The 142,252-nt window shown below is 53.0% G+C and overlaps 2 long non-coding RNA genes across 5 annotated transcripts; both read right to left on the reverse strand.

Annotated features, from left to right (window-relative positions):
* Nucleotides 1–27,154: 27,154 nt before the first annotated feature.
* Nucleotides 27,155–39,157, reverse strand: LOC125326286. The gene is made up of 3 exons (XR_007203740.1): nt 38,977–39,157; nt 36,356–38,070; nt 27,155–28,794 (listed from the first exon to the last, which is right to left on the reverse strand). It is a non-coding gene; the product is annotated as an uncharacterized LOC125326286 (long non-coding RNA).
* A 1,338-nt stretch (nt 39,158–40,495) lies between these two features.
* On the reverse strand, nt 40,496–81,213 carry LOC125326284. 4 transcript variants are annotated; one of them, XR_007203732.1, is made up of 96 exons: nt 80,857–81,213; nt 80,030–80,237; nt 77,813–77,944; nt 77,634–77,683; nt 76,377–76,538; nt 76,086–76,251; nt 75,965–76,006; nt 75,718–75,864; nt 75,517–75,596; nt 75,334–75,439; nt 74,132–74,293; nt 73,841–74,006; nt 73,720–73,761; nt 73,473–73,619; nt 73,272–73,351; nt 73,089–73,194; nt 71,887–72,048; nt 71,596–71,761; nt 71,475–71,516; nt 71,228–71,374; nt 71,027–71,106; nt 70,844–70,949; nt 69,642–69,803; nt 69,351–69,516; nt 69,230–69,271; nt 68,983–69,129; nt 68,782–68,861; nt 68,599–68,704; nt 67,397–67,558; nt 67,106–67,271; nt 66,985–67,026; nt 66,738–66,884; nt 66,537–66,616; nt 66,354–66,459; nt 65,152–65,313; nt 64,861–65,026; nt 64,740–64,781; nt 64,493–64,639; nt 64,292–64,371; nt 62,907–64,214; nt 62,616–62,781; nt 62,495–62,536; nt 62,248–62,394; nt 62,047–62,126; nt 61,864–61,969; nt 60,662–60,823; nt 60,371–60,536; nt 60,250–60,291; nt 60,003–60,149; nt 59,802–59,881; nt 59,619–59,724; nt 58,430–58,591; nt 58,139–58,304; nt 58,018–58,059; nt 57,771–57,917; nt 57,570–57,649; nt 56,185–57,492; nt 55,894–56,059; nt 55,773–55,814; nt 55,526–55,672; nt 55,325–55,404; nt 55,142–55,247; nt 53,940–54,101; nt 53,649–53,814; nt 53,528–53,569; nt 53,281–53,427; nt 53,080–53,159; nt 52,897–53,002; nt 51,695–51,856; nt 51,404–51,569; nt 51,283–51,324; nt 51,036–51,182; nt 50,835–50,914; nt 50,652–50,757; nt 49,450–49,611; nt 49,159–49,324; nt 49,038–49,079; nt 48,791–48,937; nt 48,590–48,669; nt 48,407–48,512; nt 47,205–47,366; nt 46,914–47,079; nt 46,793–46,834; nt 46,546–46,692; nt 46,345–46,424; nt 44,960–46,267; nt 44,669–44,834; nt 44,548–44,589; nt 44,301–44,447; nt 44,100–44,179; nt 43,917–44,022; nt 42,984–43,024; nt 42,842–42,883; nt 42,702–42,747; nt 42,557–42,600; nt 40,496–42,474 (listed from the first exon to the last, which is right to left on the reverse strand). It is a non-coding gene; the product is annotated as an uncharacterized LOC125326284 (long non-coding RNA). The 4 variants fall into 4 exon arrangements; XR_007203731.1 differs by having other exon boundaries at nt 80,417–81,213; XR_007203733.1 differs by lacking the exons at nt 77,634–77,683; nt 77,813–77,944; nt 80,030–80,237; nt 80,857–81,213 and having other exon boundaries at nt 76,377–76,400; nt 76,482–77,067.
* Between the last annotated feature and the right edge of the window lie 61,039 nt (nt 81,214–142,252).

Raw genomic sequence — 142,252 nt, forward strand, 5'->3', positions numbered from 1 at the left:
GCTCTTTTTTCCAAGCAGCGCTGCCCCGACGGTCCCTCGGTGCAGCTCTTTCAGTGACACGGGGCAGCGACCACTCCTGCTGCAGTACCTTTTGAATATTTCTTAGACCATTGTCAATATTTTATTCCGCTCACACTTCCTAGCCTTTCCCTTTCTGCTCTTTTTAACCAGCAGCGCTGCCCCGAAGGTCCTGCGATGCAGCTCTTTTAGTGACACGGGGCAGCGGCCACTCCTGCAGCAGTACATTTACAATATTTCTTAGACCATTGTCAATATTTTATTCAGCTCACACATCCTCTTGTCAATATTTTATTCTGCTCACACTTCCCAGCCTTTCCCTTTCTGCTCTTTTTAACCAGCAGCGCTGCCCCGAAGGTCCCGCGGTGCAGCTCTTTTAGTGACACGGGGCAGCGACCACTCCTGCTGCAGTACCTTTACAATATTTCTTAGACCATTCTCAATATTTTATTCCGCTCACATTTCGCAGCCTTTCCCTTTCTGCTCTTTTTAACCAGCAGCGCTGCCCCGACGGTCCCGCGGTGCAGCTCTTTTAGTGACACGGGGCAGCGACCACTCCTGCTGCAGTACCTTTTGAATATTTCTTAGACCACTCTCAATATTTTATTCCGCTCACACTTCCCAGCCTTTCCCGTGCTGCTCTTTTGAACCAGAAGCGCCGCCCCGAAGGTCTCGCGGTGCAGCTCTTTTACTGACACGGGGCAGCAGCCACCCCTGCTGCAGTACCTTTATTGTACCACTTTTACCATGCTCAGCATTTTATTCCCTTTACACCTCTCAGCCTTTCCGGGCCCCTTTTTAACCAGCAGCGCTGCCCCAACGGTCCCTCGGTGCAGCTCTTTTAGTGACACGGGGCAGCGACCACTCCTGCTGCAGTACCTTTACAATATTTCTTAGACCACTGTCAATATTTTATTCCGCTCACACTTCCCAGCCTTTCCCGTGCTGCTCTTTTGAACCAAAAGCGCCGCCCCGAAGGTCCCGCGGTGCAGCTCTTTTACTGACACGGGGCAGCGGCCACACCTGCTGCAGTATCTTTATTGTACCTCTTTTACCATGCTCAGCATTTTATTCCCTTTACACTTCTCAGCCTTTCCCGTGCTGCTCTTTTTAACCAGCAGCGCTGCCCCGACGGTCCCGCGGTGCAGCTCTTTTAGTGACACGGGGCAGCGACCACTCCTGCTGCAGTACCTTTATAATATTTCTTAGACCATTGTCAATATTTTATTCCGCTCACACTTCCCAGCCTTTCCGTGCTGCACTTTTTAACCAGCAGCGCTGCCCCGAAGGTCCCTCGGTGCAGCTCTTTTAGTGACACGGGGCAGCGGCCACTCCTGCCGCAGTACCTTTATTGTACCTCTTTTACCATGCTCAATATTTTATTCCCTTTACACCTCTCAGCCTTTCCCGTGCTGCTCTTTTTTCCAAGCAGTGCTGCCCCGACGGTCCCTCGGTGCAGCTCTTTTAGTGACACGGGGCAGCGACCACTCCTGCTGCAGTACCTTTACAAAATTTCTTAGACCATTCTCAATATTTTATTCCGCTCACATTTCGCAGCCCTTCCCGTGCTGCTCTTTTTAACCAGTAGCGCTGCCCCAATGGTCCCTCGGTGCAGCTCTTTTAGTGACGCGGGGCAGCGACCACTCCTGCTGCAGTACCTTTACAATATTTCTTAGACCACTCTCAATATTTCATTCTGCTCACACTTCCCAGCCTTTCCCGTGCTGCTCTTTTGAACCAGCAGCGCTGCCCCGAAGGTCCCGCGGTGCAGCTCTTTTAGTGACACGGGGCAGCGGCCACCCCTCCTGCAGTACCTTTATTGTACCTCTTTTACCATGCTCAGCATTTTATTCCCTTTACACTTCCCAGCCTTTCCCGTGCTGCTCTTTTGAACCAGCAGCGCTGCCCCGACGGTCCCTCGGTGCAGCTCTTTTACTGACACGGGGCAGCGGCCACACCTGCTGCAGTACCTTTATTGTACCTCTTTTACCATGCACAGCATTTTATTCCCTTTACACTTCCCAGCCTTTCCCGTGCTGCTCTTTTTAACCTGCAGCGCTGCCCCGACGGTCCCTCGGTGCAGCTCTTTTAGTGACACGGGGCAGCGGCCACTCCTGCAGCAGTACCTTTACAATATTTCTTAGACCATTGTCAATATTTTATCCAGCTCACACATCCTCTTGTCAATATTTTATTCCGCTCACACTTCCCAGTCTTTCCCGTGCTGCTCTTTTTAACCAAAAGCGCCGCCCCGAAGGTCCCGCGGTGCAGCTCTTTTACTGACACGGGGCAGCAGCCACCCCTCCTGCAGTACCTTTATTGTACCTCTTTTACCATGCTCAGCATTTTATTCCCTTTACACCTCTCAGCCTTTCCCGTGCTGCTCTTTTTTCCAAGCAGCGCTGCCCCGACGGTCCCTCGGTGCAGCTCTTTTAGTGACATGGGGCAGCGACCACTCTTGCTGCAGTACCTTTACAATATTTCTTAGACCATTCTCAATATTTTAGTCGGCTCACATTTCCCAGCCTTTCCCGTACCGCTCTTTTGAACCAGCAGCGCTGCCCCGACGGTCCCTCGGTGCAGCTCTTTGAGTGACGCGGGGCAGCGACCACTCCTGCTGCAGTACCTTTACAATATTTCTTAGACCACTCTCAATATTTTATTCCGCTCACACTTCCCAGCCTTTCCCGTGCTGCTCTTTTGAACCAGCAGCGCTGCCCCAACGGTCCCGCGGTGCAGCTCTTTTACTGACACGGGGCAGCGGCCACCCCTCCTGCAGTACCTTTATTGTACCTCTTTTACCATGCTCAGCATTTTATTCCCTTTACACTTCCCAGCCTTTCCCGTGCTGCTCTTTTTAACCAGCAGCGCTGCCCCGACGGTCCCGCGGTGCAGCTCTTTTAGTGACACGGGGCAGCGACCACTCCTGCTGCAGTACCTTTTGAATATTTCTTAGACCATTGTCAATATTTTATTCCGCTCACACTTCCCAGCCTTTCCATGCTGCACTTTTTAACCAGCAGCGCTGCCCCGAAGGTCCCTCGGTGCAGCTCTTTTAGTGACACGGGGCAGCGGCCACTCCTGCCGCAGTACCTTTACAATATTTCTTAGACCATTGTCAATATTTTATTCTGCTCACACTTCCCAGCCTTTCCCGTGCTGCTCTTTTGAACCAGCAGCGCTGCCCCGACGGTCCCGGGGTGCAGCTCTTTTACTGACACGGGGCAGCGGCCACCCCTCCTGCAGTACCTTTATTGTACCTCTTTTACCATGCTCAATATTTTATTCCCTTTACACCTCTCAGCCTTTCCCGTGCTGCTCTTTTTTCCAAGCAGTGCTGCCCCGACGGTCCCTCGGTGCAGCTCTTTTAGTGACGCGGGGCAGCGACCACTCCTGCTGCAGTACCTTTACAATATTTCTTAGACCACTCTCAATATTTCATTCCGCTCACACTTCCCAGCCTTTCCCGTGCTGCTCTTTTGAACCAGCAGCGCTGCCCCAACGGTCCCTCGGTGCAGCTCTTTTAGTGACACGGGGCAGCGGCCACACCTGCTGCAGTACCTTTATTGTACCTCTTTTACCATGCTCAGCATTTTATTCCCTTTACACTTCCCAGCCTTTCCCGTGCTGCTCTTTTTAACCAAAAGCGCTGCCCCGACGGTCCCTCGGTGCAGCTCTTTTACTGACACGGGGCAGCGGCCACACCTGCTGCAGTACCTTTATTGTACCTCTTTTACCATGCACAGCATTTTATTCCCTTTACACTTCCCAGCCTTTCCCGTGCTGCTCTTTTTAACCTGCAGCGCTGCCCCGACGGTCCCTCGGTGCAGCTCTTTTAGTGACACGGGGCAGCGGCCACTCCTGCAGCAGTACCTTTACAATATTTCTTAGACCATTGTCAATATTTTATCCAGCTCACACATCCTCTTGTCAATATTTTATTCCGCTCACACTTCCCAGCCTTTCCCGTGCTGCTCTTTTGAACCTGCAGCGCTGCCCCGAAGGTCCCGCGGTGCAGCTCTTTTACTGACACGGGGCAGCAGCCACCCCTCCTGCAGTACCTTTATTGTACCTCTTTTACCATGCTCAATATTTTATTCCCTTTACACCTCTCAGCCTTTCCCGTGCTGCTCTTTTTTCCAAGCAGCGCTGCCCCGACGGTCCCTCGGTGCAGCTCTTTTAGTGACACGGGGCAGCGACCACTCTTGCTGCAGTACCTTTACAATATTTCTTAGACCATTCTCAATATTTTAGTCGGCTCACGTTTCCCAGCCTTTCCCGTACCGCTCTTTTGAACCAGCAGCGCTGCCCCGACGGTCCCTCGGTGCAGCTCTTTGAGTGACGCGGGGCAGCGACCACTCCTGCTGCAGTACCTTTACAATATTTCTTAGACCACTCTCAATATTTTATTCCGCTCACACATCCTCTTCTCAATATTTTATTCCGCTCACACTTCCCAGCCTTTCCGTGCTGCACTTTTTAACCAGCAGCGCTGCCCCGAAGGTCCCGCGGTGCAGCTCTTTTACTGACACGGGGCAGCGGCCACTCCTGCCGCAGTACCTTTACAATATTTCTTAGACCACTGTCAATATTTTAGTCGGCTCACACTTCCCAGCCTTTCCCGTACTGCTCTTTTGAACCAGCAGCGCTGCCCCGACGGTCCCTCGGTGCAGCTCTTTTAGTGACACGGGGCAACGACCACTCCTGCTGCAGTTCCTTTACAATATTTCTTAGACCACTCTCAATATTTTATTCCGCTCACACTTCCCAGCCTTTCCCGTGCTGCTCTTTTGAACCAGCAGCGCTGCCCCAACGGTCCCTCGGTGCAGCTCTTTTACTGACACGGGGCAGCAGCCACCCCTCCTGCAGTACCTTTATTGTACCTCTTTTACCATGCTCAGCATTTTATTCCCTTTACACTTCTCAGCCTTTCCCGTGCTGCTCTTTTGAACCAGCAGCGCTGCCCCGACGGTCCCGCGGTGCAGCTCTCTTAGTGACATGGGGCAGGGGCGGAGAGCCCTCTAGGTGCGGCTCCTCTATGGCACTTTACCGTGTTCTATTTTATCTCATTGGCACCTCGCGCGGTGCGCCGGGCGGCTCATTCGGGGACATTCGCCGGCTCCCACAGCGTCCCGCCCGCCGCCGCTCCCCGGGGGCCTCCCCGCTGCTCTCGGGAGATCGCACACCGCAGGCGGCCCAAGCCCCGTCTCGCCGACGGCACTCACCACCCACCGCCCGCCGCCGCATTCTCCCGCTCCCTACCGGCACGAAGCGGCGCTGCCGATGACGGAGCCGATGCGCGGCTGCCACGCCGCTTTCCCCGCGCCTCAGGGCCGGCGCCTTCGGCCGCACAGGGCGGCGTCCCCGCACCCGGGCCAGCCCGCGGAGCTCCTGCTGCTGCTGCTGCTGCTGCCGCCGCCGCCGCCGCCGCCGCCGCCGCTCCCCGACTGAGGGGCCGCGACGCCGGCGCCCCCTTTTATACTCCGCACCCCCCTTTTCCCGCCACTGCCGCGGTGGGCTCCCCCTGCCTCAAAACCGCCCAGAAGCGCCCGAGGCGGGAACGGCGCAGCCCCGCCGGTGCCTCGGAGAAGCTCTTTTAGTGACACGGGGCAGCGGCCACCCCTCCTGCTGCAGTACCTTTATTGTACCTCTTTTACCGTGCTCAGCATTTTATTCCCTTTACACCGCTCAGCCTTTCCTGTGCTGCTCTTTTTTACCAGCAGCGCTGCCCCGACGGTCCCTCGGTGCAGCTCTTTTAGTGACACGGGGCAGCGGCCACTCCTGCTGCAGTACTTTTAAAGCATTTTCGACCTTTTTGGCAATTTTATTCCCTTCACAGATGCGACCTTTGCCGTGACACCTTTGAAGCAGCACCCGTGCCCCAGCTGCGCCTCGGTGCAGCTCATTTTATCCTGAGGAAGCGGCTACTCCTGCTGCGGTGCTGCTACTATTTCTCAGACCTTTCTCTATATTTTATTTCCCTCACACCTCCAGTCCTTTTCCGTGCTGCACGTTTACCATCAACACCACCTCAAAGGTGCCTCGGTGCAGCTCTTTTAGTGACACGGGGCCGCGGCTACTCCTGCTGCAGTACCGTTTGAATATTTCTTAGACCATTGTCAATATTTTATTCCGCTCACACTTCCCAGCCTTTCCCGTGCTGCTCTTTTTAACCTGCAGCGCTGCCCCGACGGTCCCGCGGTGCAGCTCTTTTACTGACACGGGGCAGCGACCACTCCTGCTGCAGTACCTTTACAATATTTCTTAGACCACTCTCAATATTTTATTCCGCTCACATTTCGCAACCTTTCCCTTTCTGCTCCTTTTAACCAGCGGCACTAACCCAACGGTCCCGCGGTGCAGCTCTTTTACTGACACGGGGCAGCGGCCACCCCTCCTGCAGTACCTTTATTATACCTCTTTTACCATGCTCAATATTTTATTCCCTTTACACTTCTCAGCCTTTCCCGTGCTGCTCCTTTTTACCAGCAGCGCTGCCCCGACGGTCCCGCGGCGCAGCTCTCTTACTGATGCGGGGCAGCGGCCACCCCTCCTGCTGCGGTGCCTTTATTGTACCTCTTTTACCATGCTAAGCATTTTGTTCCCTTTACACCTCTCAGCCTTTCCGGGCCCCTTTTTTCCAAGCAGCGCTGCCCCGACGGTCCCTCGGTGCAGCTCTTTTAGTGACACGGGGCAGCGACCACTCCTGCTGCAGTACCTTTACAATATTTCTTAGACCAGTGTCAATATTTTATTCCGCTCACATTTCGCAGCCTTTCCCTTTCTGCTCCTTTTAACCAGCGGCGCTGCCCCAACGGTCCCGCGGTGCAGCTCTTTTAGTGACACGGGGCAGCGGCCACCCCTCCTGCAGTACCTTTATTGTACCTCTTTTACCATGCTCAATATTTTATTCCCTTTACACCTCTCAGCCTTTCCCGTGCTGCTCTTTTTTCCAAGCAGCGCTGCCCCAACGGTCCCGGGGTGCAGCTCTTTTAGTGACACGGGGCAGCGACCACTCCTGCTGCAGTACCTTTACAATATTTCTTAGACCACTCTCAATATTTTATTCCGCTCACACTTCCCAGCCTTTCCCGTGCTGCTCTTTTGAACCAGCAGCGCTGCCCCAACGGTCCCGCGGTGCAGCTCTTTTACTGACACGGGGCAGCGGCCACCCCTCCTGCAGTACCTTTATTGTACCTCTTTTACCATGCTAAGCATTTTATTCCCTTTACACCTCTCAGCCTTTCCCGTGCTGCTCTTTTTTCCAAGCAGCGCTGCCCCGACGGTCCCTCGGTGCAGCTCTTTCAGTGACACGGGGCAGCGACCACTCCTGCTGCAGTACCTTTTGAATATTTCTTAGACCATTGTCAATATTTTATTCCGCTCACACTTCCTAGCCTTTCCCTTTCTGCTCTTTTTAACCAGCAGCGCTGCCCCGAAGGTCCTGCGATGCAGCTCTTTTAGTGACACGGGGCAGCGGCCACTCCTGCAGCAGTACATTTACAATATTTCTTAGACCATTGTCAATATTTTATTCAGCTCACACATCCTCTTGTCAATATTTTATTCTGCTCACACTTCCCAGCCTTTCCCTTTCTGCTCTTTTTAACCAGCAGCGCTGCCCCGAAGGTCCCGCGGTGCAGCTCTTTTAGTGACACGGGGCAGCGACCACTCCTGCTGCAGTACCTTTACAATATTTCTTAGACCATTCTCAATATTTTATTCCGCTCACATTTCGCAGCCTTTCCCTTTCTGCTCTTTTTAACCAGCAGCGCTGCCCCGACGGTCCCGCGGTGCAGCTCTTTTAGTGACACGGGGCAGCGACCACTCCTGCTGCAGTACCTTTTGAATATTTCTTAGACCACTCTCAATATTTTATTCCGCTCACACTTCCCAGCCTTTCCCGTGCTGCTCTTTTGAACCAGAAGCGCCGCCCCGAAGGTCTCGCGGTGCAGCTCTTTTACTGACACGGGGCAGCAGCCACCCCTCCTGCAGTACCTTTATTGTACCACTTTTACCATGCTCAGCATTTTATTCCCTTTACACCTCTCAGCCTTTCCGGGCCCCTTTTTAACCAGCAGCGCTGCCCCAACGGTCCCTCGGTGCAGCTCTTTTAGTGACACGGGGCAGCGACCACTCCTGCTGCAGTACCTTTACAATATTTCTTAGACCACTGTCAATATTTTATTCCGCTCACACTTCCCAGCCTTTCCCGTGCTGCTCTTTTGAACCAAAAGCGCCGCCCCGAAGGTCCCGCGGTGCAGCTCTTTTACTGACACGGGGCAGCGGCCACACCTGCTGCAGTATCTTTATTGTACCTCTTTTACCATGCTCAGCATTTTATTCCCTTTACACTTCTCAGCCTTTCCCGTGCTGCTCTTTTTAACCAGCAGCGCTGCCCCGACGGTCCCGCGGTGCAGCTCTTTTAGTGACACGGGGCAGCGACCACTCCTGCTGCAGTACCTTTATAATATTTCTTAGACCATTGTCAATATTTTATTCCGCTCACACTTCCCAGCCTTTCCGTGCTGCACTTTTTAACCAGCAGCGCTGCCCCGAAGGTCCCTCGGTGCAGCTCTTTTAGTGACACGGGGCAGCGGCCACTCCTGCCGCAGTACCTTTATTGTACCTCTTTTACCATGCTCAATATTTTATTCCCTTTACACCTCTCAGCCTTTCCCGTGCTGCTCTTTTTTCCAAGCAGTGCTGCCCCGACGGTCCCTCGGTGCAGCTCTTTTAGTGACACGGGGCAGCGACCACTCCTGCTGCAGTACCTTTACAAAATTTCTTAGACCATTCTCAATATTTTATTCCGCTCACATTTCGCAGCCCTTCCCGTGCTGCTCTTTTTAACCAGTAGCGCTGCCCCAATGGTCCCTCGGTGCAGCTCTTTTAGTGACGCGGGGCAGCGACCACTCCTGCTGCAGTACCTTTACAATATTTCTTAGACCACTCTCAATATTTCATTCTGCTCACACTTCCCAGCCTTTCCCGTGCTGCTCTTTTGAACCAGCAGCGCTGCCCCGAAGGTCCCGCGGTGCAGCTCTTTTAGTGACACGGGGCAGCGGCCACCCCTCCTGCAGTACCTTTATTGTACCTCTTTTACCATGCTCAGCATTTTATTCCCTTTACACTTCCCAGCCTTTCCCGTGCTGCTCTTTTGAACCAGCAGCGCTGCCCCGACGGTCCCTCGGTGCAGCTCTTTTACTGACACGGGGCAGCGGCCACACCTGCTGCAGTACCTTTATTGTACCTCTTTTACCATGCACAGCATTTTATTCCCTTTACACTTCCCAGCCTTTCCCGTGCTGCTCTTTTTAACCTGCAGCGCTGCCCCGACGGTCCCTCGGTGCAGCTCTTTTAGTGACACGGGGCAGCGGCCACTCCTGCAGCAGTACCTTTACAATATTTCTTAGACCATTGTCAATATTTTATCCAGCTCACACATCCTCTTGTCAATATTTTATTCCGCTCACACTTCCCAGTCTTTCCCGTGCTGCTCTTTTTAACCAAAAGCGCCGCCCCGAAGGTCCCGCGGTGCAGCTCTTTTACTGACACGGGGCAGCAGCCACCCCTCCTGCAGTACCTTTATTGTACCTCTTTTACCATGCTCAGCATTTTATTCCCTTTACACCTCTCAGCCTTTCCCGTGCTGCTCTTTTTTCCAAGCAGCGCTGCCCCGACGGTCCCTCGGTGCAGCTCTTTTAGTGACATGGGGCAGCGACCACTCTTGCTGCAGTACCTTTACAATATTTCTTAGACCATTCTCAATATTTTAGTCGGCTCACATTTCCCAGCCTTTCCCGTACCGCTCTTTTGAACCAGCAGCGCTGCCCCGACGGTCCCTCGGTGCAGCTCTTTGAGTGACGCGGGGCAGCGACCACTCCTGCTGCAGTACCTTTACAATATTTCTTAGACCACTCTCAATATTTTATTCCGCTCACACTTCCCAGCCTTTCCCGTGCTGCTCTTTTGAACCAGCAGCGCTGCCCCAACGGTCCCGCGGTGCAGCTCTTTTACTGACACGGGGCAGCGGCCACCCCTCCTGCAGTACCTTTATTGTACCTCTTTTACCATGCTCAGCATTTTATTCCCTTTACACTTCCCAGCCTTTCCCGTGCTGCTCTTTTTAACCAGCAGCGCTGCCCCGACGGTCCCGCGGTGCAGCTCTTTTAGTGACACGGGGCAGCGACCACTCCTGCTGCAGTACCTTTTGAATATTTCTTAGACCATTGTCAATATTTTATTCCGCTCACACTTCCCAGCCTTTCCATGCTGCACTTTTTAACCAGCAGCGCTGCCCCGAAGGTCCCTCGGTGCAGCTCTTTTAGTGACACGGGGCAGCGGCCACTCCTGCCGCAGTACCTTTACAATATTTCTTAGACCATTGTCAATATTTTATTCTTCTCACACTTCCCAGCCTTTCCCGTGCTGCTCTTTTGAACCAGCAGCGCTGCCCCGACGGTCCCGGGGTGCAGCTCTTTTACTGACACGGGGCAGCGGCCACCCCTCCTGCAGTACCTTTATTGTACCTCTTTTACCATGCTCAATATTTTATTCCCTTTACACCTCTCAGCCTTTCCCGTGCTGCTCTTTTTTCCAAGCAGTGCTGCCCCGACGGTCCCTCGGTGCAGCTCTTTTAGTGACGCGGGGCAGCGACCACTCCTGCTGCAGTACCTTTACAATATTTCTTAGACCACTCTCAATATTTCATTCCGCTCACACTTCCCAGCCTTTCCCGTGCTGCTCTTTTGAACCAGCAGCGCTGCCCCAACGGTCCCTCGGTGCAGCTCTTTTAGTGACACGGGGCAGCGGCCACACCTGCTGCAGTACCTTTATTGTACCTCTTTTACCATGCTCAGCATTTTATTCCCTTTACACTTCCCAGCCTTTCCCGTGCTGCTCTTTTTAACCAAAAGCGCTGCCCCGACGGTCCCTCGGTGCAGCTCTTTTACTGACACGGGGCAGCGGCCACACCTGCTGCAGTACCTTTATTGTACCTCTTTTACCATGCACAGCATTTTATTCCCTTTACACTTCCCAGCCTTTCCCGTGCTGCTCTTTTTAACCTGCAGCGCTGCCCCGACGGTCCCTCGGTGCAGCTCTTTTAGTGACACGGGGCAGCGGCCACTCCTGCAGCAGTACCTTTACAATATTTCTTAGACCATTGTCAATATTTTATCCAGCTCACACATCCTCTTGTCAATATTTTATTCCGCTCACACTTCCCAGCCTTTCCCGTGCTGCTCTTTTGAACCTGCAGCGCTGCCCCAACGGTCCCGCGGTGCAGCTCTTTTACTGACACGGGGCAGCAGCCACCCCTCCTGCAGTACCTTTATTGTACCTCTTTTACCATGCTCAATATTTTATTCCCTTTACACCTCTCAGCCTTTCCCGTGCTGCTCTTTTTTCCAAGCAGCGCTGCCCCGACGGTCCCTCGGTGCAGCTCTTTTAGTGACACGGGGCAGCGACCACTCTTGCTGCAGTACCTTTACAATATTTCTTAGACGATTCTCAATATTTTAGTCGGCTCACATTTCCCAGCCTTTCCCGTACCGCTCTTTTGAACCAGCAGCGCTGCCCCGACGGTCCCTCGGTGCAGCTCTTTGAGTGACGCGGGGCAGCGACCACTCCTGCTGCAGTACCTTTACAATATTTCTTAGACCACTCTCAATATTTTATTCCGCTCACACATCCTCTTCTCAATATTTTATTCCGCTCACACTTCCCAGCCTTTCCGTGCTGCACTTTTTAACCAGCAGCGCTGCCCCGAAGGTCCCGCGGTGCAGCTCTTTTACTGACACGGGGCAGCGGCCACTCCTGCCGCAGTACCTTTACAATATTTCTTAGACCACTGTCAATATTTTAGTCGGCTCACACTTCCCAGCCTTTCCCGTACTGCTCTTTTGAACCAGCAGCGCTGCCCCGACGGTCCCTCGGTGCAGCTCTTTTAGTGACACGGGGCAACGACCACTCCTGCTGCAGTACCTTTACAATATTTCTTAGACCACTCTCAATATTTTATTCCGCTCACACTTCCCAGCCTTTCCCGTGCTGCTCTTTTGAACCAGCAGCGCTGCCCCGACGGTCCCTCGGTGCAGCTCTTTTACTGACACGGGGCAGCAGCCACCCCTCCTGCAGTACCTTTATTGCACCTCTTTTACCATGCTCAGCATTTTATTCCCTTTACACTTCTCAGCCTTTCCCGTGCTGCTCTTTTGAACCAGCAGCGCTGCCCCGACGGTCCCGCGGTGCAGCTCTCTTAGTGACATGGGGCAGGGGCGGAGAGCCCTCTAGGTGCGGCTCCTCTATGGCACTTTACCGTGTTCTATTTTATCTCATTGGCACCTCGCGCGTTGCGCCGGGCGGCTCATTCGGGGACATTCGCCGGCTCCCACAGCGTCCCGCCCGCCGCCGCTCCCCGGGGGCCTCCCCGCTGCTCTCGGGAGATCGCACACCGCAGGCGGCCCAAGCCCCGTCTCGCCGACGGCACTCACCACCCACCGCCCGCCGCCGCATTCTCCCGCTCCCTACCGGCACGAAGCGGCGCTGCCGATGACGGAGCCGATGCGCGGCTGCCACGCCGCTTTCCCCGCGCCTCAGGGCCGGCGCCTTCGGCCGCACAGGGCGGCGTCCCCGCACCCGGGCCAGCCCGCGGAGCTCCTGCTGCTGCTGCTGCTGCTGCCGCCGCCGCCGCCGCCGCCGCCGCCGCCGCTCCCCGACTGAGGGGCCGCGACGCCGGCGCCCCCTTTTATACTCCGCACCCCCCTTTTCCCGCCACTGCCGCGGTGGGCTCCCCCTGCCTCAAAACCGCCCAGAAGCGCCCGAGGCGGGAACGGCGCAGCCCCGCCGGTGCCTCGGAGAAGCTCTTTTAGTGACACGGGGCAGCGGCCACCCCTCCTGCTGCAGTACCTTTATTGTACCTCTTTTACCGTGCTCAGCATTTTATTCCCTTTACACCGCTCAGCCTTTCCTGTGCTGCTCTTTTTTACCAGCAGCGCTGCCCCGACGGTCCCTCGGTGCAGCTCTTTTAGTGACACGGGGCAGCGGCCACTCCTGCTGCAGTACTTTTAAAGCATTTTCGACCTTTTTGGCAATTTTATTCCCTTCACAGATGCGACCTTTGCCGTGACACCTTTGAAGCAGCACCCGTGCCCCAGCTGCGCCTCGGTGCAGCTCATTTTATCCTGAGGAAGCGGCTACTCCTGCTGCGGTGCTGCTACTATTTCTCAGACCTTTCTCTATATTTTATTTCCCTCACACCTCCAGTCCTTTTCCGTGCTGCACGTTTACCATCAACACCACCCCAAAGGTGCCTCGGTGCAGCTCTTTTAGTGACACGGGGCCGCGGCTACTCCTGCTGCAGTACCGTTTGAATATTTCTTAGACCATTGTCAATATTTTATTCCGCTCACACTTCCCAGCCTTTCCCGTGCTGCTCTTTTTAACCTGCAGCGCTGCCCCGACGGTCCCGCGGTGCAGCTCTTTTACTGACACGGGGCAGCGACCACTCCTGCTGCAGTACCTTTACAATATTTCTTAGACCACTCTCAATATTTTATTCCGCTCACATTTCGCAACCTTTCCCTTTCTGCTCCTTTTAACCAGCGGCGCTACCCCAACGGTCCCGCGGTGCAGCTCTTTTACTGACACGGGGCAGCGGCCACCCCTCCTGCAGTACCTTTATTATACCTCTTTTACCATGCTCAATATTTTATTCCCTTTACACTTCTCAGCCTTTCCCGTGCTGCTCCTTTTTACCAGCAGCGCTGCCCCGACGGTCCCGCGGCGCAGCTCTCTTACTGATGCGGGGCAGCGGCCACCCCTCCTGCTGCGGTGCCTTTATTGTACCTCTTTTACCATGCTAAGCATTTTGTTCCCTTTACACCTCTCAGCCTTTCCGGGCCCCTTTTTTCCAAGCAGCGCTGCCCCGACGGTCCCTCGGTGCAGCTCTTTTAGTGACACGGGGCAGCGACCACTCCTGCTGCAGTACCTTTACAATATTTCTTAGACCAGTGTCAATATTTTATTCCGCTCACATTTCGCAGCCTTTCCCTTTCTGCTCCTTTTAACCAGCGGCGCTGCCCCAACGGTCCCGCGGTGCAGCTCTTTTAGTGACACGGGGCAGCGGCCACCCCTCCTGCAGTACCTTTATTGTACCTCTTTTACCATGCTCAATATTTTATTCCCTTTACACCTCTCAGCCTTTCCCGTGCTGCTCTTTTTTCCAAGCAGCGCTGCCCCAACGGTCCCGCGGTGCAGCTCTTTTAGTGACACGGGGCAGCGACCACTCCTGCTGCAGTACCTTTACAATATTTCTTAGACCACTCTCAATATTTTATTCCGCTCACACTTCCCAGCCTTTCCCGTGCTGCTCTTTTGAACCAGCAGCGCTGCCCCAACGGTCCCGCGGTGCAGCTCTTTTACTGACACGGGGCAGCGGCCACCCCTCCTGCAGTACCTTTATTGTACCTCTTTTACCATGCTAAGCATTTTATTCCCTTTACACCTCTCAGCCTTTCCCGTGCTGCTCTTTTTTCCAAGCAGCGCTGCCCCGACGGTCCCGCGGTGCAGCTCTTTCAGTGACACGGGGCAGCGACCACTCCTGCTGCAGTACCTTTTGAATATTTCTTAGACCATTGTCAATATTTTATTCCGCTCACACTTCCTAGCCTTTCCCTTTCTGCTCTTTTTAACCAGCAGCGCTGCCCCGAAGGTCCTGCGATGCAGCTCTTTTAGTGACACGGGGCAGCGGCCACTCCTGCAGCAGTACATTTACAATATTTCTTAGACCATTGTCAATATTTTATTCAGCTCACACATCCTCTTGTCAATATTTTATTCTGCTCACACTTCCCAGCCTTTCCCTTTCTGCTCTTTTTAACCAGCAGCGCTGCCCCGAAGGTCTCGCGGTGCAGCTCTTTTAGTGACACGGGGCAGCGACCACTCCTGCTGCAGTACCTTTACAATATTTCTTAGACCATTCTCAATATTTTATTCCGCTCACATTTCGCAGCCTTTCCCTTTCTGCTCTTTTGAACCAGCAGCGCTGCCCCGACGGTCCCGCGGTGCAGCTCTTTTACTGACACGGGGCAGCGACCACTCCTGCTGCAGTACCTTTTGAATATTTCTTAGACCACTCTCAATATTTTATTCCGCTCACACTTCCCAGCCTTTCCCGTGCTGCTCTTTTGAACCAGAAGCGCCGCCCCGAAGGTCCCGCGGTGCAGCTCTTTTACTGACACGGGGCAGCAGCCACCCCTCCTGCAGTACCTTTATTGTACCACTTTTACCATGCTCAGCATTTTATTCCCTTTACACCTCTCAGCCTTTCCGGGCCCCTTTTTAACCAGCAGCGCTGCCCCAACGGTCCCTCGGTGCAGCTCTTTTAGTGACACGGGGCAGCGACCACTCCTGCTGCAGTACCTTTACAATATTTCTTAGACCACTGTCAATATTTTATTCCGCTCACACTTCCCAGCCTTTCCCGTGCTGCTCTTTTGAACCAAAAGCGCCGCCCCGAAGGTCCCGCGGTGCAGCTCTTTTACTGACACGGGGCAGCGGCCACACCTGCTGCAGTATCTTTATTGTACCTCTTTTACCATGCTCAGCATTTTATTCCCTTTACACTTCTCAGCCTTTCCCGTGCTGCTCTTTTTAACCAGCAGCGCTGCCCCGACGGTCCCGCGGTGCAGCTCTTTTAGTGACACGGGGCAGCGACCACTCCTGCTGCAGTACCTTTATAATATTTCTTAGACCATTCTCAATATTTTATTCCGCTCACACTTCCCAGCCTTTCCGTGCTGCACTTTTTAACCAGCAGCGCTGCCCCGAAGGTCCCTCGGTGCAGCTCGTTTACTGACGCGGGGCAGCGGCCACTCCTGCCGCAGTACCTTTATTGTACCTCTTTTACCATGCTCAATATTTTATTCCCTTTACACCTCTCAGCCTTTCCCGTGCTGCTCTTTTTTCCAAGCAGTGCTGCCCCGACGGTCCCTCGGTGCAGCTCTTTTAGTGACACGGGGCAGCGACCACTCCTGCTGCAGTACCTTTACAAAATTTCTTAGACCATTCTCAATATTTCATTCCGCTCACATTTCGCAGCCCTTCCCGTGCTGCTCTTTTTAACCAGTAGCGCTGCCCCAATGGTCCCTCGGTGCAGCTCTTTTAGTGACGCGGGGCAGCGACCACTCCTGCTGCAGTACCTTTACAATATTTCTTAGACCACTCTCAATATTTCATTCTGCTCACACTTCCCAGCCTTTCCCGTGCTGCTCTTTTGAACCAGCAGCGCTGCCCCAACGGTCCCGCGGTGCAGCTCTTTTAGTGACACGGGGCAGCGGCCACCCCTCCTGCAGTACCTTTATTGTACCTCTTTTACCATGCTCAGCATTTTATTCCCTTTACACTTCCCAGCCTTTCCCGTGCTGCTCTTTTGAACCAGCAGCGCTGCCCCAACGGTCCCTCGGTGCAGCTCTTTTACTGACACGGGGCAGCGGCCACACCTGCTGCAGTACCTTTATTGTACCTCTTTTACCATGCACAGCATTTTATTCCCTTTACACTTCCCAGCCCTTCCCGTGCTGCTCTTTTTAACCAGCAGCGCTGCCCCGACGGTCCCTCGGTGCAGCTCTTTTAGTGACACGGGGCAGCGGCCACTCCTGCAGCAGTACCTTTACAATATTTCTTAGACCATTGTCAATATTTTATCCAGCTCACACATCCTCTTGTCAATATTTTATTCCGCTCACACTTCCCAGCCTTTCCCGTGCTGCTCTTTTGAACCAAAAGCGCCGCCCCGAAGGTCCCGCGGTGCAGCTCTTTTACTGACACGGGGCAGCAGCCACCCTTCCTGCAGTACCTTTATTGTACCTCTTTTACCATGCTCAATATTTTGTTCCCTTTACACCTCTCAGCCTTTCCGGGCCCCTTTTTTCCAAGCAGCGCTGCCCCGACGGTCCCTCGGTGCAGCTCTTTTAGTGACACGGGGCAGCGACCACTCCTGCTGCAGTACCTTTACAATATTTCTTAGACCACTCTCAATATTTTATTCCGCTCACATTTCGCAGCCTTTCCCTTTCTGCTCCTTTTAACCAGCGGCGCTGCCCCAACGGTCCCTCGGTGCAGCTCTTTTAGTGACACGGGGCAGCGGCCACCCCTCCTGCAGTACCTTTATTGTACCTCTTTTACCATGCTCAATATTTTATTCCCTTTACACCTCTCAGCCTTTCCCGTGCTGCTCTTTTTTCCAAGCAGCGCTGCCCCGAAGGTCCCGCGGTGCAGCTCTTTTAGTGACACGGGGCAGCGACCACTCCTGCCGCAGTACCTTTACAATATTTCTTAGACCACTCTCAATATTTTATTCCGCTCACACTTCCCAGCCTTTCCCGTGCTGCTCTTTTGAACCAGCAGCGCTGCCCCAACGGTCCGGCGGTGCAGCTCTTTTAGTGACACGGGGCAGCGGCCACCCCTCCTGCAGTACCTTTATTGTACCTCTTTTACCATGCTAAGCATTTTATTCCCTTTACACCTCTCAGCCTTTCCCGTGCTGCTCTTTTTTCCAAGCAGCGCTGCCCCGACGGTCCCTCGGTGCAGCTCTTTCAGTGACACGGGGCAGCGACCACTCCTGCTGCAGTACCTTTTGAATATTTCTTAGACCATTGTCAATATTTTATTCCGCTCACACTTTCTAGCCTTTCCCTTTCTGCTCTTTTTAACCAGCAGCGCTGCCCCGAAGGTCCTGCGATGCAGCTCTTTTAGTGACACGGGGCAGCGGCCACTCCTGCAGCAGTACATTTACAATATTTCTTAGACCATTGTCAATATTTTATTCAGCTCACACATCCTCTTGTCAATATTTTATTCTGCTCACACTTCCCAGCCTTTCCCTTTCTGCTCTTTTTAACCAGCAGCGCTGCCCCGAAGGTCCCGCGGTGCAGCTCTTTTAGTGACACGGGGCAGCGACCACTCCTGCAGCAGTACCTTTTGAATATTTCTTAGACCACTCTCAATATTTTATTCCGCTCACACTTCCCAGCCTTTCCCGTGCTGCTCTTTTGAACCAGAAGCGCCGCCCCGAAGGTCTCGCGGTGCAGCTCTTTTACTGACACGGGGCAGCAGCCACCCCTCCTGCAGTACCTTTATTGTACCACTTTTACCATGCTCAGCATTTTATTCCCTTTACACCTCTCAGCCTTTCCGGGCCCCTTTTTAACCAGCAGCGCTGCCCCAACGGTCCCTCGGTGCAGCTCTTTTAGTGACACGGGGCAGCGACCACTCCTGCCGCAGTACCTTTACAATATTTCTTAGACCACTGTCAATATTTTATTCCGCTCACACTTCCCAGCCTTTCCCGTGCTGCTCTTTTGAACCAAAAGCGCCGCCCCGAAGGTCCCGCGGTGCAGCTCTTTTACTGACACGGGGCAGCGGCCACACCTGCTGCAGTATCTTTATTGTACCTCTTTTACCATGCTCAGCATTTTATTCCCTTTACACTTCTCAGCCTTTCCCGTGCTGCTCTTTTTAACCAGCAGCGCTGCCCCGACGGTCCCTCGGTGCAGCTCTTTTACTGACACGGGGCAGCGGCCACCCCTCCTGCAGTACCTTTATTGTACCTCTTTTACCATGCTCAATATTTTATTCCCTTTACACCTCTCAGCCTTTCCCGTGCTGCTCTTTTTTCCAAGCAGTGCTGCCCCGACGGTCCCTCGGTGCAGCTCTTTTAGTGACACGGGGCAGCGACCACTCCTGCTGCAGTACCTTTATAATATTTCTTAGACCATTCTCAATATTTTATTCCGCTCACATTTCGCAGCCCTTCCCGTGCTGCTCTTTTTAACCAGTAGCGCTGCCCCAATGGTCCCTCGGTGCAGCTCTTTTAGTGACGCGGGGCAGCGACCACTCCTGCTGCAGTACCTTTACAATATTTCTTAGACCACTCTCAATATTTCATTCCGCTCACACTTCCCAGCCTTTCCCGTGCTGCTCTTTTGAACCAGCAGCGCTGCCCCAACGGTCCCGCGGTGCAGCTCTTTTAGTGACACGGGGCAGCGGCCACCCCTCCTGCAGTACCTTTATTGTACCTCTTTTACCATGCTCAGCATTTTATTCCCTTTACACTTCCCAGCCTTTCCCGTGCTGCTCTTTTGAACCAGCAGCGCTGCCCCGACGGTCCCTCGGTGCAGCTCTTTTACTGACACGGGGCAGCGGCCACACCTGCTGCAGTATCTTTATTGTACCTCTTTTACCATGCACAGCATTTTATTCCCTTTACACTTCCCAGCCTTTCCCGTGCTGCTCTTTTTAACCAGCAGCGCTGCCCCGACGGTCCCTCGGTGCAGCTCTTTTAGTGACACGGGGCAGCGGCCACTCCTGCAGCAGTACCTTTACAATATTTCTTAGACCATTGTCAATATTTTATCCAGCTCACACATCCTCTTGTCAATATTTTATTCCGCTCACACTTCCCAGCCTTTCCCGTGCTGCTCTTTTTAACCTGCAGCGCTGCCCCGAAGGTCCCGCGGTGCAGCTCTTTTACTGACACGGGGCAGCAGCCACCCCTCCTGCAGTACCTTTATTGTACCTCTTTTACCATGCTCAATATTTTATTCCCTTTACACCTCTCAGCCTTTCCCGTGCTGCTCTTTTTTCCAAGCAGCGCTGCCCCGACGGTCCCGCGGTGCAGCTCTTTTAGTGACACGGGGCAGCGACCACTCTTGCTGCAGTACCTTTACAATATTTCTTAGACCATTCTCAATATTTTAGTCGGCTCACATTTCCCAGCCTTTCCCGTACCGCTCTTTTGAACCAGCAGCGCTGCCCCGACGGTCCCTCGGTGCAGCTCTTTGAGTGACGCGGGGCAGCGACCACTCCTGCTGCAGTACCTTTACAATATTTCTTAGACCACTCTCAATATTTTATTCCGCTCACACATCCTCTTCTCAATATTTTATTCCGCTCACACTTCCCAGCCTTTCCGTGCTGCACTTTTTAACCAGCAGCGCTGCCCCGAAGGTCCCGCGGTGCAGCTCTTTTACTGACACGGGGCAGCGACCACTCCTGCCGCAGTACCTTTACAATATTTCTTAGACCACTGTCAATATTTTAGTCGGCTCACACTTCCCAGCCTTTCCCGTACTGCTCTTTTGAACCAGCAGCGCTGCCCCGACGGTCCCTCGGTGCAGCTCTTTTACTGACACGGGGCAACGACCACTCCTGCTGCAGTACCTTTACAATATTTCTTAGACCACTCTCAATATTTTATTCCGCTCACACTTCCCAGCCTTTCCCGTGCTGCTCTTTTGAACCAGCAGCGCTGCCCCAACGGTCCCGCGGTGCAGCTCTTTTACTGACACGGGGCAGCGGCCACCCCTCCTGCAGTACCTTTATTGTACCTCTTTTACCATGCTCAGCATTTTATTCCCTTTACACTTCTCAGCCTTTCCCGTGCTGCTCTTTTTAACCAGCAGCGCTGCCCCGACGGTCCCGCGGCGCAGCTCTTTTACTGATGCGGGGCAGCGGCCACCCCTCCTGCTGCAGTGCCTTTATTGTACCTCTTTTACCATGCTCAGCATTTTGTTCCCTTTACACCTCTCAGCCTTTCCGGGCCCCTTTTTTCCAAGCAGCGCTGCCCCGACGGTCCCTCGGTGCAGCTCTTTTAGTGACACGGGGCAGCGACCACTCCTGCTGCAGTACCTTTACAATATTTCTTAGACCAGTGTCAATATTTTATTCCGCTCACATTTCCCAGCCTTTCCCGTGCTGCTCCTTTTAACCAGCGGCGCTGCCCCAACGGTCCCGCGGTGCAGCTCTTTTAGTGACACGGGGCAGCGGCCACCCCTCCTGCAGTACCTTTATTGTACCTCTTTTACCATGCTCAGCATTTTATTCCCTTTACACCTCTCAGCCTTTCCCGTGCTGCTCTTTTTTCCAAGCAGCGCTGCCCCGACGGTCCCTCGGTGCAGCTCTTTCAGTGACACGGGGCGGCGGCCACTCCTGCAGCAGTACATTTACAATATTTCTTAGACCATTGTCAATATTTTATTCAGCTCACACATCCTCTTGTCAATATTTTATTCTGCTCACACTTCCCAGCCTTTCCCGTGCTGCTCTTTTTAACCTGCAGCGCTGCCCCGAAGGTCCCGCGGTGCAGCTCTTTTAGTGACACGGGGCAGCGACCACTCCTGCTGCAGTACCTTTACAATATTTCTTAGACCATTCTCAATATTTTATTCCGCTCACATTTCGCAGCCTTTCCCTTTCTGCTCTTTTGAACCAGCAGCGCTGCCCCGACGGTCCCGCGGTGCAGCTCTTTTACTGACACGGGGCAGCGACCACTCCTGCTGCAGTACCTTTTGAATATTTCTTAGACCACTCTCAATATTTTATTCCGCTCACACTTCCCAGCCTTTCCCGTGCTGCTCTTTTGAACCAGCAGCGCCGCCCCGAAGGTCCCGCGGTGCAGCTCTTTTACTGACACGGGGCAGCAGCCACCCCTCCTGCAGTACCTTTATTGTACCACTTTTACCATGCTCAGCATTTTATTCCCTTTACACCTCTCAGCCTTTCCGGGCCCCTTTTTAACCAGCAGCGCTGCCCCAACGGTCCCTCGGTGCAGCTCTTTTAGTGACACGGGGCAGCGACCACTCCTGCAGCAGTACCTTTACAATATTTCTTAGACCACTGTCAATATTTTATTCCGCTCACACTTCCCAGCCTTTCCCGTGCTGCTCTTTTGAACCAAAAGCGCCGCCCCGAAGGTCCCGCGGTGCAGCTCTTTTACTGACACGGGGCAGCGGCCACACCTGCTGCAGTATCTTTATTGTACCTCTTTTACCATGCTCAGCATTTTATTCCCTTTACACTTCTCAGCCTTTCCCGTGCTGCTCTTTTGAACCAGCAGCGCTGCCCCGACGGTCCCGCGGTGCAGCTCTTTTACTGACACGGGGCAGCAGCCACCCCTCCTGCAGTACCTTTATTGTACCTCTTTTACCATGCTCAGCATTTTATTCCCTTTACACTTCTCAGCCTTTCCCGTGCTGCTCTTTTGAACCAGCAGCGCCGCCCCGACGGTCCCGCGGTGCAGCTCTTTTAGTGACATGGGGCAGGGGCGGAGAGCCCTCTAGGTGCGGCTCCTCTATGGCACTTTACCGTGTTCTATTTTATTTCATTGGCACCTCGCGCGTTGCGCCGGGCGGCTCATTCGGGGACATTCGCCGGCTCCCACAGCGCCCCGCCCGCCGCCGCTCCCCGGGGGCCTCCCCGCTGCTCTCGGGAGATCGCACACCGCAGGCGGCCCAAGCCCCGTCTCGCCGACGGCACTCACCACCCACCGCCCGCCGCCGCATTCTCCCGCTCCCTACCGGCACGAAGCGGCGCTGCCGATGACGGAGCCGATGCGCGGCTGCCACGCCGCTTTCCCCGCGCCTCAGGGCCGGCGCCTTCGGCCGCACAGGGCGGCGTCCCCGCACCCGGGCCAGCCCGCGGAGCTCCTGCCGCCGCCGCCGCCGCCCCCCGACTGAGGGGCCGCGACGCCGGCGCCCCCTTTTATACTCCGCACCCCCCTTTTCCCGCCACTGCCGCGGTGGGCTCCCCCCGCTTCAAAACCGCCCAGAAGCGCCCGAGGCGGGATATCCCCCGCGCCGGAATCCCTCCTGTCCTGGAAAAGGTAAGCTAAAGAAAAAAAAAAAAAGAACTCCGAGCTTTCCACGAATGTCCGAAAAAAACGAAGCAGCTGTGAGGGGCTTCGAGCTTTGCCTGGTCCCTCAGGAAACGGCGCTTTCCATTGGCTGCCGGAGTAGCCAGGGCTCCTATTGGCTGCCGCACGCTGCAATGCTTACGATTGGCTGCTGCCCGATCCGCAGCCCCCGGGCAGCTGCTGCTGGGGGTCTCGCCAGGCGGGCTGCAGCCGGAGCAGGACACACCGCAACGCCAGCAGGCGTCCAGCGGTGCTCGATGTCTGTCGGCGTTTGCAGTTCAGACAGACAAATTGAATCCAAATTGCCGGCGATTTCCACCACCTGCTATTTCTCCTCTGTTTTCCTGGATGGATTTGACAGCGCTTTCTTTCCCCCCACAGAGTTGGAAAGCAAAATGCTCAGCTGCCTCTTGGCCATCTCCGCTTCCTTCCACAGCTCCAGCCTTGTCCCTCTTTCTCTCCCCTTTACTTTGCACCAGGTTCTCCCTCCTCCTTTCCCAGGCAGGTCGCAGCAGAGACATTTCACCCACCGGCACCACCTGCTTCCTCTCACTCCGTCCCAGTTTGCCCACTTTGAACTACTGTAGCCGCCTGCCCGCGGAGGCGGACCCGCCGCGCGCCTGGGTAATGGTGGCGTGAATTATCGCAGGGATTATTGGGGTGGGCTGGGCCTGGCCAGGTGCCTGGTGGCAGCAAAACCGCTCTGTCCCTCTCCTCCTCACCCTGGGCAGGGAACAGAACACATCAGGAAAGACTTGAGGATCGGGAAAAGGGCCTAGACAGGTCACTCACGGGTCACTGGAGTAAGAGACACGACTGGCGGGAATAAATTGAATTTCTTGTCAAACAAATCAGAGCAAGAGAATGAGAGGTTAACTTGCAGGGGTTCAAGCCTAGGAACGAGGACTTTTTCCTTGGCAGCTCGCAGCTGCACGAGGGGGATAAAGGATCCCCCAGGGCCCTTTGGGGGGCAAGAGTGGAGCAGGCGCTGAGCTACTCCATGGAGCTTCCAGCCCCTGTTTGATCTGTCGGGGTGTGACACAGTCACTGCTGGGCGTCTGTCGGAGCTCGGTGTCTGTCGGAGTTTGCAATCCCGACAGATAAATTGAGTCCAAACCGGCAGCGCCAGCTCATCTTTACTGTTCTTTTTCAATTTCTTAATGAATTAAGGGAAAACTCCCTTTAGTCACCATTTCAAAGCCTTGAATCAAGGGGAAAACGGAGGTTCCCTCTCAATTTAGACCCGTAATTGATGCATAAGGAGGGTCTCCCCTAAATTTAAACCCAAATAAAAAGTGAATCAAGGGGGAGTTTTGCTCAATTTAGCCTCCTAAAATGAGGGGAAATGCAGCTCCCTCTTCAATTTCCCTCAAGAAACACCATTTGGGGGTCTTTTGGACACATTTTTCCTCTATGAAGGTCCCTTCAAATGAGGGTCCCCCCACGATGGAACTCTTATAATGGCACATAAAGAGGTTCTTCTCAAGGGAAGCCCTTTAAAACCAGGGACCGTGGTGTTTTGCCCTCAATTTTAACCTTAAGATGATGAAAATGGGGTGGTTTCCCTCAATTCAAATCCATCAAACAGCACCATAAAGGCTTTCTTCTTCCATTTAGATACGAAAATAATGGAAAACGGTGATTCCCTGCCAATTGAGATACAAAATCATGAAAACGTGTGTTCCTCCAATTGAGACCTTCCAAATCGTAGATGAAGTGGGATCCTCCTAAGTTCAAACACAATTACAGAAACTGAGTGTTTTCTCCTCCATTTAAATCCTTTTTCTTCTCGTACTCCCCCCCGCACCCCCCCCCAACTTTTTTTTTTTGGGGGGGGGGCGGGGCACTGGGAGCACTTCCTCCTCCTCACTGGTCGCACTTGGGGCTGCTGCACGTTGGAGAGTGATGGGAAGTTTCCTCACATCCCAGTGTTCCCAGTATCTCTTCCAGTGCTCCCACTGGCAGAGCACTGGAGGACACTGCATGGTCTGATGATGGGGGGGGTGCATTGTCGAGGATCACAGAGGGGCCCGGGGGGTCCCGGGCATCCTTGGGGGGGTTCCAGGTTCAGCAGTAGGATTTTTCTGACTATGAGTGAGCTGTGTGGCCTTTGGAGGTGTCCCTTCCTCTCCTGCTCACAACAGAGCAGCTCAGAGGTGATTTGGCTCCTGAGTGTTTCAATTTAGGCGCCCAAAGAGAGGAGGAGCTGCTGCCCACATTACACCTTACAGCTCTGCCAAGGGGCATCTAACCCCATGTGTGCTCAGGAGGTGGGGATGAAAACCCCAAATCCCATCTCCACCTCCCTCTGCAGTGCTTTAAGGGGTTCCTCTAGTCTGGAAAACCAGTCCCATAACTACAGTAAACCCAGAGTCTCCTGAGTGAGAAACCACGTACTTGTAATTCCTCTGCAATAGCCTCATCCCACCTCCAGCAGCCCCTGGGAAGTTGCAGGCAAGAACACCTAACCTGGTAAGCAACTCCATTTCTTGGCAGATTTCCAGGGCAATGCAAAAACATTTCAAAGTATTTTTTCAAAACATCTGCTTCTTGTCCTTTAATGCAAAATAGTGATTCCATACCAGTCCTAAGAAGAACAGGCCCAGAGAAGACCTTGCTCTCTACAACTCCCTGACAGGAGGGTGTAGCCAGGTGAGGATTGGCTACTTCTCCCAGGCAACCAGGAACAAGACAAGAGGAAATGGCCTCAAGCCGCACCAGGGTTGGACATCAAGAGGACTTTCTTCCTGGAAAGAGTGGTCAGGCCTTGGCAGGGGCTGCCCAGGGAGGTTTGGAGTCCCCGTTCCTGGAGGTGTCCGAGGAACACCCGGCACTCAGTGCTCTGGGCTGGGTGACAAGGTAGGGATTGGGCACACGTTGGACTCGATGACCTTAGAGGGCTTTTCCAGCCTCAGTGGTTCTATGATTCTCATTATTCCAAATTCATTTGCAAAAGCTCTCACACCTCTAGTCACACCTTAGCAGGTGTGTAGGCCCAAGCTCATACATTTGAGAGATTTACTGCCTCCAGTGGGATCTACACCGCAATTTCAGGGAGAGGCAAGACTTCAGCCGTTACGAGAGAAAACTTTGCAAAAGCATTCCCTGGAGAAACATCCTGAAGGAAGGTGTCTCCCCCCTCTTCTGACCATAGAGGGAGCTGAGTCTCCAGTGTTAATTCTAAAACTTTCAAGCTCCAAGTCTGACTCCCAGAAATTTTATTGGCCCCACTTCCCAGCACAATACTCAAACCTCACACGTCGAGGAAAAAAGCAGTGCAGATTAAATAATTAATGCTTCTGGGTACTGTTCTCCCTATAAACTACACACAATCCCAAAGGAACAAAACCCTTAAAGAAGATGGATTGCTCTTGCTAGCAGGAGAAATCTGACAGGGATATACTTCATCATTCTGCCAAGGCTTTGTCAAACACCTCAGCTCCTGCACTTCAGGGAATAAGAAGTGGCTTATAAGAAGTGACTTTTATGTCAGTGAGCATGTTATTATGGATTAATCTCGCACTGGAAAACAGTCTTCATACTCTACTGCATCACCCAAAGAGTTTGGAGGCTGCTGCCTAGTGAGCTCCTGAGTTGTATCTTCCTTGTCAATCTTATCAGCCCCTTGTTTGATTGTAAAAACGTAAACAAAATGCAGCAAGCGTTGGCCCAACGGCTCAGGACTTGCATATCTCTTCCAAAGAGAGGGAGAAAAAAGAGTGTTTCTCCCAAATCACAGAGTTTAAAAGTTCATGTTATCTACATAAATTTTTAAAAGAAAAAGAGGAACAGTAACATATCAGTTACTGTACCAGTGGTGCTCCACTCTATTTCTGTTCTCTTCTTCCACTTGTAGCATCTCTAAGAATACTTTAAAACCAGCCAACCAACCAAAACAACAACAAAAAGCCAACGTTGAATTGAAGCTGAACAAGAAGCAATCTGGCTGCTGGCTTGTGAGCACTCCACTGCCTGAGTTCCAGTAAGGGAGTTTATCCTCTCCACAGTTTTGAGCCAGATCCCAAAGTACTGAGCATCAGCTTTTAGCTTTTTAAAGGATTTAACTGTAAGAAAAGCTGCTGGGGAGGGCCGTGCTCCAGGCACATCCATGGGATTTCACCTGTGCAGCTCCCTAAGCTGAACTTGTGTCTTTTCCTCTACCTTGCTGGGCTTGGCTCATGCATTTCTTGAGGGGAAGGCCCTGCACTGATCAAAGCATGTACTGACCTCAGATAAACAGCTTCTGTCAGTGTGGATCTATCCTAAATGGACCATTTCCCAAAGTAATTCAAGTGCCTGAATTTCACTTACTCAAAACTGCTTTTAAAGAAACCGGGTTTAACACACTCCGTTTCTAAGCAACTACTGGGCAGCGCTCCTTCACTCCCTGTCAGTGTTATTCTTTGACCCTTGGAGAAAGGCTTTAAAGCAACAAAGGGCTTGTTAAGCACCAATAATTTACTCAGTCAAGAATTCAAATCAATAGCAAGGGCAGAGCCTGACTTCAAAACCTATTTTAAACCAGAATTTAAAAGCAGTTGCATTGCCAATTGACAAGATTAGAAAGGTTTCCTTAGTAGTTGTGATTACAAAGTAATGAACTGTGCATGGAGCAGGTAGGGGGCAGGGGGGAAGACGGGAGAAACCTTCATTTGCACTGCGGGTTTTTAACCATCATGGTCACATCTCAAGGACCTGCAGAAACCAGTCTAATCTCAAAAAAGGAAAAGCTTCCTGGATATTTTTCATTTCAGCAAGAGCCTAAGGAAGCCCTCAGCAGCAGAAGATTGGAATAACTGCAATCCCTTGAGCAAAGGGAGCAGGGTGTGCTCCTCAAAGCCAGACCTTCATCCACAGCACCCAGAAGGTAGCAAAACAAGGATACAACAAAGCCTTAAGTGGGGAATGGGTTATCAAGGGTTTTATAAGGAAAGAACGAGGTCTGAAAAACAGGACCTGGAGGGTGAGAGAGGAAAGAAATAGCGAGATAGCTGAGGCCTCTTGGGAAAAAAAAAAGGGGGAAAAGGTTGGGATTAAATTCTAACTCAGCTGGAGCTGATCTTAAATGTAATAAGGGGAAATGGCAGCAAGAGGAGACTTCTTTATAGCAGCAAAGTACTGGGATAAATTCACTATAGAAACTGAGAAATCTTTAGCAGCAGCAGCTCTCTGCAAAGAGGTCAGGCATCCATTCCTCATGGCAAAGCAGGGCACAGGGAATTGGGCCAGATAACCTCCCCAGATTGATCTCAGCCCTAATTTCAAAAAATTGCACAAAAATGTAATTGTGCATTAACACAGCAAAGTCTTCTTTCCAGCTTATCAGGCTTTGAGATGCCTTAGATTGAGATGCAAACCCAGCTCCTACCACTGTGCTGTGCTCGGACTCTCCCCCCCTTTCCCCGACCCAATCTCCTGAGCAACCAACAGCTCACAAGGAGCCGGCACCCCTGGAATTTCACACTCAGCATCTCTTCCAAGCTCAACAGGTGAACAAACAGGTACTCCAACACCTCCTTCCTTTGTACTTCGGGCAGTACAGACCCACTGGAAGAAAGTGGAATCCAAGGGCAGATGTAAACATGGGACTCCCGCTTGCCACTGTCTCCACCCGTTCTCCAGCTCAGCCCTGGGCTGGGAAACAAAAGACAACAAACATTTAAAAAACATCCTTGAGGTGTCTTGAGGATGCCCAGGCCTAGAAGAAAGGCCTTCCCATCACCCTCTTGGCCTTTTCCCACTCTGAGGAACTGTGGAAATGCACATCCACACCCAAGCTGGACAGCCTGGGATGTTTTCTGCACACCAAACGCCACAGTCCCGAGCACCAGGAGCCTGAAGATGCCCTGGATTGCAATTCACAGCCTCAGTGAACCCTGAACAGGACAGCCAAGTCGTTTGTGTGCAGAAGAAATAAAAGTTGCTATTTTTAGTAGTTAAAATACTCGTGGGAGTTATTGGCTGCTTACACCCGTGGGCTTCATAGGGCCTCCCATACTTACGGATTTATCAGAAGAAGCGGTTTCAAGTTCCTTCCTTTTGGAGCCCAACTCCAAATGGGAAACTTCTCACGAGTGCTCCTGAGAGAGTCAAGTGGAACTTCAGGAGCTCAGGAAAGCGACTCCCTCCCCTGAGTCCTGTCTCACCTGCCCGAGCACCCGGTGCTTTTATACCACCTCTCTCCCTGCTTTCCACGTTCATTTAAATGTAAGAAACCTGCACGTTCTCGCTCCAGCACCAGCCGCGTCTTCCCTGCGCCCGCACGCTGCCGCCCCTGCTCAGGCGCTGCTCCCCTCGGTTGCGCTGCCCCTTGCCACGGGGCCGAGGTGGGACAAACTCCAGGTTTTGTTTCCCAGGAAAGGCTCTGCAGGGAGGTCCCGCCGTGCCGCCCGCAAGCCCCGGCCCCAGCCCCGCAGCTCCTCCCCGGCTCCGCGCCCGCGCCGGGACTGCCTTCGCCCCGCGCAGTCCCCGCCGCCCGCTCCCGCCCGGCTCTGCTCCGGGGCCGCCCCCCCTCGGGTCTTTTCCCGGCACACGCTGCGTCGCCGTTCTCCGCTCACTTTCCACCTCGCTGCAGCCACAGCAACAGCCGCCCTCCTCCATTGTCACCACAACCCTCGCCCGCCGCTGCCGCAGCCGGGAACCGAACCCGCTGCTTCCAAGCCGCTCCCGGGCAGCGCCGGACGGTACCCACGGAGCAACAGCACCGGGCGGGTAAAGCCAGTGCGCATGCGCAGCGCTGCCCGGCTCCGCCCCGCCCTTCAACGCCACATGACGTACCCAGGCACAGCACTGCTCCTGCGCTTCCCTTCCCACAACACCGCGCATGCTCAGCATTGTTTCCACTTCTCCCTTAATTACCACACGACCAAGGGCTTCCCCAGGAAAGCTGTTTTGGACAAATCTCATCAAACTGTGCTGGGGGAGAACAAACACCACAAAAACTGGGATTTGCTGGCACAGGGCCTTGGACATCACACATCCTTCCCTGTTCTTGGGTAACAGAGTTATCAGAGATCTCCTGAGTAGCTACACCAGTAAAAAAGTGACTTTTCCAGCCCAGATGCAGCTGCATAAGCGTTCGGAGTGGCAAAATGAAAGGAATGTAAAAATCCCACCATGGAGTGAGATGGTGCCGCCTCCTGCACCTGGGCCACCGTGGAACACTCCAGGCTGGGGGAAGAGGGGCTGGAAAACTGGGAAAGGCCCTGGGGGTGCTGGGGACAGCAGCTGGACACGAGCTGGGTGTGCCCAGGTGGGCAAAGCCAAGGGCACCTGGGCTGTGCCACCTTGGGGTGACAGCAGGGCCGGGGCAGTGCCCGTCCCTGTGCTGGCACTGCTGGGGCACCTCCAGTGCTGGGGGCAGCTCTGGGACAAGAGGGACACGGAGGGGCTGGAGCGAGTCCAGGGAAGGGAACGGAGCTGGGAAGGGGCTGGAGAGTTCCTGAGGGAGCTGGGAAGGGGCTGGAGAGTTCCTGAGGGAGCTGGGAAAGGGGCTCAGGCTGGAGCAAAGGAGGCTCAGGGGGGGCCTTGTGGCTCTGCACAACTCCCTGACAGGAGGTGGCAGCCGGGGGGGTCGGGCTGTGCTCCCAGGGAACAGGGACAGGAGGAGAGGGAACGGCCTCAGTCTGGGCCAGGGGAGGCTCAGGGTGGATATTGGGGAAATTCCTCCATGGAAAGGGCGCTCCGGCCTTGGCATAGCTGCCCAGGGAGGTTTGGAGTGCCCACCCCTGGGAGTGCTCCAACACCTGTGGCTGTGGCATGGGCGGACATGGTCAGCGGTGGCCGTGGTGGTGCTGGTTGCACTCAGTGATCTCCGAGGTCTTTTCCAACCTTGATTCCACTCTCAAGTCAGCCCCACGGAGGAGCAGCACAAAAGGCACCCCCAGGCTGCGAGCGGAGGGTTCAGAACACGCTGAGGCAGCAGGAACAAAGCTCTGCAGGATGAAACTGAAAAGGGGAGAAATGCCGGGCTCTGTGAAAGGGAACAACTGAGAGAGCCACAAACGAGCCACCAAACTTCTCACAGGGGACACCACCAGCAGCACAGGTGTGAAGGGACTTCTTTTTGCCCCAGAATTGTGAATCCACAGCCCAAGCCACGTGCACACACTGCAGATGTGAAGTGTATTTTTACTGCCAGCAAGCACCTGGGAATAAAAAACCTCAGCCCCAAAGCTTGATGTCTAAACAGCAACACAGAAGTTCTAAACCAGCTGTTGAGAGAAACAAAACACAGCAAAAACAAAGCAGAAAGGGAGCAAAAACTTGTCACGCTGGCCGTGTTTCCGAGGGTGACAGGTTCTGCCACGCTGGGAATGCAGCACCAAACACAAAAATCCTACTGCAACTCCTGGATCCCACAGCAGGAAGGAGATGGAGATTCCCAGTGGGAATCAGGGATGTAGGACTCGGCTGTGCTGCCATCACTCCCTCAGGAATAGCCAGGTTTAGCTCATTCTGTCTGCCCAGAGAGGGGGGATCTGCTCCTGGATCCCCTGGAATGTTCCAGGCCAGGCTGGACATTGGGGCTGGGAGCAGCCCGGGACAGTGGGAGGTGTCCCTGCCCGTGGCAGCGCTGGCACTGAATGAGCTTTAAGGTCCTTCCAAGCCCAAATCGTTCTGTGAGTCTTAAGAGCCCTGAACTTCTCATGACAGAGGTGGAACTGCAAGAGCTTAAGGTCCCTTCCCAAAAAAACCCCATTGCACGACTCTGCAGCTTCTGGAGCCATGGGTCCATGGAAATGCAGTTTCAGAGGAGCTCCGAGGAGATGGGTGTTTTGGGGAGAGCAGAGTGGCTGGAACAGAGGAACAGGAACAGTCTCCTCGAGCAAGCCCTTGTGTCTCAGGGAGCGGGATCGGCTCGCTCCTAACGCACCTGGTGACTCCCAGAGCGGGGGATGGAAATGCAGCCCTGGTCCGAAAGAAACCCTGCCCGGGAAGGCGGGCTGGGATTGTGAGCTGGCTGCGGGAGCTCGCTGTTAAAGGCGATCTTTTGGCTGTAAAGGTGCGCCTTTGTCTCTGTGCGAAGCACCCGGCCGTAGCGCCCTTTGTGCTGCTGTCTCCTGATTTCCTTAAGCTTTTATTAAACGGTCCCTTTTCTTCAACTTTCCTTCAAATTCTAGAGTGAGGCTCGTTTTGGCAGCTGCGCATGCGCTGATCCTTGCGCGTGCGCAGATGGCCGGGTGTGCGCGGATCAGTGCGCATGCGCGGGCGGGGACGCATCACCGCTGATCCCTCCGCGGGCAGGACCGCATCACAAATAGTCCCTCCTGGCGGATCACTCCGCCTGGGCATGCGCATAACCGCTGATCCCTCCGCAGGCGGGCCGCATCACCGCCGATCCCTCTGTTGTGAACGGTATTGTGATGTTGGCTTTTTGCACGTTCCATCATTGTTAGGAATGGATTGTGATTTTGGTTTTTTCATGGTCCTTAATGTGAGAAAAGCTTTGCCTGGGTTCTGTAATGTAATGCTGTAGAATGTCTGTAGTTTGGGTGCTCAGTTTGGGAAGGATGGGGGGGGGGGGGGGTCTTCACATTCCTGGAAGATCTTATCAGAAGAAAAGGACCCGAAACCAGACGGAATGGAGCCAAGGAAAAAGATAAGACTGATAAGATGATACTCAGCAACTCCAAAGAATTAATGAATGATGCATGATGGTGATGAATAAAAATAAGCGATGTACTTTTAAAGAGGATCTTTTGGCTGTACAGGTGCGCCTTTGATTCTCTGCTGAAGCAGCCGGCCGTACCGCCCTTTTTGCTGTTGTCTCCTAATTGTCCCTTTTCTTAAACTTTCCTTCAAATTTTACAAATAGCGAACCTCGTGTTTCACAATTTGGTGGCCCGTACGGGGATAAAGGCTCAGCTCTGGGATCTCCCGGGGAACCCAGAGCAGGGGGGTGCCCCCGCCCACTTTTGGCGGCCTCGCTTTGTGTTTCCCGGCGGGGTCAGGGAGCTTTGCAGTCAAACACCCGGAGGGCAAGAGAGGAGACAAAGCAACAAGAAAGGAAAGAAAAGGCTCCCTGAGGTACCACGGTAATTAAACACGTAAAATCGTGTGCACCAAGACTCCGAGAAAAGTGAGTATTTTTTCTTTCCTCTTTTTGGGGGGATAAGGGGGATGAAAGTGTGTGCATGAGACGCGGGCTGGTTACCCCAGAGCTGCGAAGCGAGTGTGGAGCCTCTGAGGCTGCGGCTCTGCTCTGCCGCGAGGGAAGCAGTCAGTAAAGAGGCGAAGCCAAAGATAAAAGGAGTGAGAGAAGCCCCGGGTTAACTGGGACGGGCTTTCAGGGAAGGGATTGGAGTCCTTGAAGGAGGGGAGTCAAGAATTTCCTAGTATTGGATCCAAGAAATTTAGGGTTTAAGACTGCTGGATTGAGGGTTCAAAAATTCGAGACATCCGGGCTTAATTCTGCTAAATGGAGGGTTAGTTCCGAGACATTTGGGTTTTGAGACTGCTGGATTGAGAGTTTAAAAAAAATTCAAGAAATCCAGGCTTAATTCCGCTAAATTGAGGACAAATCCGAGACATTTGGGTTTTGAGGCTGCTGGATTGAGAGTTTAAAAAAAAAAAAAAAAAATTCAAGAAATCCAGGCTTAATTCTGTCAAATTGAGGATTACTTCAAGAAACCTGGAATTTTGGGCCCAGGGGTGAGCATCAGCCAACAATTTGAAATTAAAAGGTACCTAAGCCTTGTGTGGTTGTGACTGATAACGCTTGAGAAAGAGAAGTTGGAACAATAAAAAGGAGTGAGTGAGAATGAATGAGAATGTATGTGATAGAAATGCTAAGCCCTGAAATAGAACTTTATTTTCTGGAAGGAGGCATATTTTATTAAGAGGGAACTGTTATATTCTAGGAGAAGAAAGGGGAAAGAGGTGGTGAGGTTTGAAGAGTTGTTTTGTTGGTTTTTATTAAAAAGGTGGGAAACAAAGGCCTGGGAAAGATAGATAAGATTCTGAGAAAATGGGACATAAAACTAGTAAGCAAGAGTCAGGGAATAAAAAAGGGAATAGAGGCGTGCCAGCGGAAATAGCCCAGGAAAGCCCTTGGGGAGTGATGCTGGCTAACTGGAATACAAACCCAAGTACAAAGGAAACGAGCAAAGTCAAAATGATCCAGTTTTGTATGTTTGGTTGGGCCGAGAAGGAAATAAGATCCGACCGCGTCTTCTGGCCCAGACATGGCTCTTGAAGTCTGGATCTGTCACGCTTTACAAGTATTGGTAAATTCAAAAGAACTCGTTAACACAGAAGAAAGAAGTACGCTTCATGCTGGGTGGGAAACAGAGTCTAAGGGAATAAGAATTTTAAAGTTGTCCGAGACCCAAGGAAAGAAGCAAAGGGAAAGCAAGAAAGAGAAGGGCTGGGAGCCCCTGGAAGCATCGCCCCCTCCATTCCCGCCTACCTCGCCCCAAGCCCAGGCTCCTGTGGCGCCGCTCGCAGCTGCAGCGCCGCTCCTGGAGCCCGAGGTCCCGCCTGTGCCGGCTCTCAGGCACCGCCCGCGGCTCCGCCGGTAGCCCCGCTGTTCCCGCCGCCCCCCCCAGCTCCAGCGGTAGCCCAGCCCGCCGCTTTGGGTGTCCCTGTGCCCGTCCCTAGCCCGGCTCTCCGCCCCACACCAGCCCAGCCCGCCGCTTTGGGTGTCCCTGTGCCCGTCCCTCCGCTCCACACCAGCCCAGCCCGCCGCTTTGGGTGTCCCTGTGCCCGTCCCTAGCCCGGCTCTCCGCTCCACACCAGTCCAGCCCGCCGCTTTTGGGGCCCGCCCCGGCCCCGCCCCTGCCGGCGGCCCCAGTCCCGGCTCCGGCCCCGCTCCCGATGTCCGCGGCCGTTCCAGCAGCCCCCGCCCCCGCTGCGTTCTCTGCCGCGGCTCCATTGAACCCGGCTTCGGCCCCGCGGGCCGCGCTGGGCCCGCCGGCAGCTCGGCCTCCTGTCGCCGTGGCTGCTGCGGACCCGTGCAGAGGCTCCACGCCAGCCTCTGGTATCGGCCCCAAGAGCTGGTGCCCTTGGCGGTGCCGGCAGCAGCCTCCGCTTTTGCTCCCCCGCTCCTGGAGGAATCGGCCTCCGAGAGCATTCCCACCTCCTACCCCCCCCTCCCTCCCTCGCCTGCACCGTTCCCCTGGCAACGACCGCTTCTGCTGTTCCTCTGAAAGGAGAAGCAAAACGCCAAAATTCCATCTCGAGGAACGAGCCCTTGCAGAAGGAAATAATATCTGGAGATGGTTCTTCCAGATGTGTCCAAGGAAAAAGAATGTCAGGGTAGGCTTTAGTTGATGGGGGGACTATGCACACTGGAAGGTTTAGCACACAAGAAGGGAAATACATCTACTAATTCAAGGTACGCTTTTGGAGGGGTGCATGCCTTTGGGAAAATCTGGGAAGAAAGGGGATTGCTTGGTTCAGAGGGAAAGGGGCTCATGCATGGGAGACTTGTTTTGGAGGTTTTAGAGGCATTGGGATTGCCTGAAGAGAGAGCTGTGGTACATGGGGGGGGACAGCGGGGGGATGGCCTCAGAGATGGGAGGAGGGAGTTTGGCAGATCGGGGGGGCTGAGGATGCTGCAGAGAATGGGATAAAAAGGGTTGTGTTAATTTTGGCCTCGAAGAGCGAAAAATTGGAGACTCCAAAATTCAGTGAAACAGAGGGATCAGGGCTTATGCTGCCCTGGAATGACAAAGAACTTCTCCCTCAGCCCCCTAGAGAGCCCTCAAAAAGCCAAAGTGCAGCAGGGAAGGAAGGAAAGGCACCTGCTGGGGACAGCACAGGTCCAGCTGCTCATGGGGACTGGGAATGAGTCCAGAGCCAAAAGCACCTTCCCAGGCTGGAGGGGCTTGCCTAAAACACCACCTCTGGGAAGCAAAGGGCTATGGAAGAAATGGAGTGGGAATTTACAATAATAATCATAATGTATTGGGGAAAGAGCAACAACAGAAGCAACAATCATTCCAAGGGAGCAGGAGGGATGCTGAGCTTTAAACGAGGTTTGAGTGAGGCAGCAGCTCCTGGGAGGTCTAACCCACAGCTCCAGGTCTGCGCTTCCAGGAGCACTGCAAGCTCCTACTGCCCAGTCCCTGGCTTTGCCTCCTGCCAGTACTCGGCACCTCAGGCACGGTTGGGTGCGAGTGCTCCAGTGCTGCTGCCCTGAGGGAGCGGGAAAATGGCCACTAAACCCCTTCCCACTGGGCTGGCTCCAAGCTCTGGCTGGGGAAAACATTTGGCACCCCAGGCATTTCAATGCAATCAGTTTCCATCACTTTGAAGATGCACTGAATAAACCCAGGGCACATAAGTAAACCTCTCCCCATAAGGACAGCCCCAGGGAATACGCAATTATTCCTATGCCTGGCCAAACAAACCAGCAGCCAGGTTTTGGGGAGAGACTCCAGACTCTTATCTCCTTCCCTGGCTGTGAAACACTTGCAGAGGCTTTGGAGTTCATACAAGCTTCATTTAAATTCCATTCAGATACTGGAATAGAAGTGTCCTAAAGGCACCTCCACTCAGACTTTAAGCCCTCTACCACCAAAGAATTTAGATGTTCTTTTCTTAGGAACACCTCACCTCTGCTTCTTTAGGTGTCTCCATGTGGGACATAAATTAAATGTGGACAAATTTTAGAATGCAGCTTCCAAGTCAAGTTACCTGCTAGGAAATTACTCCAGCTCTCTGGCACCTTGGGCTGTTTTAAACACAGCCTGGCCCTTCATGGCTGAGGCTCTGAGTTATTGCACAGACATTCAGGGCTGACAGTTCCCTGCAGGGAGAGCTCAGCACATGTCCACAGAGGCAATCCCAGCATCTGCAAGAAAGAAAGAAGCAGCAAAAGGTTATTGCTTCTCTTTCAAAAGTTATTTCAAGTGCTCAAACCCAAACCAACTTTTGCTCTTGATTTTGGCTCCTTTGCAGACTACCTCTGCCGTGGGGTTTTCTCCAGGAGAAGCCAAGGAATTGCTCATGGAAAGGTGCAGATTAAGTTATCCCAAGGGGAAGTAAAGAATAAATATCTCATTTTTCCATCAAAATGCTCATGCTCTTTCCTACAGATTATTTCAAGTTTTTCCCACAAGCTTTGCCCTACCCATCATCCCATTTTTACCCCAAAAAGTAATTTTCTCTATCCTCGAGAATGTCTCAGTGTCTATCCCCAAAATTTTCACTGTGTCTGTGCAAGTGACTACCTCAGTTTACCTCATGCTGTTCATTCTCTTCCCTGGGGATTGCTTCAGATTTTCCCTCCAAGCTGTCCCTGTTTGTCCACTTCTGATTTCTTCTTTTTTACAAGAAAGTATTCATTCACTACTCTGGAGACTAGCTCCAGTTTTACCCCCCAAAATTTCCCTAACATTCACTATTCATTGCCTGATTTTTACCTCAGTATGTTCATTCTCTCCCCCTAGAGATAACCTCAGATTTTACCCCCAGTATTTTCCCTACCTGCCCACTAACTATTTACTCTTTTTGACCTATAAACATTCTCTTTCTACCCTGGAGATTTCATCAAGTTTTACCCTGAAATATTTCACTATCTTTCCAGTACTGTCTCACTTTACCTCATGATGTACGCTCTCCCTGCCACACTTCACCCCAGATTTCACCTCCAAAATTATTGCTACTTGTCCACTACTTATTACCTGATTTTCACCTCAGTATGTCCATTCTCTGCCCAACAGGTCATTTTAATTTCTACCCCCCAAAACTTTTCCAACCTGTCACCTAGTGATTGCCTCAGTTTACCTCAAAAGTGTTGTCTCCCCTAGAGATTACCTCAGACTTGACCCCCAAATTTTTTCCCTGTCTGCAAGTTACTACCTCCATTTAACTTCAGTATGTTCATTCTCTGCACTACAGACTCAAGTTTACCCTCAAAATCTCCCTGCCTCTCCAACACTGATTACTTCCTTTTTACCTCAAAAGATTGATTTCTTTTCTACCATGGAGGTTACATCAAGTTTCACCCCCAGAATTTACTAATACTTCCACAACTGATTCACTCAGTTTACCTCAAAAAGTGTTCATTCCCTCACCTAGAAATGACCTTGTATTTTACCCCTAAAGGTTTCCCTATCTGTGCACAACTGATTGCTATAGTTTACTTCAAAATCTTCATGCTCTCCACTACAGGTCACCTCGAGTTTACTTCAAAAGTTTTCCCTACCTGTCCATTACTGATTATCTCAATTTTTACCTCAAATAAGTCATTCTCTTCCTACAGACACCAGATAGCAAATCATACAAAGATCTAAAACTCTGCACAAGAAACAGCAGAAAGTTTTCCATGAATAACACAAGTTCCATTTTTCCCTCCTCTGCCTAGGACTGCTACCAGGAGACAGGAGAGTTGTTATCAACATTCGAACCTTGTTGGGGTTTTAGTTTAGTCTTAGGTTTTCCTGTTAAAGGAATTTTCTCCCATATGCATGTTGCTAGGGGACAAATAGCTGTACTTAAGAAAGACAAAAAGGGGAGTGGGGCGGGCCTGGCTACTCTTTTGTCTACACCTGGGTGTGGGGACAGTTCGCTCTGAGCGTCCAGAGAGAGAAGCTGCAGAGAAAGGAGCTGCTGCTGCTTTCTTTTTGGCCGTTCTTTCTTCCTGCTGGAAGCAACGCCGGGACCCCAAAAGCCGCTTTTCCCTGCCCTGCTGGAGACCGAGCTGTGGCTGTCCTGCTCCGCTGCTGCTTCGAGCTTTCGCTACGCTGTAGCCCTGCTCACCCTGCCTGCCTGGGCCTCCGTGGTTTTTTCCCATCTGGATACATCTCGTCTGCCACCCGGGATTTGCGTTCGTCCCTGCCATTCCAGCCTGCTGTTCCTGAGAGTCCGGGATCGGCTGCCCAGCGGTTTGTGAAGCCTTTGTTCCATCCTTCCCGGGATCCCGGGGCACCAGAGCCGCGGGTTTCCCGAGCTCGCTCCGGAGCGCCCCCTGCAGCCGCGGGGGAACCATCGCACCTGCCCTGCTCACCGGGAGCCGCCAGCGCCCCTGCCGGCTGCGAGCGGAACTGCACCCGAGGGGAAATAGCCTGACAGCCGAGAAGGCTAGCACTGGGTTTGTGATTGCTGTTACTGCCATAGTTGTTGTTGTTTTGTTTGACTGGTTATATACATATATATATAGAGTAAAGAACTGTTATTCCTATTTCCCACATCTTTGCCTAAAGGCCCTTGATTTCAAAATATAATAACTTGGAGGGAAAAGGGGTTATATCTGCCACTTCAAGGGGGCCTCTGCCTTCCTTAGCAGACACCTGTCTTTCAAAACCGAGACAAACCTCCCAAGCGTTGTTATTTCTCAGAGAACTGGGCCGGCACTGAGCTACTCCCATGCGCCTGCAGGGCTCTGGGGAGGGGCAAGATGATGTCCCACTCCTGCCTGGAGAAATTTCACCCCCGTAAAAAGTCATTTCCCTTCTCTCTCTCTGACCCACAGCCAAAGCAGCTATGTAGAAATACATGGACTATTCATGGAAAGGATGATTCAGTTGTGGGAAAAACGCTAAAGAAAGCATTGTTATTTCTCAGAGAATTGAGCCGGCACTGAGCTACTCCCATGCGCCTGCAGGGCTCTGGGGACAGGCAAGATGATGTCCCACTCCTGCCTGGAGAAATTTCACCCCCGTAAAAAGTCATTTCCCTTCTCTCTCTCTGACCCACAGCCAAAGCAGCTATGTAGAAATACATGGACTATTCATGGAAGGGATGATTCAGTTGTGGGAAAAACGCTAAAGAAAGACTATCACCCCAAATTTCAGGGTGAAAACACACTGCTTGTTAACAGGAGCACACAAACTCATTTAAACCAGAGAGGAAACTGCACACCAGGAAAAGAGCTGAAAGATATGCTCTGCCTTGATTGATAATTCCAAAGGAAATTCCCCACGGATCATAGGCAATTACCTATAATTTTACCTCCATAATCACTGGATTTCTGACTTGGGTTGCTGTGGAAGTGTTTCACAAATGCCTTGAGGGGTCAGGGGCTTGGTTGGATTCTTTGTGGTTAGTCCTGACAGGCCCAGGCCAAACCCACCCACCTGCATTGCTGCTCCACCCCAAATTTGCATGAAATACTGAGAACAGTTTATAAATACGCCCCTTCCCTGTCCTTCCTTACACAACCATGGAGCAAATGTACTCTATCCGTTGTTCCCAAGAGCACCTCTCCAGCCCAAATCCCAGTTTTCACAAACACAAACCAAACAGACCTAAGACAATTATTCCATCAGTGCCTGCAATTCTGAGCTCCCTGTTCCCTGCCACTCACACAGCAATCTCACCTCAGCCCAGAGACTCCCTGTCCCCAAAGGGAAACACAACCTGACGGGGCACAGCTCTGGCACTACATTTCCCCTTGTTCCTGGAAAGCCCTAGGTAAATCCAGTCCCTCAAACCTTGCATCCCTGAACACCAGGAGAGCTGGAGTTTTACCCAGATCCCAGCGCCCTGCACAGCTGCACTGACACGAGCACAGGCTGATCTCTCCGCCCAGCACCATCCCTCATTTTCTTCCCATTGCTCCCCAAGCGGCCCCAAACCACCCCGTGTCTGTGCCGGAGCCAGGGCCTGCCCCGAGCCCAACCAGAGGCTGTCACCCAGCCCTGCACCAGCTGCCACCCCTGGGAGAGCTGGGAATGCACTGAGAGCTCGGCTCCCCAGTCCTCAGACACACAAATAATGCCCAACCTGCCCCTCTGGGCACAGCCAAACACCACAACTCCATCATCCCCAAGGAACTCTGGCAGTTGCCTCTTCACCTCTGCCCTTTTCCAAAGGACACAGGTAGGACTGGGCTGTCAGAAATGGTATTCCCTAGGCAGTTCATCCCAGCAGAGAGGAGAAGAGGAACCCTGTGTCCCTCTGACTGACCCCACAGCATGGGCAGGACCAGCTGGGTTTTTCATATTCTAAATTTTAAAATGAACTGAAGAACCTGAAAGGCAAAAAACGACACACGCATAAGGTTAGAGCCAGTCAACACACACACAGACAGACACACTCTCAGACACCCCTTCCTCAGCTTACACACTGACTGCAGCCCTTACTAGAAACACTCCCCCCTAAAGAAGATGCTTTAACATCTTCTTCCATCTGCTGCTCCTTGATGTGGAACAGTAGATCCTGGGAAAATTGGTAGCATCAGTGACTATAGGGATCAAAATCTGCCTCGGGGACCTGCAAGACAGCATGAGGCAGTCTGCAAGTAGCTGACAGATAGGAGTTATCCCCACACCAGGCCCATAAGCTTTCTACCCAAAAGCCCATAGACAAGAGATGAGAGTTTAAAACTGTTCAAACTAGCCATGACTGAATGTGCCAGGGCAGGGCAGCTCCAAGCACAAGCAGCACATGGACACCCAGTGCATCAAATATAAGCAGAGATGACACGAAGACTTGAGATAACGCTTCAGAAGATAAATTCTTGAGACCAGGATGCTTTGAGGCGACAGAAGCTACGAAACTACTGCAGTGAGGAGGGTCTAGTACACTTCATATAGAAGTCCAAGGGAATGGCACATGAAAAAAAGATACTAGCAAAACTGAGAAGGAAGATGGATAGGAACACCTTGTGTACTTCTTCTGGTCTCAAAAAGCAAAACCATAAAGATGCCAGAATAAGCCCAATCCAGGAAAGTATGCAAGCACTCCTGCTGCCAATAAGGCCCATAACGATGCCTGTAAAGCATTGAGACATCACAAAGCCCTATGACACTGAAGACAACGGACACAGACCACATAACATAGACATAAACTGAAACTGCCCAGCAGTTTTACCTGATGGACCCAAGATTCCTAGCGCAAGATGAGTCAGAGGCCGATGACGCCAAAGGAAAGAAGGCTCTATGGCAGTAGTACATGACAGTGAAATATAAACTCCTTATGAGAAGTTAGTGCCAAAGCTGGTAAGAGGATGCTCAAGAAGCGCAGTAGGCCTAGAGAAGGAGGCAACGACTGCCAGGTGATACAAAGGGATCCCTAGAGAATGATTCTGCCGCCAAAGGCTGAAGTGACGTCACAAAACATGACCGACCAACAAACGGCCAAGATGCGAGATGCCCGCATGCTATGTTCAAAAGTGCTCCAAAGCGTGGCTACACTGAAGAGTAGGCAAAATTTAGACCGTGGCAATCATGCCAGACCTGAAGGCAGGCTCCTCAGGTGAGAAGATGGACAATGACATCGAGACTCAACATCCAACGATGCGAAGCTCACGAGAACATGGAGATAGGTTGGAACTGCCTGGCCCGGCAAAGGCTCGAGTGATGCTGAAGAGAAACCCTCTCTCCTGTAACTCCAAGGGGCCCGGCCCACTACAGCCCTCTCCTCTAAGCTAACTTCAAATTGCCTCCTGTGATTCCAAAGGTTTTTGCCTTCTCCCAACCAACAGTCCCCACACTTAGCTCTCCGAAGACCAGCAGACAAAATCCATCCTCGACAGAAAAGAAGGCTTCAGCACCGTGGATGTCAATACATGGCCCACAGCCCACTTGGGCAGCTACAAAAGATAGAGAATAATGACAAAATTCAGACTGTGATGACACGTCCCAGAAGTGACCCCTTGCACAATGCCCCTCTCCCTCATAACTGCCGAGGCTCATCGCTTACCAGCCGTTTCCAAACTTAGGCTCTGCACCTACTTGTGGTACCTAAGACAACAAAACAGAAACTGCGACTGTTGCCCTCCAGAAGAATAATGCATGGGCTCCCTCTGCACCACTGGCCCAGGCTCACCTCAAATCTTCATCTGACTCCGGAGGTGGCCCGGACGATACCTGCAAAGCGAAAAGGGACACGCTTTCGCATGCTGCCACGTACCTCTCACCTATCAGTCGCCCCACCTAAATGCCAACTCACCTGCTCGCCTCTGTCCCTTGGCATGCCTAGGGCAGCAGCAGCACCTGCAGAGAAGCAAAGCAAAAAAACATGCCGAGAGACTGAAACCACAGCCTCCCCGCTCCAACTCAAGTACACCACACCTATAGCTTAAGCTTGCACCCACCTGGCCTCCAGCATCCCAGGGCCGGGACACCTTCCCAGTGGACCACCTAAAATGCACAAACAAAAACAGATGCTTAGAGCTGCACCAGAAACTGATACTCAAGCAGTAACAACTCATTCTGTCCACCAGTCACCGCTCACCTCGCTCCATTGACCTTGACCACTGATATTCAGCATTACTTCCTACAAATAAAGATGAAGAACAAAGCTGTAACACAGTCACCATTTACACTTGCCCTGCAAAGACAAACGGTGACTGACCTTCCTGTGGGAACCCCCTCACCTGGTATGGGGCACTCTGCCACAGATTCAATCCATCTGCATCTGAAAGAAAGTTATGACAAAAGTCAAAGTGCTGCATCATAACTTAGCAGCTCCAGACATCTTGTGTCAATCTAGAAATACCATCTTGAGTCCAACTAATCCCTACATTACAAATGTCAAGTCCCTAGGACTTATCCTATTACACCTACACCCAGGCTATGTAGCAGGGCAAAGCAGCCCCGGGCCAAACACACAGACACCTGTGACACAGGAGATGACAAACAAGGGGATGCAACAAGGAGAGGAAACTCTCAGCAAGAAGAATTACCAATGAGATGACCTAGATGAGGCCGATGAGGCTCAAAGAACTCTGGCAGAAAAAGACCCTAACAGAAGGACTTATGCCAAGAACTGCAAAGATGGATGCCCGAGAATCGTACGGTTGGAATCCTCTACCTATCCTCACATTCTCCCAAGTCCTAATCTGTTATAAGGGATTGTTGCGGTGCACAGCTGTCAATACAGCTCAGAACAAGACTGTAAAAGGTGTCTGACTCAATAGTGCTAAAGAGAGATGCGATTCCGATGCATGTCCGAGCTTGCAAGTCAAAGGTTCAAGGGTACCAGCGTCGGGCCAAGGAATGCAAAGGAGCTGCTAAGGATGATGCCCAGCATTTCAGATAAGCCCCTCAAAGGGGTAAGGCAAAAAACATGTGACACAAGATGCCCAAAAGACACAGAACACACAAAAGACAAGTGACACAACACACACCAGGACTGCTCTGCACTCCACACCTCAGCATTGTGATCAAAAGCGAGGCTTTCCCTTTACGTGGCCTAAGGGGCCCTCTCGTGAACATCCCCATCTCCAAAGCTAATTCAAAAATCCCTCCCACCAAGTCCTGACCCAGCACCCCACTCTCATCCCCCTCCCTGAGGTGTAGCCCTCAACTTAGCTCTCAGATATCCAGGGATGCAAATCCTCATCAGGTGCAAAAGAAGGCCGCCTCATCATCTGGGAAGTTCCTGCCCTCAGAGGGCTGTTCTCTCTTAGTCTACTGCAATAAAGAAAACCAAACATCAGTGCCTGAACTCAGCAGCACATCAGCCAAAACCCGACAATTCCACTACTCACCGTCTCCTGAGAACGTCCCGGTCCTCGGCTCATACGCTGTGGCCGCACTCCTAGGCCGACGCCGCCGTCGCAGGGTATCCCTGGGTTAAGAGGGGACAAGGTGATGTGGCATTGCTGAAACTTGAGTGGACCCTCGCTCCTCCCTCCCTCCCCGACTCGCCGCAACTCCTCAGCCATTGCCAAAAGCTGCCCAGATGGCACCTTCAAACAGAAAAGGTACAGGCTTCATCGCAGAGCCCTGTAATACTTCTGGAAGGCTCACAGGGGCAGCTCAAGGGTGATAAACTGGCTCCATCAGCTGGTCCATGAGGGGGTTCAGCCCCTGCAGGCATAATACAAGTGGGCCACCTAAAACACACAAATGGATGCTTAGACAATGCATGCTTTGAGCTGCCCCAGAATTTGGCACCCAAGCAATAACTGGTTGCGTCCACTGGTCACTGCTTACCTCACTCACTTGACCTTGACTGCTGATATCCAGGTTTACTTCCTAAAAATAAAGACAAAGAACAGCCCTGCAACATAACCAAAATGAAACACCACCCCTGAAAAGCTGAATGGTGACCAACCTTCCCAGGGGAGAAGGGGCAAAACAAAGTGGAAAAGCACATGCCGATGTAGTGTCCAAAAGTGTTGCATTGCCAAGGTAGGTTCCACCTGAAAGTGCTCAACTGTGACCTCTTTCTGCAAGGGTGTCTGTCATGTTGGAGTAGCGATTTGAATGCTGCAGACCACCTGTAAAACACAAAAAAAATCAAAGGCTACTTATAGTTTCATCACTAATACAACAACTCCAGTAGCATCCACTTCTGTGCTGGAATCAATACTCATCCAGCTCATGGTCCCCCCAGTGCCAATACCCTGCTGTGCCAAGTGCCTCGCATCTTCAAAATGAAAATCCGAACAGTGAGGTAAACGTAGAGCCCAGAGTCAGGCCGTAGCTTGGACTTCAGGCACCGACCCACCTCGTTGCTGTGCTCCTCTGGTCTCCTCCGTTCACATCAGGTTTACATGCTCTCCCTCTGCAAAAGAATTATTTGTCAAAGTTACCCAGCTTAGCCTTTCCCAAGTTCTCATTCCTCAAAGCAAACTGCCTAGGATCCCACAGTAGTGGGCCTTAGGACAAACTACTATGAAACTGCAAGACACCACTGCACCACTCCCACGTCTCCACTGAACACCACACAGACTGGCCACAGTCACTCCATCCGAGGCGTGGCTCAGGTGGCTGAGCAAAGCAAAAGGCTCCCTGTAAAGTCTCCTTTCTTCTCCACCTACTCCCCCGCCAGGACTACTCTACAGGGCAGAGCAATTCCAGGCTAGACACAAACTCAAACAACACATTATACTACAAGCAGTGTGACATGAGGATGATAAAAAAAGCTCTCGGCAAGAAGAACGATGGCAAGGACAGAGACGATGCCAAAAGAGACAACCGATGGTATGGCATTGGTGGATGAAGGGGGCTCTAAGGAGCAGAAGAAAAGACTGTAACAGTGACCTGTTCTAAGAACTGTCAGTCACAATGATCAAGATGGCTGTGAGAGACAACGCCACGTTTAGAATGCTCCCATATCCTGACAATCTTACAAGCCCCAGGACATTACAGCTCACGGCTGGAAAGGATGGATGGCAGTACAGCCGGGAACAAGGCCTCAAAAGAGATCCGACTCAATGCTTTCAAGATGTGATTCCAAGATGTGGCCAAGCCCACTAGTAAAAGAACAAGTGATATTGGCATCCTACCGAGAAGTACGAAAGTTCAAGAAGCTAGAGATGATGGCCAATGCTTATGATAAGCCCCTTAAGGGTAAAAGGCAGAGAGATCTGATCCAAGGGAAGCCAAAGACACAGAACACACACCGGACAAGACAACACACACCGGGACTGCTCTGCCCTCCACACCTCAGCATTGTGATCAAAAGCGAGGCTTTCCCTTTACGTGGCCTAAGGGGCCCTCTCGTGAACATCCCCATCTCCAAAGCTAATTCAAAAATCCCTCCCACCAAGTCCTGACCCAGCACCCCACTCTCATCCCCCTCCCTGAGGTGTAGCCCTCAACTTAGCTCTCAGATATCCAGGGATGCAAATCCTCATCAGGTGCAAAAGAAGGCCGCCTCATCATCTGGGAAGTTCCTGCCCTCAGAGGGCTGTTCTCTCTTAGTCTACTGCAATAAAGAAAACCAAACATCAGTGCCTGAACTCAGCAGCACATCAGCCAAAACCCGACAATTCCACTACTCACCGTCTCCTGAGAACGTCCCGGTCCTCGGCTCATACGCTGTGGCCGCACTCCTAGGCCGACGCCGCCGTCGCAGGGTATCCCTGGGTTAAGAGGGGACAAGGTGATGTGGCATTGCTGAAACTTGAGTGGACCCTCGCTCCTCCCTCCCTCCCCGACTCGCCGCAACTCCTCAGCCATTGCCAAAAGCTGCCCAGATGGCACCTTCAAACAGAAAAGGTACAGGCTTCATCGCAGAGCCCTGTAATACTTCTGGAAGGCTCACAGGGGCAGCTCAAGGGTGATAAACTGGCTCCATCAGCTGGTCCATGAGGGGGTTCAGCCCCTGCAGGCATAATACAAGTGGGCCACCTAAAACACACAAATGGATGCTTAGACAATGCATGCTTTGAGCTGCCCCAGAATTTGGCACCCAAGCAATAACTGGTTGCGTCCACTGGTCACTGCTTACCTCACTCACTTGACCTTGACTGCTGATATCCAGGTTTACTTCCTAAAAATAAAGACAAAGAACAGCCCTGCAACATAACCAAAATGAAACACCACCCCTGAAAAGCTGAATGGTGACCAACCTTCCCAGGGGAGAAGGGGCAAAACAAAGTGGAAAAGCACATGCCGATGTAGTGTCCAAAAGTGTTGCATTGCCAAGGTAGGTTCCACCTGAAAGTGCTCAACTGTGACCTCTTTCTGCAAGGGTGTCTGTCATGTTGGAGTAGCGATTTGAATGCTGCAGACCACCTGTAAAACACAAAAAAAATCAAAGGCTACTTATAGTTTCATCACTAATACAACAACTCCAGTAGCATCCACTTCTGTGCTGGAATCAATACTCATCCAGCTCACGGTCCCCCCGGTGCCAATACCCTGCTGTGCCAAGTGCCTCGCATCTTCAAAATGAAAATCCGAACAGTGAGGTAAACGTAGAGCCCAGAGTCAGGCCGTAGCTTGGACTTCAGGCACCGACCCACCTCGTTGCTGTGCTCCTCTGGTCTCCTCCGTTCACATCAGGTTTACATGCTCTCCCTCTGCAAAAGAATTATTTGTCAAAGTTACCCAGCTTAGCCTTTCCCAAGTTCTCATTCCTCAAAGCAAACTGCCTAGGATCCCACAGTAGTGGGCCTTAGGACAAACTACTATGAAACTGCAAGACACCACTGCACCACTCCCACGTCTCCACTGAACACCACACAGACTGGCCACAGTCACTCCATCCGAGGCGTGGCTCAGGTGGCTGAGCAAAGCAAAAGGCTCCCTGTAAAGTCTCCTTTCTTCTCCACCTACTCCCCCGCCAGGACTACTCTACAGGGCAGAGCAATTCCAGGCTAGACACAAACTCAAACAACACATTATACTACAAGCAGTGTGACATGAGGATGATAAAAAAAGCTCTCGGCAAGAAGAACGATGGCAAGGACAGAGACGATGCCAAAAGAGACAACCGATGGTATGGCATTGGTGGATGAAGGGGGCTCTAAGGAGCAGAAGAAAAGACTGTAACAGTGACCTGTTCTAAGAACTGTCAGTCACAATGATCAAGATGGCTGTGAGAGACAACGCCACGTTTAGAATGCTCCCATATCCTGACAATCTTACAAGCCCCAGGACATTACAGCTCACGGCTGGAAAGGATGGATGGCAGTACAGCCGGGAACAAGGCCTCAAAAGAGATCCGACTCAATGCTTTCAAGATGTGATTCCAAGATGTGGCCAAGCCCACTAGTAAAAGAACAAGTGATATTGGCATCCTACCGAGAAGTACGAAAGTTCAAGAAGCTAGAGATGATGGCCAATGCTTATGATAAGCCCCTTAAGGGTAAAAGGCAGAGAGATCTGATCCAAGGGAAGCCAAAGACACAGAACACACACCGGACAAGACAACACACACCGGGACTGCTCTGCCCTCCACACCTCAGCATTGTGATCAAAAGCGAGGCTTTCCCTTTACGTGGCCTAAGGGGCCCTCTCGTGAACATCCCCATCTCCAAAGCTAATTCAAAAATCCCTCCCACCAAGTCCTGACCCAGCACCCCACTCTCATCCCCCTCCCTGAGGTGTAGCCCTCAACTTAGCTCTCAGATATCCAGGGATGCAAATCCTCATCAGGTGCAAAAGAAGGCCGCCTCATCATCTGGGAAGTTCCTGCCCTCAGAGGGCTGTTCTCTCTTAGTCTACTGCAATAAAGAAAACCAAACATCAGTGCCTGAACTCAGCAGCACATCAGCCAAAACCCGACAATTCCACTACTCACCGTCTCCTGAGAACGTCCCGGTCCTCGGCTCATACGCTGTGGCCGCACTCCTAGGCCGACGCCGCCGTCGCAGGGTATCCCTGGGTTAAGAGGGGACAAGGTGATGTGGCATTGCTGAAACTTGAGTGGACCCTCGCTCCTCCCTCCCTCCCCGACTCGCCGCAACTCCTCAGCCATTGCCAAAAGCTGCCCAGATGGCACCTTCAAACAGAAAAGGTACAGGCTTCATCGCAGAGCCCTGTAATACTTCTGGAAGGCTCACAGGGGCAGCTCAAGGGTGATAAACTGGCTCCATCAGCTGGTCCATGAGGGGGTTCAGCCCCTGCAGGCATAATACAAGTGGGCCACCTAAAACACACAAATGGATGCTTAGACAATGCATGCTTTGAGCTGCCCCAGAATTTGGCACCCAAGCAATAACTGGTTGCGTCCACTGGTCACTGCTTACCTCACTCACTTGACCTTGACTGCTGATATCCAGGTTTACTTCCTAAAAATAAAGACAAAGAACAGCCCTGCAACATAACCAAAATGAAACACCACCCCTGAAAAGCTGAATGGTGACCAACCTTCCCAGGGGAGAAGGGGCAAAACAAAGTGGAAAAGCACATGCCGATGTAGTGTCCAAAAGTGTTGCATTGCCAAGGTAGGTTCCACCTGAAAGTGCTCAACTGTGACCTCTTTCTGCAAGGGTGTCTGTCATGTTGGAGTAGCGATTTGAATGCTGCAGACCACCTGTAAAACACAAAAAAAATCAAAGGCTACTTATAGTTTCATCACTAATACAACAACTCCAGTAGCATCCACTTCTGTGCTGGAATCAATACTCATCCAGCTCACGGTCCCCCCGGTGCCAATACCCTGCTGTGCCAAGTGCCTCGCATCTTCAAAATGAAAATCCGAACAGTGAGGTAAACGTAGAGCCCAGAGTCAGGCCGTAGCTTGGACTTCAGGCACCGACCCACCTCGTTGCTGTGCTCCTCTGGTCTCCTCCGTTCACATCAGGTTTACATGCTCTCCCTCTGCAAAAGAATTATTTGTCAAAGTTACCCAGCTTAGCCTTTCCCAAGTTCTCATTCCTCAAAGCAAACTGCCTAGGATCCCACAGTAGTGGGCCTTAGGACAAACTACTATGAAACTGCAAGACACCACTGCACCACTCCCACGTCTCCACTGAACACCACACAGACTGGCCACAGTCACTCCATCCGAGGCGTGGCTCAGGTGGCTGAGCAAAGCAAAAGGCTCCCTGTAAAGTCTCCTTTCTTCTCCACCTACTCCCCCGCCAGGACTACTCTACAGGGCAGAGCAATTCCAGGCTAGACACAAACTCAAACAACACATTATACTACAAGCAGTGTGACATGAGGATGATAAAAAAAGCTCTCGGCAAGAAGAACGATGGCAAGGACAGAGACGATGCCAAAAGAGACAACCGATGGTATGGCATTGGTGGATGAAGGGGGCTCTAAGGAGCAGAAGAAAAGACTGTAACAGTGACCTGTTCTAAGAACTGTCAGTCACAATGATCAAGATGGCTGTGAGAGACAACGCCACGTTTAGAATGCTCCCATATCCTGACAATCTTACAAGCCCCAGGACATTACAGCTCACGGCTGGAAAGGATGGATGGCAGTACAGCCGGGAACAAGGCCTCAAAAGAGATCCGACTCAATGCTTTCAAGATGTGATTCCAAGATGTGGCCAAGCCCACTAGTAAAAGAACAAGTGATATTGGCATCCTACCGAGAAGTACGAAAGTTCAAGAAGCTAGAGATGATGGCCAATGCTTATGATAAGCCCCTTAAGGGTAAAAGGCAGAGAGATCTGATCCAAGGGAAGCCAAAGACACAGAACACACACCGGACAAGACAACACACACCGGGACTGCTCTGCCCTCCACACCTCAGCATTGTGATCAAAAGCGAGGCTTTCCCTTTACGTGGCCTAAGGGGCCCTCTCGTGAACATCCCCATCTCCAAAGCTAATTCAAAAATCCCTCCCACCAAGTCCTGACCCAGCACCCCACTCTCATCCCCCTCCCTGAGGTGTAGCCCTCAACTTAGCTCTCAGATATCCAGGGATGCAAATCCTCATCAGGTGCAAAAGAAGGCCGCCTCATCATCTGGGAAGTTCCTGCCCTCAGAGGGCTGTTCTCTCTTAGTCTACTGCAATAAAGAAAACCAAACATCAGTGCCTGAACTCAGCAGCACATCAGCCAAAACCCGACAATTCCACTACTCACCGTCTCCTGAGAACGTCCCGGTCCTCGGCTCATACGCTGTGGCCGCACTCCTAGGCCGACGCCGCCGTCGCAGGGTATCCCTGGGTTAAGAGGGGACAAGGTGATGTGGCATTGCTGAAACTTGAGTGGACCCTCGCTCCTCCCTCCCTCCCCGACTCGCCGCAACTCCTCAGCCATTGCCAAAAGCTGCCCAGATGGCACCTTCAAACAGAAAAGGTACAGGCTTCATCGCAGAGCCCTGTAATACTTCTGGAAGGCTCACAGGGGCAGCTCAAGGGTGATAAACTGGCTCCATCAGCTGGTCCATGAGGGGGTTCAGCCCCTGCAGGCATAATACAAGTGGGCCACCTAAAACACACAAATGGATGCTTAGACAATGCATGCTTTGAGCTGCCCCAGAATTTGGCACCCAAGCAATAACTGGTTGCGTCCACTGGTCACTGCTTACCTCACTCACTTGACCTTGACTGCTGATATCCAGGTTTACTTCCTAAAAATAAAGACAAAGAACAGCCCTGCAACATAACCAAAATGAAACACCACCCCTGAAAAGCTGAATGGTGACCAACCTTCCCAGGGGAGAAGGGGCAAAACAAAGTGGAAAAGCACATGCCGATGTAGTGTCCAAAAGTGTTGCATTGCCAAGGTAGGTTCCACCTGAAAGTGCTCAACTGTGACCTCTTTCTGCAAGGGTGTCTGTCATGTTGGAGTAGCGATTTGAATGCTGCAGACCACCTGTAAAACACAAAAAAAATCAAAGGCTACTTATAGTTTCATCACTAATACAACAACTCCAGTAGCATCCACTTCTGTGCTGGAATCAATACTCATCCAGCTCACGGTCCCCCCGGTGCCAATACCCTGCTGTGCCAAGTGCCTCGCATCTTCAAAATGAAAATCCGAACAGTGAGGTAAACGTAGAGCCCAGAGTCAGGCCGTAGCTTGGACTTCAGGCACCGACCCACCTCGTTGCTGTGCTCCTCTGGTCTCCTCCGTTCACATCAGGTTTACATGCTCTCCCTCTGCAAAAGAATTATTTGTCAAAGTTACCCAGCTTAGCCTTTCCCAAGTTCTCATTCCTCAAAGCAAACTGCCTAGGATCCCACAGTAGTGGGCCTTAGGACAAACTACTATGAAACTGCAAGACACCACTGCACCACTCCCACGTCTCCACTGAACACCACACAGACTGGCCACAGTCACTCCATCCGAGGCGTGGCTCAGGTGGCTGAGCAAAGCAAAAGGCTCCCTGTAAAGTCTCCTTTCTTCTCCACCTACTCCCCCGCCAGGACTACTCTACAGGGCAGAGCAATTCCAGGCTAGACACAAACTCAAACAACACATTATACTACAAGCAGTGTGACATGAGGATGATAAAAAAAGCTCTCGGCAAGAAGAACGATGGCAAGGACAGAGACGATGCCAAAAGAGACAACCGATGGTATGGCATTGGTGGATGAAGGGGGCTCTAAGGAGCAGAAGAAAAGACTGTAACAGTGACCTGTTCTAAGAACTGTCAGTCACAATGATCAAGATGGCTGTGAGAGACAACGCCACGTTTAGAATGCTCCCATATCCTGACAATCTTACAAGCCCCAGGACATTACAGCTCACGGCTGGAAAGGATGGATGGCAGTACAGCCGGGAACAAGGCCTCAAAAGAGATCCGACTCAATGCTTTCAAGATGTGATTCCAAGATGTGGCCAAGCCCACTAGTAAAAGAACAAGTGATATTGGCATCCTACCGAGAAGTACGAAAGTTCAAGAAGCTAGAGATGATGGCCAATGCTTATGATAAGCCCCTTAAGGGTAAAAGGCAGAGAGATCTGATCCAAGGGAAGCCAAAGACACAGAACACACACCGGACAAGACAACACACACCGGGACTGCTCTGCCCTCCACACCTCAGCATTGTGATCAAAAGCGAGGCTTTCCCTTTACGTGGCCTAAGGGGCCCTCTCGTGAACATCCCCATCTCCAAAGCTAATTCAAAAATCCCTCCCACCAAGTCCTGACCCAGCACCCCACTCTCATCCCCCTCCCTGAGGTGTAGCCCTCAACTTAGCTCTCAGATATCCAGGGATGCAAATCCTCATCAGGTGCAAAAGAAGGCCGCCTCATCATCTGGGAAGTTCCTGCCCTCAGAGGGCTGTTCTCTCTTAGTCTACTGCAATAAAGAAAACCAAACATCAGTGCCTGAACTCAGCAGCACATCAGCCAAAACCCGACAATTCCACTACTCACCGTCTCCTGAGAACGTCCCGGTCCTCGGCTCATACGCTGTGGCCGCACTCCTAGGCCGACGCCGCCGTCGCAGGGTATCCCTGGGTTAAGAGGGGACAAGGTGATGTGGCATTGCTGAAACTTGAGTGGACCCTCGCTCCTCCCTCCCTCCCCGACTCGCCGCAACTCCTCAGCCATTGCCAAAAGCTGCCCAGATGGCACCTTCAAACAGAAAAGGTACAGGCTTCATCGCAGAGCCCTGTAATACTTCTGGAAGGCTCACAGGGGCAGCTCAAGGGTGATAAACTGGCTCCATCAGCTGGTCCATGAGGGGGTTCAGCCCCTGCAGGCATAATACAAGTGGGCCACCTAAAACACACAAATGGATGCTTAGACAATGCATGCTTTGAGCTGCCCCAGAATTTGGCACCCAAGCAATAACTGGTTGCGTCCACTGGTCACTGCTTACCTCACTCACTTGACCTTGACTGCTGATATCCAGGTTTACTTCCTAAAAATAAAGACAAAGAACAGCCCTGCAACATAACCAAAATGAAACACCACCCCTGAAAAGCTGAATGGTGACCAACCTTCCCAGGGGAGAAGGGGCAAAACAAAGTGGAAAAGCACATGCCGATGTAGTGTCCAAAAGTGTTGCATTGCCAAGGTAGGTTCCACCTGAAAGTGCTCAACTGTGACCTCTTTCTGCAAGGGTGTCTGTCATGTTGGAGTAGCGATTTGAATGCTGCAGACCACCTGTAAAACACAAAAAAAATCAAAGGCTACTTATAGTTTCATCACTAATACAACAACTCCAGTAGCATCCACTTCTGTGCTGGAATCAATACTCATCCAGCTCATGGTCCCCCCGGTGCCAATACCCTGCTGTGCCAAGTGCCTCGCATCTTCAAAATGAAAATCCGAACAGTGAGGTAAACGTAGAGCCCAGAGTCAGGCCGTAGCTTGGACTTCAGGCACCGACCCACCTCGTTGCTGTGCTCCTCTGGTCTCCTCCGTTCACATCAGGTTTACATGCTCTCCCTCTGCAAAAGAATTATTTGTCAAAGTTACCCAGCTTAGCCTTTCCCAAGTTCTCATTCCTCAAAGCAAACTGCCTAGGATCCCACAGTAGTGGGCCTTAGGACAAACTACTATGAAACTGCAAGACACCACTGCACCACTCCCACGTCTCCACTGAACACCACACAGACTGGCCACAGTCACTCCATCCGAGGCGTGGCTCAGGTGGCTGAGCAAAGCAAAAGGCTCCCTGTAAAGTCTCCTTTCTTCTCCACCTACTCCCCCGCCAGGACTACTCTACAGGGCAGAGCAATTCCAGGCTAGACACAAACTCAAACAACACATTATACTACAAGCAGTGTGACATGAAGATGATAAAAAAAGCTCTCGGCAAGAAGAACGATGGCAAGGACAGAGACGATGCCAAAAGAGACAACCGATGGTATGGCATTGGTGGATGAAGGGGGCTCTAAGGAGCAGAAGAAAAGACTGTAACAGTGACCTGTTCTAAGAACTGTCAGTCACAATGATCAAGATGGCTGTGAGAGACAATGCCACGTTTAGAATGCTCCCATATCCTGACAATCTTACAAGCCCCAGGACATTACAGCTCACGGCTGGAAAGGATGGATGGCAGTACAGCCGGGAACAAGGCCTCAAAAGAGATCCGACTCAATGCTTTCAAGATGTGATTCCAAGATGTGGCCAAGCCCACTAGTAAAAGAACAAGTGATATTGGCATCCTACCGAGAAGTACGAAAGTTCAAGAAGCTGGAGATGATGGCCAATGCTTATGATAAGCCCCTTAAGGGTAAAAGGCAGAGAGATCTGATCCAAGGGAAGCCAAAGACACAGAACACACACCGGACAAGACAACACACACCGGGACTGCTCTGCCCTCCACACCTCAGCATTGTGATCAAAAGCGAGGCTTTCCCTTTACGTGGCCTAAGGGGCCCTCTCGTGAACATCCCCATCTCCAAAGCTAATTCAAAAATCCCTCCCACCAAGTCCTGACCCAGCACCCCACTCTCATCCCCCTCCCTGAGGTGTAGCCCTCAACTTAGCTCTCAGATATCCAGGGATGCAAATCCTCATCAGGTGCAAAAGAAGGCCGCCTCATCATCTGGGAAGTTCCTGCCCTCAGAGGGCTGTTCTCTCTTAGTCTACTGCAATAAAGAAAACCAAACATCAGTGCCTGAACTCAGCAGCACATCAGCCAAAACCCGACAATTCCACTACTCACCGTCTCCTGAGAACGTCCCGGTCCTCGGCTCATACGCTGTGGCCGCACTCCTAGGCCGACGCCGCCGTCGCAGGGTATCCCTGGGTTAAGAGGGGACAAGGTGATGTGGCATTGCTGAAACTTGAGTGGACCCTCGCTCCTCCCTCCCTCCCCGACTCGCCGCAACTCCTCAGCCATTGCCAAAAGCTGCCCAGATGGCACCTTCAAACAGAAAAGGTACAGGCTTCATCGCAGAGCCCTGTAATACTTCTGGAAGGCTCACAGGGGCAGCTCAAGGGTGATAAACTGGCTCCATCAGCTGGTCCATGAGGGGGTTCAGCCCCTGCAGGCATAATACAAGTGGGCCACCTAAAACACACAAATGGATGCTTAGACAATGCATGCTTTGAGCTGCCCCAGAATTTGGCACCCAAGCAATAACTGGTTGCGTCCACTGGTCACTGCTTACCTCACTCACTTGACCTTGACTGCTGATATCCAGGTTTACTTCCTAAAAATAAAGACAAAGAACAGCCCTGCAACATAACCAAAATGAAACACCACCCCTGAAAAGCTGAATGGTGACCAACCTTCCCAGGGGAGAAGGGGCAAAACAAAGTGGAAAGGCACATGCCGATGTAGTGTCCAAAAGTGTTGCATTGCCAAGGTAGGTTCCACCTGAAAGTGCTCAACTGTGACCTCTTTCTGCAAGGGTGTCTGTCATGTTGGAGTAGCGATTTGAATGCTGCAGACCACCTGTAAAACACAAAAAAAATCAAAGGCTACTTATAGTTTCATCACTAATACAACAACTCCAGTAGCATCCACTTCTGTGCTGGAATCAATACTCATCCAGCTCACGGTCCCCCCGGTGCCAATACCCTGCTGTGCCAAGTGCCTCGCATCTTCAAAATGAAAATCCGAACAGTGAGGTAAACGTAGAGCCCAGAGTCAGGCCGTAGCTTGGACTTCAGGCACCGACCCACCTCGTTGCTGTGCTCCTCTGGTCTCCTCCGTTCACATCAGGTTTACATGCTCTCCCTCTGCAAAAGAATTATTTGTCAAAGTTACCCAGCTTAGCCTTTCCCAAGTTCTCATTCCTCAAAGCAAACTGCCTAGGATCCCACAGTAGTGGGCCTTAGGACAAACTACTATGAAACTGCAAGACACCACTGCACCACTCCCACGTCTCCACTGAACACCACACAGACTGGCCACAGTCACTCCATCCGAGGCGTGGCTCAGGTGGCTGAGCAAAGCAAAAGGCTCCCTGTAAAGTCTCCTTTCTTCTCCACCTACTCCCCCGCCAGGACTACTCTACAGGGCAGAGCAATTCCAGGCTAGACACAAACTCAAACAACACATTATACTACAAGCAGTGTGACATGAGGATGATAAAAAAAGCTCTCGGCAAGAAGAACGATGGCAAGGACAGAGACGATGCCAAAAGAGACAACCGATGGTATGGCATTGGTGGATGAAGGGGGCTCTAAGGAGCAGAAGAAAAGACTGTAACAGTGACCTGTTCTAAGAACTGTCAGTCACAATGATCAAGATGGCTGTGAGAGACAACGCCACGTTTAGAATGCTCCCATATCCTGACAATCTTACAAGCCCCAGGACATTACAGCTCACGGCTGGAAAGGATGGATGGCAGTACAGCCGGGAACAAGGCCTCAAAAGAGATCCGACTCAATGCTTTCAAGATGTGATTCCAAGATGTGGCCAAGCCCACTAGTAAAAGAACAAGTGATATTGGCATCCTACCGAGAAGTACGAAAGTTCAAGAAGCTAGAGATGATGGCCAATGCTTATGATAAGCCCCTTAAGGGTAAAAGGCAGAGAGATCTGATCCAAGGGAAGCCAAAGACACAGAACACACACCGGACAAGACAACACACACCGGGACTGCTCTGCCCTCCACACCTCAGCATTGTGATCAAAAGCGAGGCTTTCCCTTTACGTGGCCTAAGGGGCCCTCTCGTGAACATCCCCATCTCCAAAGCTAATTCAAAAATCCCTCCCACCAAGTCCTGACCCAGCACCCCACTCTCATCCCCCTCCCTGAGGTGTAGCCCTCAACTTAGCTCTCAGATATCCAGGGATGCAAATCCTCATCAGGTGCAAAAGAAGGCCGCCTCATCATCTGGGAAGTTCCTGCCCTCAGAGGGCTGTTCTCTCTTAGTCTACTGCAATAAAGAAAACCAAACATCAGTGCCTGAACTCAGCAGCACATCAGCCAAAACCCGACAATTCCACTACTCACCGTCTCCTGAGAACGTCCCGGTCCTCGGCTCATACGCTGTGGCCGCACTCCTAGGCCGACGCCGCCGTCGCAGGGTATCCCTGGGTTAAGAGGGGACAAGGTGATGTGGCATTGCTGAAACTTGAGTGGACCCTCGCTCCTCCCTCCCTCCCCGACTCGCCGCAACTCCTCAGCCATTGCCAAAAGCTGCCCAGATGGCACCTTCAAACAGAAAAGGTACAGGCTTCATCGCAGAGCCCTGTAATACTTCTGGAAGGCTCACAGGGGCAGCTCAAGGGTGATAAACTGGCTCCATCAGCTGGTCCATGAGGGGGTTCAGCCCCTGCAGGCATAATACAAGTGGGCCACCTAAAACACACAAATGGATGCTTAGACAATGCATGCTTTGAGCTGCCCCAGAATTTGGCACCCAAGCAATAACTGGTTGCGTCCACTGGTCACTGCTTACCTCACTCACTTGACCTTGACTGCTGATATCCAGGTTTACTTCCTAAAAATAAAGACAAAGAACAGCCCTGCAACATAACCAAAATGAAACACCACCCCTGAAAAGCTGAATGGTGACCAACCTTCCCAGGGGAGAAGGGGCAAAACAAAGTGGAAAAGCACATGCCGATGTAGTGTCCAAAAGTGTTGCATTGCCAAGGTAGGTTCCACCTGAAAGTGCTCAACTGTGACCTCTTTCTGCAAGGGTGTCTGTCATGTTGGAGTAGCGATTTGAATGCTGCAGACCACCTGTAAAACACAAAAAAAATCAAAGGCTACTTATAGTTTCATCACTAATACAACAACTCCAGTAGCATCCACTTCTGTGCTGGAATCAATACTCATCCAGCTCATGGTCCCCCCGGTGCCAATACCCTGCTGTGCCAAGTGCCTCGCATCTTCAAAATGAAAATCCGAACAGTGAGGTAAACGTAGAGCCCAGAGTCAGGCCGTAGCTTGGACTTCAGGCACCGACCCACCTCGTTGCTGTGCTCCTCTGGTCTCCTCCGTTCACATCAGGTTTACATGCTCTCCCTCTGCAAAAGAATTATTTGTCAAAGTTACCCAGCTTAGCCTTTCCCAAGTTCTCATTCCTCAAAGCAAACTGCCTAGGATCCCACAGTAGTGGGCCTTAGGACAAACTACTATGAAACTGCAAGACACCACTGCACCACTCCCACGTCTCCACTGAACACCACACAGACTGGCCACAGTCACTCCATCCGAGGCGTGGCTCAGGTGGCTGAGCAAAGCAAAAGGCTCCCTGTAAAGTCTCCTTTCTTCTCCACCTACTCCCCCGCCAGGACTACTCTACAGGGCAGAGCAATTCCAGGCTAGACACAAACTCAAACAACACATTATACTACAAGCAGTGTGACATGAGGATGATAAAAAAAGCTCTCGGCAAGAAGAACGATGGCAAGGACAGAGACGATGCCAAAAGAGACAACCGATGGTATGGCATTGGTGGATGAAGGGGGCTCTAAGGAGCAGAAGAAAAGACTGTAACAGTGACCTGTTCTAAGAACTGTCAGTCACAATGATCAAGATGGCTGTGAGAGACAATGCCACGTTTAGAATGCTCCCATATCCTGACAATCTTACAAGCCCCAGGACATTACAGCTCACGGCTGGAAAGGATGGATGGCAGTACAGCCGGGAACAAGGCCTCAAAAGAGATCCGACTCAATGCTTTCAAGATGTGGCCAAGCCCACTAGTAAAAGAACAAGTGATATTGGCATCCTACCGAGAAGTACGAAAGTTCAAGAAGCTGGAGATGATGGCCAATGCTTATGATAAGCCCCTTAAGGGTAAAAGGCAGAGAGATCTGATCCAAGGGAAGCCAAAGACACAGAACACACACCGGACAAGACAACACACACCGGGACTGCTCTGCCCTCCACACCTCAGCATTGTGATCAAAAGCGAGGCTTTCCCTTTACGTGGCCTAAGGGGCCCTCTCGTGAACATCCCCATCTCCAAAGCTAATTCAAAAATCCCTCCCACCAAGTCCTGACCCAGCACCCCACTCTCATCCCCCTCCCTGAGGTGTAGCCCTCAACTTAGCTCTCAGATATCCAGGGATGCAAATCCTCATCAGGTGCAAAAGAAGGCCGCCTCATCATCTGGGAAGTTCCTGCCCTCAGAGGGCTGTTCTCTCTTAGTCTACTGCAATAAAGAAAACCAAACATCAGTGCCTGAACTCAGCAGCACATCAGCCAAAACCCGACAATTCCACTACTCACCGTCTCCTGAGAACGTCCCGGTCCTCGGCTCATACGCTGTGGCCGCACTCCTAGGCCGACGCCGCCGTCGCAGGGTATCCCTGGGTTAAGAGGGGACAAGGTGATGTGGCATTGCTGAAACTTGAGTGGACCCTCGCTCCTCCCTCCCTCCCCGACTCGCCGCAACTCCTCAGCCATTGCCAAAAGCTGCCCAGATGGCACCTTCAAACAGAAAAGGTACAGGCTTCATCGCAGAGCCCTGTAATACTTCTGGAAGGCTCACAGGGGCAGCTCAAGGGTGATAAACTGGCTCCATCAGCTGGTCCATGAGGGGGTTCAGCCCCTGCAGGCATAATACAAGTGGGCCACCTAAAACACACAAATGGATGCTTAGACAATGCATGCTTTGAGCTGCCCCAGAATTTGGCACCCAAGCAATAACTGGTTGCGTCCACTGGTCACTGCTTACCTCACTCACTTGACCTTGACTGCTGATATCCAGGTTTACTTCCTAAAAATAAAGACAAAGAACAGCCCTGCAACATAACCAAAATGAAACACCACCCCTGAAAAGCTGAATGGTGACCAACCTTCCCAGGGGAGAAGGGGCAAAACAAAGTGGAAAAGCACATGCCGATGTAGTGTCCAAAAGTGTTGCATTGCCAAGGTAGGTTCCACCTGAAAGTGCTCAACTGTGACCTCTTTCTGCAAGGGTGTCTGTCATGTTGGAGTAGCGATTTGAATGCTGCAGACCACCTGTAAAACACAAAAAAAATCAAAGGCTACTTATAGTTTCATCACTAATACAACAACTCCAGTAGCATCCACTTCTGTGCTGGAATCAATACTCATTCAGCTCACGGTCCCCCCGGTGCCAATACCCTGCTGTGCCAAGTGCCTCGCATCTTCAAAATGAAAATCCGAACAGTGAGGTAAACGTAGAGCCCAGAGTCAGGCCGTAGCTTGGACTTCAGGCACCGACCCACCTCGTTGCTGTGCTCCTCTGGTCTCCTCCGTTCACATCAGGTTTACATGCTCTCCCTCTGCAAAAGAATTATTTGTCAAAGTTACCCAGCTTAGCCTTTCCCAAGTTCTCATTCCTCAAAGCAAACTGCCTAGGATCCCACAGTAGTGGGCCTTAGGACAAACTACTATGAAACTGCAAGACACCACTGCACCACTCCCACGTCTCCACTGAACACCACACAGACTGGCCACAGTCACTCCATCCGAGGCGTGGCTCAGGTGGCTGAGCAAAGCAAAAGGCTCCCTGTAAAGTCTCCTTTCTTCTCCACCTACTCCCCCGCCAGGACTACTCTACAGGGCAGAGCAATTCCAGGCTAGACACAAACTCAAACAACACATTATACTACAAGCAGTGTGACATGAGGATGATAAAAAAAGCTCTCGGCAAGAAGAACGATGGCAAGGACAGAGACGATGCCAAAAGAGACAACCGATGGTATGGCATTGGTGGATGAAGGGGGCTCTAAGGAGCAGAAGAAAAGACTGTAACAGTGACCTGTTCTAAGAACTGTCAGTCACAATGATCAAGATGGCTGTGAGAGACAACGCCACGTTTAGAATGCTCCCATATCCTGACAATCTTACAAGCCCCAGGACATTACAGCTCACGGCTGGAAAGGATGGATGGCAGTACAGCCGGGAACAAGGCCTCAAAAGAGATCCGACTCAATGCTTTCAAGATGTGATTCCAAGATGTGGCCAAGCCCACTAGTAAAAGAACAAGTGATATTGGCATCCTACCGAGAAGTACGAAAGTTCAAGAAGCTGGAGATGATGGCCAATGCTTATGATAAGCCCCTTAAGGGTAAAAGGCAGAGAGATCTGATCCAAGGGAAGCCAAAGACACAGAACACACACCGGACAAGACAACACACACCGGGACTGCTCTGCCCTCCACACCTCAGCATTGTGATCAAAAGCGAGGCTTTCCCTTTACGTGGCCTAAGGGGCCCTCTCGTGAACATCCCCATCTCCAAAGCTAATTCAAAAATCCCTCCCACCAAGTCCTGACCCAGCACCCCACTCTCATCCCCCTCCCTGAGGTGTAGCCCTCAACTTAGCTCTCAGATATCCAGGGATGCAAATCCTCATCAGGTGCAAAAGAAGGCCGCCTCATCATCTGGGAAGTTCCTGCCCTCAGAGGGCTGTTCTCTCTTAGTCTACTGCAATAAAGAAAACCAAACATCAGTGCCTGAACTCAGCAGCACATCAGCCAAAACCCGACAATTCCACTACTCACCGTCTCCTGAGAACGTCCCGGTCCTCGGCTCATACGCTGTGGCCGCACTCCTAGGCCGACGCCGCCGTCGCAGGGTATCCCTGGGTTAAGAGGGGACAAGGTGATGTGGCATTGCTGAAACTTGAGTGGACCCTCGCTCCTCCCTCCCTCCCCGACTCGCCGCAACTCCTCAGCCATTGCCAAAAGCTGCCCAGATGGCACCTTCAAACAGAAAAGGTACAGGCTTCATCGCAGAGCCCTGTAATACTTCTGGAAGGCTCACAGGGGCAGCTCAAGGGTGATAAACTGGCTCCATCAGCTGGTCCATGAGGGGGTTCAGCCCCTGCAGGCATAATACAAGTGGGCCACCTAAAACACACAAATGGATGCTTAGACAATGCATGCTTTGAGCTGCCCCAGAATTTGGCACCCAAGCAATAACTGGTTGCGTCCACTGGTCACTGCTTACCTCACTCACTTGACCTTGACTGCTGATATCCAGGTTTACTTCCTAAAAATAAAGACAAAGAACAGCCCTGCAACATAACCAAAATGAAACACCACCCCTGAAAAGCTGAATGGTGACCAACCTTCCCAGGGGAGAAGGGGCAAAACAAAGTGGAAAAGCACATGCCGATGTAGTGTCCAAAAGTGTTGCATTGCCAAGGTAGGTTCCACCTGAAAGTGCTCAACTGTGACCTCTTTCTGCAAGGGTGTCTGTCATGTTGGAGTAGCGATTTGAATGCTGCAGACCACCTGTAAAACACAAAAAAAATCAAAGGCTACTTATAGTTTCATCACTAATACAACAACTCCAGTAGCATCCACTTCTGTGCTGGAATCAATACTCATCCAGCTCACGGTCCCCCCGGTGCCAATACCCTGCTGTGCCAAGTGCCTCGCATCTTCAAAATGAAAATCCGAACAGTGAGGTAAACGTAGAGCCCAGAGTCAGGCCGTAGCTTGGACTTCAGGCACCGACCCACCTCGTTGCTGTGCTCCTCTGGTCTCCTCCGTTCACATCAGGTTTACATGCTCTCCCTCTGCAAAAGAATTATTTGTCAAAGTTACCCAGCTTAGCCTTTCCCAAGTTCTCATTCCTCAAAGCAAACTGCCTAGGATCCCACAGTAGTGGGCCTTAGGACAAACTACTATGAAACTGCAAGACACCACTGCACCACTCCCACGTCTCCACTGAACACCACACAGACTGGCCACAGTCACTCCATCCGAGGCGTGGCTCAGGTGGCTGAGCAAAGCAAAAGGCTCCCTGTAAAGTCTCCTTTCTTCTCCACCTACTCCCCCGCCAGGACTACTCTACAGGGCAGAGCAATTCCAGGCTAGACACAAACTCAAACAACACATTATACTACAAGCAGTGTGACATGAGGATGATAAAAAAAGCTCTCGGCAAGAAGAACGATGGCAAGGACAGAGACGATGCCAAAAGAGACAACCGATGGTATGGCATTGGTGGATGAAGGGGGCTCTAAGGAGCAGAAGAAAAGACTGTAACAGTGACCTGTTCTAAGAACTGTCAGTCACAATGATCAAGATGGCTGTGAGAGACAACGCCACGTTTAGAATGCTCCCATATCCTGACAATCTTACAAGCCCCAGGACATTACAGCTCACGGCTGGAAAGGATGGATGGCAGTACAGCCGGGAACAAGGCCTCAAAAGAGATCCGACTCAATGCTTTCAAGATGTGATTCCAAGATGTGGCCAAGCCCACTAGTAAAAGAACAAGTGATATTGGCATCCTACCGAGAAGTACGAAAGTTCAAGAAGCTAGAGATGATGGCCAATGCTTATGATAAGCCCCTTAAGGGTAAAAGGCAGAGAGATCTGATCCAAGGGAAGCCAAAGACACAGAACACACACCGGACAAGACAACACACACCGGGACTGCTCTGCCCTCCACACCTCAGCATTGTGATCAAAAGCGAGGCTTTCCCTTTACGTGGCCTAAGGGGCCCTCTCGTGAACATCCCCATCTCCAAAGCTAATTCAAAAATCCCTCCCACCAAGTCCTGACCCAGCACCCCACTCTCATCCCCCTCCCTGAGGTGTAGCCCTCAACTTAGCTCTCAGATATCCAGGGATGCAAATCCTCATCAGGTGCAAAAGAAGGCCGCCTCATCATCTGGGAAGTTCCTGCCCTCAGAGGGCTGTTCTCTCTTAGTCTACTGCAATAAAGAAAACCAAACATCAGTGCCTGAACTCAGCAGCACATCAGCCAAAACCCGACAATTCCACTACTCACCGTCTCCTGAGAACGTCCCGGTCCTCGGCTCATACGCTGTGGCCGCACTCCTAGGCCGACGCCGCCGTCGCAGGGTATCCCTGGGTTAAGAGGGGACAAGGTGATGTGGCATTGCTGAAACTTGAGTGGACCCTCGCTCCTCCCTCCCTCCCCGACTCGCCGCAACTCCTCAGCCATTGCCAAAAGCTGCCCAGATGGCACCTTCAAACAGAAAAGGTACAGGCTTCATCGCAGAGCCCTGTAATACTTCTGGAAGGCTCACAGGGGCAGCTCAAGGGTGATAAACTGGCTCCATCAGCTGGTCCATGAGGGGGTTCAGCCCCTGCAGGCATAATACAAGTGGGCCACCTAAAACACACAAATGGATGCTTAGACAATGCATGCTTTGAGCTGCCCCAGAATTTGGCACCCAAGCAATAACTGGTTGCGTCCACTGGTCACTGCTTACCTCACTCACTTGACCTTGACTGCTGATATCCAGGTTTACTTCCTAAAAATAAAGACAAAGAACAGCCCTGCAACATAACCAAAATGAAACACCACCCCTGAAAAGCTGAATGGTGACCAACCTTCCCAGGGGAGAAGGGGCAAAACAAAGTGGAAAAGCACATGCCGATGTAGTGTCCAAAAGTGTTGCATTGCCAAGGTAGGTTCCACCTGAAAGTGCTCAACTGTGACCTCTTTCTGCAAGGGTGTCTGTCATGTTGGAGTAGCGATTTGAATGCTGCAGACCACCTGTAAAACACAAAAAAAATCAAAGGCTACTTATAGTTTCATCACTAATACAACAACTCCAGTAGCATCCACTTCTGTGCTGGAATCAATACTCATCCAGCTCATGGTCCCCCCGGTGCCAATACCCTGCTGTGCCAAGTGCCTCGCATCTTCAAAATGAAAATCCGAACAGTGAGGTAAACGTAGAGCCCAGAGTCAGGCCGTAGCTTGGACTTCAGGCACCGACCCACCTCGTTGCTGTGCTCCTCTGGTCTCCTCCGTTCACATCAGGTTTACATGCTCTCCCTCTGCAAAAGAATTATTTGTCAAAGTTACCCAGCTTAGCCTTTCCCAAGTTCTCATTCCTCAAAGCAAACTGCCTAGGATCCCACAGTAGTGGGCCTTAGGACAAACTACTATGAAACTGCAAGACACCACTGCACCACTCCCACGTCTCCACTGAACACCACACAGACTGGCCACAGTCACTCCATCCGAGGCGTGGCTCAGGTGGCTGAGCAAAGCAAAAGGCTCCCTGTAAAGTCTCCTTTCTTCTCCACCTACTCCCCCGCCAGGACTACTCTACAGGGCAGAGCAATTCCAGGCTAGACACAAACTCAAACAACACATTATACTACAAGCAGTGTGACATGAGGATGATAAAAAAAGCTCTCGGCAAGAAGAACGATGGCAAGGACAGAGACGATGCCAAAAGAGACAACCGATGGTATGGCATTGGTGGATGAAGGGGGCTCTAAGGAGCAGAAGAAAAGACTGTAACAGTGACCTGTTCTAAGAACTGTCAGTCACAATGATCAAGATGGCTGTGAGAGACAATGCCACGTTTAGAATGCTCCCATATCCTGACAATCTTACAAGCCCCAGGACATTACAGCTCACAGCTGGAAAGGATGGATGGCAGTACAGCCGGGAACAAGGCCTCAAAAGAGATCCGACTCAATGCTTTCAAGATGTGATTCCAAGATGTGGCCAAGCCCACTAGTAAAAGAACAAGTGATATTGGCATCCTACCGAGAAGTACGAAAGTTCAAGAAGCTGGAGATGATGGCCAATGCTTATGATAAGCCCCTTAAGGGTAAAAGGCAGAGAGATCTGATCCAAGGGAAGCCAAAGACACAGAACACACACCGGACAAGACAACACACACCGGGACTGCTCTGCCCTCCACACCTCAGCATTGTGATCAAAAGCGAGGCTTTCCCTTTACGTGGCCTAAGGGGCCCTCTCGTGAACATCCCCATCTCCAAAGCTAATTCAAAAATCCCTCCCACCAAGTCCTGACCCAGCACCCCACTCTCATCCCCCTCCCTGAGGTGTAGCCCTCAACTTAGCTCTCAGATATCCAGGGATGCAAATCCTCATCAGGTGCAAAAGAAGGCCGCCTCATCATCTGGGAAGTTCCTGCCCTCAGAGGGCTGTTCTCTCTTAGTCTACTGCAATAAAGAAAACCAAACATCAGTGCCTGAACTCAGCAGCACATCAGCCAAAACCCGACAATTCCACTACTCACCGTCTCCTGAGAACGTCCCGGTCCTCGGCTCATACGCTGTGGCCGCACTCCTAGGCCGACGCCGCCGTCGCAGGGTATCCCTGGGTTAAGAGGGGACAAGGTGATGTGGCATTGCTGAAACTTGAGTGGACCCTCGCTCCTCCCTCCCTCCCCGACTCGCCGCAACTCCTCAGCCATTGCCAAAAGCTGCCCAGATGGCACCTTCAAACAGAAAAGGTACAGGCTTCATCGCAGAGCCCTGTAATACTTCTGGAAGGCTCACAGGGGCAGCTCAAGGGTGATAAACTGGCTCCATCAGCTGGTCCATGAGGGGGTTCAGCCCCTGCAGGCATAATACAAGTGGGCCACCTAAAACACACAAATGGATGCTTAGACAATGCATGCTTTGAGCTGCCCCAGAATTTGGCACCCAAGCAATAACTGGTTGCGTCCACTGGTCACTGCTTACCTCACTCACTTGACCTTGACTGCTGATATCCAGGTTTACTTCCTAAAAATAAAGACAAAGAACAGCCCTGCAACATAACCAAAATGAAACACCACCCCTGAAAAGCTGAATGGTGACCAACCTTCCCAGGGGAGAAGGGGCAAAACAAAGTGGAAAAGCACATGCCGATGTAGTGTCCAAAAGTGTTGCATTGCCAAGGTAGGTTCCACCTGAAAGTGCTCAACTGTGACCTCTTTCTGCAAGGGTGTCTGTCATGTTGGAGTAGCGATTTGAATGCTGCAGACCACCTGTAAAACACAAAAAAAATCAAAGGCTACTTATAGTTTCATCACTAATACAACAACTCCAGTAGCATCCACTTCTGTGCTGGAATCAATACTCATTCAGCTCACGGTCCCCCCGGTGCCAATACCCTGCTGTGCCAAGTGCCTCGCATCTTCAAAATGAAAATCCGAACAGTGAGGTAAACGTAGAGCCCAGAGTCAGGCCGTAGCTTGGACTTCAGGCACCGACCCACCTCGTTGCTGTGCTCCTCTGGTCTCCTCCGTTCACATCAGGTTTACATGCTCTCCCTCTGCAAAAGAATTATTTGTCAAAGTTACCCAGCTTAGCCTTTCCCAAGTTCTCATTCCTCAAAGCAAACTGCCTAGGATCCCACAGTAGTGGGCCTTAGGACAAACTACTATGAAACTGCAAGACACCACTGCACCACTCCCACGTCTCCACTGAACACCACACAGACTGGCCACAGTCACTCCATCCGAGGCGTGGCTCAGGTGGCTGAGCAAAGCAAAAGGCTCCCTGTAAAGTCTCCTTTCTTCTCCACCTACTCCCCCGCCAGGACTACTCTACAGGGCAGAGCAATTCCAGGCTAGACACAAACTCAAACAACACATTATACTACAAGCAGTGTGACATGAGGATGATAAAAAAAGCTCTCGGCAAGAAGAACGATGGCAAGGACAGAGACGATGCCAAAAGAGACAACCGATGGTATGGCATTGGTGGATGAAGGGGGCTCTAAGGAGCAGAAGAAAAGACTGTAACAGTGACCTGTTCTAAGAACTGTCAGTCACAATGATCAAGATGGCTGTGAGAGACAATGCCACGTTTAGAATGCTCCCATATCCTGACAATCTTACAAGCCCCAGGACATTACAGCTCACGGCTGGAAAGGATGGATGGCAGTACAGCCGGGAACAAGGCCTCAAAAGAGATCCGACTCAATGCTTTCAAGATGTGATTCCAAGATGTGGCCAAGCCCACTAGTAAAAGAACAAGTGATATTGGCATCCTACCGAGAAGTACGAAAGTTCAAGAAGCTGGAGATGATGGCCAATGCTTATGATAAGCCCCTTAAGGGTAAAAGGCAGAGAGATCTGATCCAAGGGAAGCCAAAGACACAGAACACACACCGGACAAGACAACACACACCGGGACTGCTCTGCCCTCCACACCTCAGCATTGTGATCAAAAGCGAGGCTTTCCCTTTACGTGGCCTAAGGGGCCCTCTCGTGAACATCCCCATCTCCAAAGCTAATTCAAAAATCCCTCCCACCAAGTCCTGACCCAGCACCCCACTCTCATCCCCCTCCCTGAGGTGTAGCCCTCAACTTAGCTCTCAGATATCCAGGGATGCAAATCCTCATCAGGTGCAAAAGAAGGCCGCCTCATCATCTGGGAAGTTCCTGCCCTCAGAGGGCTGTTCTCTCTTAGTCTACTGCAATAAAGAAAACCAAACATCAGTGCCTGAACTCAGCAGCACATCAGCCAAAACCCGACAATTCCACTACTCACCGTCTCCTGAGAACGTCCCGGTCCTCGGCTCATACGCTGTGGCCGCACTCCTAGGCCGACGCCGCCGTCGCAGGGTATCCCTGGGTTAAGAGGGGACAAGGTGATGTGGCATTGCTGAAACTTGAGTGGACCCTCGCTCCTCCCTCCCTCCCCGACTCGCCGCAACTCCTCAGCCATTGCCAAAAGCTGCCCAGATGGCACCTTCAAACAGAAAAGGTACAGGCTTCATCGCAGAGCCCTGTAATACTTCTGGAAGGCTCACAGGGGCAGCTCAAGGGTGATAAACTGGCTCCATCAGCTGGTCCATGAGGGGGTTCAGCCCCTGCAGGCATAATACAAGTGGGCCACCTAAAACACACAAATGGATGCTTAGACAATGCATGCTTTGAGCTGCCCCAGAATTTGGCACCCAAGCAATAACTGGTTGCGTCCACTGGTCACTGCTTACCTCACTCACTTGACCTTGACTGCTGATATCCAGGTTTACTTCCTAAAAATAAAGACAAAGAACAGCCCTGCAACATAACCAAAATGAAACACCACCCCTGAAAAGCTGAATGGTGACCAACCTTCCCAGGGGAGAAGGGGCAAAACAAAGTGGAAAAGCACATGCCGATGTAGTGTCCAAAAGTGTTGCATTGCCAAGGTAGGTTCCACCTGAAAGTGCTCAACTGTGACCTCTTTCTGCAAGGGTGTCTGTCATGTTGGAGTAGCGATTTGAATGCTGCAGACCACCTGTAAAACACAAAAAAAATCAAAGGCTACTTATAGTTTCATCACTAATACAACAACTCCAGTAGCATCCACTTCTGTGCTGGAATCAATACTCATCCAGCTCACGGTCCCCCCGGTGCCAATACCCTGCTGTGCCAAGTGCCTCGCATCTTCAAAATGAAAATCCGAACAGTGAGGTAAACGTAGAGCCCAGAGTCAGGCCGTAGCTTGGACTTCAGGCACCGACCCACCTCGTTGCTGTGCTCCTCTGGTCTCCTCCGTTCACATCAGGTTTACATGCTCTCCCTCTGCAAAAGAATTATTTGTCAAAGTTACCCAGCTTAGCCTTTCCCAAGTTCTCATTCCTCAAAGCAAACTGCCTAGGATCCCACAGTAGTGGGCCTTAGGACAAACTACTATGAAACTGCAAGACACCACTGCACCACTCCCACGTCTCCACTGAACACCACACAGACTGGCCACAGTCACTCCATCCGAGGCGTGGCTCAGGTGGCTGAGCAAAGCAAAAGGCTCCCTGTAAAGTCTCCTTTCTTCTCCACCTACTCCCCCGCCAGGACTACTCTACAGGGCAGAGCAATTCCAGGCTAGACACAAACTCAAACAACACATTATACTACAAGCAGTGTGACATGAGGATGATAAAAAAAGCTCTCGGCAAGAAGAACGATGGCAAGGACAGAGACGATGCCAAAAGAGACAACCGATGGTATGGCATTGGTGGATGAAGGGGGCTCTAAGGAGCAGAAGAAAAGACTGTAACAGTGACCTGTTCTAAGAACTGTCAGTCACAATGATCAAGATGGCTGTGAGAGACAACGCCACGTTTAGAATGCTCCCATATCCTGACAATCTTACAAGCCCCAGGACATTACAGCTCACGGCTGGAAAGGATGGATGGCAGTACAGCCGGGAACAAGGCCTCAAAAGAGATCCGACTCAATGCTTTCAAGATGTGATTCCAAGATGTGGCCAAGCCCACTAGTAAAAGAACAAGTGATATTGGCATCCTACCGAGAAGTACGAAAGTTCAAGAAGCTAGAGATGATGGCCAATGCTTATGATAAGCCCCTTAAGGGTAAAAGGCAGAGAGATCTGATCCAAGGGAAGCCAAAGACACAGAACACACACCGGACAAGACAACACACACCGGGACTGCTCTGCCCTCCACACCTCAGCATTGTGATCAAAAGCGAGGCTTTCCCTTTACGTGGCCTAAGGGGCCCTCTCGTGAACATCCCCATCTCCAAAGCTAATTCAAAAATCCCTCCCACCAAGTCCTGACCCAGCACCCCACTCTCATCCCCCTCCCTGAGGTGTAGCCCTCAACTTAGCTCTCAGATATCCAGGGATGCAAATCCTCATCAGGTGCAAAAGAAGGCCGCCTCATCATCTGGGAAGTTCCTGCCCTCAGAGGGCTGTTCTCTCTTAGTCTACTGCAATAAAGAAAACCAAACATCAGTGCCTGAACTCAGCAGCACATCAGCCAAAACCCGACAATTCCACTACTCACCGTCTCCTGAGAACGTCCCGGTCCTCGGCTCATACGCTGTGGCCGCACTCCTAGGCCGACGCCGCCGTCGCAGGGTATCCCTGGGTTAAGAGGGGACAAGGTGATGTGGCATTGCTGAAACTTGAGTGGACCCTCGCTCCTCCCTCCCTCCCCGACTCGCCGCAACTCCTCAGCCATTGCCAAAAGCTGCCCAGATGGCACCTTCAAACAGAAAAGGTACAGGCTTCATCGCAGAGCCCTGTAATACTTCTGGAAGGCTCACAGGGGCAGCTCAAGGGTGATAAACTGGCTCCATCAGCTGGTCCATGAGGGGGTTCAGCCCCTGCAGGCATAATACAAGTGGGCCACCTAAAACACACAAATGGATGCTTAGACAATGCATGCTTTGAGCTGCCCCAGAATTTGGCACCCAAGCAATAACTGGTTGCGTCCACTGGTCACTGCTTACCTCACTCACTTGACCTTGACTGCTGATATCCAGGTTTACTTCCTAAAAATAAAGACAAAGAACAGCCCTGCAACATAACCAAAATGAAACACCACCCCTGAAAAGCTGAATGGTGACCAACCTTCCCAGGGGAGAAGGGGCAAAACAAAGTGGAAAGGCACATGCCGATGTAGTGTCCAAAAGTGTTGCATTGCCAAGGTAGGTTCCACCTGAAAGTGCTCAACTGTGACCTCTTTCTGCAAGGGTGTCTGTCATGTTGGAGTAGCGATTTGAATGCTGCAGACCACCTGTAAAACACAAAAAAAATCAAAGGCTACTTATAGTTTCATCACTAATACAACAACTCCAGTAGCATCCACTTCTGTGCTGGAATCAATACTCATTCAGCTCACGGTCCCCCCGGTGCCAATACCCTGCTGTGCCAAGTGCCTCGCATCTTCAAAATGAAAATCCGAACAGTGAGGTAAACGTAGAGCCCAGAGTCAGGCCGTAGCTTGGACTTCAGGCACCGACCCACCTCGTTGCTGTGCTCCTCTGGTCTCCTCCGTTCACATCAGGTTTACATGCTCTCCCTCTGCAAAAGAATTATTTGTCAAAGTTACCCAGCTTAGCCTTTCCCAAGTTCTCATTCCTCAAAGCAAACTGCCTAGGATCCCACAGTAGTGGGCCTTAGGACAAACTACTATGAAACTGCAAGACACCACTGCACCACTCCCACGTCTCCACTGAACACCACACAGACTGGCCACAGTCACTCCATCCGAGGCGTGGCTCAGGTGGCTGAGCAAAGCAAAAGGCTCCCTGTAAAGTCTCCTTTCTTCTCCACCTACTCCCCCGCCAGGACTACTCTACAGGGCAGAGCAATTCCAGGCTAGACACAAACTCAAACAACACATTATACTACAAGCAGTGTGACATGAGGATGATAAAAAAAGCTCTCGGCAAGAAGAACGATGGCAAGGACAGAGACGATGCCAAAAGAGACAACCGATGGTATGGCATTGGTGGATGAAGGGGGCTCTAAGGAGCAGAAGAAAAGACTGTAACAGTGACCTGTTCTAAGAACTGTCAGTCACAATGATCAAGATGGCTGTGAGAGACAATGCCACGTTTAGAATGCTCCCATATCCTGACAATCTTACAAGCCCCAGGACATTACAGCTCACGGCTGGAAAGGATGGATGGCAGTACAGCCGGGAACAAGGCCTCAAAAGAGATCCGACTCAATGCTTTCAAGATGTGATTCCAAGATGTGGCCAAGCCCACTAGTAAAAGAACAAGTGATATTGGCATCCTACCGAGAAGTACGAAAGTTCAAGAAGCTGGAGATGATGGCCAATGCTTATGATAAGCCCCTTAAGGGTAAAAGGCAGAGAGATCTGATCCAAGGGAAGCCAAAGACACAGAACACACACCGGACAAGACAACACACACCGGGACTGCTCTGCCCTCCACACCTCAGCATTGTGATCAAAAGCGAGGCTTTCCCTTTACGTGGCCTAAGGGGCCCTCTCGTGAACATCCCCATCTCCAAAGCTAATTCAAAAATCCCTCCCACCAAGTCCTGACCCAGCACCCCACTCTCATCCCCCTCCCTGAGGTGTAGCCCTCAACTTAGCTCTCAGATATCCAGGGATGCAAATCCTCATCAGGTGCAAAAGAAGGCCGCCTCATCATCTGGGAAGTTCCTGCCCTCAGAGGGCTGTTCTCTCTTAGTCTACTGCAATAAAGAAAACCAAACATCAGTGCCTGAACTCAGCAGCACATCAGCCAAAACCCGACAATTCCACTACTCACCGTCTCCTGAGAACGTCCCGGTCCTCGGCTCATACGCTGTGGCCGCACTCCTAGGCCGACGCCGCCGTCGCAGGGTATCCCTGGGTTAAGAGGGGACAAGGTGATGTGGCATTGCTGAAACTTGAGTGGACCCTCGCTCCTCCCTCCCTCCCCGACTCGCCGCAACTCCTCAGCCATTGCCAAAAGCTGCCCAGATGGCACCTTCAAACAGAAAAGGTACAGGCTTCATCGCAGAGCCCTGTAATACTTCTGGAAGGCTCACAGGGGCAGCTCAAGGGTGATAAACTGGCTCCATCAGCTGGTCCATGAGGGGGTTCAGCCCCTGCAGGCATAATACAAGTGGGCCACCTAAAACACACAAATGGATGCTTAGACAATGCATGCTTTGAGCTGCCCCAGAATTTGGCACCCAAGCAATAACTGGTTGCGTCCACTGGTCACTGCTTACCTCACTCACTTGACCTTGACTGCTGATATCCAGGTTTACTTCCTAAAAATAAAGACAAAGAACAGCCCTGCAACATAACCAAAATGAAACACCACCCCTGAAAAGCTGAATGGTGACCAACCTTCCCAGGGGAGAAGGGGCAAAACAAAGTGGAAAAGCACATGCCGATGTAGTGTCCAAAAGTGTTGCATTGCCAAGGTAGGTTCCACCTGAAAGTGCTCAACTGTGACCTCTTTCTGCAAGGGTGTCTGTCATGTTGGAGTAGCGATTTGAATGCTGCAGACCACCTGTAAAACACAAAAAAAATCAAAGGCTACTTATAGTTTCATCACTAATACAACAACTCCAGTAGCATCCACTTCTGTGCTGGAATCAATACTCATCCAGCTCACGGTCCCCCCGGTGCCAATACCCTGCTGTGCCAAGTGCCTCGCATCTTCAAAATGAAAATCCGAACAGTGAGGTAAACGTAGAGCCCAGAGTCAGGCCGTAGCTTGGACTTCAGGCACCGACCCACCTCGTTGCTGTGCTCCTCTGGTCTCCTCCGTTCACATCAGGTTTACATGCTCTCCCTCTGCAAAAGAATTATTTGTCAAAGTTACCCAGCTTAGCCTTTCCCAAGTTCTCATTCCTCAAAGCAAACTGCCTAGGATCCCACAGTAGTGGGCCTTAGGACAAACTACTATGAAACTGCAAGACACCACTGCACCACTCCCACGTCTCCACTGAACACCACACAGACTGGCCACAGTCACTCCATCCGAGGCGTGGCTCAGGTGGCTGAGCAAAGCAAAAGGCTCCCTGTAAAGTCTCCTTTCTTCTCCACCTACTCCCCCGCCAGGACTACTCTACAGGGCAGAGCAATTCCAGGCTAGACACAAACTCAAACAACACATTATACTACAAGCAGTGTGACATGAGGATGATAAAAAAAGCTCTCGGCAAGAAGAACGATGGCAAGGACAGAGACGATGCCAAAAGAGACAACCGATGGTATGGCATTGGTGGATGAAGGGGGCTCTAAGGAGCAGAAGAAAAGACTGTAACAGTGACCTGTTCTAAGAACTGTCAGTCACAATGATCAAGATGGCTGTGAGAGACAACGCCACGTTTAGAATGCTCCCATATCCTGACAATCTTACAAGCCCCAGGACATTACAGCTCACGGCTGGAAAGGATGGATGGCAGTACAGCCGGGAACAAGGCCTCAAAAGAGATCCGACTCAATGCTTTCAAGATGTGATTCCAAGATGTGGCCAAGCCCACTAGTAAAAGAACAAGTGATATTGGCATCCTACCGAGAAGTACGAAAGTTCAAGAAGCTAGAGATGATGGCCAATGCTTATGATAAGCCCCTTAAGGGTAAAAGGCAGAGAGATCTGATCCAAGGGAAGCCAAAGACACAGAACACACACCGGACAAGACAACACACACCGGGACTGCTCTGCCCTCCACACCTCAGCATTGTGATCAAAAGCGAGGCTTTCCCTTTACGTGGCCTAAGGGGCCCTCTCGTGAACATCCCCATCTCCAAAGCTAATTCAAAAATCCCTCCCACCAAGTCCTGACCCAGCACCCCACTCTCATCCCCCTCCCTGAGGTGTAGCCCTCAACTTAGCTCTCAGATATCCAGGGATGCAAATCCTCATCAGGTGCAAAAGAAGGCCGCCTCATCATCTGGGAAGTTCCTGCCCTCAGAGGGCTGTTCTCTCTTAGTCTACTGCAATAAAGAAAACCAAACATCAGTGCCTGAACTCAGCAGCACATCAGCCAAAACCCGACAATTCCACTACTCACCGTCTCCTGAGAACGTCCCGGTCCTCGGCTCATACGCTGTGGCCGCACTCCTAGGCCGACGCCGCCGTCGCAGGGTATCCCTGGGTTAAGAGGGGACAAGGTGATGTGGCATTGCTGAAACTTGAGTGGACCCTCGCTCCTCCCTCCCTCCCCGACTCGCCGCAACTCCTCAGCCATTGCCAAAAGCTGCCCAGATGGCACCTTCAAACAGAAAAGGTACAGGCTTCATCGCAGAGCCCTGTAATACTTCTGGAAGGCTCACAGGGGCAGCTCAAGGGTGATAAACTGGCTCCATCAGCTGGTCCATGAGGGGGTTCAGCCCCTGCAGGCATAATACAAGTGGGCCACCTAAAACACACAAATGGATGCTTAGACAATGCATGCTTTGAGCTGCCCCAGAATTTGGCACCCAAGCAATAACTGGTTGCGTCCACTGGTCACTGCTTACCTCACTCACTTGACCTTGACTGCTGATATCCAGGTTTACTTCCTAAAAATAAAGACAAAGAACAGCCCTGCAACATAACCAAAATGAAACACCACCCCTGAAAAGCTGAATGGTGACCAACCTTCCCAGGGGAGAAGGGGCAAAACAAAGTGGAAAGGCACATGCCGATGTAGTGTCCAAAAGTGTTGCATTGCCAAGGTAGGTTCCACCTGAAAGTGCTCAACTGTGACCTCTTTCTGCAAGGGTGTCTGTCATGTTGGAGTAGCGATTTGAATGCTGCAGACCACCTGTAAAACACAAAAAAAATCAAAGGCTACTTATAGTTTCATCACTAATACAACAACTCCAGTAGCATCCACTTCTGTGCTGGAATCAATACTCATCCAGCTCACGGTCCCCCCGGTGCCAATACCCTGCTGTGCCAAGTGCCTCGCATCTTCAAAATGAAAATCCGAACAGTGAGGTAAACGTAGAGCCCAGAGTCAGGCCGTAGCTTGGACTTCAGGCACCGACCCACCTCGTTGCTGTGCTCCTCTGGTCTCCTCCGTTCACATCAGGTTTACATGCTCTCCCTCTGCAAAAGAATTATTTGTCAAAGTTACCCAGCTTAGCCTTTCCCAAGTTCTCATTCCTCAAAGCAAACTGCCTAGGATCCCACAGTAGTGGGCCTTAGGACAAACTACTATGAAACTGCAAGACACCACTGCACCACTCCCACGTCTCCACTGAACACCACACAGACTGGCCACAGTCACTCCATCCGAGGCGTGGCTCAGGTGGCTGAGCAAAGCAAAAGGCTCCCTGTAAAGTCTCCTTTCTTCTCCACCTACTCCCCCGCCAGGACTACTCTACAGGGCAGAGCAATTCCAGGCTAGACACAAACTCAAACAACACATTATACTACAAGCAGTGTGACATGAGGATGATAAAAAAAGCTCTCGGCAAGAAGAACGATGGCAAGGACAGAGACGATGCCAAAAGAGACAACCGATGGTATGGCATTGGTGGATGAAGGGGGCTCTAAGGAGCAGAAGAAAAGACTGTAACAGTGACCTGTTCTAAGAACTGTCAGTCACAATGATCAAGATGGCTGTGAGAGACAATGCCACGTTTAGAATGCTCCCATATCCTGACAATCTTACAAGCCCCAGGACATTACAGCTCACAGCTGGAAAGGATGGATGGCAGTACAGCCGGGAACAAGGCCTCAAAAGAGATCCGACTCAATGCTTTCAAGATGTGATTCCAAGATGTGGCCAAGCCCACTAGTAAAAGAACAAGTGATATTGGCATCCTACCGAGAAGTACGAAAGTTCAAGAAGCTGGAGATGATGGCCAATGCTTATGATAAGCCCCTTAAGGGTAAAAGGCAGAGAGATCTGATCCAAGGGAAGCCAAAGACACAGAACACACACCGGACAAGACAACACACACTGGAACTGCTCTGCGCTGCACACCCTACAGTTGCAGTCAAAAGTAGGGCTACTCCCTTTAGCTTACCTAAGAAGCCCCTTGGAGAGCGTCCCTTTCCCCTACACTACTTTTTAAATCTCTCCCAGGAATTTCCAACCCACTACCCTGCTATCATCCCATCTCCAGGCCCTGGCCCCCAACTTAGCTTTCAGATGACCAGTGATGTGAATCCACGCTGGATACAAAAGGAGTCCACCTCAGCCATCTCCAAAGGCACTGTGATCACCAGGTTGGCCTCTTAGTCAGCTATGACAAAGAAAACCAAAATCAATGCACCAGTGTAGTGCCATACAAGCCAAATCCCAACAAGTCAGCTACTAACTGGGAGCCTGCTCCCACTCCCACTCATACTCATACTTGCAGTCCTTAACTTACCTATCAGAAGCCTCCATCTCCGATGTCATCTCTGACCCAGGGTAGCTCCCTCTTGCAGCACAATGAATCTGCTGAACAAATTTGAAGTGTCATACTTGACACAATCTGGAATTTCAGCAAGTTGCAATGCTTCTAAGAAAAACAAGGGAAAAAAAAATTACAAAAAGCACCAAGCACCTTATCAACCCTGAACACTCAATCCAAAAATCATGAGCTATGCACTCAACGCTATCTTCTTCACAGTGTCTTCAAAGCTTCTATTGCTTTAGATGCCAAAAATACCTGCTGAAAGAAAGCTGAAAAAAACCTGAAAGACCCCCCTTCATGGAAAGAAGAAGACACCCTTACCCGAAATAATCCCACAGAAGGAATGGGCCTCTTTTACCCAGGGCTGGGGTTAATATACCCCTGGCCGGGCCCGCCTCTCGTTCCCACAATGCCCGGGGAAAAGGGAGGAGGCAATTTTACCATAAGGGATAAAAGCACTGGGAGGAGCTGCAGCTGTTTGGCTGCTCTGACTTAAATTCCAGGTGAGTGAAGGGCTCTGTAGATGCCTTCTGTTTTACTACAGCTGCATCCACTGAAAGGGTAAAAAAACTCCTTGTTTTGGCAGCGTAGACAGATGAGTTGCATGATTCCTTGTTAAGTTCTGTAATTGTTCATTAGTGACTATTGAGTCACAGGACTATGGAGGGTGGAGAAGAATAGTAATAATATACATGATGTAACTCCTGTTGGGGTCTCTAATTAGGGCTGTATTCATTATAAATAAAACTGAAAAAATAATGGGCTCTCTGGCAGCAGGAGGGTTTTGTGAGTGCTGGGCTCGTTCCCTTGTGAGAGATTGGGTGCCAGTACCCAGCTAGAAGTGCCCTGAAGTACAGATTTAAATTCTTAAAATGCTGAAAAAGGGGGAGCTTCCTTCAATTGAACCCCTTAAAATGAGAGACTAGGGAGTGTTTGTCTCTACTTAAATAGATGCCATAGCAATAAATGGGTTCTCTCCTCTGAATCCCCTAAAATACTGGAAAAAGAGGGGGTTTCCTTACTTCAGGTCTCTCCAGTGATGGAAAAAGGGGGATTTCTCCCTCAATTCAAACCCTTATAAAGGAGGGACAACCGGGCTTTCCCCTCAATTTAAACCTTGGGATGATGAAAATGGGGGAGTTATGCTCAATTCCAACCAATAAAATAGCATTGTCAAGGTTTTCCCCTTCTATTTAAACTGGAGAATAATGGAAAATGGGGATTCCCTGTCAAGTGATACCCCTAAGAGCATGGAAAAGGCAGGGTTTCCTTCAAGTGATACCCTTAAAATTGCAGAGGAAGGGGATTCCCCCTTAATTTAAACACAGACAATTATGGAAAAGGAAGTTTTTTCCCTCCGTTTAAATCCCTTTTCTCCTCATAACCCCCCTTTTTTTCTGGGGGCACTGGGGAAGGGCTGCCAAGATGAAAGGGGAAAGTGGAATGTTTCCCTGGGACCCCACATGCTGCCCTGCCTGCTCAGGTGCTGCCCCTTGGCACGAGGGGTTTTCCCTGGCATTTTCTGGGAGCAGTGCTCTGTGCCCAGGTACCTCCGGCTGCTCCCCAGCTCCTGCCGGATGCTCCGACCATTGTCCCTGGAGGGACACTCGGGATGCCCCCATTGCCCCTCTGGATCAGCAGCTCCCTGCACAGCTGTGCCCGGGGAACCCTCTGAGAGCAGCCTCTGGCAGGAGCCGCCCCCTCCTCATCCTGGCCTGTCACACCTGGGGCTGCTGCGCCTTGGAGCAGGGGCTGAGGAGGAGAAAGGTCCTGCTGGTCCTTCCCTGCCCTGCACAGCCCTTTGTGTGCCCCTGAAACACCGGGGTGCCGGGCTTTCCTTGCTGTGGGAGACTGGGTGGTCCTTTGATCCCAGACTCTGCTCTTCCCCGGGCACTGCACATGGACAGGGGGCAGAGATGGGCCCTCAGAGGAGCGGGGGCTGCTCCTCGCTCTCGGGGCGCCGCGGGCGCTGCGCAGCCTTCCCCTTTTACTTCCCAGTTCCTCATTTTGTGCCTCCTTTTCCCTTGGGGATGCGCCCGGGCCGCATTCCAGCGGCCGCCACGGCAACAGCACCTGCGGGCGGCGGGGTGGGCGGGGTTTTATCCACTGAAAACACACATTGTCATTAAAATCTGTTTCTTATCTAATAAACAAAAATCACTTTCCTAGAACTAATTTCCATGCATTCACCTCCTCCTGGAAGTCTTTTGATGGTCCTGCAGATTCATTAAGAGGGGTCTCTGCTGGTCATATTCACTGAATGCTTCAGTATTAAAGGTGACCTTGCCTTGAGCTATTTTCCTGGGCGTGCACTGTTGTGTCTTGTGACAGAACTGCCCAAGAACCACTGCAGGCCTCCAGATCTGTTCCAGCACCGGCTCCAGCCTCATTTCTTGCCCTGTGTGCACACATTTAAATCCTTTAATCTTTTTCACTACTTGGTCTTTCAGCAACATCGAGGAGCTGAAAATGTTTATTCTCTATGTTATTTCTCAATCCCCTGCTGAACAGCCCAACCCTCCCTCCTCCCTCTCCCACCCCACCATTCCCACCACCCTGATCCCCTGCACATCTCACTTCTCTCCACCAAACCCTTCCCGCTGCAGGGAGCTGCTGAGGAGCCGCTTGGTCCATCCCTGGATTCTCCAAGCACTGACTGCCCATCCACTCTGACCACAGCCGGGGCCACATCCCACCGCCTGCCCAGCGTCCATCCATGGCGGTGAGCTCCGTGTCCCCACCTTCTGCCTCACCCACCGAAGGAGATGATCCATGTGAGACAGATGTCACCAACGTGGCCATACACAGTGTGACACTGCTCATCTGTCTCTGTGGGCTGGCCGGGAACGGGGCTCTTCTGCCTCCTCAGATGGAAAGGGCATACTGCCAGCATCTTTAGCCTGGCTGTCACCGACTTCATCTTCCTCCTCTTTGCGGTTCCCTCTGCCCTGCTCTTCCTGCTGGAAGATGTGTCCTGCTCTCCTGTCATGCCCCTGATGTACGTGAGATTCCTTTACCTGGTGTCAGCGTTCTCCTGCTACTGGGTGCTCTTCTGGATGACAGCCATCAGCGCCAAAAAGGACGTGGAAAAGCTCTGCAAGCTCTGCTGCCGCTGTGACCTTCCCAATCCCATGATGTGGGTGCTGTGGGGTGCTCAATGCTTGACCTTCTTCGTTCCCATCATTCTCATTCCCACAGTGGCTTCCCTGTGCCCGTCTCACGAGCAGGAGCACTGCCGGGTGGCTCTCATCTCCATGTTCTCCGTTACCCTGCTCCTCTTTGCTGCACCCGTGGTCATTACCCGCATAAGAATCCACACGTTCCGCTGTGTCCCGGTCTGTCCCGGTGTTTCCCGGTCTGTCCCGCGGGGAGGCCGGGCCTGACCCCCCCACGCCCCCTACGCGCGCGCTCCGCCGGGGTCACGTGGTTCCCCGCGCGTCACGTGATCGCGGCGGGGGCCGCCGGGAAGCGCCAGGCGGGACCGGGCCGGGATCGGGGTCGGAACCGGGCCCAGCGCAGCCCCGGCCAAGCCGCGGCCCTGCCCGAACCCTGCGAACCGCCAGCCCGGCGCCGGCATTTTATTCCCTTTACACTTCTCAGCCTTTCCGGGCCCCTTTTTTACCAGCAGCGCTGCCCCGACGGTCCCGCGGTGCAGCTCTTTTACTGACACGGCGCAGCGGCCACACCTGCTGCAGTACCTTTATTGTACCTCTTTTACCATGCTCAGCATTTTATTCCCTTTACACCGCTCAGCCTTTCCGGGCCCCTTTTTTACCAGCAGCGCTGCCCCGACGGTCCCTCGGTGCAGCTCTTTTAGTGACACGGGGCAGCGGCCACTCCTGCTGCAGTACCTTTACAATATTTCTTAGACCACTGTCAGTATTTTATTCCGCTCACACTTCTCAGCCTTTCCCGTACTGCTCTTTTTAACCAGCAGCGCCGCCCCGATGGTCCCGCGGTGCAGCTCTCTTAGTGACACGGGGCAGGGGCGGAGAGCCCTCTCGGTGCGGCTCCTCTATGGCACTTTACCGTGTTCTATTTTATTTCATTGGCACCTCGCGCGTTGCGCCGGGCGGCTCATTCGGGGACATTCGCCGGCTCCCACAGCGCCCCGCCCGCCGCCGCTCCCCGGGGGCCTCCCCGCTGCTCTCGGGAGATCGCACACCGCAGGCGGCCCAAGCCCCGTCTCGCCGAAGGCACTCACCACCCACCGCCCGCCGCCGCGTTCTCCCGCTCCCTACCGGCACGAAGCGGCGCTGCCGATGCCGGAGCCGATGCGCGGCTGCCACGCCGCTTTCCCCGCGCCTCAGGGCCGGCGCCTTCGGCCGCACAGGGCGGCGTCCCCGCACCCGGGCCAGCCCGCGGAGCTCCTGCCGCCGCCGCCGCCGTCCCCCGACTGAGGGGCCGCGACGCCGGCGCCCCCTTTTATACTCCGCACCTCCTTTTCCCGCCACTGCCCGGTGGGCTCCCCCTGCCTCAAAACCGCCCAGAAGCGCCCGAGGCGGGAACGGCGCAGTCCCGCCGGTGCCTCGGAGAAGCTCTTTTAGTGACAAGGGGCAGCGGCCACCCCTCCTGCTGCAGTACCTTTATTGTACCTCTTTTACCGTGCTCAGCATTTTATTCCCTTTAAACCTCTCAGCCTTTCCCGTGCTGCTCTTTTGAACCAGCAGCGCTGCCCCAACGGTCCCTCGGTGCAGCTCATTTAGTTACACGGGGCAGAGGCCACCCCTCCTGCAGTACCTTTATTGTACCTCTTTTACCATGCTCAGCATTTTATTCCCTTTATACCTCTCAACCTTGCCGGGCCCCTTTTTAACCAGCAGCGCTGCCCCGACGGTCCCGCGGTGCAGCTCTTTTACTGACACGGGGCAGTGGCCACACCTGCTGCTGCAGAACCTTTATTGTACCTCTTTTACCATGCTCAGCATTTTATTCCCTTTACACCTCTCAGCCTTGCCGGGCCCCTTTTTTACCAGCAGCGCTGCCCCGACGGTCCCTCGGTGCAGCTCTTTTAGTGATGCGGGGCAGCGGCTACTCCTTCTGCAGTACCTTTACAATATTTCTTAGACCATTGTCAATACTTTATTCGGCTCACACTTCCTCTTGTGAATATTTTATTCCGCTCACACTTCCCAGCCTTTCCGTGCTGCTCTTTTTAACCAGCAGCGCTGCCCCGACGGTCCCGCGGTGCAGCTCTTTCAGTGACGCAGCGCAGCGGCCACACCTGCTGCAGTACCTTTATTGTACCTCTTTTACCATGCTCAGCATTTTATTCCCTTTATACCTCTCAGCCTTTCCCGTGCTACTCTTTTTTACTAGCAGCGCTGCCCCAACGGTCCCTCGGTGCAGCCCTTTTAGTGACACGGGGCAGCGGCCACTCCTGCTGCAGTACCTTTACAATATTTCTTAGACCACTGTCAATATTTTATTCCGCTCACACTTCCCAGCCTTTCCCGTGCTGCTCTTTTGAACCAGAAGCGCCGCCCCGACGGTCCCGGGGTGCAGCTCTTTTAGTGACGCAGCGCAGCGGCCACACCTGCTGCTGCAGTACCTTTATTGTACCTCTTTTACCATGCTCAGCATTTTATTCCCTTTACACCTCCCAGCCTTTCCCGTGCTACTCGTTTTAAGCAGCAGCGCTGCCCCGACGGTCCCTCGGTGCAGCTCTTTTACTGCCGCAGCGCAGCGGCCACACCTGCTGCTGCAGTACCTTTATTGTACCTCTTTTACCATGCTCAGCATTTTATTCCCTTTACACCTCTCAACCTTTCCGGGCCCCTTTTTAACTAGCAGCGCTGCCCCGACGGTCCCTCGGTGCAGCTCTTTTAGTGACACGAGGCAGCGGCCACTCCTGCTGCAGTACCTTTACAATATTTCTTAGACCACTGTCAATATTTTATTCCGCTCACATTTCCCAGCCTTTCCCGTACTGCTCTTTTTTACCAGCAGCACTGCCCCGACGGTCCCTCGGTGCAGCGCTTTCAGTGACGCAGCGCAGCGGCCACACCTGCTGCAGTACCTTTATTGTACCTCTTTTACCATGCTCAGCATTTTATTCCCTTTATACCTCTCAACCTTGCCGGGCCCCTTTTTAACCAGCAGCGCTGCCCCGACGGTCCCTCGGTGCAGCTCTTTTAGTGACACGGGGCAGCGGCCACACCTGCTGCAGTACCTTTATTGTACCTCTTTTACCATGCTCAGCATTTTATTCCCTTTACACCTCTCAGCCTTTCCGGGCCCCTTTTTTACCAGCAGCGCTGCCCCGACGGTCGCGGGGTGCAGTTCTTTCAGTGACGCAGCGCAGCGGCCACACCTTCTGCAGTACCTTTATTGTACCTCTTTTACCATGCTCAGCATTTTATTCCCTTTATACCTCTCAACCTTGCCGGGCCCCTTTTTAACTAGCACCGCTGCCCCGACGGTCCCTCGGTGCAGCTCTTTTAGTGACACGGGGCAGCGGCCACACCTGCTGCAGTACCTTTATTGTACCTCTTTTACCATGCTCAGCATTTTATTCCCTTTACACCTCCCAGCCTTTCCCGTGCTACTCGTTTTAAGCAGCAGCGCTGCCCCGACGGTCCCTCGGTGCAGCACTTTTAGTGACACGGGGCAGCGGCCACACCTGCTGCAGTACCTTTATTGTACCTCTTTTACCATGCTCAGCATTTTATTCCCTTTACACTTCTCAGCCTTTCCCGTGCTGCTCTTTTTAACCAGCAGCGCTGCCCCGACGGTCCCTCGGTGCAGCTCTTTTAGTGACACGGGGCAGCGGCCACTCCTGCTGCTGCAGTACCTTTACAATATTTCTTAGACCATTGTCAATATTTTATTCGGCTTACACTTCCTCTTGTCAATATTTTATTCCGCTCACACTTCCCAGCCTTTCCCGTACTGCTCTTTTTAAGCAGCAGCGCTGCCCCGACGGTCCCGCGGTGCAGCTCTTTTACTGACACGGGGCAGCGGCTACACCTGCTGCAGTACCTTTATTGTACCTCTTTTACCATGCTCAGCATTTTATTTCCTTTATACCTCTCAGCCTTTCCGTGCTACTCTTTTTTACCAGCAGCGCTGCCCCGACGTTCCCGCGGTGCAGCTCTTTTACTGACACGGCTCAGCGGCCACTCCTGCTGCAGTACCTTTACAATATTTCTTAGACCACTGTCAATATTTTATTCGGCTCACACTTCCCAGCCTTTCCCGTGCTGCTCTTTTGAACCAGCAGCGCTGCCCCGACGGTCCCGCGGTGCAGCTCTTTTACTGACACGGGGCAGCGGCCACATCTGCTGCAGTACCTTTATTGTACCTCTTTTACCATGCTCAGCATTTTATTCCCTTTACACCTCTCAGCCTTGCCGGGCCCCTTTTTAACCAGCAGCGCTGCCCCGACGGTCCCTCGGTGCAGCTCTTTTAGTGACACGGGGCAGCGGCCACTCCTGCTGCAGTACCTTTACAATATTTCTTAGACCACTGTCAGTATTTTATTCCGCTCACATTTCCCAGCCTTTCCCGTACTGCTCTTTTTAACCAGCAGCGTCGCCCCGACGGTCCCTCGGTGCAGCTCTCTTAGTGACACGGGGCAGGGGCGGAGAGCCCTCTCGGTGCGGCTCCTCTATGGCACTTTACCGTGTTCTATTTTATCTCATTGGCACCTCGCGCGTTGCGCCGGGCGGCTCATTCGGGGACATGCGCCGGCTCCCACAGCGCCCCGCCCGCCGCCGCTCCCCGGGGGCCTCCCCGCTGCTCTCGGGAGATCGCACACCGCAGGCGGCCCAAGCCCCGTCTCGCCGACGGCACTCACCACCCACCGCCCGCCGCCGCATTCTCCCGCTCCCTACCGGCACGAAGCGGCGCTGCCGATGCCGGAGCCGATGCGCGGCTGCCACGCCGCTTTCCCCGCGCCTCAGGGCCGGCGCCTTCGGCCGCACAGGGCGGCGTCCCCGCACCCGGGCCAGCCCGCGGAGCTCCTGCCGCCGCCGCCGCCGCCCCCCGACTGAAGGGCCGCGACGCCGGCGCCCCCTTTTATACGCCGCACCCCTTTTCCCGCCACTGCCGCGGTGGGCTCCCCCTGCCTCAAAACCGCCCAGAAGCGCCCGAGGCGGGAACGGCGCAGTCCCGCCGGTGCCTCGGAGAAGCTCTTTTAGTGACAAGGGGCAGCGGCCACCCCTCCTGCTGCAGTACCTTTATTGTACCTCTTTTACCGTGCTCAGCATTTTATTCCCTTTACACCGCTCAGCCTTTCCCGTGCTGCTCTTTTGAACCAGCAGCGCTGCCCCGACGGTCCCTCGGTGCAGCTCTTTTAGTGACACGGGGCAGCGGCCACACCTGCTGCAGTACCTTTATTGTACCTCTTTTACCATGCTCAGCATTTTATTCCCTTTACACCTCTCAGCCTTTCCGGGCCCCTTTTTTACCAGCAGCGCTGCCCCGACGGTCGCGGGGTGCAGTTCTTTCAGTGACGCAGCGCAGCGGCCACACCTTCTGCAGTACCTTTATTGTACCTCTTTTACCATGCTCAGCATTTTATTCCCTTTATACCTCTCAACCTTGCCGGGCCCCTTTTTAACTAGCAGCGCTGCCCCGACGGTCCCTCGGTGCAGCTCTTTTAGTGACACGGGGCAGCGGCCACACCTGCTGCAGTACCTTTATTGTACCTCTTTTACCATGCTCAGCATTTTATTCCCTTTACACCTCCCAGCCTTTCCCGTGCTACTCGTTTTAAGCAGCAGCGCTGCCCCGACGGTCCCTCGGTGCAGCACTTTTAGTGACACGGGGCAGCGGCCACACCTGCTGCAGTACCTTTATTGTACCTCTTTTACCATGCTCAGCATTTTATTCCCTTTACACTTCTCAGCCTTTCCCGTGCTGCTCTTTTTAACCAGCAGCGCTGCCCCGACGGTCCCGCGGTGCAGCTCTTTTACTGACACGGGGCAGCGGCTACACCTGCTGCAGTACCTTTATTGTACCTCTTTTACCATGCTCAGCATTTTATTCCCTTTATACCTCTCAGCCTTTCCGTGCTACTCTTTTTTACCAGCAGCGCTGCCCCGACGTTCCCGCGGTGCAGCTCTTTTACTGACACGGCTCAGCGGCCGCTCCTGCTGCAGTACCTTTACAATATTTCTTAGACCACTGTCAATATTTTATTCGGCTCACACTTCCCAGCCTTTCCCGTGCTGCTCTTTTGAACCAGCAGCGCTGCCCCGACGGTCCCGGGGTGCAGCTCTTTCAGTGACGCAGCGCAGCGGCCACACCTGCTGCTGCAGTACCTTTATTGTACCTCTTTTACCATGCTCAGCATTTTATTCCCTTTATACCTCTCAACCTTGCCGGGCCCCTTTTTAACCAGCAGCGCTGCCCCGACGGTCCCTCGGTGCAGCTCTTTTAGTGACACGGGGCAGCGGCCACTCCTGCTGCAGTACCTTTACAATATTTCTTAGACCATTGTCAATACCTTATTCGGCTCACACTTCCTCTTGTCAATATTTTATTCCGCTCACACTTCCCAGCCTTTCCGTGCTGCTCTTTGTAAGCAGCAGCGCTGCCCCGACGGTCCCGCCGCTGCAGCTCTTTTAGTGACACGGGGCAGCGGCCACTCCTGCTGCAGTACCTTTACAATATTTCTTAGACCACTGTCAATATTTTATTCCGCTCACATTTCCCAGCCTTTCCCGTACTGCTCTTTTAAACCAGCAGCACTGCCCCGACGGTCCCTCGGTGCAGCTCTTTCAGTGACGCAGCGCAGCGGCCACACCTGCTGCAGTACCTTTATTGTACCTCTTTTACCATGCTCAGCATTTTATTCCCTTTACACCTCTCAGCCTTTCCGGGCCCCTTTTTTACCAGCAGCGCTGCCCCGACGGTCGCGGGGTGCAGCTCTTTCAGTGACGCAGCGCAGCGGCCACACCTTCTGCAGTACCTTTATTGTACCTCTTTTACCATGCTCAGCATTTTATTCCCTTTATACCTCTCAACCTTTCCGGGCCCCTTTTTAACTAGCAGCGCTGCCCCGATGGTCCCGGGGTGCAGCACTTTTAGTGACACGGGGCAGCGGCCACACCTGCTGCAGTACCTTTATTGTACCTCTTTTACCATGCTCAGCATTTTATTCCCTTTACACCTCTCAGCCTTTCCGGGCCCCTTTTTAACCCGCAGCGCCGCCCCAACGGTCCCTCGGTGCAGCTCTTTTAGTGACACGGGGCAGCGGCCACTCCTGCTGCTGCAGTACCTTTACAATATTTCTTAGACCATTGTCAATATTTTATTCGGCTTACACTTCCTCTTGTCAATATTTTATTCCGCTCACACTTCCCAGCCTTTCCCGTGCTGCTCTTTTGAACCAGCAGCGCTGCCCCGACGGTCCCTCGGTGCAGCTCTTTCAGTGACGCAGCGCAGCGGCCACACCTGCTGCAGTACCTTTATTGTACCTCTTTTACCATGCTCAGCATTTTATTCCCTTTACACCTCTCAGCCTTGCCGGGCCCCTTTTTAACCAGCAGCGCTGCCCCGACGGTCCCTCGGTGCAGCTCTTTTAGTGACACGGGGCAGCGGCCACTCCTGCTGCAGTACCTTTACAATATTTCTTAGACCACTGTCAGTATTTTATTCCGCTCACATTTCCCAGCCTTTCCCGTACTGCTCTTTTTAACCAGCAGCGCTGCCCCGACGGTCCCGCGGTGCAGCTCTCTTAGTGACACGGGGCAGGGGCGGAGAGCCCTCTCGGTGCGGCTCCTCTATGGCACTTTACCGTGTTCTATTTTATCTCATTGGCACCTCGCGCGTTGCGCCGGGCGGCTCATTCGGGGACATGCGCCGGCTCCCACAGCGCCCCGCCCGCCGCCGCTCCCCGGGGGCCTCCCCGCTGCTCTCGGGAGATCGCACACCGCAGGCGGCCCAAGCCCCGTCTCGCCGAAGGCACTCACCACCCACCGCCCGCCGCCGCGTTCTCCCGCTCCCTACCGGCACGAAGCGGCGCTGCCGATGCCGGAGCCGATGCGCGGCTGCCACGCCGCTTTCCCCGCGCCTCAGGGCCGGCGCCTTCGGCCGCACAGGGCGGCGTCCCCGCACCCGGGCCAGCCCGCGGAGCTCCTGCCGCCGCCGCCGCCGCCCCCCGACTGAGGGGCCGCGACGCCGGCGCCCCCTTTTATACTCCGCACCCCTTTTCCCGCCACTGCCGCGGTGGGCTCCCCCTGCCTCAAAACCGCCCAGAAGCGCCCGAGGCGGGAACGGCGCAGTCCCGCCGGTGCCTCGGAGAAGCTCTTTTAGTGACAAGGGGCAGCGGCCACCCCTCCTGCTGCAGTACCTTTATTGTACCTCTTTTACCGTGCTCAGCATTTTATTCCCTTTACACCGCTCAGCCTTTCCCGTGCTGCTCTTTTGAACCAGCAGCGCTGCCCCGACGGTCCCTCGGTGCAGCTCTTTTAGTGACACGGGGCAGCGGCCACACCTGCTGCAGTACCTTTATTGTACCTCTTTTACCATGCTCAGCATTTTATTCCCTTTACACCTCCCAGCCTTTCCCGTGCTACTCGTTTTAAGCAGCAGCGCTGCCCCGACGGCCCCTCGGTGCAGCTCTTTTACTGCCGCAGCGCAGCGGCCACACCTGCTGCTGCAGTACCTTTATTGTACCTCTTTTACCATGCTCAGCATTTTATTCCCTTTACACCTCTCAACCTTTCCGGGCCCCTTTTTAACTAGCAGCGCTGCCCCGACGGTCCCTCGGTGCAGCTCTTTTAGTGACACGGGGCAGCGGCCACTCCTGCTGCAGTACCTTTACAATATTTCTTAGACCACTGTCAATATTTTATTCCGCTCACATTTCCCAGCCTTTCCCGTACTGCTCTTTTTTACCAGCAGCGCTGCCCCGACGGTCCCTCGGTGCAGCTCTTTTAGTGATGCGGGGCAGCGGCTACTCCTTCTGCAGTACCTTTACAATATTTCTTAGACCATTGTCAATACTTTATTCGGCTCACACTTCCTCTTGTCAATATTTTATTCCGCTCACACTTCCCAGCCTTTCCGTGCTGCTCTTTTTAAGCAGCAGCGCTGCCCCGACGGTCCCTCGGTGCAGCTCTTTCAGTGACGCAGCGCAGCGGCCACACCTGCTGCAGTACCTTTATTGTACCTCTTTTACCATGCTCAGCATTTTATTCCCTTTATACCTCTCAGCCTTTCCCGTGCTACTCTTTTTTACTAGCAGCGCTGCCCCGACGGTCCCGCGGTGCAGCTCTTTTACTGACACGGGGCAGCGGCCACTCCTGCTGCAGTACCTTTACAATATTTCTTAGACCATTGTCAATACCTTATTCGGCTCACACTTCCTCTTGTCAATATTTTATTCCGCTCACACTTCCCAGCCTTTCCGTGCTGCTCTTTGTAAGCAGCAGCGCTGCCCCGACGGTCCCGCCGCTGCAGCTCTTTTAGTGACACGGGGCAGCGGCCACTCCTGCTGCAGTACCTTTACAATATTTCTTAGACCACTGTCAATATTTTATTCCGCTCACATTTCCCAGCCTTTCCCGTACTGCTCTTTTAAACCAGCAGCACTGCCCCGACGGTCCCTCGGTGCAGCGCTTTCAGTGACGCAGCGCAGCGGCCACACCTGCTGCAGTACCTTTATTGTACCTCTTTTACCATGCTCAGCATTTTATTCCCTTTATACCTCTCAACCTTGCCGGGCCCCTTTTGAACCAGCAGCGCTGCCCCGACGGTCCCTCGGTGCAGCTCTTTTACTGACACGGGGCAGCGGCCACACCTGCTGCAGTACCTTTATTGTACCTCTTTTACCATGCTCAGCATTTTATTCCCTTTACACCTCTCAGCCTTTCCGGGCCCCTTTTTTACCAGCAGCGCTGCCCCGACGGTCGCGGGGTGCAGTTCTTTCAGTGACGCAGCGCAGCGGCCACACCTTCTGCAGTACCTTTATTGTACCTCTTTTACCATGCTCAGCATTTTATTCCCTTTATACCTCTCAACCTTGCCGGGCCCCTTTTTAACTAGCACCGCTGCCCCGACGGTCCCTCGGTGCAGCTCTTTTAGTGACACGGGGCAGCGGCCACACCTGCTGCAGTACCTTTATTGTACCTCTTTTACCATGCTCAGCATTTTATTCCCTTTACACTTCTCAGCCTTTCCCGTGCTGCTCTTTTTAACCAGCAGCGCTGCCCCGACGGTCCCTCGGTGCAGCTCTTTTAGTGACACGGGGCAGCGGCCACTCCTGCTGCTGCAGTACCTTTACAATATTTCTTAGACCATTGTCAATATTTTATTCGGCTTACACTTCCTCTTGTCAATATTTTATTCCGCTCACACTTCCCAGCCTTTCCCGTACTGCTCTTTTTAAGCAGCAGCGCTGCCCCGACGGTCCCGCGGTGCAGCTCTTTTACTGACACGGGGCAGCGGCTACACCTGCTGCAGTACCTTTATTGTACCTCTTTTACCATGCTCAGCATTTTATTCCCTTTATACCTCTCAGCCTTTCCGTGCTACTCTTTTTTACCAGCAGCGCTGCCCCGACGTTCCCGCGGTGCAGCTCTTTTACTGACACGGGGCAGCGGCCACTCCTGCCGCAGTACCTTTACAATATTTCTTAGACCACTGTCAATATTTTAGTCGGCTCACACTTCCCAGCCTTTCCCGTACTGCTCTTTTGAACCAGCAGCGCTGCCCCGACGGTCCCTCGGTGCAGCTCTTTTAGTGACACGGGGCAACGACCACTCCTGCTGCAGTACCTTTACAATATTTCTTAGACCACTCTCAATATTTTATTCCGCTCACACTTCCCAGCCTTTCCCGTGCTGCTCTTTTGAACCAGCAGCGCTGCTCCAACGGTCCCGCGGTGCAGCTCTTTTAGTGACACGGGGCAGCGGCCACCCCTCCTGCAGTACCTTTATTGTACCTCTTTTACCATGCTCAGCATTTTATTCCCTTTACACTTCTCAGCCTTTCCCGTGCTGCTCTTTTTAACCACCAGCGCTGCCCCGACGGTCCCGCGGTGCAGCTCTTTTAGTGACACGGGGCAGCGACCACTCCTGCTGCAGTACCTTTATAATATTTCTTAGACCATTGTCAATATTTTATTCCGCTCACACTTCCCAGCCTTTCCGTGCTGCACTTTTTAACCAGCAGCGCTGCCCCGAAGGTCCCTCGGTGCAGCTCGTTTACTGACGCGGGGCAGCGGCCACTCCTGCCGCAGTACCTTTACAATATTTCTTAGACCATTGTCAATATTTTATTCTGCTCACACTTCCCAGCCTTTCCCGTGCTGCTCTTTTGAACCTGCAGCGCTGCCCCGACGGTCCCGGGGTGCAGCTCTTTTACTGACACGGGGCAGCGGCCACTCTTGCTGCAGTACCTTTACAATATTGCTTAGACCATTCTCAATATTTTATTCAGCTCACACTTCCCAGCCTTTCCCGTGCTGCTCTTTTGAACCAGCAGCGCTGCCCCGACGGTCCCGCGGTGCAGCTCTTTTAGTGACACGGGGCACCGACCACTCCTGCTGCAGTACCTTTACAATATTTCTTAGACCACTCTCAATATTTTATTCCGCTCACACTTCCCAGCCTTTCCCGTGCTGCTCTTTTGAACCAGCAGCGCCGCCCCGAAGGTCCCGCGGTGCAGCTCTTTTACTGACACGGGGCAGCGGCCACCCCTCCTGCAGTACCTTTATTGTACCTCTTTTACCATGCTCAATATTTTATTCCCTTTACACCTCTCAGCCTTTCCCGTGCTGCTCTTTTTTCCAAGCAGTGCTGCCCCGACGGTCCCTCGGTGCAGCTCTTTTAGTGACACGGGGCAGCGACCACTCCTGCTGCAGTACCTTTACAAAATTTCTTAGACCATTCTCAATATTTTATTCTGCTCACATTTCGCAGCCCTTCCCGTGCTGCTCTTTTTAACCAGTAGCGCTGCCCCAATGGTCCCTCGGTGCAGCTCTTTTAGTGACGCGGGGCAGCGACCACTCCTGCTGCAGTACCTTTACAATATTTCTTAGACCACTGTCAATATTTTATTCCGCTCACACTTCCCAGCCTTTCCCGTGCTGCTCTTTTGAACCAGCAGCGCTGCCCCAACGGTCCCTCGGTGCAGCTCTTTTAGTGACACGGGGCAGCGGCCACACCTGCTGCAGTACCTTTATTGTACCTCTTTTACCATGCTCAGCATTTTATTCCCTTTACACTTCCCAGCCTTTCCCGTGCTGCTCTTTTGAACCAGCAGCGCTGCCCCGACGGTCCCTCGGTGCAGCTCTTTTAGTGATACGGGGCAGCGGCCACTCCTGCAGCAGTACCTTTACAATATTTCTTAGACCATTGTCAATATTTTATCCAGCTCACACATCCTCTTGTCAATATTTTATTCCGCTCACACTTCCCAGCCTTTCCCGTGCTGCTCTTTTGAACCAAAAGCGCCGCCCCGAAGGTCCCGCGGTGCAGCTCTTTTACTGACACGGGGCAGCAGCCACCCCTCCTGCAGTACCTTTATTGTACCTCTTTTACCATGCTCAATATTTTATTCCCTTTACACCTCTCAGCCTTTCCCGTGCTGCTCTTTTTTCCAAGCAGCGCTGCCCCGACGGTCCCGCGGTGCAGCTCTTTTAGTGACACGGGGCAGCGACCACTCTTGCTGCAGTACCTTTACAATATTTCTTAGACCATTCTCAATATTTTAGTCGGCTCACATTTCCCAGCCTTTCCCTTTCTGCTCTTTTGAACCAGCAGCGCTGCCCCGACGGTCCCTCGGTGCAGCTCTTTGAGTGACGCGGGGCAGCGACCACTCCTGCTGCAGTACCTTTACAATATTTCTTAGACCACTCTCAATATTTTATTCCGCTCACACTTCCCAGCCTTTCCCGTGCTGCTCTTTTGAACCAGCAGCGCTGCCCCAACGGTCCCTCGGTGCAGCTCTTTTACTGACACGGGGCAGCAGCCACCCCTCCTGCAGTACCTTTATTGTACCTCTTTTACCATGCTCAGCATTTTATTCCCTTTACACTTCTCAGCCTTTCCCGTGCTGCTCTTTTGAACCAGCAGCGCTGCCCCGACGGTCCCGCGGTGCAGCTCTCTTAGTGACATGGGGCAGGGGCGGAGAGCCCTCTAGGTGCGGCTCCTCTATGGCACTTTACCGTGTTCTATTTTATCTCATTGGCACCTCGCGCGTTGCGCCGGGCGGCTCATTCGGGGACATTCGCCGGCTCCCACAGCGTCCCGCCCGCCGCCGCTCCCCGGGGGCCTCCCCGCTGCTCTCGGGAGATCGCATACCGCAGGCGGCCCAAGCCCCGTCTCGCCGACGGCACTCACCACCCACCGCCCGCCGCCGCATTCTCCCGCTCCCTACCGGCACGAAGCGGCGCTGCCGATGCCGGAGCCGATGCGCGGCTGCCACGCCGCTTTCCCCGCGCCTCAGGGCCGGCGCCTTCGGCCGCACAGGGCGGCGTCCCCGCACCCGGGCCAGCCCGCGGAGCTCCTGCTGCTGCTGCTGCTGCTGCCGCCGCCGCCGCCGCCGCCGCTCCCCGACTGAGGGGCCGCGACGCCGGCGCCCCCTTTTATACTCCGCACCCCCCTTTTCCCGCCACTGCCGCGGTGGGCTCCCCCTGCCTCAAAACCGCCCAGAAGCGCCCGAGGCGGGAACGGCGCAGCCCTGCCGGTGCCTCGGAGAAGCTCTTTTAGTGACACGGGGCAGCGGCCACCCCTCCTGCTGCAGTACCTTTATTGTACCTCTTTTACCGTGCTCAGCATTTTATTCCCTTTACACCGCTCAGCCTTTCCTGTGCTGCTCTTTTTTACCAGCAGCGCTGCCCCGACGGTCCCTCGGTGCAGCTCTTTTAGTGACACGGGGCAGCGGCCACTCCTGCTGCAGTACTTTTAAAGCATTTTCGACCTTTTTGGCAATTTTATTCCCTTCACAGATGCGACCTTTGCCGTGACACCTTTGAAGCAGCACCCGTGCCCCAGCTGCGCCTCGGTGCAGCTCATTTTATCCTGAGGAAGCGGCTACTCCTGCTGCGGTGCTGCTACTATTTCTCAGACCTTTCTCTATATTTTATTTCCCTCACACCTCCAGTCCTTTTCCGTGCTGCACGTTTACCATCAACACCACCCCAAAGGTGCCTCGGTGCAGCTCTTTTAGTGACACGGGGCCGCGGCTACTCCTGCTGCAGTACCGTTTGAATATTTCTTAGACCATTGTCAATATTTTATTCCGCTCACACTTCCCAGCCTTTCCCGTGCTGCTCTTTTTAACCTGCAGCGCTGCCCCGACGGTCCCGCGGTGCAGCTCTTTTACTGACACGGGGCAGCGGCCACTCCTGCTGCAGTACCTTTACAATATTTCTTAGACCACTCTCAATATTTTATTCCGCTCACATTTCGCAACCTTTCCCTTTCTGCTCCTTTTAACCAGCGGCGCTACCCCAACGGTCCCGCGGTGCAGCTCTTTTACTGACACGGGGCAGCGGCCACCCCTCCTGCAGTACCTTTATTATACCTCTTTTACCATGCTCAATATTTTATTCCCTTTACACTTCTCAGCCTTTCCCGTGCTGCTCCTTTTTACCAGCAGCGCTGCCCCGACGGTCCCGCGGCGCAGCTCTCTTACTGATGCGGGGCAGCGGCCACCCCTCCTGCTGCAGTGCCTTTATTGTACCTCTTTTACCATGCTAAGCATTTTGTTCCCTTTACACCTCTCAGCCTTTCCGGGCCCCTTTTTTCCAAGCAGCGCTGCCCCGACGGTCCCTCGGTGCAGCTCTTTTAGTGACACGGGGCAGCGACCACTCCTGCTGCAGTACCTTTACAATATTTCTTAGACCACTGTCAATATTTTATTCCGCTCACATTTCGCAGCCTTTCCCTTTCTGCTCCTTTTAACCAGCGGCGCTGCCCCAACGGTCCCGCGGTGCAGCTCTTTTAGTGACACGGGGCAGCGGCCACCCCTCCTGCAGTACCTTTATTGTACCTCTTTTACCATGCTCAATATTTTATTCCCTTTACACCTCTCAGCCTTTCCCGTGCTGCTCTTTTTTCCAAGCAGCGCTGCCCCGAAGGTCCCGCGGTGCAGCTCTTTTAGTGACACGGGGCAGCGACCACTCCTGCTGCAGTACCTTTACAATATTTCTTAGACCACTCTCAATATTTTATTCCGCTCACACTTCCCAGCCTTTCCCGTGCTGCTCTTTTGAACCAGCAGCGCTGCCCCAACGGTCCCGCGGTGCAGCTCTTTTACTGACACGGGGCAGCGGCCACCCCTCCTGCAGTACCTTTATTGTACCTCTTTTACCATGCTAAGCATTTTATTCCCTTTACACCTCTCAGCCTTTCCCGTGCTGCTCTTTTTTCCAAGCAGCGCTGCCCCGACGGTCCCTCGGTGCAGCTCTTTCAGTGACACGGGGCAGCGACCACTCCTGCTGCAGTACCTTTTGAATATTTCTTAGACCATTGTCAATATTTTATTCCGCTCACACTTCCTAGCCTTTCCCTTTCTGCTCTTTTTAACCAGCAGCGCTGCCCCGAAGGTCCTGCGATGCAGCTCTTTTAGTGACACGGGGCAGCGGCCACTCCTGCAGCAATACATTTACAATATTTCTTAGACCATTGTCAATATTTTATTCAGCTCACACATCCTCTTGTCAATATTTTATTCTGCTCACACTTCCCAGCCTTTCCCTTTCTGCTCTTTTTAACCAGCAGCGCTGCCCCGAAGGTCCCGCGGTGCAGCTCTTTTAGTGACACGGGGCAGCGACCACTCCTGCTGCAGTACCTTTACAATATTTCTTAGACCATTCTCAATATTTTATTCCGCTCACATTTCGCAGCCTTTCCCTTTCTGCTCTTTTGAACCAGCAGCGCTGCCCCGACGGTCCCTCGGTGCAGCTCTTTTACTGACACGGGGCAGCGACCACTCCTGCTGCAGTACCTTTTGAATATTTCTTAGACCACTCTCAATATTTTATTCCGCTCACACTTCCCAGCCTTTCCCGTGCTGCTCTTTTGAACCAGAAGCGCCGCCCCGAAGGTCCCGCGGTGCAGCTCTTTTACTGACACGGGGCAGCAGCCACCCCTCCTGCAGTACCTTTATTGTACCACTTTTACCATGCTCAGCATTTTATTCCCTTTACACCTCTCAGCCTTTCCGGGCCCCTTTTTAACCAGCAGCGCTGCCCCAACGGTCCCTCGGTGCAGCTCTTTTAGTGACACGGGGCAGCGACCACTCCTGCCGCAGTACCTTTACAATATTTCTTAGACCACTCTCAATATTTTATTCCGCTCACACTTCCCAGCCTTTCCCGTGCTGCTCTTTTGAACCAGCAGCGCCGCCCCGAAGGTCCCGCGGTGCAGCTCTTTTACTGACACGGGGCAGCGGCCACCCCTCCTGCAGTACCTTTATTGTACCTCTTTTACCATGCTCAATATTTTATTCCCTTTACACCTCTCAGCCTTTCCCGTGCTGCTCTTTTTTCCAAGCAGTGCTGCCCCGACGGTCCCTCGGTGCAGCTCTTTTAGTGACACGGGGCAGCGACCACTCCTGCTGCAGTAACTTTATAATATTTCTTAGACCATTCTTAATATTTTATTCCGCTCACATTTCGCAGCCCTTCCCGTGCTGCTCTTTTTAACCAGTAGCGCTGCCCCAATGGTCCCTCGGTGCAGCTCTTTTAGTGACGCGGGGCAGCGACCACTCCTGCTGCAGTACCTTTACAATATTTCTTAGACCACTCTCAATATTTCATTCCGCTCACACTTCCCAGCCTTTCCCGTGCTGCTCTTTTGAACCAGCAGCGCTGCCCCAACGGTCCCGCGGTGCAGCTCTTTTAGTGACACGGGGCAGCGGCCACTCCTGCTGCAGTACCTTTATTGTACCTCTTTTACCATGCTCAGCATTTTATTCCCTTTACACTTCCCAGCCTTTCCCGTGCTGCTCTTTTGAACCAGCAGCGCTGCCCCGACGGTCCCTCGGTGCAGCTCTTTTACTGACACGGGGCAGCGGCCACACCTGCTGCAGTACCTTTATTGTACCTCTTTTACCATGCACAGCATTTTATTCCCTTTACACTTCCCAGCCTTTCCCGTGCTGCTCTTTTTAACCAGCAGCGCTGCCCCGACGGTCCCTCGGTGCAGCTCTTTTAGTGACACGGGGCAGCGGCCACTCCTGCAGCAGTACCTTTACAATATTTCTTAGACCATTGTCAATATTTTATCCAGCTCACACATCCTCTTGTCAATATTTTATTCCGCTCACACTTCCCAGCCTTTCCCGTGCTGCTCTTTTTAACCTGCAGCGCTGCCCCGAAGGTCCCGCGGTGCAGCTCTTTTACTGACACGGGGCAGCAGCCACCCCTCCTGCAGTACCTTTATTGTACCTCTTTTACCATGCTCAATATTTTATTCCCTTTACACCTCTCAGCCTTTCCCGTGCTGCTCTTTTTTCCAAGCAGCGCTGCCCCGACGGTCCCGCGGTGCAGCTCTTTTAGTGTCACGGGGCAGCGACCACTCTTGCTGCAGTACCTTTACAATATTTCTTAGACCATTCTCAATATTTTAGTCGGCTCACATTTCCCAGCCTTTCCCGTACCGCTCTTTTGAACCAGCAGCGCTGCCCCGACGGTCCCTCGGTGCAGCTCTTTGAGTGACGCGGGGCAGCGACCACTCCTGCTGCAGTACCTTTACAATATTTCTTAGACCACTCTCAATATTTTATTCCGCTCACACTTCCCAGCCTTTCCCGTGCTGCTCTTTTGAACCAGCAGCGCCGCCCCGAAGGTCCCGCGGTGCAGCTCTTTTACTGACACGGGGCAGCGGCCACCCCTCCTGCAGTACCTTTATTGTACCTCTTTTACCATGCTCAATATTTTATTCCCTTTACACCTCTCAGCCTTTCCCGTGCTGCTCTTTTTTCCAAGCAGTGCTGCCCCGACGGTCCCTCGGTGCAGCTCTTTTAGTGACACGGGGCAGCGACCACTCCTGCTGCAGTACCTTTACAAAATTTCTTAGACCATTCTCAATATTTTATTCCGCTCACATTTCGCAGCCCTTCCCGTGCTGCTCTTTTTAACCAGTAGCGCTGCCCCAATGGTCCCTCGGTGCAGCTCTTTTAGTGACGCGGGGCAGCGACCACTCCTGCTGCAGTTCCTTTACAATATTTCTTAGACCACTCTCAATATTTCATTCCGCTCACACTTCCCAGCCTTTCCCGTGCTGCTCTTTTGAACCAGCAGCGCTGCCCCAACGGTCCCTCGGTGCAGCTCTTTTAGTGACACGGGGCAGCGGCCACTCCTGCTGCAGTACCTTTATTGTACCTCTTTTACCATGCTCAGCATTTTATTCCCTTTACACTTCCCAGCCTTTCCCGTGCTGCTCTTTTTAACCAAAAGCGCTGCCCCGACGGTCCCTCGGTGCAGCTCTTTTACTGACACGGGGCAGCGGCCACACCTGCTGCAGTACCTTTATTGTACCTCTTTTACCATGCACAGCATTTTATTCCCTTTACACTTCCCAGCCTTTCCCGTGCTGCTCTTTTTAACCTGCAGCGCTGCCCCGACGGTCCCTCGGTGCAGCTCTTTTAGTGACACGGGGCAGCGGCCACTCCTGCAGCAGTACCTTTACAATATTTCTTAGACCATTGTCAATATTTTATCCAGCTCACACATCCTCTTGTCAATATTTTATTCCGCTCACACTTCCCAGCCTTTCCCGTGCTGCTCTTTTTAACCAGCAGCGCTGCCCCGAAGGTCCCGCGGTGCAGCTCTTTTACTGACACGGGGCAGCAGCCACCCCTCCTGCAGTACCTTTATTGTACCTCTTTTACCATGCTCAATATTTTATTCCCTTTACACCTCTCAGCCTTTCCCGTGCTGCTCTTTTTTCCAAGCAGCGCTGCCCCGACGGTCCCGCGGTGCAGCTCTTTTAGTGACACGGGGCAGCGACCACTCTTGCTGCAGTACCTTTACAATATTTCTTAGACCATTCTCAATATTTTAGTCGGCTCACATTTCCCAGCCTTTCCCGTACCGCTCTTTTGAACCAGCAGCGCTGCCCCGACGGTCCCGCGGTGCAGCTCTTTGAGTGACGCGGGGCAGCGACCACTCCTGCTGCAGTACCTTTACAATATTTCTTAGACCACTCTCAATATTTTATTCCGCTCACACATCCTCTTCTCAATATTTTATTCCGCTCACACTTCCCAGCCTTTCCGTGCTGCACTTTTTAACCAGCAGCGCTGCCCCGAAGGTCCCGCGGTGCAGCTCTTTTACTGACACGGGGCAGCGGCCACTCCTGCCGCAGTACCTTTACAATATTTCTTAGACCACTGTCAATATTTTAGTCGGCTCACACTTCCCAGCCTTTCCCGTACTGCTCTTTTGAACCAGCAGCGCTGCCCCGACGGTCCCTCGGTGCAGCTCTTTTAGTGACACGGGGCAACGACCACTCCTGCTGCAGTTCCTTTACAATATTTCTTAGACCACTGTCAATATTTTATTCCGCTCACACTTCCCAGCCTTTCCCGTGCTGCTCTTTTGAACCAGCAGCGCTGCCCCAACGGTCCCTCGGTGCAGCTCTTTTACTGACACGGGGCAGCAGCCACCCCTCCTGCAGTACCTTTATTGTACCTCTTTTACCATGCTCAGCATTTTATTCCCTTTACACTTCTCAGCCTTTCCCGTGCTGCTCTTTTGAACCAGCAGCGCTGCCCCGACGGTCCCTCGGTGCAGCTCTCTTAGTGACATGGGGCAGGGGCGGAGAGCCCTCTAGGTGCGGCTCCTCTATGGCACTTTACCGTGTTCTATTTTATCTCATTGGCACCTCGCGCGTTGCGCCGGGCGGCTCATTCGGGGACATTCGCCGGCTCCCACAGCGTCCCGCCCGCCGCCGCTCCCCGGGGGCCTCCCCGCTGCTCTCGGGAGATCGCATACCGCAGGCGGCCCAAGCCCCGTCTCGCCGACGGCACTCACCACCCACCGCCCGCCGCCGCATTCTCCCGCTCCCTACCGGCACGAAGCGGCGCTGCCGATGACGGAGCCGATGCGCGGCTGCCACGCCGCTTTCCCCGCGCCTCAGGGCCGGCGCCTTCGGCCGCACAGGGCGGCGTCCCCGCACCCGGGCCAGCCCGCGGAGCTCCTGCTGCTGCTGCTGCTGCTGCCGCCGCCGCCGCCGCCGCCGCTCCCCGACTGAGGGGCCGCGACGCCGGCGCCCCCTTTTATACTCCGCACCCCCCTTTTCCCGCCACTGCCGCGGTGGGCTCCCCCTGCCTCAAAACCGCCCAGAAGCGCCCGAGGCGGGAACGGCGCAGCCCCGCCGGTGCCTCGGAGAAGCTCTTTTAGTGACACGGGGCAGCGGCCACCCCTCCTGCTGCAGTACCTTTATTGTACCTCTTTTACCGTGCTCAGCATTTTATTCCCTTTACACCGCTCAGCCTTTCCTGTGCTGCTCTTTTTTACCAGCAGCGCTGCCCCGACGGTCCCTCGGTGCAGCTCTTTTAGTGACACGGGGCAGCGGCCACTCCTGCTGCAGTACTTTTAAAGCATTTTCGACCTTTTTGGCAATTTTATTCCCTTCACAGATGCGACCTTTGCCGTGACACCTTTGAAGCAGCACCCGTGCCCCAGCTGCGCCTCGGTGCAGCTCATTTTATCCTGAGGAAGCGGCTACTCCTGCTGCGGTGCTGCTACTATTTCTCAGACCTTTCTCTATATTTTATTTCCCTCACACCTCCAGTCCTTTTCCGTGCTGCACGTTTACCATCTACACCACCCCAAAGGTGCCTCGGTGCAGCTCTTTTAGTGACACGGGGCCGCGGCTACTCCTGCTGCAGTACCGTTTGAATATTTCTTAGACCATTGTCAATATTTTATTCCGCTCACACTTCCCAGCCTTTCCCGTGCTGCTCTTTTTAACCTGCAGCGCTGCCCCGACGGTCCCGCGGTGCAGCTCTTTTACTGACACGGGGCAGCGGCCACTCCTGCTGCAGTACCTTTACAATATTTCTTAGACCACTCTCAATATTTTATTCCGCTCACATTTCGCAACCTTTCCCTTTCTGCTCCTTTTAACCAGCGGCACTACCCCAACGGTCCCGCGGTGCAGCTCTTTTACTGACACGGGGCAGCGGCCACCCCTCCTGCAGTACCTTTATTATACCTCTTTTACCATGCTCAATATTTTATTCCCTTTACACTTCTCAGCCTTTCCCGTGCTGCTCCTTTTTACCAGCAGCGCTGCCCCGACGGTCCCGCGGCGCAGCTCTCTTACTGATGCGGGGCAGCGGCCACCCCTCCTGCTGCAGTGCCTTTATTGTACCTCTTTTACCATGCTAAGCATTTTGTTCCCTTTACACCTCTCAGCCTTTCCGGGCCCCTTTTTTCCAAGCAGCGCTGCCCCGACGGTCCCTCGGTGCAGCTCTTTTAGTGACACGGGGCAGCGACCACTCCTGCTGCAGTACCTTTACAATATTTCTTAGACCACTGTCAATATTTTATTCCGCTCACATTTCGCAGCCTTTCCCTTTCTGCTCCTTTTAACCAGCGGCGCTGCCCCAACGGTCCCGCGGTGCAGCTCTTTTAGTGACACGGGGCAGCGGCCACCCCTCCTGCAGTACCTTTATTGTACCTCTTTTACCATGCTCAATATTTTATTCCCTTTACACCTCTCAGCCTTTCCCGTGCTGCTCTTTTTTCCAAGCAGCGCTGCCCCGAAGGTCCCGCGGTGCAGCTCTTTTAGTGACACGGGGCAGCGACCACTCCTGCTGCAGTACCTTTACAATATTTCTTAGACCACTCTCAATATTTTATTCCGCTCACACTTCCCAGCCTTTCCCGTGCTGCTCTTTTGAACCAGCAGCGCTGCCCCAACGGTCTCGCGGTGCAGCTCTTTTACTGACACGGGGCAGCGGCCACCCCTCCTGCAGTACCTTTATTGTACCTCTTTTACCATGCTAAGCATTTTATTCCCTTTACACCTCTCAGCCTTTCCCGTGCTGCTCTTTTTTCCAAGCAGCGCTGCCCCGACGGTCCCTCGGTGCAGCTCTTTCAGTGACACGGGGCAGCGACCACTCCTGCTGCAGTACCTTTTGAATATTTCTTAGACCATTGTCAATATTTTATTCCGCTCACACTTCCTAGCCTTTCCCTTTCTGCTCTTTTTAACCAGCAGCGCTGCCCCGAAGGTCCTGCGATGCAGCTCTTTTAGTGACACGGGGCAGCGGCCACTCCTGCAGCAGTACATTTACAATATTTCTTAGACCATTGTCAATATTTTATTCAGCTCACACATCCTCTTGTCAATATTTTATTCTGCTCACACTTCCCAGCCTTTCCCTTTCTGCTCTTTTTAACCAGCAGCGCTGCCCCGAAGGTCCCGCGGTGCAGCTCTTTTAGTGACACGGGGCAGCGACCACTCCTGCTGCAGTACCTTTACAATATTTCTTAGACCATTCTCAATATTTTATTCCGCTCACATTTCGCAGCCTTTCCCTTTCTGCTCTTTTGAACCAGCAGCGCTGCCCCGACGGTCCCGCGGTGCAGCTCTTTTACTGACACGGGGCAGCGACCACTCCTGCTGCAGTACCTTTTGAATATTTCTTAGACCACTCTCAATATTTTATTCCGCTCACACTTCCCAGCCTTTCCCGTGCTGCTCTTTTGAACCAGAAGCGCCGCCCCGAAGGTCCCGCGGTGCAGCTCTTTTACTGACACGGGGCAGCAGCCACCCCTCCTGCAGTACCTTTATTGTACCACTTTTACCATGCTCAGCATTTTATTCCCTTTACACCTCTCAGCCTTTCCGGGCCCCTTTTTAACCAGCAGCGCTGCCCCAACGGTCCCTCGGTGCAGCTCTTTTAGTGACACGGGGCAGCGACCACTCCTGCAGCAGTACCTTTACAATATTTCTTAGACCACTGTCAATATTTTATTCCGCTCACACTTCCCAGCCTTTCCCGTGCTGCTCTTTTGAACCAAAAGCGCCGCCCCGAAGGTCCCGCGGTGCAGCTCTTTTACTGACACGGGGCAGCGGCCACACCTGCTGCAGTATCTTTATTGTACCTCTTTTACCATGCTCAGCATTTTATTCCCTTTACACTTCTCAGCCTTTCCCGTGCTGCTCTTTTTAACCACCAGCGCTGCCCCGACGGTCCCTCGGTGCAGCTCTTTTAGTGACGCGGGGCAGCGACCACTCCTGCTGCAGTACCTTTATAATATTTCTTAGACCATTGTCAATATTTTATTCCGCTCACACTTCCCAGCCTTTCCGTGCTGCACTTTTTAACCAGCAGCGCTGCCCCGAAGGTCCCTCGGTGCAGCTCGTTTACTGACACGGGGCAGCGGCCACTCCTGCCGCAGTACCTTTACAATATTTCTTAGACCACTCTCAATATTTTATTCCGCTCACACTTCCCAGCCTTTCCCGTGCTGCTCTTTTGAACCAGCAGCGCCGCCCCGACGGTCCCTCGGTGCAGCTCTTTTAGTGACACGGGGCAGCGACCACTCCTGCTGCAGTACCTTTACAAAATTTCTTAGACCATTCTCAATATTTTATTCCGCTCACATTTCGCAGCCCTTCCCGTGCTGCTCTTTTTAACCAGTAGCGCTGCCCCAATGGTCCCTCGGTGCAGCTCTTTTAGTGACGCGGGGCAGCGACCACTCCTGCTGCAGTACCTTTACAATATTTCTTAGACCACTGTCAATATTTTATTCCGCTCACACTTCCCAGCCTTTCCCGTGCTGCTCTTTTGAACCAGCAGCGCTGCCCCAACGGTCCCTCGGTGCAGCTCTTTTAGTGACACGGGGCAGCGGCCACACCTGCTGCAGTACCTTTATTGTACCTCTTTTACCATGCTCAGCATTTTATTCCCTTTACACTTCCCAGCCTTTCCCGTGCTGCTCTTTTGAACCAGCAGCGCTGCCCCGACGGTCCCTCGGTGCAGCTCTTTTAGTGATACGGGGCAGCGGCCACTCCTGCAGCAGTACCTTTACAATATTTCTTAGACCATTGTCAATATTTTATCCAGCTCACACATCCTCTTGTCAATATTTTATTCCGCTCACACTTCCCAGCCTTTCCCGTGCTGCTCTTTTGAACCAAAAGCGCCGCCCCGAAGGTCCCGCGGTGCAGCTCTTTTACTGACACGGGGCAGCAGCCACCCCTCCTGCAGTACCTTTATTGTACCTCTTTTACCATGCTCAATATTTTATTCCCTTTACACCTCTCAGCCTTTCCCGTGCTGCTCTTTTTTCCAAGCAGCGCTGCCCCGACGGTCCCGCGGTGCAGCTCTTTTAGTGACACGGGGCAGCGACCACTCTTGCTGCAGTACCTTTACAATATTTCTTAGACCATTCTCAATATTTTAGTCGGCTCACATTTCCCAGCCTTTCCCTTTCTGCTCTTTTGAACCAGCAGCGCTGCCCCGACGGTCCCTCGGTGCAGCTCTTTGAGTGACGCGGGGCAGCGACCACTCCTGCTGCAGTACCTTTACAATATTTCTTAGACCACTCTCAATATTTTATTCCGCTCACACATCCTCTTCTCAATATTTTATTCCGCTCACACTTCCCAGCCTTTCCGTGCTGCACTTTTTAACCAGCAGCGCTGCCCCGAAGGTCCCGCGGTGCAGCTCTTTTACTGACACGGGGCAGCGGCCACTCCTGCCGCAGTACCTTTACAATATTTCTTAGACCACTGTCAATATTTTAGTCGGCTCACACTTCCCAGCCTTTCCCGTACTGCTCTTTTGAACCAGCAGCGCTGCCCCGACGGTCCCTCGGTGCAGCTCTTTTAGTGACACGGGGCAACGACCACTCCTGCTGCAGTTCCTTTACAATATTTCTTAGACCACTCTCAATATTTTATTCCGCTCACACTTCCCAGCCTTTCCCGTGCTGCTCTTTTGAACCAGCAGCGCTGCCCCAACGGTCCCTCGGTGCAGCTCTTTTACTGACACGGGGCAGCAGCCACCCCTCCTGCAGTACCTTTATTGTACCTCTTTTACCATGCTCAGCATTTTATTCCCTTTACACTTCTCAGCCTTTCCCGTGCTGCTCTTTTGAACCAGCAGCGCTGCCCCGACGGTCCCTCGGTGCAGCTCTCTTAGTGACATGGGGCAGGGGCGGAGAGCCCTCTAGGTGCGGCTCCTCTATGGCACTTTACCGTGTTCTATTTTATCTCATTGGCACCTCGCGCGTTGCGCCGGGCGGCTCATTCGGGGACATTCGCCGGCTCCCACAGCGTCCCGCCCGCCGCCGCTCCCCGGGGGCCTCCCCGCTGCTCTCGGGAGATCGCATACCGCAGGCGGCCCAAGCCCCGTCTCGCCGACGGCACTCACCACCCACCGCCCGCCGCCGCATTCTCCCGCTCCCTACCGGCACGAAGCGGCGCTGCCGATGCCGGAGCCGATGCGCGGCTGCCACGCCGCTTTCCCCGCGCCTCAGGGCCGGCGCCTTCGGCCGCACAGGGCGGCGTCCCCGCACCCGGGCCAGCCCGCGGAGCTCCTGCTGCTGCTGCTGCTGCTGCCGCCGCCGCCGCCGCCGCCGCTCCCCGACTGAGGGGCCGCGACGCCGGCGCCCCCTTTTATACTCCGCACCCCTTTTCCCGCCACTGCCGCGGTGGGCTCCCCCTGCCTCAAAACCGCCCAGAAGCGCCCGAGGCGGGAACGGCGCAGTCCCGCCGGTGCCTCGGAGAAGCTCTTTTAGTGACAAGGGGCAGCGGCCACCCCTCCTGCTGCAGTACCTTTATTGTACCTCTTTTACCGTGCTCAGCATTTTATTCCCTTTACACCGCTCAGCCTTTCCCGTGCTGCTCTTTTGAACCAGCAGCGCTGCCCCGACGGTCCCTCGGTGCAGCTCTTTTAGTTACACGGGGCAGCGGCCACACCTGCTGCAGTACCTTTATTGTACCTCTTTTACCATGCTCAGCATTTTATTCCCTTTACACCTCCCAGCCTTTCCCGTGCTACTCGTTTTAAGCAGCAGCGCTGCCCCGACGGCCCCTCGGTGCAGCTCTTTTACTGCCGCAGCGCAGCGGCCACACCTGCTGCTGCAGTACCTTTATTGTACCTCTTTTACCATGCTCAGCATTTTATTCCCTTTACACCTCTCAACCTTTCCGGGCCCCTTTTTAACTAGCAGCGCTGCCCCGACGGTCCCTCGGTGCAGCTCTTTTAGTGACACGGGGCAGCGGCCACTCCTGCTGCAGTACCTTTACAATATTTCTTAGACCACTGTCAATATTTTATTCCGCTCACATTTCCCAGCCTTTCCCGTACTGCTCTTTTTTACCAGCAGCGCTGCCCCGACGGTCCCTCGGTGCAGCTCTTTTAGTGATGCGGGGCAGCGGCTACTCCTTCTGCAGTACCTTTACAATATTTCTTAGACCATTGTCAATACTTTATTCGGCTCACACTTCCTCTTGTCAATATTTTATTCCGCTCACACTTCCCAGCCTTTCCGTGCTGCTCTTTTTAAGCAGCAGCGCTGCCCCGACGGTCCCTCGGTGCAGCTCTTTCAGTGACGCAGCGCAGCGGCCACACCTGCTGCAGTACCTTTATTGTACCTCTTTTACCATGCTCAGCATTTTATTCCCTTTATACCTCTCAGCCTTTCCCGTGCTACTCTTTTTTACTAGCAGCGCTGCCCCGACGGTCCCTCGGTGCAGCTCTTTTAGTGACACGGGGCAGCGGCCACTCCTGCTGCAGTACCTTTACAATATTTCTTAGACCATTGTCAATACCTTATTCGGCTCACACTTCCTCTTGTCAATATTTTATTCCGCTCACACTTCCCAGCCTTTCCGTGCTGCTCTTTGTAAGCAGCAGCGCTGCCCCGACGGTCCCGCCGCTGCAGCTCTTTTAGTGACACGGGGCAGCGGCCACTCCTGCTGCAGTACCTTTACAATATTTCTTAGACCACTGTCAATATTTTATTCCGCTCACATTTCCCAGCCTTTCCCGTACTGCTCTTTTAAACCAGCAGCACTGCCCCGACGGTCCCTCGGTGCAGCGCTTTCAGTGACGCAGCGCAGCGGCCACACCTGCTGCAGTACCTTTATTGTACCTCTTTTACCATGCTCAGCATTTTATTCCCTTTATACCTCTCAACCTTGCCGGGCCCCTTTTGAACCAGCAGCGCTGCCCCGACGGTCCCTCGGTGCAGCTCTTTTAGTGACACGGGGCAGCGGCCACACCTGCTGCAGTACCTTTATTGTACCTCTTTTACCATGCTCAGCATTTTGTTCCCTTTACACCTCTCAGCCTTTCCGGGCCCCTTTTTTACCAGCAGCGCTGCCCCGACGGTCGCGGGGTGCAGTTCTTTCAGTGACGCAGCGCAGCGGCCACACCTTCTGCAGTACCTTTATTGTACCTCTTTTACCATGCTCAGCATTTTATTCCCTTTATACCTCTCAACCTTGCCGGGCCCCTTTTTAACTAGCACCGCTGCCCCGACGGTCCCTCGGTGCAGCTCTTTTAGTGACACGGGGCAGCGGCCACACCTGCTGCAGTACCTTTATTGTACCTCTTTTACCATGCTCAGCATTTTATTCCCTTTACACTTCTCAGCCTTTCCCGTGCTGCTCTTTTTAACCAGCAGCGCTGCCCCGACGGTCCCTCGGTGCAGCTCTTTTAGTGACACGGGGCAGCGGCCACTCCTGCTGCTGCAGTACCTTTACAATATTTCTTAGACCATTGTCAATATTTTATTCGGCTTACACTTCCTCTTGTCAATATTTTATTCCGCTCACACTTCCCAGCCTTTCCCGTACTGCTCTTTTTAAGCAGCAGCGCTGCCCCGACGGTCCCGCGGTGCAGCTCTTTTACTGACACGGGGCAGCGGCTACACCTGCTGCAGTACCTTTATTGTACCTCTTTTACCATGCTCAGCATTTTATTCCCTTTATACCTCTCAGCCTTTCCGTGCTACTCTTTTTTACCAGCAGCGCTGCCCCGACGTTCCCGCGGTGCAGCTCTTTTACTGACACGGGGCAGCGGCCACTCCTGCCGCAGTACCTTTACAATATTTCTTAGACCACTGTCAATATTTTAGTCGGCTCACACTTCCCAGCCTTTCCCGTACTGCTCTTTTTAAGCAGCAGCGCTGCCCCGACGGTCCCTCGGTGCAGCTCTTTTAGTGACACGGGGCAACGACCACTCCTGCTGCAGTACCTTTACAATATTTCTTAGACCACTCTCAATATTTTATTCCGCTCACACTTCCCAGCCTTTCCCGTGCTGCTTTTTTGAACCAGCAGCGCTGCTCCAACGGTCCCGCGGTGCAGCTCTTTTAGTGACACGGGGCAGCGGCCACCCCTCCTGCAGTACCTTTATTGTACCTCTTTTACCATGCTCAGCATTTTATTCCCTTTACACTTCTCAGCCTTTCCCGTGCTGCTCTTTTTAACCACCAGCGCTGCCCCGACGGTCCCGCGGTGCAGCTCTTTTAGTGACACGGGGCAGCGACCACTCCTGCTGCAGTACCTTTATAATATTTCTTAGACCATTGTCAATATTTTATTCCGCTCACACTTCCCAGCCTTTCCGTGCTGCACTTTTTAACCAGCAGCGCTGCCCCGAAGGTCCCTCGGTGCAGCTCGTTTACTGACGCGGGGCAGCGGCCACTCCTGCCGCAGTACCTTTACAATATTTCTTAGACCATTGTCAATATTTTATTCTGCTCACACTTCCCAGCCTTTCCCGTGCTGCTCTTTTGAACCAGCAGCGCTGCCCCGACGGTCCCGGGGTGCAGCTCTTTTACTGACACGGGGCAGCGGCCACTCTTGCTGCAGTACCTTTACAATATTGCTTAGACCATTCTCAATATTTTATTCAGCTCACACTTCCCAGCCTTTCCCGTGCTGCTCTTTTGAACCAGCAGCGCTGCCCCGACGGTCCCGCGGTGCAGCTCTTTTAGTGACACGGGGCACCGACCACTCCTGCTGCAGTACCTTTACAATATTTCTTAGACCACTCTCAATATTTTATTCCGCTCACACTTCCCAGCCTTTCCCGTGCTGCTCTTTTGAACCAGCAGCGCCGCCCCGAAGGTCCCGCGGTGCAGCTCTTTTAGTGACACGGGGCAGCGGCCACCCCTCCTGCAGTACCTTTATTGTACCTCTTTTACCATGCTCAATATTTTATTCCCTTTACACCTCTCAGCCTTTCCCGTGCTGCTCTTTTTTCCAAGCAGTGCTGCCCCGACGGTCCCTCGGTGCAGCTCTTTTAGTGACACGGGGCAGCGGCCACTCCTGCTGCAGTACTTTTAAAGCATTTTCGACCTTTTTGGCAATTTTATTCCCTTCACAGATGCGACCTTTGCCGTGACACCTTTGAAGCAGCACCCGTGCCCCAGCTGCGCCTCGGTGCAGCTCATTTTATCCTGAGGAAGCGGCTACTCCTGCTGCGGTGCTGCTACTATTTCTCAGACCTTTCTCTATATTTTATTTCCCTCACACCTCCAGTCCTTTTCCGTGCTGCACGTTTACCATCTACACCACCCCAAAGGTGCCTCGGTGCAGCTCTTTTAGTGACACGGGGCCGCGGCTACTCCTGCTGCAGTACCGTTTGAATATTTCTTAGACCATTGTCAATATTTTATTCCGCTCACACTTCCCAGCCTTTCCCGTGCTGCTCTTTTTAACCTGCAGCGCTGCCCCGACGGTCCCGCGGTGCAGCTCTTTTACTGACACGGGGCAGCGGCCACTCCTGCTGCAGTACCTTTACAATATTTCTTAGACCACTCTCAATATTTTATTCCGCTCACATTTCGCAACCTTTCCCTTTCTGCTCCTTTTAACCAGCGGCACTACCCCAACGGTCCCGCGGTGCAGCTCTTTTACTGACACGGGGCAGCGGCCACCCCTCCTGCAGTACCTTTATTATACCTCTTTTACCATGCTCAATATTTTATTCCCTTTACACTTCTCAGCCTTTCCCGTGCTGCTCCTTTTTACCAGCAGCGCTGCCCCGACGGTCCCGCGGCGCAGCTCTCTTACTGATGCGGGGCAGCGGCCACCCCTCCTGCTGCAGTGCCTTTATTGTACCTCTTTTACCATGCTAAGCATTTTGTTCCCTTTACACCTCTCAGCCTTTCCGGGCCCCTTTTTTCCAAGCAGCGCTGCCCCGACGGTCCCTCGGTGCAGCTCTTTTAGTGACACGGGGCAGCGACCACTCCTGCTGCAGTACCTTTACAATATTTCTTAGACCACTGTCAATATTTTATTCCGCTCACATTTCGCAGCCTTTCCCTTTCTGCTCCTTTTAACCAGCGGCGCTGCCCCAACGGTCCCGCGGTGCAGCTCTTTTAGTGACACGGGGCAGCGGCCACCCCTCCTGCAGTACCTTTATTGTACCTCTTTTACCATGCTCAATATTTTATTCCCTTTACACCTCTCAGCCTTTCCCGTGCTGCTCTTTTTTCCAAGCAGCGCTGCCCCGAAGGTCCCGCGGTGCAGCTCTTTTAGTGACACGGGGCAGCGACCACTCCTGCTGCAGTACCTTTACAATATTTCTTAGACCACTCTCAATATTTTATTCCGCTCACACTTCCCAGCCTTTCCCGTGCTGCTCTTTTGAACCAGCAGCGCTGCCCCAACGGTCTCGCGGTGCAGCTCTTTTACTGACACGGGGCAGCGGCCACCCCTCCTGCAGTACCTTTATTGTACCTCTTTTACCATGCTAAGCATTTTATTCCCTTTACACCTCTCAGCCTTTCCCGTGCTGCTCTTTTTTCCAAGCAGCGCTGCCCCGACGGTCCCTCGGTGCAGCTCTTTCAGTGACACGGGGCAGCGACCACTCCTGCTGCAGTACCTTTTGAATATTTCTTAGACCATTGTCAATATTTTATTCCGCTCACACTTCCTAGCCTTTCCCTTTCTGCTCTTTTTAACCAGCAGCGCTGCCCCGAAGGTCCTGCGATGCAGCTCTTTTAGTGACACGGGGCAGCGGCCACTCCTGCAGCAGTACATTTACAATATTTCTTAGACCATTGTCAATATTTTATTCAGCTCACACATCCTCTTGTCAATATTTTATTCTGCTCACACTTCCCAGCCTTTCCCTTTCTGCTCTTTTTAACCAGCAGCGCTGCCCCGAAGGTCCCGCGGTGCAGCTCTTTTAGTGACACGGGGCAGCGACCACTCCTGCTGCAGTACCTTTACAATATTTCTTAGACCATTCTCAATATTTTATTCCGCTCACATTTCGCAGCCTTTCCCTTTCTGCTCTTTTGAACCAGCAGCGCTGCCCCGACGGTCCCGCGGTGCAGCTCTTTTACTGACACGGGGCAGCGACCACTCCTGCTGCAGTACCTTTTGAATATTTCTTAGACCACTCTCAATATTTTATTCCGCTCACACTTCCCAGCCTTTCCCGTGCTGCTCTTTTGAACCAGAAGCGCCGCCCCGAAGGTCCCGCGGTGCAGCTCTTTTACTGACACGGGGCAGCAGCCACCCCTCCTGCAGTACCTTTATTGTACCACTTTTACCATGCTCAGCATTTTATTCCCTTTACACCTCTCAGCCTTTCCGGGCCCCTTTTTAACCAGCAGCGCTGCCCCAACGGTCCCTCGGTGCAGCTCTTTTAGTGACACGGGGCAGCGACCACTCCTGCAGCAGTACCTTTACAATATTTCTTAGACCACTGTCAATATTTTATTCCGCTCACACTTCCCAGCCTTTCCCGTGCTGCTCTTTTGAACCAAAAGCGCCGCCCCGAAGGTCCCGCGGTGCAGCTCTTTTACTGACACGGGGCAGCGGCCACACCTGCTGCAGTATCTTTATTGTACCTCTTTTACCATGCTCAGCATTTTATTCCCTTTACACTTCTCAGCCTTTCCCGTGCTGCTCTTTTTAACCACCAGCGCTGCCCCGACGGTCCCTCGGTGCAGCTCTTTTAGTGACGCGGGGCAGCGACCACTCCTGCTGCAGTACCTTTATAATATTTCTTAGACCATTGTCAATATTTTATTCCGCTCACACTTCCCAGCCTTTCCGTGCTGCACTTTTTAACCAGCAGCGCTGCCCCGAAGGTCCCTCGGTGCAGCTCGTTTACTGACACGGGGCAGCGGCCACTCCTGCCGCAGTACCTTTACAATATTTCTTAGACCACTCTCAATATTTTATTCCGCTCACACTTCCCAGCCTTTCCCGTGCTGCTCTTTTGAACCAGCAGCGCCGCCCCGACGGTCCCTCGGTGCAGCTCTTTTAGTGACACGGGGCAGCGACCACTCCTGCTGCAGTACCTTTACAAAATTTCTTAGACCATTCTCAATATTTTATTCCGCTCACATTTCGCAGCCCTTCCCGTGCTGCTCTTTTTAACCAGTAGCGCTGCCCCAATGGTCCCTCGGTGCAGCTCTTTTAGTGACGCGGGGCAGCGACCACTCCTGCTGCAGTACCTTTACAATATTTCTTAGACCACTGTCAATATTTTATTCCGCTCACACTTCCCAGCCTTTCCCGTGCTGCTCTTTTGAACCAGCAGCGCTGCCCCAACGGTCCCTCGGTGCAGCTCTTTTAGTGACACGGGGCAGCGGCCACACCTGCTGCAGTACCTTTATTGTACCTCTTTTACCATGCTCAGCATTTTATTCCCTTTACACTTCCCAGCCTTTCCCGTGCTGCTCTTTTGAACCAGCAGCGCTGCCCCGACGGTCCCTCGGTGCAGCTCTTTTAGTGATACGGGGCAGCGGCCACTCCTGCAGCAGTACCTTTACAATATTTCTTAGACCATTGTCAATATTTTATCCAGCTCACACATCCTCTTGTCAATATTTTATTCCGCTCACACTTCCCAGCCTTTCCCGTGCTGCTCTTTTGAACCAAAAGCGCCGCCCCGAAGGTCCCGCGGTGCAGCTCTTTTACTGACACGGGGCAGCAGCCACCCCTCCTGCAGTACCTTTATTGTACCTCTTTTACCATGCTCAATATTTTATTCCCTTTACACCTCTCAGCCTTTCCCGTGCTGCTCTTTTTTCCAAGCAGCGCTGCCCCGACGGTCCCGCGGTGCAGCTCTTTTAGTGACACGGGGCAGCGACCACTCTTGCTGCAGTACCTTTACAATATTTCTTAGACCATTCTCAATATTTTAGTCGGCTCACATTTCCCAGCCTTTCCCTTTCTGCTCTTTTGAACCAGCAGCGCTGCCCCGACGGTCCCTCGGTGCAGCTCTTTGAGTGACGCGGGGCAGCGACCACTCCTGCTGCAGTACCTTTACAATATTTCTTAGACCACTCTCAATATTTTATTCCGCTCACACATCCTCTTCTCAATATTTTATTCCGCTCACACTTCCCAGCCTTTCCGTGCTGCACTTTTTAACCAGCAGCGCTGCCCCGAAGGTCCCGCGGTGCAGCTCTTTTACTGACACGGGGCAGCGGCCACTCCTGCCGCAGTACCTTTACAATATTTCTTAGACCACTGTCAATATTTTAGTCGGCTCACACTTCCCAGCCTTTCCCGTACTGCTCTTTTGAACCAGCAGCGCTGCCCCGACGGTCCCTCGGTGCAGCTCTTTTAGTGACACGGGGCAACGACCACTCCTGCTGCAGTTCCTTTACAATATTTCTTAGACCACTCTCAATATTTTATTCCGCTCACACTTCCCAGCCTTTCCCGTGCTGCTCTTTTGAACCAGCAGCGCTGCCCCAACGGTCCCTCGGTGCAGCTCTTTTACTGACACGGGGCAGCAGCCACCCCTCCTGCAGTACCTTTATTGTACCTCTTTTACCATGCTCAGCATTTTATTCCCTTTACACTTCTCAGCCTTTCCCGTGCTGCTCTTTTGAACCAGCAGCGCTGCCCCGACGGTCCCTCGGTGCAGCTCTCTTAGTGACATGGGGCAGGGGCGGAGAGCCCTCTAGGTGCGGCTCCTCTATGGCACTTTACCGTGTTCTATTTTATCTCATTGGCACCTCGCGCGTTGCGCCGGGCGGCTCATTCGGGGACATTCGCCGGCTCCCACAGCGTCCCGCCCGCCGCCGCTCCCCGGGGGCCTCCCCGCTGCTCTCGGGAGATCGCATACCGCAGGCGGCCCAAGCCCCGTCTCGCCGACGGCACTCACCACCCACCGCCCGCCGCCGCATTCTCCCGCTCCCTACCGGCACGAAGCGGCGCTGCCGATGCCGGAGCCGATGCGCGGCTGCCACGCCGCTTTCCCCGCGCCTCAGGGCCGGCGCCTTCGGCCGCACAGGGCGGCGTCCCCGCACCCGGGCCAGCCCGCGGAGCTCCTGCTGCTGCTGCTGCTGCTGCCGCCGCCGCCGCCGCCGCCGCTCCCCGACTGAGGGGCCGCGACGCCGGCGCCCCCTTTTATACTCCGCACCCCTTTTCCCGCCACTGCCGCGGTGGGCTCCCCCTGCCTCAAAACCGCCCAGAAGCGCCCGAGGCGGGAACGGCGCAGTCCCGCCGGTGCCTCGGAGAAGCTCTTTTAGTGACAAGGGGCAGCGGCCACCCCTCCTGCTGCAGTACCTTTATTGTACCTCTTTTACCGTGCTCAGCATTTTATTCCCTTTACACCGCTCAGCCTTTCCCGTGCTGCTCTTTTGAACCAGCAGCGCTGCCCCGACGGTCCCTCGGTGCAGCTCTTTTAGTTACACGGGGCAGCGGCCACACCTGCTGCAGTACCTTTATTGTACCTCTTTTACCATGCTCAGCATTTTATTCCCTTTACACCTCCCAGCCTTTCCCGTGCTACTCGTTTTAAGCAGCAGCGCTGCCCCGACGGCCCCTCGGTGCAGCTCTTTTACTGCCGCAGCGCAGCGGCCACACCTGCTGCTGCAGTACCTTTATTGTACCTCTTTTACCATGCTCAGCATTTTATTCCCTTTACACCTCTCAACCTTTCCGGGCCCCTTTTTAACTAGCAGCGCTGCCCCGACGGTCCCTCGGTGCAGCTCTTTTAGTGACACGGGGCAGCGGCCACTCCTGCTGCAGTACCTTTACAATATTTCTTAGACCACTGTCAATATTTTATTCCGCTCACATTTCCCAGCCTTTCCCGTACTGCTCTTTTTTACCAGCAGCGCTGCCCCGACGGTCCCTCGGTGCAGCTCTTTTAGTGATGCGGGGCAGCGGCTACTCCTTCTGCAGTACCTTTACAATATTTCTTAGACCATTGTCAATACTTTATTCGGCTCACACTTCCTCTTGTCAATATTTTATTCCGCTCACACTTCCCAGCCTTTCCGTGCTGCTCTTTTTAAGCAGCAGCGCTGCCCCGACGGTCCCTCGGTGCAGCTCTTTCAGTGACGCAGCGCAGCGGCCACACCTGCTGCAGTACCTTTATTGTACCTCTTTTACCATGCTCAGCATTTTATTCCCTTTATACCTCTCAGCCTTTCCCGTGCTACTCTTTTTTACTAGCAGCGCTGCCCCGACGGTCCCTCGGTGCAGCTCTTTTAGTGACACGGGGCAGCGGCCACTCCTGCTGCAGTACCTTTACAATATTTCTTAGACCATTGTCAATACCTTATTCGGCTCACACTTCCTCTTGTCAATATTTTATTCCGCTCACACTTCCCAGCCTTTCCGTGCTGCTCTTTGTAAGCAGCAGCGCTGCCCCGACGGTCCCGCCGCTGCAGCTCTTTTAGTGACACGGGGCAGCGGCCACTCCTGCTGCAGTACCTTTACAATATTTCTTAGACCACTGTCAATATTTTATTCCGCTCACATTTCCCAGCCTTTCCCGTACTGCTCTTTTAAACCAGCAGCACTGCCCCGACGGTCCCTCGGTGCAGCGCTTTCAGTGACGCAGCGCAGCGGCCACACCTGCTGCAGTACCTTTATTGTACCTCTTTTACCATGCTCAGCATTTTATTCCCTTTATACCTCTCAACCTTGCCGGGCCCCTTTTGAACCAGCAGCGCTGCCCCGACGGTCCCTCGGTGCAGCTCTTTTAGTGACACGGGGCAGCGGCCACACCTGCTGCAGTACCTTTATTGTACCTCTTTTACCATGCTCAGCATTTTGTTCCCTTTACACCTCTCAGCCTTTCCGGGCCCCTTTTTTACCAGCAGCGCTGCCCCGACGGTCGCGGGGTGCAGTTCTTTCAGTGACGCAGCGCAGCGGCCACACCTTCTGCAGTACCTTTATTGTACCTCTTTTACCATGCTCAGCATTTTATTCCCTTTATACCTCTCAACCTTGCCGGGCCCCTTTTTAACTAGCACCGCTGCCCCGACGGTCCCTCGGTGCAGCTCTTTTAGTGACACGGGGCAGCGGCCACACCTGCTGCAGTACCTTTATTGTACCTCTTTTACCATGCTCAGCATTTTATTCCCTTTACACTTCTCAGCCTTTCCCGTGCTGCTCTTTTTAACCAGCAGCGCTGCCCCGACGGTCCCTCGGTGCAGCTCTTTTAGTGACACGGGGCAGCGGCCACTCCTGCTGCTGCAGTACCTTTACAATATTTCTTAGACCATTGTCAATATTTTATTCGGCTTACACTTCCTCTTGTCAATATTTTATTCCGCTCACACTTCCCAGCCTTTCCCGTACTGCTCTTTTTAAGCAGCAGCGCTGCCCCGACGGTCCCGCGGTGCAGCTCTTTTACTGACACGGGGCAGCGGCTACACCTGCTGCAGTACCTTTATTGTACCTCTTTTACCATGCTCAGCATTTTATTCCCTTTATACCTCTCAGCCTTTCCGTGCTACTCTTTTTTACCAGCAGCGCTGCCCCGACGTTCCCGCGGTGCAGCTCTTTTACTGACACGGGGCAGCGGCCACTCCTGCCGCAGTACCTTTACAATATTTCTTAGACCACTGTCAATATTTTAGTCGGCTCACACTTCCCAGCCTTTCCCGTACTGCTCTTTTTAAGCAGCAGCGCTGCCCCGACGGTCCCTCGGTGCAGCTCTTTTAGTGACACGGGGCAACGACCACTCCTGCTGCAGTACCTTTACAATATTTCTTAGACCACTCTCAATATTTTATTCCGCTCACACTTCCCAGCCTTTCCCGTGCTGCTTTTTTGAACCAGCAGCGCTGCTCCAACGGTCCCGCGGTGCAGCTCTTTTAGTGACACGGGGCAGCGGCCACCCCTCCTGCAGTACCTTTATTGTACCTCTTTTACCATGCTCAGCATTTTATTCCCTTTACACTTCTCAGCCTTTCCCGTGCTGCTCTTTTTAACCACCAGCGCTGCCCCGACGGTCCCGCGGTGCAGCTCTTTTAGTGACACGGGGCAGCGACCACTCCTGCTGCAGTACCTTTATAATATTTCTTAGACCATTGTCAATATTTTATTCCGCTCACACTTCCCAGCCTTTCCGTGCTGCACTTTTTAACCAGCAGCGCTGCCCCGAAGGTCCCTCGGTGCAGCTCGTTTACTGACGCGGGGCAGCGGCCACTCCTGCCGCAGTACCTTTACAATATTTCTTAGACCATTGTCAATATTTTATTCTGCTCACACTTCCCAGCCTTTCCCGTGCTGCTCTTTTGAACCAGCAGCGCTGCCCCGACGGTCCCGGGGTGCAGCTCTTTTACTGACACGGGGCAGCGGCCACTCTTGCTGCAGTACCTTTACAATATTGCTTAGACCATTCTCAATATTTTATTCAGCTCACACTTCCCAGCCTTTCCCGTGCTGCTCTTTTGAACCAGCAGCGCTGCCCCGACGGTCCCGCGGTGCAGCTCTTTTAGTGACACGGGGCACCGACCACTCCTGCTGCAGTACCTTTACAATATTTCTTAGACCACTCTCAATATTTTATTCCGCTCACACTTCCCAGCCTTTCCCGTGCTGCTCTTTTGAACCAGCAGCGCCGCCCCGAAGGTCCCGCGGTGCAGCTCTTTTAGTGACACGGGGCAGCGGCCACCCCTCCTGCAGTACCTTTATTGTACCTCTTTTACCATGCTCAATATTTTATTCCCTTTACACCTCTCAGCCTTTCCCGTGCTGCTCTTTTTTCCAAGCAGTGCTGCCCCGACGGTCCCTCGGTGCAGCTCTTTTAGTGACACGGGGCAGCGACCACTCCTGCTGCAGTACCTTTACAAAATTTCTTAGACCATTCTCAATATTTTATTCCGCTCACATTTCGCAGCCCTTCCCGTGCTGCTCTTTTTAACCAGTAGCGCTGCCCCAATGGTCCCTCGGTGCAGCTCTTTTAGTGACGCGGGGCAGCGACCACTCCTGCTGCAGTACCTTTACAATATTTCTTAGACCACTGTCAATATTTTATTCCGCTCACACTTCCCAGCCTTTCCCGTGCTGCTCTTTTGAACCAGCAGCGCTGCCCCAACGGTCCCTCGGTGCAGCTCTTTTAGTGACACGGGGCAGCGGCCACACCTGCTGCAGTACCTTTATTGTACCTCTTTTACCATGCTCAGCATTTTATTCCCTTTACACTTCCCAGCCTTTCCCGTGCTGCTCTTTTGAACCAGCAGCGCTGCCCCGACGGTCCCTCGGTGCAGCTCTTTTAGTGATACGGGGCAGCGGCCACTCCTGCAGCAGTACCTTTACAATATTTCTTAGACCATTGTCAATATTTTATCCAGCTCACACATCCTCTTGTCAATATTTTATTCCGCTCACACTTCCCAGCCTTTCCCGTGCTGCTCTTTTGAACCAAAAGCGCCGCCCCGAAGGTCCCGCGGTGCAGCTCTTTTACTGACACGGGGCAGCAGCCACCCCTCCTGCAGTACCTTTATTGTACCTCTTTTACCATGCTCAGCATTTTATTCCCTTTACACTTCTCAGCCTTTCCCGTGCTGCTCTTTTTAACCAGCAGCGCTGCCCCGACGGTCCCGCGGTGCAGCTCTTTTAGTGACACGGGGCAGCGACCACTCTTGCTGCAGTACCTTTACAATATTTCTTAGACCATTCTCAATATTTTAGTCGGCTCACATTTCCCAGCCTTTCCCTTTCTGCTCTTTTGAACCAGCAGCGCTGCCCCGACGGTCCCTCGGTGCAGCTCTTTGAGTGACGCGGGGCAGCGACCACTCCTGCTGCAGTACCTTTACAATATTTCTTAGACCACTCTCAATATTTTATTCCGCTCACACATCCTCTTCTCAATATTTTATTCCGCTCACACTTCCCAGCCTTTCCGTGCTGCACTTTTTAACCAGCAGCGCTGCCCCGAAGGTCCCGCGGTGCAGCTCTTTTACTGACACGGGGCAGCGGCCACTCCTGCCGCAGTACCTTTACAATATTTCTTAGACCACTGTCAATATTTTAGTCGGCTCACACTTCCCAGCCTTTCCCGTACTGCTCTTTTGAACCAGCAGCGCTGCCCCGACGGTCCCTCGGTGCAGCTCTTTTAGTGACACGGGGCAACGACCACTCCTGCTGCAGTTCCTTTACAATATTTCTTAGACCACTCTCAATATTTTATTCCGCTCACACTTCCCAGCCTTTCCCGTGCTGCTCTTTTGAACCAGCAGCGCTGCCCCAACGGTCCCTCGGTGCAGCTCTTTTACTGACACGGGGCAGCAGCCACCCCTCCTGCAGTACCTTTATTGTACCTCTTTTACCATGCTCAGCATTTTATTCCCTTTACACTTCTCAGCCTTTCCCGTGCTGCTCTTTTGAACCAGCAGCGCTGCCCCGACGGTCCCGCGGTGCAGCTCTCTTAGTGACATGGGGCAGGGGCGGAGAGCCCTCTAGGTGCGGCTCCTCTATGGCACTTTACCGTGTTCTATTTTATCTCATTGGCACCTCGCGCGTTGCGCCGGGCGGCTCATTCGGGGACATTCGCCGGCTCCCACAGCGTCCCGCCCGCCGCCGCTCCCCGGGGGCCTCCCCGCTGCTCTCGGGAGATCGCATACCGCAGGCGGCCCAAGCCCCGTCTCGCCGACGGCACTCACCACCCACCGCCCGCCGCCGCATTCTCCCGCTCCCTACCGGCACGAAGCGGCGCTGCCGATGACGGAGCCGATGCGCGGCTGCCACGCCGCTTTCCCCGCGCCTCAGGGCCGGCGCCTTCGGCCGCACAGGGCGGCGTCCCCGCACCCGGGCCAGCCCGCGGAGCTCCTGCTGCTGCTGCTGCTGCTGCCGCCGCCGCCGCCGCCGCCGCTCCCCGACTGAGGGGCCGCGACGCCGGCGCCCCCTTTTATACTCCGCACCCCCCTTTTCCCGCCACTGCCGCGGTGGGCTCCCCCTGCCTCAAAACCGCCCAGAAGCGCCCGAGGCGGGAACGGCGCAGCCCCGCCGGTGCCTCGGAGAAGCTCTTTTAGTGACACGGGGCAGCGGCCACCCCTCCTGCTGCAGTACCTTTATTGTACCTCTTTTACCGTGCTCAGCATTTTATTCCCTTTACACCGCTCAGCCTTTCCTGTGCTGCTCTTTTTTACCAGCAGCGCTGCCCCGACGGTCCCTCGGTGCAGCTCTTTTAGTGACACGGGGCAGCGGCCACTCCTGCTGCAGTACTTTTAAAGCATTTTCGACCTTTTTGGCAATTTTATTCCCTTCACAGATGCGACCTTTGCCGTGACACCTTTGAAGCAGCACCCGTGCCCCAGCTGCGCCTCGGTGCAGCTCATTTTATCCTGAGGAAGCGGCTACTCCTGCTGCGGTGCTGCTACTATTTCTCAGACCTTTCTCTATATTTTATTTCCCTCACACCTCCAGTCCTTTTCCATGCTGCACGTTTACCATCAACACCACCCCAAAGGTGCCTCGGTGCAGCTCTTTTAGTGACACGGGGCCGCGGCTACTCCTGCTGCAGTACCGTTTGAATATTTCTTAGACCATTGTCAATATTTTATTCCGCTCACACTTCCCAGCCTTTCCCGTGCTGCTCTTTTTAACCTGCAGCGCTGCCCCGACGGTCCCGCGGTGCAGCTCTTTTACTGACACGGGGCAGCGGCCACTCCTGCTGCAGTACCTTTACAATATTTCTTAGACCACTCTCAATATTTTATTCCGCTCACATTTCGCAACCTTTCCCTTTCTGCTCCTTTTAACCAGCGGCACTACCCCAACGGTCCCGCGGTGCAGCTCTTTTACTGACACGGGGCAGCGGCCACCCCTCCTGCAGTACCTTTATTATACCTCTTTTACCATGCTCAATATTTTATTCCCTTTACACTTCTCAGCCTTTCCCGTGCTGCTCCTTTTTACCAGCAGCGCTGCCCCGACGGTCCCGCGGCGCAGCTCTCTTACTGATGCGGGGCAGCGGCCACCCCTCCTGCTGCAGTGCCTTTATTGTACCTCTTTTACCATGCTAAGCATTTTGTTCCCTTTACACCTCTCAGCCTTTCCGGGCCCCTTTTTTCCAAGCAGCGCTGCCCCGACGGTCCCTCGGTGCAGCTCTTTTAGTGACACGGGGCAGCGACCACTCCTGCTGCAGTACCTTTACAATATTTCTTAGACCACTGTCAATATTTTATTCCGCTCACATTTCGCAGCCTTTCCCTTTCTGCTCCTTTTAACCAGCGGCGCTGCCCCAACGGTCCCGCGGTGCAGCTCTTTTAGTGACACGGGGCAGCGGCCACCCCTCCTGCAGTACCTTTATTGTACCTCTTTTACCATGCTCAATATTTTATTCCCTTTACACCTCTCAGCCTTTCCCGTGCTGCTCTTTTTTCCAAGCAGCGCTGCCCCGAAGGTCCCGCGGTGCAGCTCTTTTAGTGACATGGGGCAGCGACCACTCCTGCTGCAGTACCTTTACAATATTTCTTAGACCACTCTCAATATTTTATTCCGCTCACACTTCCCAGCCTTTCCCGTGCTGCTCTTTTGAACCAGCAGCGCTGCCCCAACGGTCCCGCGGTGCAGCTCTTTTACTGACACGGGGCAGCGGCCACCCCTCCTGCAGTACCTTTATTGTACCTCTTTTACCATGCTAAGCATTTTATTCCCTTTACACCTCTCAGCCTTTCCCGTGCTGCTCTTTTTTCCAAGCAGCGCTGCCCCGACGGTCCCTCGGTGCAGCTCTTTCAGTGACACGGGGCAGCGACCACTCCTGCTGCAGTACCTTTTGAATATTTCTTAGACCATTGTCAATATTTTATTCCGCTCACACTTCCTAGCCTTTCCCTTTCTGCTCTTTTTAACCAGCAGCGCTGCCCCGAAGGTCCTGCGATGCAGCTCTTTTAGTGACACGGGGCAGCGGCCACTCCTGCAGCAATACATTTACAATATTTCTTAGACCATTGTCAATATTTTATTCAGCTCACACATCCTCTTGTCAATATTTTATTCTGCTCACACTTCCCAGCCTTTCCCTTTCTGCTCTTTTTAACCAGCAGCGCTGCCCCGAAGGTCCCGCGGTGCAGCTCTTTTAGTGACACGGGGCAGCGACCACTCCTGCTGCAGTACCTTTACAATATTTCTTAGACCATTCTCAATATTTTATTCCGCTCACATTTCGCAGCCTTTCCCTTTCTGCTCTTTTGAACCAGCAGCGCTGCCCCGACGGTCCCTCGGTGCAGCTCTTTTACTGACACGGGGCAGCGACCACTCCTGCTGCAGTACCTTTTGAATATTTCTTAGACCACTCTCAATATTTTATTCCGCTCACACTTCCCAGCCTTTCCCGTGCTGCTCTTTTGAACCAGAAGCGCCGCCCCGAAGGTCCCGCGGTGCAGCTCTTTTACTGACACGGGGCAGCAGCCACCCCTCCTGCAGTACCTTTATTGTACCACTTTTACCATGCTCAGCATTTTATTCCCTTTACACCTCTCAGCCTTTCCGGGCCCCTTTTTAACCAGCAGCGCTGCCCCAACGGTCCCTCGGTGCAGCTCTTTTAGTGACACGGGGCAGCGACCACTCCTGCCGCAGTACCTTTACAATATTTCTTAGACCACTCTCAATATTTTATTCCGCTCACACTTCCCAGCCTTTCCCGTGCTGCTCTTTTGAACCAGCAGCGCCGCCCCGAAGGTCCCGCGGTGCAGCTCTTTTACTGACACGGGGCAGCGGCCACCCCTCCTGCAGTACCTTTATTGTACCTCTTTTACCATGCTCAATATTTTATTCCCTTTACACCTCTCAGCCTTTCCCGTGCTGCTCTTTTTTCCAAGCAGTGCTGCCCCGACGGTCCCTCGGTGCAGCTCTTTTAGTGACACGGGGCAGCGACCACTCCTGCTGCAGTAACTTTATAATATTTCTTAGACCATTCTTAATATTTTATTCCGCTCACATTTCGCAGCCCTTCCCGTGCTGCTCTTTTTAACCAGTAGCGCTGCCCCAATGGTCCCTCGGTGCAGCTCTTTTAGTGACGCGGGGCAGCGACCACTCCTGCTGCAGTACCTTTACAATATTTCTTAGACCACTCTCAATATTTCATTCCGCTCACACTTCCCAGCCTTTCCCGTGCTGCTCTTTTGAACCAGCAGCGCTGCCCCAACGGTCCCGCGGTGCAGCTCTTTTAGTGACACGGGGCAGCGACCACTCCTGCTGCAGTAACTTTATAATATTTCTTAGACCATTCTTAATATTTTATTCCGCTCACATTTCGCAGCCCTTCCCGTGCTGCTCTTTTTAACCAGTAGCGCTGCCCCAACGGTCCCGCGGTGCAGCTCTTTTAGTGACACGGGGCAGCGGCCACTCCTGCTGCAGTACCTTTATTGTACCTCTTTTACCATGCTCAGCATTTTATTCCCTTTACACTTCCCAGCCTTTCCCGTGCTGCTCTTTTGAACCAGCAGCGCTGCCCCGACGGTCCCTCGGTGCAGCTCTTTTACTGACACGGGGCAGCGGCCACACCTGCTGCAGTACCTTTATTGTACCTCTTTTACCATGCACAGCATTTTATTCCCTTTACACTTCCCAGCCTTTCCCGTGCTGCTCTTTTTAACCAGCAGCGCTGCCCCGACGGTCCCTCGGTGCAGCTCTTTTAGTGACACGGGGCAGCGGCCACTCCTGCAGCAGTACCTTTACAATATTTCTTAGACCATTGTCAATATTTTATCCAGCTCACACATCCTCTTGTCAATATTTTATTCCGCTCACACTTCCCAGCCTTTCCCGTGCTGCTCTTTTTAACCTGCAGCGCTGCCCCGAAGGTCCCGCGGTGCAGCTCTTTTACTGACACGGGGCAGCAGCCACCCCTCCTGCAGTACCTTTATTGTACCTCTTTTACCATGCTCAATATTTTATTCCCTTTACACCTCTCAGCCTTTCCCGTGCTGCTCTTTTTTCCAAGCAGCGCTGCCCCGACGGTCCCGCGGTGCAGCTCTTTTAGTGACACGGGGCAGCGACCACTCTTGCTGCAGTACCTTTACAATATTTCTTAGACCATTCTCAATATTTTAGTCGGCTCACATTTCCCAGCCTTTCCCGTACCGCTCTTTTGAACCAGCAGCGCTGCCCCGACGGTCCCTCGGTGCAGCTCTTTGAGTGACGCGGGGCAGCGACCACTCCTGCTGCAGTACCTTTACAATATTTCTTAGACCACTCTCAATATTTTATTCCGCTCACACTTCCCAGCCTTTCCCGTGCTGCTCTTTTGAACCAGCAGCGCCGCCCCGAAGGTCCCGCGGTGCAGCTCTTTTACTGACACGGGGCAGCGGCCACCCCTCCTGCAGTACCTTTATTGTACCTCTTTTACCATGCTCAATATTTTATTCCCTTTACACCTCTCAGCCTTTCCCGTGCTGCTCTTTTTTCCAAGCAGTGCTGCCCCGACGGTCCCTCGGTGCAGCTCTTTTAGTGACACGGGGCAGCGACCACTCCTGCTGCAGTACCTTTACAAAATTTCTTAGACCATTCTCAATATTTTATTCCGCTCACATTTCGCAGCCCTTCCCGTGCTGCTCTTTTTAACCAGTAGCGCTGCCCCAATGGTCCCTCGGTGCAGCTCTTTTAGTGACGCGGGGCAGCGACCACTCCTGCTGCAGTTCCTTTACAATATTTCTTAGACCACTCTCAATATTTCATTCCGCTCACACTTCCCAGCCTTTCCCGTGCTGCTCTTTTGAACCAGCAGCGCTGCCCCAACGGTCCCTCGGTGCAGCTCTTTTAGTGACACGGGGCAGCGGCCACTCCTGCTGCAGTACCTTTATTGTACCTCTTTTACCATGCTCAGCATTTTATTCCCTTTACACTTCCCAGCCTTTCCCGTGCTGCTCTTTTTAACCAAAAGCGCTGCCCCGACGGTCCCTCGGTGCAGCTCTTTTACTGACACGGGGCAGCGGCCACACCTGCTGCAGTACCTTTATTGTACCTCTTTTACCATGCACAGCATTTTATTCCCTTTACACTTCCCAGCCTTTCCCGTGCTGCTCTTTTTAACCTGCAGCGCTGCCCCGACGGTCCCTCGGTGCAGCTCTTTTAGTGACACGGGGCAGCGGCCACTCCTGCAGCAGTACCTTTACAATATTTCTTAGACCATTGTCAATATTTTATCCAGCTCACACATCCTCTTGTCAATATTTTATTCCGCTCACACTTCCCAGCCTTTCCCGTGCTGCTCTTTTTAACCTGCAGCGCTGCCCCGAAGGTCCCGCGGTGCAGCTCTTTTACTGACACGGGGCAGCAGCCACCCCTCCTGCAGTACCTTTATTGTACCTCTTTTACCATGCTCAATATTTTATTCCCTTTACACCTCTCAGCCTTTCCCGTGCTGCTCTTTTATCCAAGCAGCGCTGCCCCGACGGTCCCGCGGTGCAGCTCTTTTAGTGACACGGGGCAGCGACCACTCTTGCTGCAGTACCTTTACAATATTTCTTAGACCATTCTCAATATTTTAGTCGGCTCACATTTCCCAGCCTTTCCCGTACCGCTCTTTTGAACCAGCAGCGCTGCCCCGACGGTCCCGCGGTGCAGCTCTTTGAGTGACGCGGGGCAGCGACCACTCCTGCTGCAGTACCTTTACAATATTTCTTAGACCACTCTCAATATTTTATTCCGCTCACACATCCTCTTCTCAATATTTTATTCCGCTCACACTTCCCAGCCTTTCCGTGCTGCACTTTTTAACCAGCAGCGCTGCCCCGAAGGTCCCGCGGTGCAGCTCTTTTACTGACACGGGGCAGCGGCCACTCCTGCCGCAGTACCTTTACAATATTTCTTAGACCACTGTCAATATTTTAGTCGGCTCACACTTCCCAGCCTTTCCCGTACTGCTCTTTTGAACCAGCAGCGCTGCCCCGACGGTCCCTCGGTGCAGCTCTTTTAGTGACACGGGGCAACGACCACTCCTGCTGCAGTTCCTTTACAATATTTCTTAGACCACTCTCAATATTTTATTCCGCTCACACTTCCCAGCCTTTCCCGTGCTGCTCTTTTGAACCAGCAGCGCTGCCCCAACGGTCCCTCGGTGCAGCTCTTTTACTGACACGGGGCAGCAGCCACCCCTCCTGCAGTACCTTTATTGTACCTCTTTTACCATGCTCAGCATTTTATTCCCTTTACACTTCTCAGCCTTTCCCGTGCTGCTCTTTTGAACCAGCAGCGCTGCCCCGACGGTCCCGCGGTGCAGCTCTCTTAGTGACATGGGGCAGGGGCGGAGAGCCCTCTAGGTGCGGCTCCTCTATGGCACTTTACCGTGTTCTATTTTATCTCATTGGCACCTCGCGCGTTGCGCCGGGCGGCTCATTCGGGGACATTCGCCGGCTCCCACAGCGTCCCGCCCGCCGCCGCTCCCCGGGGGCCTCCCCGCTGCTCTCGGGAGATCGCATACCGCAGGCGGCCCAAGCCCCGTCTCGCCGACGGCACTCACCACCCACCGCCCGCCGCCGCATTCTCCCGCTCCCTACCGGCACGAAGCGGCGCTGCCGATGACGGAGCCGATGCGCGGCTGCCACGCCGCTTTCCCCGCGCCTCAGGGCCGGCGCCTTCGGCCGCACAGGGCGGCGTCCCCGCACCCGGGCCAGCCCGCGGAGCTCCTGCTGCTGCTGCTGCTGCTGCCGCCGCCGCCGCCGCCGCCGCTCCCCGACTGAGGGGCCGCGACGCCGGCGCCCCCTTTTATACTCCGCACCCCCCTTTTCCCGCCACTGCCGCGGTGGGCTCCCCCTGCCTCAAAACCGCCCAGAAGCGCCCGAGGCGGGAACGGCGCAGCCCCGCCGGTGCCTCGGAGAAGCTCTTTTAGTGACACGGGGCAGCGGCCACCCCTCCTGCTGCAGTACCTTTATTGTACCTCTTTTACCGTGCTCAGCATTTTATTCCCTTTACACCGCTCAGCCTTTCCTGTGCTGCTCTTTTTTACCAGCAGCGCTGCCCCGACGGTCCCTCGGTGCAGCTCTTTTAGTGACACGGGGCAGCGGCCACTCCTGCTGCAGTACTTTTAAAGCATTTTCGACCTTTTTGGCAATTTTATTCCCTTCACAGATGCGACCTTTGCCGTGACACCTTTGAAGCAGCACCCGTGCCCCAGCTGCGCCTCGGTGCAGCTCATTTTATCCTGAGGAAGCGGCTACTCCTGCTGCGGTGCTGCTACTATTTCTCAGACCTTTCTCTATATTTTATTTCCCTCACACCTCCAGTCCTTTTCCGTGCTGCACGTTTACCATCAACACCACCCCAAAGGTGCCTCGGTGCAGCTCTTTTAGTGACACGGGGCCGCGGCTACTCCTGCTGCAGTACCGTTTGAATATTTCTTAGACCATTGTCAATATTTTATTCCGCTCACACTTCCCAGCCTTTCCCGTGCTGCTCTTTTTAACCTGCAGCGCTGCCCCGACGGTCCCGCGGTGCAGCTCTTTTACTGACACGGGGCAGCGGCCACTCCTGCTGCAGTACCTTTACAATATTTCTTAGACCATTCTCAATATTTTATTCCGCTCACATTTCGCAACCTTTCCCTTTCTGCTCCTTTTAACCAGCGGCACTACCCCAACGGTCCCGCGGTGCAGCTCTTTTACTGACACGGGGCAGCGGCCACCCCTCCTGCAGTACCTTTATTATACCTCTTTTACCATGCTCAATATTTTATTCCCTTTACACTTCTCAGCCTTTCCCGTGCTGCTCCTTTTTACCAGCAGCGCTGCCCCGACGGTCCCGCGGCGCAGCTCTCTTACTGATGCGGGGCAGCGGCCACCCCTCCTGCTGCAGTGCCTTTATTGTACCTCTTTTACCATGCTAAGCATTTTGTTCCCTTTACACCTCTCAGCCTTTCCGGGCCCCTTTTTTCCAAGCAGCGCTGCCCCGACGGTCCCTCGGTGCAGCTCTTTTAGTGACACGGGGCAGCGACCACTCCTGCTGCAGTACCTTTACAATATTTCTTAGACCACTGTCAATATTTTATTCCGCTCACATTTCGCAGCCTTTCCCTTTCTGCTCCTTTTAACCAGCGGCGCTGCCCCAACGGTCCCGCGGTGCAGCTCTTTTAGTGACACGGGGCAGCGGCCACCCCTCCTGCAGTACCTTTATTGTACCTCTTTTACCATGCTCAATATTTTATTCCCTTTACACCTCTCAGCCTTTCCCGTGCTGCTCTTTTTTCCAAGCAGCGCTGCCCCGAAGGTCCCGCGGTGCAGCTCTTTTAGTGACACGGGGCAGCGACCACTCCTGCTGCAGTACCTTTACAATATTTCTTAGACCACTCTCAATATTTTATTCCGCTCACACTTCCCAGCCTTTCCCGTGCTGCTCTTTTGAACCAGCAGCGCTGCCCCAACGGTCTCGCGGTGCAGCTCTTTTACTGACACGGGGCAGCGGCCACCCCTCCTGCAGTACCTTTATTGTACCTCTTTTACCATGCTAAGCATTTTATTCCCTTTACACCTCTCAGCCTTTCCCGTGCTGCTCTTTTTTCCAAGCAGCGCTGCCCCGACGGTCCCTCGGTGCAGCTCTTTCAGTGACACGGGGCAGCGACCACTCCTGCTGCAGTACCTTTTGAATATTTCTTAGACCATTGTCAATATTTTATTCCGCTCACACTTCCTAGCCTTTCCCTTTCTGCTCTTTTTAACCAGCAGCGCTGCCCCGAAGGTCCTGCGATGCAGCTCTTTTAGTGACACGGGGCAGCGGCCACTCCTGCAGCAGTACATTTACAATATTTCTTAGACCATTGTCAATATTTTATTCAGCTCACACATCCTCTTGTCAATATTTTATTCTGCTCACACTTCCCAGCCTTTCCCTTTCTGCTCTTTTTAACCAGCAGCGCTGCCCCGAAGGTCCCGCGGTGCAGCTCTTTTAGTGACACGGGGCAGCGACCACTCCTGCTGCAGTACCTTTACAATATTTCTTAGACCATTCTCAATATTTTATTCCGCTCACATTTCGCAGCCTTTCCCTTTCTGCTCTTTTGAACCAGCAGCGCTGCCCCGACGGTCCCGCGGTGCAGCTCTTTTACTGACACGGGGCAGCGACCACTCCTGCTGCAGTACCTTTTGAATATTTCTTAGACCACTCTCAATATTTTATTCCGCTCACACTTCCCAGCCTTTCCCGTGCTGCTCTTTTGAACCAGAAGCGCCGCCCCGAAGGTCCCGCGGTGCAGCTCTTTTACTGACACGGGGCAGCAGCCACCCCTCCTGCAGTACCTTTATTGTACCACTTTTACCATGCTCAGCATTTTATTCCCTTTACACCTCTCAGCCTTTCCGGGCCCCTTTTTAACCAGCAGCGCTGCCCCAACGGTCCCTCGGTGCAGCTCTTTTAGTGACACGGGGCAGCGACCACTCCTGCAGCAGTACCTTTACAATATTTCTTAGACCACTGTCAATATTTTATTCCGCTCACACTTCCCAGCCTTTCCCGTGCTGCTCTTTTGAACCAAAAGCGCCGCCCCGAAGGTCCCGCGGTGCAGCTCTTTTACTGACACGGGGCAGCGGCCACACCTGCTGCAGTATCTTTATTGTACCTCTTTTACCATGCTCAGCATTTTATTCCCTTTACACTTCTCAGCCTTTCCCGTGCTGCTCTTTTTAACCACCAGCGCTGCCCCGACGGTCCCTCGGTGCAGCTCTTTTAGTGACACGGGGCAGCGACCACTCCTGCTGCAGTACCTTTATAATATTTCTTAGACCATTGTCAATATTTTATTCCGCTCACACTTCCCAGCCTTTCCGTGCTGCACTTTTTAACCAGCAGCGCTGCCCCGAAGGTCCCTCGGTGCAGCTCGTTTACTGACACGGGGCAGCGGCCACTCCTGCCGCAGTACCTTTACAATATTTCTTAGACCACTCTCAATATTTTATTCCGCTCACACTTCCCAGCCTTTCCCGTGCTGCTCTTTTGAACCAGCAGCGCCGCCCCGAAGGTCCCGCGGTGCAGCTCTTTTACTGACACGGGGCAGCGGCCACCCCTCCTGCAGTACCTTTATTGTACCTCTTTTACCATGCTCAATATTTTATTCCCTTTACACCTCTCAGCCTTTCCCGTGCTGCTCTTTTTTCCAAGCAGTGCTGCCCCGACGGTCCCTCGGTGCAGCTCTTTTAGTGACACGGGGCAGCGACCACTCCTGCTGCAGTACCTTTATAATATTTCTTAGACCATTCTCAATATTTTATTCCGCTCACATTTCGCAGCCCTTCCCGTGCTGCTCTTTTTAACCAGTAGCGCTGCCCCAATGGTCCCTCGGTGCAGCTCTTTTAGTGACGCGGGGCAGCGACCACTCCTGCTGCAGTTCCTTTACAATATTTCTTAGACCACTCTCAATATTTCATTCCGCTCACACTTCCCAGCCTTTCCCGTGCTGCTCTTTTGAACCAGCAGCGCTGCCCCAACGGTCCCGCGGTGCAGCTCTTTTAGTGACACGGGGCAGCGGCCACTCCTGCTGCAGTACCTTTATTGTACCTCTTTTACCATGCTCAGCATTTTATTCCCTTTACACTTCCCAGCCTTTCCCGTGCTGCTCTTTTGAACCAGCAGCGCTGCCCCGACGGTCCCTCGGTGCAGCTCTTTTACTGACACGGGGCAGCGGCCACACCTGCTGCAGTACCTTTATTGTACCTCTTTTACCATGCACAGCATTTTATTCCCTTTACACTTCCCAGCCTTTCCCGTGCTGCTCTTTTTAACCAGCAGCGCTGCCCCGACGGTCCCTCGGTGCAGCTCTTTTAGTGACACGGGGCAGCGGCCACTCCTGCAGCAGTACCTTTACAATATTTCTTAGACCATTGTCAATATTTTATCCAGCTCACACATCCTCTTGTCAATATTTTATTCCGCTCACACTTCCCAGCCTTTCCCGTGCTGCTCTTTTTAACCTGCAGCGCTGCCCCGAAGGTCCCGCGGTGCAGCTCTTTTACTGACACGGGGCAGCAGCCACCCGTCCTGCAGTACCTTTATTGTACCTCTTTTACCATGCTCAATATTTTATTCCCTTTACACCTCTCAGCCTTTCCCGTGCTGCTCTTTTTTCCAAGCAGTGCTGCCCCGACGGTCCCTCGGTGCAGCTCTTTTAGTGACACGGGGCAGCGACCACTCCTGCTGCAGTACCTTTACAAAATTTCTTAGACCATTCTCAATATTTTATTCCGCTCACATTTCGCAGCCCTTCCCGTGCTGCTCTTTTTAACCAGTAGCGCTGCCCCAATGGTCCCTCGGTGCAGCTCTTTTAGTGACGCGGGGCAGCGACCACTCCTGCTGCAGTACCTTTACAATATTTCTTAGACCACTCTCAATATTTCATTCCGCTCACACTTCCCAGCCTTTCCCGTGCTGCTCTTTTGAACCAGCAGCGCTGCCCCAACGGTCTCGCGGTGCAGCTCTTTTACTGACACGGGGCAGCGGCCACCCCTCCTGCAGTACCTTTATTGTACCTCTTTTACCATGCTAAGCATTTTATTCCCTTTACACCTCTCAGCCTTTCCCGTGCTGCTCTTTTTTCCAAGCAGCGCTGCCCCGACGGTCCCTCGGTGCAGCTCTTTCAGTGACACGGGGCAGCGACCACTCCTGCTGCAGTACCTTTTGAATATTTCTTAGACCATTGTCAATATTTTATTCCGCTCACACTTCCTAGCCTTTCCCTTTCTGCTCTTTTTAACCAGCAGCGCTGCCCCGAAGGTCCTGCGATGCAGCTCTTTTAGTGACACGGGGCAGCGGCCACTCCTGCAGCAGTACATTTACAATATTTCTTAGACCATTGTCAATATTTTATTCAGCTCACACATCCTCTTGTCAATATTTTATTCTGCTCACACTTCCCAGCCTTTCCCTTTCTGCTCTTTTTAACCAGCAGCGCTGCCCCGAAGGTCCCGCGGTGCAGCTCTTTTAGTGACACGGGGCAGCGACCACTCCTGCTGCAGTACCTTTACAATATTTCTTAGACCATTCTCAATATTTTATTCCGCTCACATTTCGCAGCCTTTCCCTTTCTGCTCTTTTGAACCAGCAGCGCTGCCCCGACGGTCCCGCGGTGCAGCTCTTTTACTGACACGGGGCAGCGACCACTCCTGCTGCAGTACCTTTTGAATATTTCTTAGACCACTCTCAATATTTTATTCCGCTCACACTTCCCAGCCTTTCCCGTGCTGCTCTTTTGAACCAGAAGCGCCGCCCCGAAGGTCCCGCGGTGCAGCTCTTTTACTGACACGGGGCAGCAGCCACCCCTCCTGCAGTACCTTTATTGTACCACTTTTACCATGCTCAGCATTTTATTCCCTTTACACCTCTCAGCCTTTCCGGGCCCCTTTTTAACCAGCAGCGCTGCCCCAACGGTCCCTCGGTGCAGCTCTTTTAGTGACACGGGGCAGCGACCACTCCTGCAGCAGTACCTTTACAATATTTCTTAGACCACTGTCAATATTTTATTCCGCTCACACTTCCCAGCCTTTCCCGTGCTGCTCTTTTGAACCAAAAGCGCCGCCCCGAAGGTCCCGCGGTGCAGCTCTTTTACTGACACGGGGCAGCGGCCACACCTGCTGCAGTATCTTTATTGTACCTCTTTTACCATGCTCAGCATTTTATTCCCTTTACACTTCTCAGCCTTTCCCGTGCTGCTCTTTTTAACCACCAGCGCTGCCCCGACGGTCCCTCGGTGCAGCTCTTTTAGTGACACGGGGCAGCGACCACTCCTGCTGCAGTACCTTTATAATATTTCTTAGACCATTGTCAATATTTTATTCCGCTCACACTTCCCAGCCTTTCCGTGCTGCACTTTTTAACCAGCAGCGCTGCCCCGAAGGTCCCTCGGTGCAGCTCGTTTACTGACGCGGGGCAGCGGCCACTCCTGCCGCAGTACCTTTACAATATTTCTTAGACCACTCTCAATATTTTATTCCGCTCACACTTCCCAGCCTTTCCCGTGCTGCTCTTTTGAACCAGCAGCGCCGCCCCGAAGGTCCCGCGGTGCAGCTCTTTTACTGACACGGGGCAGCGGCCACCCCTCCTGCAGTACCTTTATTGTACCTCTTTTACCATGCTCAATATTTTATTCCCTTTACACCTCTCAGCCTTTCCCGTGCTGCTCTTTTTTCCAAGCAGTGCTGCCCCGACGGTCCCTCGGTGCAGCTCTTTTAGTGACACGGGGCAGCGACCACTCCTGCTGCAGTACCTTTATAATATTTCTTAGACCATTCTCAATATTTTATTCCGCTCACATTTCGCAGCCCTTCCCGTGCTGCTCTTTTTAACCAGTAGCGCTGCCCCAATGGTCCCTCGGTGCAGCTCTTTTAGTGACGCGGGGCAGCGACCACTCCTGCTGCAGTTCCTTTACAATATTTCTTAGACCACTCTCAATATTTCATTCCGCTCACACTTCCCAGCCTTTCCCGTGCTGCTCTTTTGAACCAGCAGCGCTGCCCCAACGGTCCCGCGGTGCAGCTCTTTTAGTGACACGGGGCAGCGGCCACTCCTGCTGCAGTACCTTTATTGTACCTCTTTTACCATGCTCAGCATTTTATTCCCTTTACACTTCCCAGCCTTTCCCGTGCTGCTCTTTTGAACCAGCAGCGCTGCCCCGACGGTCCCTCGGTGCAGCTCTTTTACTGACACGGGGCAGCGGCCACACCTGCTGCAGTACCTTTATTGTACCTCTTTTACCATGCACAGCATTTTATTCCCTTTACACTTCCCAGCCTTTCCCGTGCTGCTCTTTTTAACCAGCAGCGCTGCCCCGACGGTCCCTCGGTGCAGCTCTTTTAGTGACACGGGGCAGCGGCCACTCCTGCAGCAGTACCTTTACAATATTTCTTAGACCATTGTCAATATTTTATCCAGCTCACACATCCTCTTGTCAATATTTTATTCCGCTCACACTTCCCAGCCTTTCCCGTGCTGCTCTTTTTAACCTGCAGCGCTGCCCCGAAGGTCCCGCGGTGCAGCTCTTTTACTGACACGGGGCAGCAGCCACCCGTCCTGCAGTACCTTTATTGTACCTCTTTTACCATGCTCAATATTTTATTCCCTTTACACCTCTCAGCCTTTCCCGTGCTGCTCTTTTTTCCAAGCAGTGCTGCCCCGACGGTCCCTCGGTGCAGCTCTTTTAGTGACACGGGGCAGCGACCACTCCTGCTGCAGTACCTTTACAAAATTTCTTAGACCATTCTCAATATTTTATTCCGCTCACATTTCGCAGCCCTTCCCGTGCTGCTCTTTTTAACCAGTAGCGCTGCCCCAATGGTCCCTCGGTGCAGCTCTTTTAGTGACGCGGGGCAGCGACCACTCCTGCTGCAGTACCTTTACAATATTTCTTAGACCACTCTCAATATTTCATTCCGCTCACACTTCCCAGCCTTTCCCGTACTGCTCTTTTGAACCAGCAGCGCTGCCCCGACGGTCCCTCGGTGCAGCTCTTTTAGTGACACGGGGCAACGACCACTCCTGCTGCAGTTCCTTTACAATATTTCTTAGACCACTCTCAATATTTTATTCCGCTCACACTTCCCAGCCTTTCCCGTGCTGCTCTTTTGAACCAGCAGCGCTGCCCCAACGGTCCCTCGGTGCAGCTCTTTTACTGACACGGGGCAGCAGCCACCCCTCCTGCAGTACCTTTATTGTACCTCTTTTACCATGCTCAGCATTTTATTCCCTTTACACTTCTCAGCCTTTCCCGTGCTGCTCTTTTGAACCAGCAGCGCTGCCCCGACGGTCCCGCGGTGCAGCTCTCTTAGTGACATGGGGCAGGGGCGGAGAGCCCTCTAGGTGCGGCTCCTCTATGGCACTTTACCGTGTTCTATTTTATCTCATTGGCACCTCGCGCGTTGCGCCGGGCGGCTCATTCGGGGACATTCGCCGGCTCCCACAGCGTCCCGCCCGCCGCCGCTCCCCGGGGGCCTCCCCGCTGCTCTCGGGAGATCGCATACCGCAGGCGGCCCAAGCCCCGTCTCGCCGACGGCACTCACCACCCACCGCCCGCCGCCGCATTCTCCCGCTCCCTACCGGCACGAAGCGGCGCTGCCGATGACGGAGCCGATGCGCGGCTGCCACGCCGCTTTCCCCGCGCCTCAGGGCCGGCGCCTTCGGCCGCACAGGGCGGCGTCCCCGCACCCGGGCCAGCCCGCGGAGCTCCTGCTGCTGCTGCTGCTGCTGCCGCCGCCGCCGCCGCCGCCGCTCCCCGACTGAGGGGCCGCGACGCCGGCGCCCCCTTTTATACTCCGCACCCCCCTTTTCCCGCCACTGCCGCGGTGGGCTCCCCCTGCCTCAAAACCGCCCAGAAGCGCCCGAGGCGGGAACGGCGCAGCCCCGCCGGTGCCTCGGAGAAGCTCTTTTAGTGACACGGGGCAGCGGCCACCCCTCCTGCTGCAGTACCTTTATTGTACCTCTTTTACCGTGCTCAGCATTTTATTCCCTTTACACCGCTCAGCCTTTCCTGTGCTGCTCTTTTTTACCAGCAGCGCTGCCCCGACGGTCCCTCGGTGCAGCTCTTTTAGTGACACGGGGCAGCGGCCACTCCTGCTGCAGTACTTTTAAAGCATTTTCGACCTTTTTGGCAATTTTATTCCCTTCACAGATGCGACCTTTGCCGTGACACCTTTGAAGCAGCACCCGTGCCCCAGCTGCGCCTCGGTGCAGCTCATTTTATCCTGAGGAAGCGGCTACTCCTGCTGCGGTGCTGCTACTATTTCTCAGACCTTTCTCTATATTTTATTTCCCTCACACCTCCAGTCCTTTTCCGTGCTGCACGTTTACCATCAACACCACCCCAAAGGTGCCTCGGTGCAGCTCTTTTAGTGACACGGGGCCGCGGCTACTCCTGCTGCAGTACCGTTTGAATATTTCTTAGACCATTGTCAATATTTTATTCCGCTCACACTTCCCAGCCTTTCCCGTGCTGCTCTTTTTAACCTGCAGCGCTGCCCCGACGGTCCCGCGGTGCAGCTCTTTTACTGACACGGGGCAGCGGCCACTCCTGCTGCAGTACCTTTACAATATTTCTTAGACCACTCTCAATATTTTATTCCGCTCACATTTCGCAACCTTTCCCTTTCTGCTCCTTTTAACCAGCGGCACTACCCCAACGGTCCCGCGGTGCAGCTCTTTTACTGACACGGGGCAGCGGCCACCCCTCCTGCAGTACCTTTATTATACCTCTTTTACCATGCTCAATATTTTATTCCCTTTACACTTCTCAGCCTTTCCCGTGCTGCTCCTTTTTACCAGCAGCGCTGCCCCGACGGTCCCGCGGCGCAGCTCTCTTACTGATGCGGGGCAGCGGCCACCCCTCCTGCTGCAGTGCCTTTATTGTACCTCTTTTACCATGCTAAGCATTTTGTTCCCTTTACACCTCTCAGCCTTTCCGGGCCCCTTTTTTCCAAGCAGCGCTGCCCCGACGGTCCCTCGGTGCAGCTCTTTTAGTGACACGGGGCAGCGACCACTCCTGCTGCAGTACCTTTACAATATTTCTTAGACCACTGTCAATATTTTATTCCGCTCACATTTCGCAGCCTTTCCCTTTCTGCTCCTTTTAACCAGCGGCGCTGCCCCAACGGTCTCGCGGTGCAGCTCTTTTAGTGACACGGGGCAGCGGCCACCCCTCCTGCAGTACCTTTATTGTACCTCTTTTACCATGCTCAATATTTTATTCCCTTTACACCTCTCAGCCTTTCCCGTGCTGCTCTTTTTTCCAAGCAGCGCTGCCCCGAAGGTCCCGCGGTGCAGCTCTTTTAGTGACACGGGGCAGCGACCACTCCTGCTGCAGTACCTTTACAATATTTCTTAGACCACTCTCAATATTTTATTCCGCTCACACTTCCCAGCCTTTCCCGTGCTGCTCTTTTGAACCAGCAGCGCTGCCCCAACGGTCTCGCGGTGCAGCTCTTTTACTGACACGGGGCAGCGGCCACCCCTCCTGCAGTACCTTTATTGTACCTCTTTTACCATGCTAAGCATTTTATTCCCTTTACACCTCTCAGCCTTTCCCGTGCTGCTCTTTTTTCCAAGCAGCGCTGCCCCGACGGTCCCTCGGTGCAGCTCTTTCAGTGACACGGGGCAGCGACCACTCCTGCTGCAGTACCTTTTGAATATTTCTTAGACCATTGTCAATATTTTATTCCGCTCACACTTCCTAGCCTTTCCCTTTCTGCTCTTTTTAACCAGCAGCGCTGCCCCGAAGGTCCTGCGATGCAGCTCTTTTAGTGACACGGGGCAGCGGCCACTCCTGCAGCAGTACATTTACAATATTTCTTAGACCATTGTCAATATTTTATTCAGCTCACACATCCTCTTGTCAATATTTTATTCTGCTCACACTTCCCAGCCTTTCCCTTTCTGCTCTTTTTAACCAGCAGCGCTGCCCCGAAGGTCCCGCGGTGCAGCTCTTTTAGTGACACGGGGCAGCGACCACTCCTGCTGCAGTACCTTTACAATATTTCTTAGACCATTCTCAATATTTTATTCCGCTCACATTTCGCAGCCTTTCCCTTTCTGCTCTTTTGAACCAGCAGCGCTGCCCCGACGGTCCCGCGGTGCAGCTCTTTTACTGACACGGGGCAGCGACCACTCCTGCTGCAGTACCTTTTGAATATTTCTTAGACCACTCTCAATATTTTATTCCGCTCACACTTCCCAGCCTTTCCCGTGCTGCTCTTTTGAACCAGAAGCGCCGCCCCGAAGGTCCCGCGGTGCAGCTCTTTTACTGACACGGGGCAGCAGCCACCCCTCCTGCAGTACCTTTATTGTACCACTTTTACCATGCTCAGCATTTTATTCCCTTTACACCTCTCAGCCTTTCCGGGCCCCTTTTTAACCAGCAGCGCTGCCCCAACGGTCCCTCGGTGCAGCTCTTTTAGTGACACGGGGCAGCGACCACTCCTGCAGCAGTACCTTTACAATATTTCTTAGACCACTGTCAATATTTTATTCCGCTCACACTTCCCAGCCTTTCCCGTGCTGCTCTTTTGAACCAAAAGCGCCGCCCCGAAGGTCCCGCGGTGCAGCTCTTTTACTGACACGGGGCAGCGGCCACACCTGCTGCAGTATCTTTATTGTACCTCTTTTACCATGCTCAGCATTTTATTCCCTTTACACTTCTCAGCCTTTCCCGTGCTGCTCTTTTTAACCAGCAGCGCTGCCCCGACGGTCCCTCGGTGCAGCTCTTTTAGTGACACGGGGCAGCGACCACTCCTGCTGCAGTACCTTTATAATATTTCTTAGACCATTGTCAATATTTTATTCCGCTCACACTTCCCAGCCTTTCCGTGCTGCACTTTTTAACCAGCAGCGCTGCCCCGAAGGTCCCTCGGTGCAGCTCGTTTACTGACACGGGGCAGCGGCCACTCCTGCCGCAGTACCTTTACAATATTTCTTAGACCACTCTCAATATTTTATTCCGCTCACACTTCCCAGCCTTTCCCGTGCTGCTCTTTTGAACCAGCAGCGCCGCCCCGAAGGTCCCGCGGTGCAGCGCTTTTACTGACACGGGGCAGCGGCCACCCCTCCTGCAGTACCTTTATTGTACCTCTTTTACCATGCTCAATATTTTATTCCCTTTACACCTCTCAGCCTTTCCCGTGCTGCTCTTTTTTCCAAGCAGTGCTGCCCCGACGGTCCCTCGGTGCAGCTCTTTTAGTGACACGGGGCAGCGACCACTCCTGCTGCAGTACCTTTATAATATTTCTTAGACCATTCTCAATATTTTATTCCGCTCACATTTCGCAGCCCTTCCCGTGCTGCTCTTTTTAACCAGTAGCGCTGCCCCAATGGTCCCTCGGTGCAGCTCTTTTAGTGACGCGGGGCAGCGACCACTCCTGCTGCAGTTCCTTTACAATATTTCTTAGACCACTCTCAATATTTCATTCCACTCACACTTCCCAGCCTTTCCCGTGCTGCTCTTTTGAACCAGCAGCGCTGCCCCAACGGTCCCGCGGTGCAGCTCTTTTAGTGACACGGGGCAGCGGCCACTCCTGCTGCAGTACCTTTATTGTACCTCTTTTACCATGCTCAGCATTTTATTCCCTTTACACTTCCCAGCCTTTCCCGTGCTGCTCTTTTGAACCAGCAGCGCTGCCCCGACGGTCCCTCGGTGCAGCTCTTTTACTGACACGGGGCAGCGGCCACACCTGCTGCAGTACCTTTATTGTACCTCTTTTACCATGCACAGCATTTTATTCCCTTTACACTTCCCAGCCTTTCCCGTGCTGCTCTTTTTAACCAGCAGCGCTGCCCCGACGGTCCCTCGGTGCAGCTCTTTTAGTGACACGGGGCAGCGGCCACTCCTGCAGCAGTACCTTTACAATATTTCTTAGACCATTGTCAATATTTTATCCAGCTCACACATCCTCTTGTCAATATTTTATTCCGCTCACACTTCCCAGCCTTTCCCGTGCTGCTCTTTTTAACCTGCAGCGCTGCCCCGAAGGTCCCGCGGTGCAGCTCTTTTACTGACACGGGGCAGCAGCCACCCGTCCTGCAGTACCTTTATTGTACCTCTTTTACCATGCTCAATATTTTATTCCCTTTACACCTCTCAGCCTTTCCCGTGCTGCTCTTTTTTCCAAGCAGTGCTGCCCCGACGGTCCCTCGGTGCAGCTCTTTTAGTGACACGGGGCAGCGACCACTCCTGCTGCAGTACCTTTACAAAATTTCTTAGACCATTCTCAATATTTTATTCCGCTCACATTTCGCAGCCCTTCCCGTGCTGCTCTTTTTAACCAGTAGCGCTGCCCCAATGGTCCCTCGGTGCAGCTCTTTTAGTGACGCGGGGCAGCGACCACTCCTGCTGCAGTACCTTTACAATATTTCTTAGACCACTCTCAATATTTCATTCCGCTCACACTTCCCAGCCTTTCCCGTGCTGCTCTTTTGAACCAGCAGCGCTGCCCCAACGGTCCCTCGGTGCAGCTCTTTTAGTGACACGGGGCAGCGGCCACTCCTGCTGCAGTACCTTTATTGTACCTCTTTTACCATGCTCAGCATTTTATTCCCTTTACACTTCCCAGCCTTTCCCGTGCTGCTCTTTTTAACCAAAAGCGCTGCCCCGACGGTCCCTCGGTGCAGCTCTTTTACTGACACGGGGCAGCGGCCACACCTGCTGCAGTACCTTTATTGTACCTCTTTTACCATGCACAGCATTTTATTCCCTTTACACTTCCCAGCCTTTCCCGTGCTGCTCTTTTTAACCTGCAGCGCTGCCCCGACGGTCCCTCGGTGCAGCTCTTTTACTGACACGGGGCAGCGGCCACACCTGCTGCAGTACCTTTATTGTACCTCTTTTACCATGCACAGCATTTTATTCCCTTTACACTTCCCAGCCTTTCCCGTGCTGCTCTTTTTAACCAGCAGCGCTGCCCCGACGGTCCCTCGGTGCAGCTCTTTTAGTGACACGGGGCAGCGGCCACTCCTGCAGCAGTACCTTTACAATATTTCTTAGACCATTGTCAATATTTTATCCAGCTCACACATCCTCTTGTCAATATTTTATTCCGCTCACACTTCCCAGCCTTTCCCGTGCTGCTCTTTTTAACCTGCAGCGCTGCCCCGAAGGTCCCGCGGTGCAGCTCTTTTACTGACACGGGGCAGCAGCCACCCCTCCTGCAGTACCTTTATTGTACCTCTTTTACCATGCTCAATATTTTATTCCCTTTACACCTCTCAGCCTTTCCCGTGCTGCTCTTTTTTCCAAGCAGCGCTGCCCCGACGGTCCCGCGGTGCAGCTCTTTTAGTGACACGGGGCAGCGACCACTCTTGCTGCAGTACCTTTACAATATTTCTTAGACCATTCTCAATATTTTAGTCGGCTCACATTTCCCAGCCTTTCCCTTTCTGCTCTTTTGAACCAGCAGCGCTGCCCCGACGGTCCCTCGGTGCAGCTCTTTGAGTGACGCGGGGCAGCGACCACTCCTGCTGCAGTACCTTTACAATATTTCTTAGACCACTCTCAATATTTTATTCCGCTCACACATCCTCTTCTCAATATTTTATTCCGCTCACACTTCCCAGCCTTTCCGTGCTGCACTTTTTAACCAGCAGCGCTGCCCCGAAGGTCCCGCGGTGCAGCTCTTTTACTGACACGGGGCAGCGGCCACTCCTGCCGCAGTACCTTTACAATATTTCTTAGACCACTGTCAATATTTTAGTCGGCTCACACTTCCCAGCCTTTCCCGTACTGCTCTTTTGAACCAGCAGCGCTGCCCCGACGGTCCCTCGGTGCAGCTCTTTTAGTGACACGGGGCAACGACCACTCCTGCTGCAGTTCCTTTACAATATTTCTTAGACCACTCTCAATATTTTATTCCGC

Source organism: Corvus hawaiiensis, chromosome 5, assembly GCF_020740725.1.
Source record: "Corvus hawaiiensis isolate bCorHaw1 chromosome 5, bCorHaw1.pri.cur, whole genome shotgun sequence".
NCBI lineage: Eukaryota > Metazoa > Chordata > Aves > Passeriformes > Corvidae > Corvus > Corvus hawaiiensis.